Consider the following 123539-nt stretch of genomic DNA (forward strand, 5'->3'; position numbering starts at 1 on the left):
CGGCGGATCACGATTCGCATCGCGATCCGCGGGGGTCCCCGAGGGGACCTGGGGAGGGGTTTGAGGCTTTTCTTCTAGGTCCATCGCTGAACCTTCCTCTTTCACATCGTCAGAGCTCCTCCCGGCACTCTCACGATCAGTGGATCCTGGCGCTTTCAGCGCCGTCGGCGGCGATCCTTCTTCCGTCGACGACTCGTTCCCTGGTTCCATCTTGATTTTGACGTCTTCTTCTGTGGACTCACGGTGAAATCCCTGTGAATCACCAGAAGATCCGGGCACGCGCACCATTGTGGCGAAGCGGGGTCACGAAAATTGCTGTCGTGATCTCCGGCTTACCAGCGGTACGCCCGGACTGCCGACTATCGGAGGGGGTACTCCGTTGATCTGGCGCGATCGGAACCTTGTATTCACCTTGTGTACCCGACGGCGGGGCGGGTTACGCTCTTCCGGTGTTCACTGAAGGCGTCGGTGGTTACCAGGATGGGGTGGGGAGCTGGACGGCTCCTTCCGGGGAACTGGGGGGTGACGGCCACGCGGGTATTCTTCACGCGGTCGTCGGTCGTCTGCCGATCGGGGCCTGGTGGGGCTTGATCGGCGTGGGGGGTGTCCTTGGGTGTGTTCCTTTACGTGCTTGCCGCCTCCTATGGCGGGGTCTTCTGGGGGGGGTTAAGTGGTTGCGCACCTGGCCAAGCGATCCAGGGGCTCCCGTGTGATTACCTTGCGCGACGAGGTGAGTCCGAAGTCGTCAGGAGGGCCAATATACTTCCCAGCCTGGAATAAACGAACGCCACTTGTGTTGCAAGGGAAAGCTTCTTCTTAACAAATTAAACAATGACCTCAGCTTCCTATCCCCCCCTTTACTGGATTCTTTCACCCATCTCCCGAGGTACCTTCCACAGATCTTTTACTTCCGGAATGATTGCGAGTGTACCACCAAAGTGGTACGTCACGATCGCCATTTGCGATCGGGATCGCGATCGCAGTGGTGGCCATGATCGCATATCGAAATGATCGCACCATACCGCATACCGGTATACACCGATGACTGATGGCGCCACTGTACCCATTGGGTCTCCATACCCCTACCCCTCAGGTCCAATTTAATCCCTCCAAAGTCTGCCTTCATCAACCTCCGATCGTACGTCCGGTCCCGTCCGATCCTAGCCCATCGTTGGTCCATCACGAAATTTCCGACATCCACTTCACCACACTACGATCACCGGGGTGCGATCTGGATCGAAATGTTTCAGTACCGGGGTGGACACGATCTTGGCCTTCAGCATCGTGAATGCGATTTTCGCTCGGGCCCAACGGTCAGCATCTTCTGCTCGCGTGACAACGCCCCCAGCTACTTGTTCGCCGGGGATGGACCTATTCTGCTGAACCATCTCGTGGAAATCCGCTTCGCGCAGCTCGTACAGGACAGCGGCGTAGACCGCGAAGTCTTCGATGAACCGACTGTAGTAGTTCAAACTTCCAAGGAAGGACTGCATCGATCGCAGAGTCTGCGGGAAGGGAAGGTTACCTAACACTTCAAGATCTTTCGGATGGGCTTCCAAACCGTCGACGGACACTCGGTGTCCCAAGTAGTCCACTTTTCGTCGGCCCCAGAAACTTTTGACCACACTGATGGACAAATTCCATCGTTCGCAAGCATCGAGCAGTGCTTCAACCTTCTCACACAGCATGTCCCAAGTGATCGCAGTCACCAGAATATCATCGATGTACGATCGCCTTCCCAACACTGACGGTCCCGGCTCTGGTTCTGGCTCGCCTGAATCGAACACGTCGATCGGTTTCGACGGATCGTGACCGGCGCGGATTCGGAAGTGTCCATACAGCGCGTTATCAATCAATCGCTGGTAGATCTGTGGCGCATTCTTTAACCCGAAAGGCATACGCGTCCACTCGAACAACCCGAACGGTGTGATGAACGCAGAGATCTTTCGTGCGCGTTCTGTCATGGAGACTACCCAGAAGCCACTTGCCATATCGAGTGAGCAATACCAGAGCACTTTGTCCAAGTCTTCCAAGAGATCGCTAATCAGCGGCATGGGGTACACCATCAGTCTCGTCAAACTATTCACCAGCCTGTAGTCGATACAGAGCCGGATGTCAACGCCGTTCTTCTTGATGATGATTACGATCGGAGAGGCCCACGGTGAAGTTGACGGCGTGATCATCTTCGCCGATAACAGGCTCTTGATCAGATCCGACAGCTTCTCACGGAACTGTGGAGCGACTTTTCGGACACGTTGTGCAACAGGAGCTGCTCCTCCCACATCGATGTCGCAGACTGCGCCAACGGCAGCTGGTGGTAACGCGTTCCCCTTCCCGATCAGGAGATGTTTCCGCCTCCAAATTATCTGTCGCAGGCGATCGATTTCTTCCGGGGTGTTTGACTCAGCATCGCCCACCTGGATATCCTAGATCGTGACTTCATCGGTGGTGGTCACTACTTCCGGCAAGATTGCCATCTGTCTCTCCACATCTTCCGCGAACAGGTCGCCACCTTCGTGGTAACATACTTCTTCGTCATCCAGCGGTTCCGGATTAACGATCAGAGGCGTTTCGGCCCGGGGCACAGACTCCCTCTGGTCCGCAGTCATCTCGTTTCGTGTGGCCTGCTCTATTGGCGGAGATTCTCTCGCGTCCTGATCGCCGGTGCCACCTTCCTGATCCCTTGGAGACCCCTCAGCTTCTGGTTTCATCTCGGCGGGTCGAGGCACGGTTAGTTGTGCGACGACCGATCTCGAGGTTCCGCGGTCACGACGCAGGATTTTCATCGGTGTGTCGTACTGAGGTCGATCTACCATGGGTCCGGTAGGAGCGAGTTCATGCTCTTCTACCTCCACATGGTCTGTAGTAGACTGGAAAGCTAGATTCTGCCACTCGGCATACCTGCGCGATCCAAGTAACACGAAACCGGGAGTGCGAGGTACGCGTCCTCCTTCAAGCCACATGCCGACATGGGTGTCGTCTTGCAATACTAACTTCTGATCGCTGATATTCGTGATCTTCAGATAGCGAGTTTTCCCCAACCCTGTCACCAGACTCGGTACCCATTTATCTCCTCGAGTAACCCACAGTTTCCGGTGGCTCGACAAGATGAAACCCTTCCGAATCTCGATCGACTCTCCGACTTCCAACTGGCAATGTTCTCCGAGCTTGACCTGCGTGACCTTCTCTCCGTAGAGTTGACGTCGGCCGGCTAGCTGAATACGCACTTCGTCTGGAAGATTTATTGATCCATCAGCCAGATCGAGGCGAATGCCAGCTGGCACCATGAAGTCCATCCCCAGGATCAGGTCTTGGCCGCCTGTGGGCGGACCAACCCACGCGTCGAAGTAGTACACCAGTGATCCAGCGAGCGTGATCTTGATTCTGGTACGTCCATCCGCCATATAGGGATTCTTACCAACCCCTTCACATTCCAACTCTTGACTGTTGTCTATGTAGCACCCAACCTTACGAGCAAAGGCGGCATCCAGAATGGACACCTCGGCGCCGCTGTCAAACAGCAATGTGGCTCTTTCGTTGTTGATCTTCCCCATGGCTTTCGCCTGCCGGAATTTCTTGTCTGGCACATGGTACTTCCAATATCCTCGCGACTCTCCGTGCAGGAGATCCAGAGCCATCGTCACTTCTGATCGCGAATACTCGTCGACTTGGTGGAGGCTGGAGATCGCCATGGTACGTTTGTCATGAAGGTCACATGTATTGTCCGTCGGCCGAATCAGCTTACTCACCTCTGACTTCGACTGTTTTTCGACATATGCATAGATGCAGAACTGAGAACGCTCGTCTCGTACCGGATTCAAACCCGGCGAGCGTTCTAGTTTAACATCTTTTCAGCCGCTTGCGGGAGCATTCCACCGTGCTTGGTGGGGTTGTACCATTGACGGATCAAGTTGTAGAACTCTTCCATCGGGCACTCTCCGGCTCCGTGAATCTCGCCGCAGGCCTTGCAGACGAAGAGACAGCGATCGGTCGGGTGGCCCTTCTTGCCACATTTCTCGCACGTCAGACGCTTCCAGCAACCAAGATCGGTGTGCTTCGACGATCCACAGTGGGAACATGGCTTCCGCGGGGCTTCTCCCTCGAGAGATCCGGCTGGACGATCGAGGCGACGGTCGTTGGAATCTCGACTAGGACGGCGTTGCTCCTGATCCGAATGCGATCTGGTCGGCTGATCGGGCGTTGCCGCGAAGTACACCTTGCGTAGGTCTCCTTCTCCCTCCGATCCGCTGGTTTCCAATTCGGAGTCGCTCGAGTTGACCGTTGCGCGGATTGCGCGGACTGCGCGAGCATTCGCGGATGGGGTGATCCCCGTGGGTGATTTCTGCTTGGGTTTGATGGACCCATACACCGTCTTTCCTTGTCTCGCCTTCGCACGTTGTCGGGATCGCAGTGTCTCTTCGAGAGTGTCTGCGTCCGGAATTCTTAGCAGTGCCAGTTGGCTGGCTAGATCGCGATCGTCGAGTGTTTCGATGAAGTGATCGACGTGTTCACGGCGGACCTCAATCGATCCATCCTTGATCGAGAGCTGAGCTCGCAGACCGGCGACATTCAGACGGTGCAGATATTCCAGCGGCGATTCATCCGATCGCTTTCGCGCATGGTAGTATTGTCTCGCGACAGACACGCCACGTCCGCAGTATTGAGTCTGGAAGTTCTTAGACAAGCTCTTCCAGTTGCCGCGCGTCGTTCGACTCAGCTGTCGGTACCAGTTACGTGCGGGTCCAGTGAGCAGATCTCCAAACACCAGACACTTCTCGCCGTCAGGAGCTTGATCGCGGACAAAGGCAGACTTCAGTTTGCCGAACCAGCTTCTGGCACGATCTTCGTCGTTGTCCTTCCCCGAAAATTCCTTCAGTTCTGAGATCGCGGAGACTCGGATCCTTGTGGCTGAGAGTGTTCCGCCGCCTGTAGTCCCAGCAGATGCGACTGCGGCACGAGGGGTAGCGTCGACACCCAGGTCATCTGGATCGTATTCGCTCGGGTGCGAATGGTCCCGGCGATTCGACTCCACGGACTCCATGTCAACGTCTTGAGCTCCAGGTGGCTTGGTTTGGTCGACGACTGGCGTGGTCGAGACCGCTTGCTGTTCCTTCAGGAAACGCTCCATTGCTGCATTGAAGAACGATTGCATGCGTTCAGGGGAAGCTTGGGCTGGATCGCTCGTCGCGATAACTGTCGGCTTGGTTTCCGATCTCTCCTTTCGCGACTGTAGCATGGCTGCTCCGGTCGGCCCAAGTGTCATCCGCTGCAGCTCGATCGAGCTGTCCGATCCCGCTTCGGATGTGGCTGAGGCATATTGCGACGATCCGGTTTGGCTGCGAGTCGGTGCTGGTCTTTCACGTTGAACCGGGACGACACTACCGACAAGGGGCGTCAGCTTCGCGAACAGGCTCAGCGTTGATTCCCTGATGATTGGCAATTCCAAGTCAAATAGCTCGTTCGCGTCGAAGGAGCCGAGCACGATTCCCGCTTCTTTCAGCATGCGCATCAGCAGTTTCACCGCCTCGAGTTGGCTGGTTACTTCCTTCGGTGCCTTCACTGGACCTTGCAGTTCCCCAATTGGCTTCGGGCGCACGATCTTCATTACAGGGTCTTCGTGCAGGAACTTGTAAAGGTCCTTGTAGAAGAAGGCAGACTCCAGTTGCTCGTCCGTCCACGTGTTGCGATCCTCCTGGTCTTCGGCTTCAGACTCCGGTGCCTTCAGCTTCTTGCGTGAGGGCTTCGACTTCTTCTTCTTCGAGGTTGCGTGCGGAACTGGAGGAGTGGTTTTGGATGAAGGTCCTTCGGTTTTCACCGTCGGACCTTCGTCCGGCGGATCACGATTCGCATCGCGATCCGCGGGGGTCCCCGAGGGGACCTGGGGAGGGGTTTGAGGCTTTTCTTCTAGGTCCATCGCTGAACCTTCCTCTTTCACATCGTCAGAGCTCCTCCCGGCACTCTCACGATCAGTGGATCCTGGCGCTTTCAGCGCCGTCGGCGGCGATCCTTCTTCCGTCGACGACTCGTTCCCTGGTTCCATCTTGATTTTGACGTCTTCTTCTGTGGACTCACGGTGAAATCCCTGTGAATCACCAGAAGATCCGGGCACGCGCACCATTGTGGCGAAGCGGGGTCACGAAAATTGCTGTCGTGATCTCCGGCTTACCAGCGGTACGCCCGGACTGCCGACTATCGGAGGGGGTACTCCGTTGATCTGGCGCGATCGGAACCTTGTATTCACCTTGTGTACCCGACGGCGGGGCGGGTTACGCTCTTCCGGTGTTCACTGAAGGCGTCGGTGGTTACCAGGATGGGGTGGGGAGCTGGACGGCTCCTTCCGGGGAACTGGGGGGTGACGGCCACGCGGGTATTCTTCACGCGGTCGTCGGTCGTCTGCCGATCGGGGCCTGGTGGGGCTTGATCGGCGTGGGGGGTGTCCTTGGGTGTGTTCCTTTACGTGCTTGCCGCCTCCTATGGCGGGGTCTTCTGGGGGGGGTTAAGTGGTTGCGCACCTGGCCAAGCGATCCAGGGGCTCCCGTGTGATTACCTTGCGCGACGAGGTGAGTCCGAAGTCGTCAGGAGGGCCAATATACTTCCCAGCCTGGAATAAACGAACGCCACTTGTGTTGCAAGGGAAAGCTTCTTCTTAACAAATTAAACAATGACCTCAGCTTCCTATCCCCCCCTTTACTGGATTCTTTCACCCATCTCCCGAGGTACCTTCCACAGATCTTTTACTTCCGGAATGATTGCGAGTGTACCACCAAAGTGGTACGTCACGATCGCCATTTGCGATCGGGATCGCGATCGCAGTGGTGGCCATGATCGCATATCGAAATGATCGCACCATACCGCATACCGGTATACACCGATGACTGATGGCGCCACTGTACCCATTGGGTCTCCATACCCCTACCCCTCAGGTCCAATTTAATCCCTCCAAAGTCTGCCTTCATCAACCTCCGATCGTACGTCCGGTCCCGTCCGATCCTAGCCCATCGTTGGTCCATCACGAAATTTCCGACATCCACTTCACCACAAAAACAACCCCCCGTGATCGATCCCACACCTGATACCGACTGACTGCTTGAAGCATATCCGCGCAGTAGTCACACACACACACACACACATCCCCTGAAGAGCCCATCAAGCTCAAACCCCGATCTCGATCACCACTGATACTCCTCGCGTGAGTACCGGAAGAGTGCAACCCGCCCAAGCCGTCGGGTACACAAGGTGAGCTACAAGGTCAAGATCCACCGGATCAACGGAGTACCCCTCCGACAGTCGGCAGTCCGGGCAACCGTTGGCGAGTGCCCGTCACACCAGCAATTTTGTGATCCCGCTCCGCTACAATGGTGCGCGTGCCCGGAACTTCTGGTGATTCACAGGGATTTCACCGTGAGTCTAACCAAGAGGATGTCAAGATCAAGATCAAACTAGGGAATGAGTCGTCGGCGGAAGATGGATCGCCGTCGACGATGCTGATCGCGCAAGGATCATCGAGTCAACAGAGTACTGGGAGGGACTCTTGATACCAAGAAGGAGGCGGGCTCAGCAATGGACCTAAAAGAGAAGCCTTACCCCCTCCCCAGGTCCCTTCGGGGACCCCCGCGGATTGCGATGCGAATCGCGATCCACCGGATGAAGATCCGATGGCGAAAGCCAAAGGATCTTCACCCAAAACCTGATGGAAGGTATGGATCTTGGACACCGTGAAGCTTGACGGAGCGGAGGGAGGGCAGCACTCGGGGCGAGACCGGAGCGGAGACTGGAACCACTTGAGGGGTAGAACGAAGATTCGAAAGTGATTGATTGAGGTCTTTAGCTCGCTAGCCTTCTCGCTACTCTAGACCTACTGGATACACACTACTTGATTCTTTACTGGATACTGAGTTACTTCAGCCAATGAGAGAGCGCCACGTCGAAGCCCATCTTGTACCTACAATCTTGTACCCACACGTGGCGTAATCGACAGTGGCGTAATCGGCGTGGGTTCGGATTGGACCGGTTCGGGTTAACCGGTTCACGGTCAACAACCGATACTAAACCGGTAACCCTCCATACCCTCAATAAAACCACTCCTCCGATTTCGCGATCAGCGTCGAAGAAGCGATCGCCGACCGGATGCACCAAGATGAAAGCGCCGGAGTCGGATGCCGAAGACCCGGGAGATCGCATGATGTGGACGGAGGAACAATTGGAGTCTGCATTTTACCGGAAGGACTTATACAAGTTCTTGACCGAAAATCGGGTGATGAAGATCATGCACCCGAAACTGATTGGGGACCTACAAGGTCCAGCGAAGACGCCCAGAGAAGTGTCTAACGTGCTGGACGCCACGAACCTCCTGATGCGTATGCTGAGAGAAGCGGGAATTGTTCTTGGCGCGTTTGACGCGAACGATCTGTTCGATCTGGAACCGGAGGCGATCAGAGAAGCCACTCTGACCTTGTTCGCCAAGCTGAACCGATCGTCGGTAGCATCGTCCCAATACAGCGATCAGTATCGCCTACGACTCGCAGCCAGACGGGCTCGTCGCACTATGCCTCCGCCACGTCGGAGGCAGGCTCTGACAGCTCAGTCGAGCCGCAGCGCATGTCGCTCGGACCATCCGGAGCAGCCATGTTGCGATCGCGTATGGACGCACCGGTAATCGAGCCGTCGATCGAGAACAGACCGGCTCAAAGTCGAAGCACGCCCGACCGCATGCAAACCTTCTTCAACTCAGCGATGGAAGGTTTCCTGAAAGAACAACAGCAAGCGTCGACAGCGCCGCAAGTATCGAGTCATACGGTCCTTGATCACCCAGTGGCCGATCGGACCCAAACGCCTATCGTCCAAGATGTCGAGATGGAATCAGTTGGATCAAACCACCCAGAGCATTCGCACCCAAGCGAATACGATCCGGATAATCTGAGCGTTGGAGTACCCACTCGCGCAGCAGTTGCGTCCGCCGAAACTTCGGGGAGTGGATAGTTCTCGGCCACGCGGATCAGAGTCTCCGCGATCTCAGAACTCAATGAGTTCTCCGGCAAAGACCGCGATGAGAATCGCGCCAGAAGCTGGTTCAGCAAGATGAAGTCAGCCTTCATCCGCGATCAGGCTCCCGACAGCGAGAAGTGTTTGGTGTTCGGAGACCTGCTCACCTGACCGGTGCGTAACTGGTACTGCCAACTGAGCAGAACCACGAGAAACAACTGGAAGAGTCTGTCCCAGACCTTCCAAACGCAGTATTATGGTCGAGGAGTATCCGTCGCGAGACAGTACTACCACGCTCGGAAGCGCTCAGAAGAATCGCCGTTGGAATACTTGCATCGCCTAAATGTCGCTGGCGTCAGGGCCCACTTGCTGATCAAGGATGGGTCGATCGAAGTCCGCCGTGAACATGTCGATCACTTCATCGAAACCCTGAACGATCGCGAGCTAGCGAACCCGTTAGCGCTGCTAAGGATTCCCGATGCAGATACGCTAGAGGAAACCCTGCGATCGCGACAGCGTGCTAAGGCCCGACAAGGGAAAACGGTGTATGGGTCGATCAAAGCGAAACCAAAGGCGCCGACAGGTGACGCCCCATCCGCAAACGTCCGAGCTGTTCGTGCGATCAGGAAGACGGCAGCTTCCGGTGATTCGGAGCCTGGAACCAGTGGATCGGAGGGAGAGGGCGATCCGCGCAGGATTTACGTGGCTGCAACGGCCGATCAACCTGAACGATCGCCGCCGGATCGGAACCCAAGACGCCAGACTCGAGACCCGAATCATCGCCGTTTCGACAAGTCGACTGGACCGCCGGATGAAGACCCGCCGAGGAAGCCATGCTCTCACTGTGGATCGACCAAGCATTCGGAATTGGGCTGCTGGCAGAGATTGTCGTGCAAGAAGTGCGGTAGGAAGGGTCACCCGACTGATCGCTGCCTCTACCCCGTGCAAAGCCTGCGGTGAGATCCATGGCGCGGGTGAGTGCCCGATGGAGGAGTTTTATAACTTGATCCGCCAATTGTACAACCCCAACAAGCACGGCGGCATGCTCCCGCAAGTCGTCGAGAAGATGTTAAACTAGATCGCTCGCCGGAATGGAACCCGGTACGAGACGAGCGTTCTAAGTTTTGCATTTATGCATATGTCGAAAAACAGTCGCTGTTGGAAGTGAGTGAGTTGATCCAGCCGACGGACAATACACGTGACCTGCATGATTATCGTGTCCCGGCAATCTCCCATCTTCATCAAGCCGATGAATACTCGCGATCAGAGGTGACGACGGCCTTGGAGCTTCTACATTGAGAATCACGAGGATATTGGAAGTACCATGTGCAGGATAAGAAGTTCCGGCAAGCGAAAGCCGTGGGGAAGATCAACAATGAAAAAGCCACACTGCTGTTTGACAGCGGCGCCGAGTTGTCCATTTTGGATGCTGCCTTTGCTCGTAAGGTTGGGTGCTACATTGACAGCAGTCAAGAGTCAGAGTGGTAAGAACCCCTACATGGCCGAAGGACGAACCCGAATTAAGATCACGCTTGCGGGGTCGCTGGTGTATTACTTCGATGCTTGGATCGGACCCCCCACGGGCGGTCAAGACTTGACACTTTATGGTACCAGCGGGAATTCGACTGGACCTGGCAGACGGCTCGATCAATCTCCCCGATGAGGTGCGGATCCAGCTAGCCGGCCGACGTCAACTTTTCGGAGACAAGTTCCAGCAGATCAAACTCGGGGAACACAGTGTGATCCACGTGGGGCGATCGGTTGAACTCCGCAAGGGGTTCATCACCCCAGAGCATCGGAAACTCTGGATTACTCGAGGCGATCGATGGGTACCGAGCGTGGTAGCAGGATTGGGAAAGACGCGCTACTTGAAGGTCACGAACATCAGCGATCAAACGTTGGTGCTGCAGGATGATACACGTGTCGCCATGTTGTTGTCCAGTGGCCAAGTACCTCGCATACCAGGTTTCGTCCTGATCGGGTCGCGCAGGTACACAGAGTGGCAGAACTTAGCATTTCAAGCCACCACTGATCAGATCGAGAAAGAAGAGATCGACGCCGAACCGGAAGGGCCAATGGTCGACCGCCCACGATATGATCCGCCACGTAAGATTCTGCGACGCGATCGTAGCACCCCGAAGCCGGTAGTCGCCACAATAACCACCGAGGTGCCTGCCGAAGCGGTCGCCGCTGCCGACCCGAAGGAGGAGACACCGATCAATGATCTTGATCGGGCGGAGGACGAAGAAGTATGCCTACACGAAGGTGGCGATCTGTTTGCTGAAGACGTAGAGGGTCACATGGCAATCCTTCCCGAGGTGTCCAGCTCAACCGACGAGGTCTCGATCGAAGACATCCAAGTGGGTGATTCGGAAGCGAATACCCCAGAAGAGATTGATCGCCTGCGGCAAATCATCTGGCGTCGCCGTCACTTGCTGATCGGCAAAGGAAATGCCCTGCCGCCAGCCGCGAACGGAGCGGTATGTGATATCGATGTTGGAGGAGCAACGCCTGTGGCCCAACGCGTCGGACGTGTAGCTCCGCAGTTCCGAGAGAAGTTGTCCGAGCTGATCAAAAGTCTGTTGTCGGCAAAGATGATCGAACCTTCGACATCGCCGTGGGCATCACCAATCGTGATCATCATCAAGAAGAACGGTGTCGACATTCGGCTGTGCATTGACTACCGTTTGGTCAACAGTCTCACCCGCCTGATGGTGTACCCCATGCCTTTGGTTAACAATCTTTTGGAGGATCTGGACAAAGCGATCTGGTACTGTTCATTGGATATGGCAAGTGGCTTCTGGGTAGTTTCAATGACAGAACGCGCTCGGAAGATCTCAGCCTTTGTCACGCCGTTCGGCCTCTTCGAATGGACGCGTATGCCGTTCGGCCTGAAGAATGCCCCACAGATCTACCAACGACTGATAGACAACGCGCTGTATGGACATTTCCGAATCAGTCCAAACACTGATCCTTCCAAGCTGATCGACGTGTTCAAGTATGGTGAACCCGAGGATGAACCGAGACCTTCAGTGTTGGGGCGTCGATCATACATCGATGATATCCTGATCACTGCCGGCTCTTTGAGAGAAAGTAGAAAAACTGCTTGACGCCTGTGATCGGTGGAACTTGTCGATCAGCGTGGTTTTTTTTTTGGGGATACCGCAAGGTCGATTACCTTGGTCATCGAGTGTCTTCGGAAGGGTTGGAGGCCAAGCCGAAAGATCTCGAGTCACTGGAGAGACTGCCATTCCCGAAAACGTTGCGATCGATGCAGTCATTCCTCGGGAGCCTGAACTATTATAGTCGGTTCATCGAGGTCTTCGCGGTGTATGCGGCGGTCTTGTACGAACTTCGTGAAGTGGACTTCCACGAGATAAATCGCATCGGAAATGCCGATCAAACAGACAAAGCGAATGACCGCTGGGTCCGTGCGAAGACAGCATTCGATCTGCTGAAGTCCAAGCTGGTAACTACCCCGATCTTACGGCACTTCGATTCTGATCGCCAACCGGTGATCGTCATTTATGCGAACAAGTGGGCGATCTCTGCTGCGCTGGTGCAGGAGCACGAAGGAACGTACTGGCCAGTGATTTTCACGAACCGTACGTTGAAGTCGAACGAGTTGAATTACGGTATGGTCGACAAGGAAGTGCTCGCACTTCTTCGAATCCTGGACGTATGTTACACCACCGTGACCAACCGATCGATCAAAGTACTGTCAAGATACTCGACACTCGCTTGGCTTTTGAGATCAACGGGTTTCCAAGGACGTCTAGGACGTTGAGCCGCTCTACTGTCGGAATGGACGATGGAGATCAGGAAGTGCACCAAAGGAGAAGACGAAATACTGGGGGCGATCGCCGCCAGTATCACTCCGCGGTCAAAGGTGGACGATGCCTTGATCGCCGTAGCCCCCGTTAAGAAACCGAAGCAGACAATCGCGAAGCTTCCACCCACATTGGGTCTAGACGAGAGACTGCTTGTCGTAAGCTTCGACGGCTCGACACGTGTCAAGAGGAGCGCGGGAGCATACAGCGCGATCATGTGGCAGTTACGCGAATGGTCCATAGTAGCCGCTGCGTCGGAATTCGCCGTTGTTCTGATGGTGAATGAAGCCGAATACCGCGGTCTGCTACTGGGTTTCAAACTCCTGTCTGACCGAGACAAGGGGTGGGTGATCATCTGTGGAGACTCCAACCTCATCATCCGACAAATGAGAGGGGAGATAGACTGTAAAGCGCCGGGACTCCAGGTGCTGCGCGAGAAGGCGATGGGACAACTGAAGAGCTGGCCGACGCACGACCTACTCCACGTGAAACGCGACTGGAACCAAAGCGCTGATCGGCTTGCAAGCACTGCCTTACAGCGAGAAGCAGGGGCGATCGTGTCGGCCGAAGGGGAGATCGACGATCTGATCGCGATCAACCGATTAGGTGAAGTGCTGAAAACGGCAAACGATGACTCTATTAACCAGGTGACCGCCGTGAAGCGATCAGCGAGGAGGACACGCCAAGTATCAACTTCGCTGCAAGAGGCGATCGTACAACGCATGAGAAGTGAGCGGATCGCCAGAGCACAGAACGAGGAAAAGTGGATCGGGGACCTGAAGGCTTACCCGAAAGGAGACGTTGCCGATATTAGCTCCAAAGATGCGAGGCTGTGCGCGAAGATCGCCGAAGACTACGACGTAGGCGAAGGCGATCTGTTGTTCTATTGCAGGAATATGGCTCGGACCGACGAAAACCGCGACTCGATGGCGCATCTGGTGGTCCCCGCAACCCTGCATCAAGATTTCCTCCATCATTAGCATGCCAGTTTGGAGGGCGGCCACCACGGGATGGCCGTACGTACCAGCGAATCAAGGCCCACTTCCACTGGCGAGGCCTATTCAAGAGTGTCCAGAGATTCGTGGGCGAATGTTTGAATTGTGAGACTGGGAAAGGGCGCCCAGTGGTACAGGGTGAGTCGTCAGGTAACGTACAGGCTACGTACCCATTCCAGATAATTGCGATGGACCATATACCGTCTCTGCCGAAGTCTTTCAAGGGCAATACGGAGCTGTTGGTGGGTAGATCTGTTCTCGGGATATGTGATCGCCAAGGCTAGCGCTTCGCGAACCGCACAGACCATCGCAGAGAACTACGAAGAATGTGTCTTCCGTCGTTTTGGGGCCAGTGAGGCAATCCGTCATGATCGGGAACCCGGTTTTATGTCTGATTTCTTCCGCGCATTCAACCGGGTAATGGGGCAGAGACAACGCGCTATTATGGCGTACCGCCCACAAGGTTATGGCACGGCAGAGAGGATGGTGCAGACACTCACTCGCGCCTTGAAGATGTACGTCGCAGATACGAATGAGCAGGATTGGGATGAGTACGCCGAGAGGCTGACCTTCGCGATCAACACTGCTCAAGATCGGGTGCGCCGCGACACGCCGTTCTATTTCGTGCATGGGTGGGACCCACGATCAACGTTAGAAGCGTCGTTGCCGCTCGGCAATATGCGGAGGTGTGACCACGAGCCGCGAAGGTGGCGGTATCACATTCAACAGCAACACCAGCGAGCGCGTAAGGAGGTGAATGAACGTTTTAAGGCGGCGATACAAGCTAGAGCCGATCAACACAACGAAGGCGTGAGACCCCACGAGATTGAAGATGGGACGCGAGTGTGGCTTTACCTCGACCGAGTTAAGGAGGACTATGCCCGGAAGCTTGCGCATATGTGGCATGGACCATTCAGGGTGATTGAGATGGTCGGTCGCTATGCTGTTCGGCTCGAAGTAGCTCACACGGAGTATCGCCTGTTTCCGATCGTGCACGTCACCAAGCTGAAGAAGGTGAGGAGTTTTTCTGATCGACCAAACACGACGCTAACCACCCATGAAGAAAATCGTTTTGATTTCGATGAAGCACTTCTACCAGAAGATAGCTGGGAGAATGATTTGGGTGATAACGGATTCGAAGTCGAGAAGATCGTGGATGTCCGATCCGGGCGCAAAACCAGATCCGGGCGGGTCCATCGAGAATACCAAATCTACTGGAAGGGCTATGCTGACCCATCGTGGGTGGACGAAGCTGACCTCAACTGCGGGGCGCTGCTGTATGAGTTTGAGCAGAATCGCACTATCCGCAGTGGTACAATCACACGAGGTGGCGGAGGACAATCAGTAGCAAAAGCTGCCGATTAGAGGTAGATACGGGTGCAAGACGGTTGCACGCGGTGGTGGAAGGGGTTTATGTGGATTAAGTGAGTATTAAGCAAGGCAATCATCTGTGGCCGGCCCCACGAAGACGAGATAGGATGAAGGAAGACAGTGATCCTACGTAGTTTTGAAGTTCGACCTACACGATCACGGAGAGGCCAAGGGGGTGAACTTACCGTCCAGACGCCCGATTCCATATGCTGGATGTGCCTGGATGGCCGATCGGTGTTGTATACGCCATGGTTCAGCAATGTCGGTCTCGTGGGTGATGGCGATCAAGTCGGTAAACCTGGGAGAAATGCCGTGGCCAGGATACCATACCTTCTCCTCACCGGTTCTGGGCCGGTATACGAAGAACGGATCCAACAAGATGTCAAGGTCACACCGTCCCTCTATCAGCCCACGTAATATGACGCGGAGAAAGACCTTCAGCCGAGCACCGAAACGTGACTGACGCTGCTTGCGCTCCCCAGCCAAGGTATCGAGGTAAGTCTCTCGCGCACGACGATCAGCGCTGACAGTGAAGCGATGGAGAGCCTCCCACACAGCCTGGGAATGCTCATGGATGAGGTCCTGATACTGCTGAGCCATAGGCGCGAACCATCCCCAGAGGCTGACAGAAATTGGGGCAATCATGGTGTCGAAGATCTCCCAGGGGCGGGTTGCGTACAACGCCTGCACTTGGGTGGTGGTAATCAAATCCGACCGCCAAGTGCGAGAGTGAGTAGTGCAAACAGGAATCAACCAGTTCCTGGGGCGACAGAAATTGTGGTAAAGGAGATCCAAGTCCATCTCCAGGACGCAGACACGGCGAACGTATCGCACGTCCCACGGGGCGACATCAGCTGCTGGGCGATACGCATGAGAGTAATACCCTGGGATCCACTCATTCAGGGGTATCGAAGTAGCGGCGAGCCGATCGTAGGCAGCACGTCCCAGAAGAACGTTGCGGTGCACACGTGCACGACGAGGAACACTGCCGTCGCTGCCGGAAGTGTCTGGCGAAGAGACGCCACCGGGAGCACCTCCTGGGTCATCTGGGGAACCGCCCGGCGATCGGCCAGGTGATTCCCCGGCGGGATCGTCAGATAGGAGATCAGCAGTGTCGCCGGACGAGGAGTATCCGACACTGATCGGTCCACGCGGGGAACCTTGACCCGAGGGGTCCAGTGATTGACGGCGTCGTCGATCCGAAGCGCGAGACCGTGACACGGCCGCGAGTGTAGCTTCGTCATCATCACTTGAACTGCTGAGTCCAGGAGAGGTACGGCGAACGCGCATCCGGCTTCCTCCACGGAGCCGTCGCCCGATATGTGCCGACTGCGAAGACACAGGAGATCGTGATCGCGATCGCGATCGTGGCGAACGTCGAGAGGTCGATCGCGAGCGAGAGTGTCGCGAACGAGACCGCCGTGGACGCGGTCGCGAAGACGTCGACCCGTGACGCGATGTGCTTTTGGCGTCGCTATCCTCGTCGTCGTCCTCCGGCCCATCGTCATCCGGGCCACCATGGTCTTGGGGATTGCCGCTCGGTCGAGAGAACGAAGCCAGCGCGGCCACACGCTGACGGATCGCATTGCACTCGTGCATCGCTCGATTGCGAGTGTCGATGGCTGCGGCTTGATCGGTCCTAGCCGCATTCAAACTCTCGGTCAGAGACATATTTTCGCGTGCCAGGGCGGTGTTCTGGCGTTCTAGTGCTTGGATACGGTTCCGGTCCCCTTGGGACTGCAAAATCTGGCCTTCCAACATCGCGATGGTGGTCTGCGAGGTCGCCACTTGAGCACCTGAGCATAGAACAGCATTATTAGAGGGTGGAGCAACTACAACTGAAACGGGAGGGACGTACGAGCATGTTGAAGCGAAATGGCGGTGCGATCGCGCTCGGCTGTTAGCTGCCGGAGTTGTGTCTGGGCTGCCAAGAATTGATTAGAAGCGTCCGAGGCATGGAGTCGGAATTCTTCTCGCTCGGCATCACTGCGGGCTACCCGCTGACGCATCTCAGTGAGTTGGCGATCGGTGTCGCGCTGTAGATCCATTAGATCATTTTCCTGCCGGCGAACGGCTGCTTCCAGGCCTGTCACATCAGCTTCTAATTGTTGCCGACGGCCGTCGGCCACACTATGCTTATCGCGCGCGAGACGCAGATCCGCAATAACCCGGTCGCGGCAGGCACCGACCTCCACGATCTCTCGCTGTTGCGAGAGAACCACATGAGCAAGGCGGGATGATCGCCCGGGACGAAGTTGATCTAGTCGGGCAAAACGGCTAAGGGCTGGACCAGCTGACGACGCTCGCACCCGTGTTTCCAAATCGGCAGCCTGTCTTTCGAGAACAGCAATCTGGTCGTGAAGGTACGACATAGTGTCGGCGTGGGCACGTCGCTCCGTATCCAACAGAGTACGAGCAGTATCAAATTCCCAGCGGTTGTCTAGGCGTTGAGCAAGCTCGCCCTGACAATCAGCTAGCGCTAGCTGAAGCGTACCACGATCATGACGGAGACGAGAGATCTCTTCGTCCACGGCGCAGACGAACGGGGCCGCCGAGGAATATACACGATCCAGCTCTAGCGTGAGCTGACGCACCCGCGCCTGCAGCACGGCATGATCCTCAGCAAGGTCGGCATATGTGCCGGCAGCGATGTACTGGTCGTTAAGTCGCCCCATCACGCGGTCCAGCGTGTCAGCGGCGGCGCGCAATGTATCACGTTCAAGCTGCGACAGAATTGCAGAGGTGGACGGCGCGGACGAAGACCCATGTGGTGGCGGCGTGGAAGTGGCAGCGGCGGAGGAAGCGTATATACTGGCCCCGCGGAGATTCCCGTGGCGCAAGAAGTATTCGGGACCTGACGTCACATGTTGGGGGCCGACCGCAGCGTGATTGTCGGTAGGCGGGGCAGTGGCAGGAGGAGGAGCCGACGATGTGGGAGTTGGAGACGTCCCCGAAGCAGTTGCCGACGCAGTGGGCACATCACTTGACGCCGAATTGGCGGAAGGTGTCGTGGGAGGCTGACTCTGGGACGACATTGGGGCTTGAGCATGGCCGGCGGGTGACAGCGACCAGGTGAATAAGCTACTAGCGGCGCGTGGCAAGTTGGGGACTGCTGCGAGGACCGAGCGCTGTACGATCCCTCCTCGCGCAGGGGGCGGTTGTGGCGAAGCGAGCAGTCAATTTGGCGGTCACGACCGATCAATCATGAAAGGATGGGATTGGGACCTGCGATGGGTGGATCTGGCCGTGGGACAATAAGTCCGAAAATGCGGATGACCATCACTTTCACATGGGACCATCACTCTGCATCGGATGATCGACATGGGTACACGCGATCACACAGGACATGGCTACAGAATAGATGATCGACATGGGTACACGCGATCACTCGGACGATCGCCGAGGAGATGGGTACAGATCGGCTGATCATTTGGCAAGGTACCACTGAAAGGGTACACGGGAGGTATAGGATGGGTTGTGGATCGTAGGATAGGAATCAGGATGGGGAGTGGGTACATAGTTCTTAAGGGATAAACAGACCAGAATTTTCCTTGCAAGACACAAGTGGCCAGCGGAATTCCGGGGAAGGAAGTATATTGACCTACCCGACGACCCGACAACCCACATAGTGAAATCAAGTGTAAACGTGGAAGCCCCTAGATCGCTTGGCTAGGCGCGCTCTCCCTTCTGTCTCAACTCATCAAGACCCCGCCATAGGAGGCGGCAAGCAACGTAAAGGACCCCGCAAAGGAAAACAACCCCCCGTGATCGATCCCACACCTGATACCGACTGACTGCTTGAAGCATATCCGCGCAGTAGTCACACACACACACACACACATCCCCTGAAGAGCCCATCAAGCTCAAACCCCGATCTCGATCACCACTGATACTCCTCGCGTGAGTACCGGAAGAGTGCAACCCGCCCAAGCCGTCGGGTACACAAGGTGAGCTACAAGGTCAAGATCCACCGGATCAACGGAGTACCCCCTCCGACAGTCGGCAGTCCGGGCAACCGTTGGCGAGTGCCGGTCACATCAGCAATTTTGTGATCCCGCTCCGCCACACTAGCTAGAGAAGTGCGCGACGTACCACATTCACTGCGCAGGGTGAAATACCTTCCTGCTGCGGCTTCCGCTGAGCATTATACTTTTTCCCTCCCTTTTTGGATGTGTAGAGCCACTCAAATATTGTAGCGGGGCTACACATTCGGTTCACCTCCTACCTTAGTGCAACATGCACTAAGGAATACATTCAGGTGACCACTCCACAGGGTGGTCCACATTCATAGCAAAAGGCATATGACTGGTAGAAAGTAACACCTTTCTACGAATGAGAGTCATTCAATAGATGGGGTTCGGCCAGCCATCCAATGGCAGAACCTCTCATTAGAAATATCAGTTTTAGGAGGAAACCCCATTCACAATCAATACAGTTCTCATTTGGCACCAAAGCTATCGTTCGGTTCCTTTATCTAGGTTTAAGTATACTTGCGGATACAAGTATACTGAACTTAAGTAAATTACTCCTACGCTTCCTCATACACGTGCGCTCACGTGTAAGCTTAAGTAGTGGGTCTAAGCAGACCCATTACAAATATCCCCCCCCCCCCGGATTTTCAATTTAGAGATTTATAACTTACGGCTGACAATATATTTCCGTTCTTCTTATGACCACGCACGCCAGTTCACAGTGCAACTGTCGTGATACTGGTACCGGAGCATACGCCAGATTGATACCGGGCCTACACTTTTCAGTACAGATTTCCGGTGGACCTATCCGTACCCCGTACCGTATGCAAACCGTACCGACTTTTCAGAATTTAGATAAAACGTGATGGTAAACTACGGTTCTGTCGCCCATCAACTACTAAAAAATACCACTATCCTCGTCATTTTCTTTCATACAGTTCTTCAGCGCTATCGATAAAGATATGACTGTTTACGGTAGGGTTAGGAAGGTTCGGCGTATTCGTTTTTCTCTGGTGGATTTATCACCGTCCATAATTTTGTCCCGCCACGCAATCTTACTGGTCCCCGTAAGCATTGTGCACAGTATACCGGGACTCTATGTACTGGGTCACTCTGTGGCAGGTGCCGCTTGCAGCCCACCAGCAATGCTGCAGTAGTACCCAGTGTACCTGCTCATTTTTCGGTTCGCTCCAAACTTCGCTAAGCCAGCTTCCAGCATGGTTGCCAAGTTCACCCCCTGTTCGCTTAGACGCTGCACGATACTCCCGATTATTCTTGCCTTGCTGGCATGTGTCGGCGCTGTTTCGGGAGCAACGGATGCGAACATCGCCATACCAGAAACGTTGGATCGCTCGGAATGGCGTCTGCTACGTAGCTTCCACGGTATTCGAAACTTGAGGACTTTCGAGGAGGCAATGAAAGACGACGCCGACGTTGAGGAGAGAGCCATCACTGACGCTGTGAAGAAGATGGCTGAAGCTGCAAAGAACAAGCTGACGTCGAACAATCAAGCGACCACAGACAAGTTGTTCAAGAAGCTACAGGTTGGGGGAACCGACGACAAACTCTTTCAAAGCACACAATTTAAGGAGTGGGTAACCACGGTGACCAAAAACTTCAAGAAAAACACTAAACTGGCTCAAACGTCGATGGCTTCCGCGTTGGTGAGTCATTTCGGCGATGAAGCTCTCGCGACGTTACTCGTTGCGGCGAAGCAGAACTACAAATCGGGAGCTGTTGCTACTAAGCTGGAAAACGCACAACTGCGGAACTGGGAGAGCGCTGGCAAAACTGGAGACGATGTTTTCGATCTTCTGAAGCTGAATGACAAAGGAGAAAAGCTGTTTGAAAGCCCGGTGGCTGCCACTTGGATATCTTACATGACCAAGTTGAATACGCAGAACTCGGACGAGGTTATATTTTCGTCCCTCAAGAAACTGTTCGACGACGAAGCTCTCGCGAAGATGATTGCAGGGGCGAAGAATAGTGCAAGCACTACTGCCACAGCAACGAAATTGGAGCAGGTGCAGCTGAACAAATGGATGAGTGAAGGCAAGACTGTCGACGACATTTTCGCCTTACTGAAACTGAACAAGGACGGTGATAAACTCCTTCACAGTCCGATGTTGAGGACTTGGATCTCTTACGTTGATTTGCAGGGTAAGAACCCGTATGACATGATATTGGTAAAACTCTCGGCGCATTATGACGAGGCAGGCCTTGCGAAGATGCTCGTTACGTCAAAAGAGGAAGGTCAAACGCATTTTATCGCCCGAAAGTTGGAGGAAGTGCAATTTAAAAATTGGCAGAGTGATGGCAAATCGGCTGACGACGTCTACAACCTTCTCAAGCTGAACCTGGAAAGAGGCGATATTTTGAAAAGCCCGATTCTAACCACGTGGATCTCCTACACGGCCAAGCTGGATGAGAACCCGTACCAGCTCTTGCTGGCTCTTTTGATGAAGCAGTATGACGAAGCAACACTGACAAAGATGTTTGTAGCAGCGAAGCGGGGTCGCGCTACAGAGTCTATCGGTACCAAATTGGAGGAGGTGCAGTTGAAAAGCTGGCTGAGTGACGGCAAAACAGCAGACGACGTTTTCAAGCTTCTTCAATTGAACAAGGATGGAGATACAATTTTTGCGAGTTCAGTTTGGAGCGTCTGGAGCTCCTATTTGACCAAACTGGACAAAGAGAATGTGGACGAATTGATGTTCGTCGTGCTGAAAAAGCACTACGGTGGTGATGAAGGTGTGGCGAAGATGGTTGGTGTAGCCAACAAAGAGGCAAGTACGAAGGACATTGGCAGGAAGTTGGAGGAAGAGCTGTGGCGAAGTCAAGGGAAAGATGGAGACGATATTTTCAAACTGTTGAAGCTGGACGAAGAAGGACAGACATTCTTTGAGAGTCCGGCGCTTAGCACATGGATTTCGTACGTGACGAAGCTCAATAAGCTCAACAAGCAAAACCCGGGTGCGATCTCGCAACTGGAGAAGCGTTTTGGCGGCGACATCGAGGTGGCCAGGATGATTGGCTTTGCAAAACAGCAAGCAAGCAATGCAGTCACGGAGAACGTTATCACTCAATTGCAGAATGTACAGTTCAAGCAGTGGCTCGGTAATGGGAGAACACTCAATACTATATCGGATAAAATGGAATCGGCTCTGTTTGATACGAGGAACACCAAAGTCATCCTTGACTACTCCGACTTTTTGAAGGCGAGCGCAGCAGGGACTGGTTAGACGTGTCCCAACTGGTAGATCTGGGATATACCCATGAACAGTAGTGCATGCATGCCATACATCGATCGTAAGACGCAGAATACCCACTGCTGCTGCTGTTTCTCTAATGTTGAGTTCTATGAAGTACTGGAGCAAAATTTGAGAGGCTGGATAATGACGATAAAAGATACTGACACCTGAGTACAAATATTAAGTTGGACGAGGAGATAGGTCCACGCGACTCGAAAACATGAGTACGTTCTACACGAAACTCGGGTATTTTGTGCACAGAATGAACTGTCTCCTCGGTCCAAGAGAACGTGGATATCGGGAGCTTCGACAACATGGTATAAACTACTAAATATACTCCAGAGTGAGGTACCCAGAATGGTGACGTGGAGCTGTCAATACGACCAGAGGTTGCCGCCCGAACACGAATCTGTGAACCAGCGGTGGCCTGACCAAGGCGATGGCAATACACACTTTGCTGATCAGTCTACTCTACAGACACATTGATGACGGCCGCTTTTACTACTATCGCTATAGGTGGCAGGAGCGTCTGAGGTTCCGACTTATAGAAACGTTCATTTGTGAGAGCATTGTGTTCTCCGTGTTAAGCAACACGATTTTCAAATGAAGTCGAGCTTGAGGACTAGAATGTAGACGACATGACTCCTGGTATAGAGAAGCTTCCTAAGTCAGAAGCACGAACATTCTCTATCAAGAGCGTCGCGAAACTTGCTGAAAGCGCAACGCTCTGGTTGCCACCAGACAGTAAAACCGTAGATCAACTCTTTATGGAGCTCAATGTTAGCAGACCCTGACCGTTGTTTTATAGCTAGTACATGTACTTCCGTCAATTCTGTGGCCAAGATCTACAGTCAGAACTTGCTAAGTCAGTCGCGGATGAACCGCTACGGCGATGGCCTACGGGCAAGCATCTCAGCTATTATAATACGCTGCTCTCCTGTGAAGATAGGTTCCAAGAACTACGGGGTGATTTGTAAGACGGCGTTTTCGATATCCTAAGCGTGCACAAGGTGGGATACAACTTCTTGAATGCTGAAGACTGAAAGGTTTGGGGGGACGAGCGGCGTTTTCGAGCGGCTGAAACTACTATGGTGTTCTGAAAGGCGCCACGTCGACAAACTTGAGAGATGCTAACAAAAGCTTGATCAACATCCTGAATGGCTGGTCAAACTTCAAAATGGTGATGCAGCAGTTCACGAATGGGGCCAACGTGTCCCGTCTTCGTATTAAATTGAACAAGGATGTCGACAAAGTGGGCCGATGTGGAACACTTGGATCTCCTACCGAAAAGAACAGCTGGGTCACAAAGATGAGAATGTATTTGGCTTTGAAAAACGAATACGGCCTTTGAAAAGCGTGTAAGACGAAGAAAATTGACTCGGCAAAGGTATTGGAAGAGAAGACGGGGGCGGCATGCGATTGGCACACCAAGATCCTTGAAGTAACGCGAATCACTTTCAACAGGTTTTTCGACCTCATCATTCTCATTCTCCAAAAAGCATACTACATGTAGGCAGCAGCAGAAGCAAGAAGACGCTCGGGCTCTGGTTCGGAAGTCTACGGGCCACGCAGATCCACCTCGTGGTCAACTTAGATCTGTCGGTCACGGCCTTCGTGGAGGCCATGGACGCGATAGACTTTCTGTGCGAGACGCTGGCGCTCAGGAACATGTCCACGTCTGTGGCTAAGTACCAGCACTCGACCTTCAGCAAGGCCATTCGAGACGTCAAAGTCAACATGATCCATCGTCCAGGGGTCAAGCGCAGCTACCGTGTGAACGGCTTGTCACGTGAAAGCGCAGATAATACGTTCTTCGGGGACGACGAAGGGCAGCGCATGTCCATCGCTCAGTACTTCCAGCAAACGTACAAAATCCGTCTGCGCTACCAGAAGCTATCGTGTTTGCAGAGGAATTACTTGCCTATGGAGGTCTGTCACGTCATGGCGGGTCAGACGTGTCTTCACAATGTCACGGACACGCAGGTGGCCAACATGATCCGCCTCACGTGCACGCCTCCCGGCGATCGCTCGAGCACAAGCTCCGCGAGGCTGACTTCAACACGGACCCGATCCCCCAAGGCGTCGACTGGATGTGGTAAAGCCGAGAATGGTGGAAACGACGGGCCGCCAGCTGCCACCTCCTGCGATCGAGTACAGTGGAGGGGCTTGTAAAAGCTCTCGCGATGGCGCGTGGAACGTGCACAGCAAGCGGTTGAACACGCCGGCACAGTTCAAGTAGTGGGCCGTCATCAGCATGTGTGCTCCGAATCGCTGCGGCCTCGGAGAGATCCAGAAGTTCTTCAAGGCGCAAATGGATCAGCTCGGCATGGGTTGCCCTCGAACACCATGTTGAAGCAGATCCGGCAGGATTCAATTCTACACCTCTTCGGCGAAGCGGTGAAGGCGGCCACCAGCACGATCAAATCGCTGGCTCAAATCGTGTGGATGATCAATCCGATTGCTGATGCGCGCTCGTACGGTACGGTGAACTGAAGGTCATGTCCGACACGGGAGCTGGCACCGGCACCGTCTCGCAGTGTATACTGGCGAAGAACATCCCGAAGTGCAACCCACAGTATATCGTCAACATATTAATGAAGATGAATACGAAGCTGGGAGGCAAGAACGGGGTTATTAGTGGACCTCTGCCGCGCGTGTCGGCTCCGCGTACGATCATCTGTGACGCCGATGTGACGCACCCGAGCCCGATGGACAAGACCAAGACTCGTCCGTCGACTGCCGCAGTTACAGCGTCTGTGGATCCGAACTTCATTCGTCACGCGTCTGCGATTCACGCGCAAGGATATCGAGAGAGGCAGATAATGAACTTCGGCTCATCGGTCGATTTGTCAAAGAACTTGGAAGGTCAATGCCATATGGTCCTGAATCACGAGCGAGGCTGGTCGGTTCTGGAAGTGGACTACTTTTCTCCGATCACGTTCTTCATTGTTCAAAAGCGCCACAACACGCGTTTGTTCCCTGACTATCCGAAGGATGCCGATCGTAGTGGCAATGTGAAGGTGGGAACCGTTGTGGACTCGAGTATCTGCCTCTCGATTGAGAACGACTTCTACCTTAATAGTTACGCCGGCCTGCAAGGCACGAATCGCACCATGTGTTTTACAGCTGATGAACTGCAGGCGTTCACGTACAAGTTGTGCTACACGTTTGCGCGGTGCACGCGCTCCGTCTCGATGGTGCCGTCGACCTACTACTCGCACTTGATGCCATTCCAGCCATTCCATGCGTTTTCTGGTGGATGGCAGCGACACTGAGTCGAGCATCGCGGGCTTTAGCGCTACCGCCCCAGAGACCGATACCCGCATGTACGACGTGCACCAAGTGATGAAGGGCGCTATGTATTTCGTGCAGTTGTTGGCGGTGATCGCTTTGCAGAGCGTTAGATCTCTACCCGAAGATGGAAGGTCCGAGTTCTAGCGCATTTGATTTATGAGTCGCTATCTCCGTTTTCTTTGCGTTTGCCCAGCGGTGGCTACGGTGAGTGCCACTCGCTTTCGAAGTGTATGTGTCCAGTGTAGATTCCAAGAACGAGCGGTGACTACGAGCGCTGCACTTCCAACGGTATTGACGATATCATATTCTTTTTAGTGAGGTACATTAATGATACTAAGTCTTTCCGAACCATAATATACGTCTGTTCTAGCTATCGTCTTTCGACTAGCGATGCCTAGCTTTCTCTCCACGGCCAAGCGGAATGCACAAACATGTACACGTTTCGTGGACTAATAATTTTGTCCCGCCATCGTAATCCTAACCGTCCCGTAAGCATTGCACAGTATACCGAGACTCTGTGAACTGGGTCACTCTGTGGCAGGCGCCGCTTGCAGCTCACCAGCAATGTTGCAGTAGTACCCAGTGTACCTGCTCATTTTTCGGTTCGCTCCAAACTTCGCTAAGCCAGCTTCCAGCATGGTTGCCAAGTTCAGCCCCTGTTCGCTTAGACGCTGCACGATACTCCCGATTATTCTTGCTTTGCTGGCATGTGTCGGCGCTGTTTCGGGAGCAACGGATGCGAACATCGCCAAACCAGAAACGTTGGACCGCTCGGAAGAGCGTCTGCTACGTAGCTTCCACGATATTCGAAACTTGAGGATTGTCGAGGAGGCAATGAAAGACGACGCCGACGTTGAGGAGAGGGCCATCACTGACGCTGTGAAGAAGATGGCTCAAGCTGCAAAGAACAAGCTGACGTCGAACAATCAAGCGACCACAGACAAGTTGTTCAAGAAGCTACAGGTTGGGGAAATCGACGACAAACTCTTTCAAAGCACGCAATTTAAGGAGTGGGTAACCACGGTGACCAAAAACTTCAAGAAAAACACTAAACTGGCTCAAGCGTCGATGGTTTCCGCGTTGGTGAGTCATTTCGGCGACGAAGCTCTCGCGAAGATGATTGCAGGGGCGAAGACTAGTGCAAGCACTGCTGCCACGGCAAAGAAATTGGAGCAGGTGCAGCTGAACAAATGGATAAGTGAAGGTAAGACTGCCGATGACATTTTCGCGTTACTCAAACTGAACAACGAAGAGGGAAAACTCCTTCAGAGCCCGATGTTGAGGACTTGGATCTCTTACGTTGATTTGCAGGGTAAGAACCCGTATGACATGATATTGGTAAAACTCTCGACGCACTATGACGAGGCAGGCTTGGCTAAGATGCTCGTTACGGCAAAGCAAGATGGTACGGCGTCTAGTATCGTCCGGAAGTTGGAGGAGGTGCAGTTCAAGAATTGGCTGAGTGATGGCAAATCGGCTGACGACGTCTACAACCTTCTCAAGCTGGACCTGGAAAGAGGCGATATTTTGAAAAGCCCGATTCTAACCACGTGGATCTCCTACACGGCCAAGCTGGATGAGAACCCGTACCAGCTCTTGCTGGTCAAATTGATGAAGCGGTATGACGATGCAACTCTGACAAAGATGTTTGTAGCAGCGAAACGGGGTCGCGCTACAAAGTTTATCAGTACCAAGTTGGAGGAGGTGCAGTTGAAAAGCTGGCTGAGTGACGGCAAAACAGCAGACGATGTTTTCAAGCTCCTTCAATTGAACAAGGATGGAGATACAATTTTTGCGAGTTCAGTTTGGAGCGTTTGGAGCTCCTATTTGACCAAACTGGACAAAGAGAACGCGGACGAATTGATGTTCGTCGTGCTGAAAAAGCACTACGGTGGTGATGAAGGTGTGGCGAAGATGGTTGGTGTAGCCAACAAAGAGGCAAGTACGAAGGACATTGGCAGGAAGTTGGAGGAAGAGCTGTGGCGAAGTCAAGGGAAAGATGGAGACGATATTTTCAAACTGTTGAAGCTGGACGAAGAAGGACAGACATTCTTTGAGAGTCCGGCGCTTAGCACATGGGTTTCGTACGTGACGAAGCTCAATAAGCTCAACAAGCAAAACCCGGGTGCGATCTCGCAACTGGAGAAGCGTTTTGGCGGCGACATCGAGGTGGCCAGGATGATTGGCTTTGCAAAACTGAAAGCAACCAATGCAGCCACGAAGAAGGTTATCACTCAATTGCAGAATCTACAGTTCAAGCACTGGCTCGCTGCTGGAATGACCCCCGAAAGAGTATCGACTAAAATGTTATTGACTCCGTTTGATACGAGGAACACCAAAGTTGTTCTCGACTACTACGACTTTTATAAGACCATCCGACTGAGTCGAGTGATCTAAGCAAGGAGGTGGTTGGCTTGTTGATGCGGGTACGCAGCGAGGGCTGGTTACCAAGTGGGGTCGCTTAGGTAGTGCATATCATGCAATACACAAAATACCACTTTCTAATGTGCCTAGTACTACAGTGAAACTGGGAGGTTCAAAAATGGCTGGAAGAGAGACTGATATCAGGATACCTGGGACTGAAGCAATTGTCAGTGACTGGCCCACACGCACATTGACTCGTGCCGTCGATAGCAGGGCTGTCGGTCTGCATGTAGTAGTATGTGCCGGTGCTGCTCCGTCGGTAACGACCCTGAAGGAAATCATGACAAACGCTGGACCTTCTCAGCGTGCTCTCCGCTACCGCCAAACATCAATGGCTAAAACATAGACGACCTATGTCAAGGTCATAGATCTCGTTAGCCAAAAGAAGTTAAGTGACAACAATGCACCTCAATGCGAACGAAGCGAGCAGTTCCATACGCCACTTTCCCCTGTTTGGTGTAGCTTTTCACAAAATCGCCGGGTCAACGGCATCCTTGATTGGGAGCTGCGAAATTGTCTCTCAGCACACAAGCTTCAAGTCAGTGCCAGATGCTGGCATACTCTTTTGGTAAAACAAGTAGTCATAGAGCCTGCAGGAGCGAACCAGAGCATCGGAGCAATTGTGGTGGATGCTGCATCAACTGTTTGGAAAACAACACACAAGACACTACAAAACGCAGTTGCAGCATTACTCAAGTCGCACCAATTGGCAAAATATACGAAAGAGGTGCTTCGCCACGGCAGCGTACCTGCAACACTCCAGATCTACATACAAGACGAGCTGTTGAAAACTAGCAGCGACAATGCACCACAGAGCGGATTATCAACAAGGCAAAGCCTCCAGCGATACCAGGACTCTACAGTTTCTTAGCTAAACACAAATAGAGGACCTCATAACCACCTTGGGGGCAGAGGATCATCTATTTCGTTAGCCATTGCTAGCTATAGACTCCTGTATCGCTAGGGGCGTCGAAGCCCGAGATCCCTGGGGACCTTTTAAGCCCGGAAATTCTTTGTCTAGGCCGGGTGATTCGGCATGGCACGCATGGAAGCAAGAGGGTCGCCAAGTCCTCTCGCCGCGGTGGAGAACAGTGATCTGCGGCGATACGACCAAGCATATCCGCAGACACATCGCCACCGATGTGCAGCAGCAGCTTGAAGTGCAGTACGGTACGGTGTACCCAGTAGTTGGCACCCGGGGTACCCAGATGGAGGCCCATAGCGGGTGGTCAGAGATAGCTAGCTAGGAGCAGCGAGATCTTAATGAACAGTTTGGATTTAACCTGCGGCCTAGCAGCAGGCCGAGTCTGTGTAGACAGATCAACAGGTACACATGAGGGCCAACTTGTTGTACTGTAGTGATATTCAGGGAAACTTATATAGATACCATGTTGTACTACTCTAGTATTCAAGAGTCTTTGAATGGTTTAAAGGCAGCGGTTCAGACTCAAAAGGGTCACTTCGCAATTCGCGCCGATTGGCTAAAGTGGTCTCCGGAATACCTCCAGCGCCTCTTCGGAGGATCCCCCTTTTCGGATGCGAAGTCCCCCCGCGTGGGGCCGAGAAGAAGGGATGGGGTGTTCCTGTACGCCGGGCGCGGAAGCAGCGCCGTGCTTGGCGAATACCACCAAGATTATCAACTACGCTGCAGCATGTGGGGCCTGGTGACCCCTGCGTGTACACAAGATCACACACCAAGTCGCGACGGACCTGGCGGACCCATCGTGTTCAAGATATCGCTGCCAAAGCACGGAGGATCCGGTAACCCCTCCAGTGTTCCAGTTATCTACCAAGGCGCCAGGACATGGTACACCCTCGCGCTCGGACGGCTCAAGCATCATAGTGATCCAAGCACTCGTCTCCCCTCAGCTCTAACGAGGTGACTGCTTTGATGACGCGGTTTAACGGGAGTGAACTGTGCGGAGGCCGCACTGCTCTACTGAGATTCAGCTCCGGATTGTATTTGTTCCCAGCTTCGCTCTTGGCTGAAGTGCGACTAATTCTGCGCACGCGAAGTCTTCTCCTGAGTCGGCAAGAGAGCTCTGTTTGTCAACTTCGGCGGTCGGAAGATGGCAGGACCAGGCAAGACACGTTCTCGCCCCCGGGCAACGACCGAATTGGTAACTCGGTTCCGGACGCCGTGTCCTGTGCCCCCTGTCCCCGCGCGGCGTGTGTTTAGCTGCAAAGCCAGCAACCGCCCTAGACACTCTTCAAGGTACGCGTACTAACCCCCGGAAGCTGTGCCAGCGGATCTGCGACCCTCCCACGTGCCCCAGCCAGTTCAGCCTGCTTCGAACAAGTGTGTTGACTTCGAAGGGCAATTAGAAGAGGAAAGCAAGGATTACTACCAAGCTGCTTAAGTACCAAGGCACGGAGGGCATGGTGATCCCTCCCGTGATCAAGATTTCCCACCACATCGCGACGGACCTGGTGCCCCGTAGCGATTCTGATCCAGCACCAAACCACTGAGGACGTGGTGACCCTCAAGTGTTCAAGTCTGCCCACCAAAACGCGGAGGACTTGGTGGAGCCTTCGTGTTGCACGATTATCGTGATCCACCGTGGCGGGAGATCTTGGTGACCCTCCTGCTTCCGTAAAGTTCATTTGCCGTTCACCTCGGCCTCGATACATCAACATTGGGTTAAAGTCCCAAAGAGATATTGGGCTTCGACGCCCCCAGCGACTTTCAGGGCTCTATAGTTTCTAGTTAAACACAAATAGAGGACCTCATTAACCCCCCCCCCCCCCCCTTCAGACTCAAAAGCCTCCCCCCCCCCCTCTTTCAGATCATGGGTCTGGGTTTTGGAGGAATAAACCTTCGAACATGAATAAAATGACCTCTTTTAAGCGCTTTACCTGTCAATATTAATAACTTTTACTAACAAACCACACTCTTTAGATCTGTCCCGCGTCAAGCTCAATACTCCAGACTGCCCACCACGGACGCGGAGGTGGACACCGAGGCCGGGCGACAGCAACGGAGCGAGCAGGAGCTGGTAATTCTCAACTTGGAGGCGCGTAGACGAACCTATTCAAGCCTTTGAGCTGTTGTCACCATGCGCAAGCATCATGACAAAGCGCGGGAGGGTCGCAGGTGTCGAGAATTAGATGTGGTCGCCCTCCTGGAGTTCATTGGTGACGTTCTGCCGACGGGTGCGAATGAATGGGAGTCAGTGCGGCACAGCTACGAAGACTATGCGGTCGAAACCGCGCAGAGCGCGAACTGGTGTCTCTCAAGAAGAAATTTCAAGCGTTACTAAACGCCAAGAAGCCAACGGGGGGTCCAAGGTGCCCTGAAAATGTCCGTGTGGCCCGTCAGATCCAGCGCCGGATCGAAGAAAAAGTGTCTCTGGAGAACGACGTTGGCGACGAAAGAGCTTTGAGCAATGAAGAGGACAGCCACTCGACAGCATCTCACACTCCTCCGGCGTTAGGTGAAAATGAAGGTGCCAACTCATGCCGTTGACTGTTTGCATTCTACCTGAGTTCATAGTGCGAAAGCAAGTAGTGGAAGCAGCTAACATCAAATCCGGTCGTGGTGATAAACGCTCTGTCATTTCCAGCGCCGTACATCGCCTCCCATGCCGTTCCATATCGTGGCTCGGGGTGGAGGTCGGCTCTCGTGAGGTAGTGTTGGCCGCGCTGACGATCACGCCTCTCTCTCTCTCTGGCCTTCGGCGGTGAGTGCAAGCATCAGAATGAGCACAATGCTCTCGTCGTTGCCCTCGTAACTCATATTGCTATAGATGCAGAACAGAGTGCTGCGGGTGGGCACGTACTTTCTAAATCTGTGCGCATCAGCTAAACCTATGTTTTGGCATCCCAGAATACCTGCGGGAATCGCTCTACTACATTATAATCATTATAATGGTGCTATCCCCCCCCCCCCCCCCCTCTCTTTATTTAGCCTGGCATCCCCGTTCTAGTCCGCTATTGGACAAAAATATTGTGTCAAAGCGAGGTAAATATATTCGATGAAGCTCTAACTTAGCACACGTGTAGCAAGCATCATACTCCCTCCGTTTCACAATAGTTGACCAACTTTAGTAACAGTAGCACGCTAGGTCTGATGAACACAATAGACGCATTTCCAACAGTCATGGGAGTAATCTGGCCGGCTCAGGCTAAAAATAGATGGCATCCCATACAAAAAACAAGTGCATAACCCGATGAACGAATTAGGCTACTATTTAGGGGTTCGGGGTAGTATAAACTAAGAATTTTATGCGCTAAAAACGAAGGAAATAGCGGGAATCGAACTTTCGCACAAATGGCGGTGCTCTATCCAATGGGGCTACGTACCCATAGCCCGCTTTGTATTGTGCGCAATGTTATTCTACTCTGATGTCATCAGAATTTTGGCAGCTTTTAACTTCAATCTCAGAAATGCCCCTTTATCCTCTTTCTCGTGCATAACAAGCACAAAGTAAGCAGTCCCAAAACAGTACACGAAAGACTCGCATACGTAGTTTCTACGCAGAAATTCAGCCCTGCGTAGCTTTGCCTTGCCAATATGAGGACGCTTGCAGCTGTTGTTGCCTTCGTCTGGAATGATGCTTTCCATCACTTTGTGTAGAGATACATGTACTGTAGCGGGGCTACACAGTCGGTTCACCTCCTACCTTAGTGCAACACGCACTAAGGGATACATTCAGGTTGACCATGGTCCACATTCATAGCAAAGACATATGACTGATAGAAAGCAACATCTGTGACGGGGCACACAGCACCTTGCACAGAGGAAGTGCTAGAGAGCGTAAGCTCTCGATGAACAACAGGTTCACGGTTCCCGGTCTAAGGGAACCGACTACGACTTAGACGGTAGGTTTAAAGACTGAATATATTTTATAGGTGAGTCAAGCTTGATCCTTACAAACTCTAAGTCAACTATAGTAAAAGCTAAACAAGTGCCTAATGGTTGGCTCACCGCCAACCGGTACCACGTATCATGGGCACAAAAGAGAGACATCCCGTCACTCTTTATGTAACATGGGTACACATCGGTGTACCCCGTTACATCCTCCCCCACTTATCTGAGAATCACACCTTCTTCTCCAATCAGAAGGGAGAGAATTGGGACTCCCAAATTGGGAATTCCTGGGCGCAGCCACAGCACGGCTGGCGCGCCCTCTCGACAGTCACGCAGTGACTTGTGTCCGTGGCGGACACTGCGAGGTGCTTCCTTGCACAAAGGACGATGTCGGCCGCGAAGCCGACGTCCTTAGCAACTTGTGTTGCAGCGCTAGCAAGCGCACAGTGCTTCGGCACGGGATGCTACTGCATCCAAACTTGCGGTGGTTCTCCTTAGCCACCTGCAGTTCACTTGGGAGGAGCCGTGGGCCCTCCCTGACACTTCGTGTGTCTTGTGTCTTCCGTGTGGGTCGACACCATCCCGGGCATCACATAGCCCAAGAGTGGAGGGAGCTCGCAGCTCACCTCCTGCCATGATAGCGGACCCGCATGGGCCACGCTAGTCATGGCTGAGCGCGTGAAGCATCGGCGCCGTACACGCGCTCAGGTCATTCGTTGACCAAAGCACTAAGCATCGTGCTTCGTCGTAGTGATACGACGGCTGCCATTAGCAGCCTGCTCATCACTAAGAGCATTTCGGGTAGAGCAGCAAGCTCCACCCCGCGTCTAGGTCGTCGTACCATAGACGCTTCGGTGTCGTACATCGACACCGAGGTACCCATCGGTACTTGAAGCATGGTGGAGAGTTACATGCACTCTCTACCACCTTCACTCTGGTGCCGGCGATTGCTTCGTGCATCGCCAAGACCAGGGCACGGTCGGAGTGTGTGCAAGCCTGCACGACACTCGGTCTTGTTCAAGACCACGATGGCGTACGGGCCTGTGAACCCATACGTCAGTGGTTCGCCGTGTACTACGGCTACCACTAGAACATCGAGATGTTCCGAGTGCGTGCAAGCATGCACGGCACTCATCACCACATGTGACCGCGTCGGCGTACGGGGCTGTGCTCCCGTACGCCAGAGGTACGCCGCGTGCTCAATGTACCACGGCTGCCTCAAGTGCCGCAAGCGTGCAGCACTAGTTGTTGACTCATCCCAACAACAGCTTCCGTGAGGAAGCTAGTTTCTCTAGCGACCTGGGAGGAGAGGTATTTCCGAACCCCTCCCCCTCTTACGATCGATCCCCCTCCGGGGTGACCGAGTCGACCGCGGCTGGAATTCGTCCAGCCCAGGAACAGTTTGAGTCTGTGCGACTTAACGTGGGAACGTGGGAACGATGTTACCCACGTCGGGTGAAGCCATTATGGGCTCACCTCTTCCGTGACTGGTGTGTGGAACTATGTTACCCACACAGGAAGCGGAACCCGCGTCTTCCTCTTCAGTTAAGGTCCGGGCGACCGAGCGCGATATACATTGCGCCAGGCACGACGTCAACCATGTGACTCGTGCCGTGAATTGAAACACTGGGTTCTTCGGAACCCAAGCGCAGATTGCGCTTCAGCATACAAGGGTCAGTAATGCTGACACCTCGGCCTGTGGTAGCAGCTGATAACCGGCTGCACCATCGAGCCGACCGTATCTGAGGAGCACAACCTCGAGTCGTTCATTGCGACTCCGGTCTGGTACGTGCTCAGACCCGACTTTCGGCGGCGACGGTGTCGTCATAGGTCATTAGGACGTGGAACTAAGTTACCCACGTCTTGGTGGCGGTGCCAGGAGTCTTGTCGACTCCGTGTGGAACTTGGTTACCCACACAGGAGGTGCTTATAGCAGCCTCCAGCTGTCCACGATCTTGGCCGTGGACTTAAACCACCGGTCCGGTAGTGCCACTCGGCACTACTGAAGTCGAAGCCCGTACGGCGCAACGACTTCTCGGTGATGGCCGCTGTGGTATAGCGCAGCCACACATGCCGGGCAAGGCGCCCTGTCCATCGGCTAAGCCTTTGGCGGTCCGCGAGGGTTACCCGCGATGGACATGGTCTTGCGACCTGTTGACGTAGTTATGTGTAACTACGTCAACAGAACTCTTCCAGGACGTTCCTGTCCAGAACAGAAGAAGGATTCAACTCTTCAGGAGAGGTCTCCGGTTACAGGAGTGCTATCTCCCCAGGCTTCATGCTGGCCTGGAAGTCGTGCAGCGACATTCCCTCGAGGTTCAGAAACTCTGATACCTCCGGCAGGGCGGTCAAACTTATGACCGCCGCCTTGACCTGACAGGTCTCGCCGTCGAAGATGTGATAGCATCTTCGGCCGGCCGTGCCTGAGGAGCGTTGATTACTCCGAGTCGCTCGTGGCGACTCCAGTCTGTTTCAACAGACTCGGCTTACGGCGGCGACGACATCGTCAATGCCTACCCCGGCGTGGTTCTTCGTTACCCACGGCCGGTGGTGACTCAAGGGCAGAGTCGGGAATCTCATCGACTCCGTGTGGAACATTGTTACCCACACAGGAGGTGCTCTCGGCAACCTCAGCCCTGGCCACGGTCTCGACCGTCTTGGCCTCACGTGGACTTGTTCTACTGGGGAGCTGACATCCCCTGGCGCTGATACAGTCGAGGCCTGTATGGCGCCACGATCAGGAGCGGTGGGTGCTGCTGGCGTTGCAGCTCCCCTCGCTGGACTATTAGTCCTGTCCACCGGCATTACCTGTGGCGGCCCATTGCCCGCAGTGGACGGTGTCTCAACACCTGTTGCAGCTGCAACTACTCCGACGACTTCCGTACGTCTGCGGACGCCATGGCGTCCTGGTAATCCTTTCGGATACCGCGTGTTCTGGCAGAGGTGGGGTCATGACTCACCAATGCTCTGCCAGAAGCTGGGTGCCGGTTAGCCTCGATGGCTTTCCGACACCAATTGCTTCAGGGTGCGTGCGTCCTTAACACGGCGTACCCAAGCGGACGCCGTACGTGTCCACGACCACGTACGGGTTGCAGCTGTTCAGGTATGTGAACCTGACAGCAAGGTCTATGCAGACCATTGCCGATGCTCTCTCACAGAGAGTTGGCAATCGCTCCGGCGGCGTACGAAATCATTCGACGCCCCTGGAACTAAACGTTCCTAGGGATATTAACATCCCCGTACACTCACGTGTACTAACGGCAACCCAGCGTTGCCATCACCGATTCGAGACATAATGTCTCTCGTAGGCTAAGCCTCCATGGTGTGCGTCACCCGCACACCCGTCACGAAGACTCAACTCTCCCCCCTCTGGGGAACCCGCCATTACTGGTGGCCGGAGTTCCCTCGGCCACCTGGCCGCGGCTTGCGCCAGCGACCGTTAGGCCCTCGGGGTTTGAGGGATGAGTTCTTCCCCACCCCAGTCGAAGGACACACACGTTGGTAGTGTCCTAGTCCGCCGCATTTATAGCAGCGGACCGAGCCAAGCTCAGCAGAGCTCAAATCCATAGGCTCTGACTCGTTGTTCGCAACGACAAGTTGCACAACAACCGGAGTACCAGCCTGCTTATGGCTGTACTCCTCCTGGAGGGCGATCTTAATCGCCTCCTCCATAGTGGATGCATGCACGCGGAATAACTGCGTGCGTGCGGGACCGACCTTCAGGCCACCGTCGTCTTGACGTCTTCGGGCAGGGGGTTCCCCACCAACGATGATGCTAACGTGCGCATCTCTTGTACGTACTCGTACAGCTCGCGCTTCCCTTGCTTACAGGCGAGGAAGCGTGAGCGCTGGCGGAACGTATCGTTCGCCGGGAGAAAAGCAGCGCGAAGCCGCTCGTACAACTGTTCCCAGTATGCAAAGCATCCAGGAGACGTCGTCTCCAGCGTGTACGCCCAATTCTTGGCACGACCGCTTAGGTTGGACAACGCGAACGCAACGCGAAGTCCCTGATCCGAGATGAGACCCGCCCTCATGTCGATCTCAACTTCTCGGATCCAGAAGTGAAGGTTTTCACCTTCCTTCCCTTCGAACGCAGGCACAGCCAGCCGCAAAGGCTTCGGCTGGACCGGCTTCGGCTCGGCCACAGAGGCCTGCAGGTTCCCTGCACGTGAGCAATGAGCTCACGCTCATACGTGTCGAACGCGTGAACGCGTTCGACTTGCTCGGCTGGCGTCACCGACGCCAAGCCTCGGAGGACATCCCTCCCAAAGATGCCTCCTATCTTTCGAACGGACTCGAACTGCGAGTCGTTCAAGTGAGGAAACTCACTTCGTTCCATAGTGGCTCAGGCTTTGAGACCACAGAGGATTCAGGTAGTCCAATCCTACCCGCGTAGGCGTGGATTGACTACAAGTGCTACCAAGTGTGACGGGGCACACAGCACCTTGCACAGAGGAAGTGCTAGAGAGCGTAAGCTCTCGATGAACAACAGGTTCACGGTTCCCGGTCTAAGGGAACCGACTACGACTTAGACGGTAGGTTTAAAGACTGAATATATTTTATAGGTGAGTCAAGCTTGATCCTTACAAACTCTAAGTCAACTATAGTAAAAGCTAAACAAGTGCCTAATGGTTGGCTCACCGCCAACTGGTACCACGTACCATGGGCACAAAAGAGAGACATCCCGTCACTCTTTATGTAACATGGGTACACGTCGGTGTACCCCGTTACAGCAGCCATTTCTATTGGCTAATATCAGCGTCGTAAACTATGGCGATCTTCCGCAGTCGCAAAAAAATACTCAGATCGCCCCAGTCCAAGCTCGCGCAGCATCAAGAATGGCGTGCAGTACCGCGAGTCCGAGTCCAAGGCGGAAACCAATATCAAGTGTAGGCGCTGCCACCAAGCTCCCAGTCCAGAGCCGAGGCTCAGACGCAACGTCCACGATGTCGTCCGCACCAGCAGTAGTCAGACAAGCAATCGAGAACTGGACTGAGATCGGCCCCTTCAGACGGAGACCTGCGCTACCTGGTGAGACGTCCTTCATTTTTGACTGGGGTGTGCGTGTCGAGTACGACGAGGGCAACAAGACGAAGGTCGGGTTCATCTGCATGGCAGATGAATTCTGTCGAAACGCGGACAACGCCACAAACCTGTTCCTACTGTCAAAGGGAAGGAACTCCGCCGCTGTTAAGCATCTACGTCTAGTCCACCACCTCGAATCGCCGAAACCCAAGAAGGAAGACAAGACAAAACGAAAACGTGAAGTAGAGATCGAGCACCTGCGATCGTCGACGATGTATGCGCGGAATCCAACACGTTTGAACGTTCTCCTGGAAACGCTTCGCATCATCAACCACAACTTGCCGCTGTGTATATGTGAGTACGAGGAGTCCAAGTTGCTAGAGGCCCTCTTTAGGAAGGAGGAGATGAAGGTCATCATAACTGCGGAGCGAATAGGTGAAACTATCATCGAGTTGTACTCCTCCACGTGGAAGGAGATCGCCGAGTTTTTTTTAGAGCAACAATGAGGTGTACCCGAACTTCACGATGATGGCAGACTTTTGGACTTGCAAAACGACGTCGAAGAAGTACCTTGGCCTACGTGTCTACCTAATTGACAGGAATTGGCAGTTCAGGTCCTTGCTGCTGGGCACGCGCAAGTTTAGTCCCTCATACGGTGATCGTGACAAAGGTATCAGAAGGCCGTTTTTGATATGGATGAAGCGCGCTTTGGAGGACTTCCGGTTGACTACTTCGAATTTCTACGGTGCCACGAGCGACAAGGGCTCCGATGTGAGGTGTCTACTGACGGATGAACTACAGCTACGATGGGAGTGGTGCATGGCACATATGGCTCATGCCGCAACTCCCTCTGCGTGTGGTATGAACAACAAGAAATAACAGGAGAATCCAGAGATGACTGAATTAATTACGCAGCTAACTACAACCATCTACCAAGTACGCACGGTCGAAGTAACGGGTGGTCTCTTCGAAGCACTATGCAACTCGAGGACCGAGACCTCCACGACGCGCTTGCTGAACTATTCCTCCGCCCGATTTCTGAGTATCACCAACGCTATCCGGCGAGTTCTGGAAAAGTGGCCGGCGCTTGAAGAATTGTTTGCAGAGCGCGCGCGGAAGGCAGTGCGAGATAAGACTCGCCCACCTGTGTTTCCGCTTGCCGGTCGAGAAAAGGACTTAAGCCATGTGCTGTCTGTCCTGGGTCCTGTAGCAGAGCTTAAACGGGCATGCCAAGCTGAGGCACCTAATCAAGTGGACGTGCTGATGATGATATACAAGTTTTGTAATGGGTCTGCTTAGACCCACTACTTAAGCTTACACGTGTGCGCACGTGTAGGAGGAAGCGTAGGAGTAATTTACTTAAGTTCAGTATACTTGTATCCACAAGTATACTTAAACCAAGATAAATGAACCAAACGAAAGCTTTGGTGGTAAATGAGAACTGTATTGATTGTAAATGGGGTTTCCTCCTAAAACTGATATTTCTAATGAGAGGTTCTGCCATTGGATGGCTGGCAGAACCCCTATCTTTTGAATGACTCTCATTGGTAGAAAGGTGTTACTTTCTACCAGTCATATGCCTTTTGCTATGAATGTGGACCACCCTGTGGTGGTCACCTGAATGTATGCCTTAGTGCATGTTGTACTAAGGTAGGAGGTGAACCGAATGTGTAGCCCCGCTACACCATCCCCCCGTTAGGATTTGACGTGCCGGTCTCGACACGTCAATCCGTATTTTCTTCGGGAGAACACGTGCTCATTCCCAATGAGCACGCCAACGACGTCTTCGTCCAAGACGTCGGCCGCTTCGGCAACAGCAAGTGCTGTCGTCGCCTCCAAGGCGACGACGGCCGCTGCCTCAGCCACGACCGCTACTGGCATCGCCTCGAGGGCGATGCCGACAAGCGCGGCAACAGAGAGTCGCCTCTCTGTTGCTGGATACCACTCGAGATGGCATGAGAAACATGCCATCCGAAACAAGACAGGCAAGATCATTGCTGTCGACACCGGAGTGGGTATCTACTCTCCGGGTGGAGAGGGAGTTCCCCTCGACTACGGAAGTGAAGTCGAGGAGGGGGAACTCGAAGGAGACAAGGACATCTTGTCTCCGGGCCACACTGACCCCAATGTGGGTCTACGTCGTCCACGCGAGGACGACTCGAACGCTTCGGGCTAGAAGCGTTCGCGCAGCGGCAGTGGAACACCGCTCGCTACCGCTGGAGCCTTGACGACTCCGCAGGATGGAGATGACTCCACTCCATCCGCTGCTGCTGTGGCCACGCGCACTGAGCCAGTGCGCGAGCCGTGGATGCCGTCTCAGTCTGAGATCAGCAGCCGATTCGGTGCGACCGCGCCACCGAATCTGTACGCGCTGTATTCGTGCAACGCCATCGTTGACGATGACGTCGCGAAGCGAGTACACTTTGATCCGTTAACGAATCAAAGGCGCGACTACTACATCGGGCTCTTCCATGAGCTCCGATGGTTTGCGAGCAAGAAGACTTCTCGCAGAAGCAAAGTGCCCGAGTGGCAGGCACTTTGTCAAAGTTGGAGTGCCTTTGTTGAAAACTTCAACAAAAACCCCGCTGGCTATCGCGACCGGATTAGCCAGGCGTGGGAGCGCTACGAGAAGTTCTCGAAGCGTGGTAAACTTGAACGACTGCACCATGGTGCAGTCGGTATCGGACTTCCTTGCGCAGTGCCTTACGACACTGCTTGTGAGTACTGCTACCCCGGAGCAGTACGCATCACTGAGCGGGACGTCAACGGGTACACGTCCATGTGTGTACCTGACGATCTCAAGACCCTGCGCGCCAGTTTTCAGGCGCAGGCGTCTTCTAGTGCTGCGGATATTCGCAGCATTTATTCGAGTGCTGTAGGCGACTACAGCGCTCGTCCAAGTTTTACGCCCTTCGGCGGAGGTGGCGGTGGCGGCCTTCGTACGCCGTCACCATTTCCGGAATGTCCTCCATCAGGACATTCCGTGATTCCCACGTATCGTGTTGGGGAGGAAATCCTCTCCAACGAATACGAAAATGAACCGGACCTCGGGTCTGGTTCCGATGACCAACAATTCGCTGGACGATCCAGCGAGTTGCCCCGCGTGCGTCTCGCAACGGGGGGGGGGGGGGGGGGGGGGGGGCGGGTAGACGCCCCGGGTTTGGTCAACCAAACTTTGAGTCTCGCTTGGAGGCTGTTGAGCGTCTCCAAGCGTCGCAGTTCGCTGCTCTGCGTCAGGAGCTGAGCTTGTTAAAGGCTCAGCTCGCGGAGGTTGCGCAGACGACCTCGAACGTAAAGGTCGAGGTCGGGACGAGGCTCTCTGTCGTCTCGAAGCGCGTCGCCGCGCTCGAGAGCGCTTTGGCGAGTCACCAGACGTAGGTGACTCGTGCTGCACGTACGGCTTCAGTCGCCCAACGTAAAACGTTGGGTGCAAGCGCATGCTGGGCGGTATGTCCAGTGTGTACGCGTTGCCATGCTTCGCCAACACGGTGAATGGTCCAATGAAGCGCGGAGCAAGCTTGCTTGCTCCGAAATCGGAAACTGCATGTTTAGCTAGGTTCTGCGTAGCTAACAGAACTAATGAACCAATTTTAAATTCATTTGTGTTTCCCCTGCCGGAGTTATCGGCATTCAGCTTCTGTCGATCGAGAGAAGCTGCTATTGCATCTTGGACAAACCGAATTACGGCTTGTCGACGCTGGACAAAGTCCATTGCATCCGAGCTGAACCCCTGGTTCAGTTCGTGCTCCTTGTTCGCAGCAGGCCCGGCCTGCGCGTGATGTTCGTTGTCGTTTAAAGTGTCTACGCCCGTCGTAGACACTGTGTTGTCGTCGCCATGACTGCGCGCAGTACGTGCGCGAGTCGTCACAGCTGATACATTGCTCGTATCAGCGTGCTTATCCGGTTGTTTCGAATTAACCGGATACCCTCCCCCACTTAAGGAAGGAGCTACCGCACCGAGTACGCTCGGTACGCGTGGGTGCCTCATGGCATTCACGTAGAACGGTGTGTGTCCTGTCGAGACATGCACCGAGTTGTTGATGGCGAACTCCGCCATCGGCAAGCAGTCGCTCCATTGATGGAACGAGTGCGCGTAGCTCTTCATGGTGTCAACCAGCACGCGGTTGACACGCTCTGTTTGTCCGTCGGTCTGCGGATGATCCGCAGTCGACATGGACAGCTGTGTCCCAAGAAGTGTAAACACTTCTTGCCAGAATCGCGCTGTAAAGCGCGGATCCCGATCCGACACGATGTCGAGTGGCATCCCATGGTGTCTAAACACCATGTCGACAAACAGACATGCCGTCTGTTTGGCTGTCACTTCGGCTGGTACTGCAGCAAGATGTACCATCTTGTTGAAGCGGTCAACAAAGACCACAATACCAGTCCTCCGCTTGTTGTCTTGCGGAAGACCAAAAACAAAGTCCATTGAAATGGACTGCCAGCACTCCGACGGAGTCGGTAGTGATTGAAGCGGAGCCTGCGAGTTGGGCGCAGGCTTCACACGCTGGCATACCTCGCAAGCACGAACGTACTTGCGTACCCACTTGTACTGGTGACTCCAATAGAAGTCACGCGTGAGAAGCAAATATGTCTTCTCACGGCCAGGATGTCCCGATGTCGGGGCATCGTGGTACTCGTACGTGATCTTGAGCTTCAGCTCATGATCATCCGGCACGACAATGCGATCTGCGTTGTCGTCAACTGCGCTGTAAAGCAGCAGACCATTGTGTACACGATAACGGTGTACACGGGCACGAAGGTGTTTGGCCAGCTTCTGACGAGACTTGTCAGAAGGTGTGGAGAAGTACTCCAACAATTGCTTCGCATCCGCATCATGTGCGTATGCGGCCTTCACGTCATCCAACAAGGACGACGAGGGTGTAGTCGTCCTGACGACGCCAACTGCGTTGGCGTCGGCCTCTTGCACCGCGTAATCTGGTCGACGCGAAAGCGCGTCGGCCACGACATTCAACCTTCCAGGTTTGTACTCAACCTGGAAGTTGTATTCAGCAAAGAATGACAGCCACCGTGCCATTCTTTGTGATATGTGCGGCGACTTGATCGCCGTACGCAACGATGCGTGGTCGGTGTAGACCACGAATGGTCTACTCCCAAGTAGATACACTCGAAACTTTGCGAGTGCATACTTCATGGCAAGGAGTTCCTTGTCATGTACCGGGTAATTGCGCTCAGCTGGCTTCAGCTGACGCGATTGGTAGTAAACCACACGATCACGACCTTCGTGATCGAGTTGCATCAGTGCGCATCCGATCGCGAAATCGGATGCATCGCACACAACGTGGAATGGGCGATCTTGGTCGGCCACCGCCAAGATCGGCGCCTCAGTCAAGCCCTGCTTGACTGCTTCGAAGGCCTGCTGACAATCAGCAGTCCATTCCCATGCAGCCTCTTTCTTTAAGAGCTGCGACAGCGGGCGAATCTTGCCCGCGTAGTTGCTCACGTACTTGCACAAGTACGTGGCGAGTCCAAGGAACTGCCGCAGTTCCTTTACGTTTGAAGGCGTAGGCCATTCATTGATCACTCTGACCTTTCCTGGGTCAGGGCGTACGCCGTTCTTCCCCACGAGACACCCAAGTACGGGTATCTCGGTCGCCCCGAAGATACACTTCTTCAGGTTCGCGTAGAGCTTGTGCTTTCGCATGAGCTCAAGCAACTTGCGGAGATGCTCTGTATGCATCTCCACATCCGATTTCCCATTCACAGCCCGGCTGTGAATGAACACGTCGTCGAAATAGCTCGGTGCGAAGTCGCGCACCGAGCGCAACAAGTGCGTGACGCACCTGTTGAACGTCGCTGGGGCGTTCTTCAGCCCCTGCGGTATCACGAGCCACTCCCAGAGCATGCCGCTCGGAGTGCTTACCGCCGTGAGAGGGATATCACTCTCACGCATGAGGATCTGATAGAACCCGTCTCTCAGATCCAGAGTACTGAAGATAGTACTCGAGGTCATCGAATCGATGATCACATCTTTTCGAGGTATCGGCGTCTGTGCCGGTACCGTCGCATCGTTCAGCTTGTTGTACGCATGAACGATGCGCCACCCGCCCTGTGGTTTCTTCACACAGAACGTAGGCGCGCTGTGCGGGGACTTCGATTCCCGCACTTGTCCTGCATTGCGACGACTTTCAAAGAAGTCGTCGATTGCCTTGACTTGCTCACGCGGCAGTGGCCACTGTCGCGTGACGCAGTACTTCGTTCCCGGCACGAGATCAATCTCGTGCTGAACACCCTTGTCCTGCGGTAGCTCCGCAGGAATGTCGTCCGGGAGTACATCCTTGTACTCACGCCAGACCTTGTAAAAGGGGCTCGCCTTAAGCGAGTCCCAGCCTTGCTCGTCGAAGCGTTCCTTCTTCGACTTCGCGCTGAGGGCGTCCGCGCCCTCAGAGATGAGCTGATTCAGCTCTTCTGCTTCACACGTCATCCTCTCGACGTCCGAGAGGATGCAGATCTGCTCGATGCGTCCATCGTGCAGTTCGCGAGCGAAACGCTTCCAGCTTGTGACTGGGAGCGACATCAACTCCGACGCTAACGTCGGAGGATTATTCAGCCTCATCTTCTTGTATTGGAGACCAATACTCGTACGCGTCAAGACATTCAATGTCTCGACGGTCGTCTCCAACTCCTGTGTCTGCCCGGCAGACACTGCTTGTAGCGTCTCGGTCCTTGACCGAGACTTGCGCAGCTTTTCCCGCTTGCGCCGTTCACTTCTCGTGCGGAGCCCGGCTCCGCGAGTTTCTTCTTGTTCTGGCCCGGCCGTGGACAGTGGTTCCTTGTATTCGCCGGCGGGTTTTACCCGCGGGCGCACGCGTTCAAGCCCGGCTTGATCGCGCACCGCTTCGTCGTGCAGCCCGGCTGCACGCGAGCTCGCAAGCATCTCCGGTGCGGGACGTTTGCAACCGTCCGCACTGCTTGCAGCGTCGGCTCTGGGAGCCGACGCGTCTTTTTTCTTTACCTCTACGCCTAACGGCGGAGTGTCTTTCGACCAATTGTGTGTCGACATTAGCTGTCGACACTACCGCGTCGCCCCGGACGCTTCGAGACCCTCTCGAATCCGATTGAATCAGGCCCTGCTGATTCGTTTCACATCTTCTTCCAACGACTCTGGCAGTCGTTGGCGTTCGCTTGGGGTGATCGGAGACAGCCGCATTCCGCGCTGTCTCTGATGGAGGGCCGCATGCACCACGTGGTGCATGTGCTGCGCCGACAGGGCCATCGCTCTCTGTCGCGCTGCTGCTGCTCCCGAAGCGCACGATCGTGCGCTTCATCCAGTCGATCACCGGATCATGCCGTGCAAGCCACGGCATGCCCAACACCATATCGAACTTATCGTCCAGTTCCAGGACGATAAGCTCGTCGACGAACTCCTTCTCTTGGTAAGAGAAGCGTACGCGTACGATACGCTTCTCGGTTCTAACAACGACACCCGTTGCTAGTCTCACTTCCAATAGACTTCGAGGTGTTTCCACCTCCTCGAAGTCAAGCCTTGGAAGGCTCTGCAGTCGAACAAAGTTGTTCGACGCACCACAGTCCACCAGAGCACGAAGAGACTTCTCTCTCTTCGAGCTTACCTTCAGGATGACAAGGTTCGGCTTGTCATCTTGCTTCTTGCAGTGAGGTTGACTCTCACTGGGGGCAGCGATCTTCATTGCAGCGTGTCCGATGTCGACACGCTCGATCGCATCACCAGCAGGGCGCCCCGCGCCTGCTGGTCCCTTTAGTTTTTTGATTGCCCGTGGCGATACCCAGTATCGCCACGACAGCTCCTCGCCGCGTGCACAGGTGCTGTGCACTCGCGAGCGTAGTGATCGATGTTTCCGCAGCGGAAACAACGCACATTCGTTGATCCACGACGCTGCTGGGAACCAGCAGCTGTCGCACTCGAGAGGTCCATTGGTTCGGGACCTCCCGACGGCCTTACCACCGGTCGTGGCATCAGCCGTGGGGCGTTCACATGCAGTTTAGCCTGCCGCAGGCTAAACTCTTCTTGCATTGCGAGCGCAATTGCAGCCTCGAGAGTATTTGGATACTCTCGGAAGAGATAGGTCTTCACAGGCCCATCTCTAAGGCCCTTCATGAACGTGACGACCTTTGTCGCCTCGTCGATCGGATTGGTCACGATGTTCGAGACCAAGTACCGTGCTCTTTGGGCGTAAGCATGCACGTCATGCTTGCCCTGTTGCAGATCGAGCAACTCCGCCCTCGATCGGAATTCGTTCTGCGGGGGCTCAAACGCTTGTTTGAGCTCCTCCTTGAAATCCTCGTACGTGCTAAAGCACGTAGGGTCTGTGAGTCGGCGTCCGTACGCCCAACTCCTCGCTCGTCCGCCAAGACATGACATGGCGAACGCAACCTTCGACAACGGGTCGACGATACGTCGAGCCGTAATGGCAGTGTCGACCTCGACAAGCCAACGGAGGAGAGGTTCGCCCTCTCTTCCAACGTAACTGCTTACGTGGAGTTTTAATGACTCCACGCGCGGTGTGGCCGATGGCGACACCGAAGTTCGAGCAGCGGTTTCACGCTGTTCCTTCACGATGAAACCCAGAGCAACACCGTGTTGCTCCGTCGGTGATAGCGTTCGCAACATCGTTGCTACCGCCGCTTCCCCAATGACTGTTGACAGTCGTTGGAGGGCCTCCCACTCTGGTTCCGACAGGTGGGGGCAGTCTGCACGCGCAACATGCGTTGCAGACGTGTTTGGGCTACCCACGGACATGTTACTGTCCGAGGGCAGGTTCTCAGCCCCGCGTTCGTATTCCATACGAACGTGTTAGTCGGTCGTTCGACGGACTACAAAGTGCTACCAGGTGTAATGGGTCTGCTTAGACCCACTACTTAAGCTTACACGTGTGCGCACGTGTAGGAGGAAGCGTAGGAGTAATTTACTTAAGTTCAGTATACTTGTATCCACAAGTATACTTAAACCAAGATAAATGAACCAAACGAAAGCTTTGGTGGTAAATGAGAACTGTATTGATTGTAAATGGGGTTTCCTCCTAAAACTGATATTTCTAATGAGAGGTTCTGCCATTGGATGGCTGGCAGAACCCCTATCTTTTGAATGACTCTCATTGGTAGAAAGGTGTTACTTTCTACCAGTCATATGCCTTTTGCTATGAATGTGGACCACCCTGTGGTGGTCACCTGAATGTATCCCTTAGTGCATGTTGCACTGAGGTAGGAGGTGAACCGAATGTGTAGCCCCGCTACAAGTTTCGATTGACTGACCTAAACAACGAAAACCCTATTCGACACTACCTCAGCACCGACAAGAACCCTCGTTGGATTAAACCGAACGAGCTCACACCACTTGCGAAGTCTACCCGACTACTACTCCGTGATGCGTTTGATGAACGCTTCTTCAGCCGCTACTACGACGACACCAAGATGGCAAAAACTTCGTATGTATTTGAGATGCAGCAGAGACTGCATCCCATTTTCAAAAGCCCGAGATTGAACCTAAATGCCGTCATCCTGCTGGTCTGCAAACAGCAAGGGTTTGGAATACGTGAGGCCTGCGATAAGTGGAACAAAGTGCATCAGCATATTCGCGATTGGCTACCCACCTTGCTGAACGCTGTAGCGGATCCAAGTGATGCAGTCAAGCCACCTCCTCCAAGCCCCACCCCGTTTTATAGTGAGCTCGAGGCGATGTTTGCCCCTCCCCCGCGCAGATCAGCGGCCGTCACTGTGAATCAAATGCAGCGACGCGTGGACGAAGAGCTGGGTCGCTGGAAATACGACCCAATTGAGGTGGAACGGTCGGAGTCAGGTGCACCTGAATCGGTTCTGTCATTCTGGCGGCGAGTTGAGCACCGCAAATACATCTTCCTACCGCGTGCAGTGAAAGTGCTCTTTGCCATCCCAGCATCATCATGCCAGATTGAGCGGGACTTCAGCGTTAGCGGAAGTATGGTTACGTCACAGCGTACCAATTTGTCGCAACACAACATCGACATGGCCACGTTCCTGAACCGCAACGACGAATTTGTGGATCTACTGCAGTGTGAGGCGATCAAAAGGGGGAAACACGCCCTCCTGCTTCATTTACCCTCTGGATCTGGATTGGGACATGGAGGATGATTTCTCTGATGATATCTTGGCTGGCTTCATGTCGAGCACGAGTTTCAGCTTGAATGAGGAGTAGAATGAGAACTCGTAGTTTCACGAACTCGCAGTTTCACGTTCACTGTGTTTAATATATGTGTTTTGTTTGATCATATGATTTACGTTTATTTCGTCTTATCCTCGTATTCGTCTCGCATGACACAACCACCTCGGCAACTATGGTATATTTCTCACGGTGAGTTTATCACCGATAACAGCCTTCCTACTTGAGTTCAGGGACGTTTTCTTAGACGACGGTCAGACGACGACCTCCATCCCAGCTCGCCACCTCCGCAGACTCGGTATCATTTCCACGGTGAGGTTCTCCAGCGGTCTTCAGGACATCAGCAGTCTCTCCCACTGTGACCACCACCTCTGCGACCGCCACAAACACGGTGAGATGGCGTAGCACGACCTTACACTGCTGGTGGAAATCCATGGTGATTGTATTTGTTCCTAAAACGCTCGTCATCTTGTAGCAGTGGTCCTTCCACATGCACAACGAGTGAAGGTATCGGTGGTGTGCTTGCGACTTGAGCTCTAATGAGGGCGGAGTGAAGGCATCGGTGGTGTGCTTGCAGTTTGAGCCCTAATGAGGGCGTCCCGCATTCGCTGCTGTGCGTTGTGATCTTCTTCCGACAATTCATCGTAATTTTCATCTCCATCATCTTCACTAACGCTGCCACGATTTTCAATCTCTGTCTTGATCTCCTCCTTTGTCTGCGCGTAGGGATCGACAGCAACACTGATGAGTTCAATTATCGTCTTCACGCTTCTCTCCAGTGATTGCTTGATCTCTGCCAAGATATCGGCTGCAGGATCCCGAAGACGCTCTCCAACCACCTCTGTCACACCATGATTTACTTCAGCCTCTTTCGCTTGCAATTCGGCTTCACGTGCGTGCTCCACGGCCTGCAATTGACGCAATTCCGTTCCATTGGGTTGCAGTTCAGCTTGTCGCTCGCGTTCCACGGCCTGGAGTTCCACAGCCTGGAATTGGCGCTGCAAAGTAGTCATGAGCTCGTCCACCTCCTTTCGCACAAGTTCCTTTGCGTCGTCACTGCAAAGTCCCTCACTTACTGACCCTTGCTTTAATTGAGCACGATCGCAGTGTTGCTGGAACGGATCCCGCAGAATGGAAGTTGCGTCCGCTTGGCGTTGAACTTGAAGTTGTATATCAGTCTGGAAGGACGTCAGTCCTCTCTGCACTTGTGCCTCGATACGTCGCTCTGATTTTATCGCCTCAGCCGCCACTAAATGCTTAACCGCGTCGAGTGCTGGCTCTCCAGTCGGGGCCACCGCGCTTGCACACACTTTTTGCCTTAGTTCTTCGCGCGCGACTTGTAAACCCCTTTCTAGCGATTGTTCCACGTGGGCGTTTATGCCTGTCATGGACTTTCCAAAAGCTCAAAAACAAGCTCGACAGATTTCTCGGAAGCGGTGCTCGCGTGCTGCCGTTCCGCCGTCTGATCCTCGACGAGCTGCTGGATCCGAGATGTAAGTATCTGGAAGATGTCGTCCATTTTGGCGGCCAGCTGAGTCTCCAGTAGATTGACTCTATTCGCTAGGGAGAATATTAGCGCATGGGACTCACACTGCATTTCACGCAGCGCATTGAAGAGCTTCTACGTCACAGACGTTTTGATCTGCTCTCCAGCTTGCGCTTGCATCGCCATAAGCTGTTCACAGATGGTCGATTGAGTCGCCATCAGCTCTTCCTGGAACTGACCAGCTATTGCAAGCTGCTGATCCGTTAGCTGCTTGATGCAGGTTTCGGTCGAGCCCTGAACGGCCATTAGAGCGGCGCTCTGAGCATTACTCTGCGCTTCTTGCTGGGACTGCAGGATCGCGTGCCCCTCAACAAGATATCGCGTTTGGGCGAGAAAGAACCCCGCCAGTTTCTCGAGGTGTTCTTCAACACCAGGGAAAATGTTCGCCCCTGATTTCTCTGCCACCACTAACGCCGACGCGGTGTCGCGACTTGGCCCTTCGGTCATGTCTTCAGTCTCGTACGCGTCAGCCTCATCAGGGTACTCGGCGTCGGCGCTTGGGCGGTCGTATATGTCTTCAACGTGATCGTCTTCGTCGCCTCGCGCAGCTTGAGCTTCCGCTTCTGCTTTCGCCTGGGCCCGGGTCAGTACCATGACGTTGGGAGCGGGGACTTGCTGGGGCGGACGGACTTGCTGGAAAGCGGGATTATATTTTACTTACGCCTGCAGAAGATCGTCGCTGAATAACGGCCAATTGAAAAATGGTCTTTTACACCCAATTGAAGCGCCGGAGAACGAGCAAATGCACCTGATATTCTCGTGCTCCCCCCCAAAAAGTGATCAGTGAGGTCGAATTGAAAAACCTCGCGAGCACTGCTCGTAAGGTTTTATTGCTCGCGGAAAAACCTCACGAGTCGTGCTCGTCATTTGCTCGTTGGATGCTTGATCGTAATCTTAACCGTCTCGTAAGCATTGTGCACAGTATACCGAGACTCTATGTACTGTGTCACTCTGTGGCAGGTGCCGCTTGTAGCTCACCAGCAATGCTGCAGTAGTACCCAGTGTATCTGCTCATTCCTCAATTTGCTTCGAACTTTCCTAAGCCAGCTTCCAGCATGATTGCCAAGTTCAGTCCCTGTTCGCTTAGACGCTGCGCGCAACTCCTGACCATTTTCGCTTTGCTGGCATGTGTTGGCGCTGTCTCGGGGACAACGGATGCGAACATCGCCAAGCCAGAAACGTTGGGTCGTTCCGAAGAGCGTCTGCTACGTAGCCCCCACGGCAATCGAAACTTGCGGACTTTCGAGGAGGCAATGAAAGACGACGACTCTGAGGAGAGGGCCATCACTGACGCTGTGAAGAAGATGGCTCAAGCTGCAAAGAACAAGTTGACGTCGAACAATCAAGCGACCACAGACAAGTTGTTCAAGAAGCTACAGGTTGGGGGAACCGACGACAAACTCTTTCAAAGCACGCAATTTAAGGAGTGGGTAACCACGGTGACCAAAAACTTCAAGACAAACACTGAACTGGCTCAAGCGTCGATGGCTTCCGCGTTGGTGAGTCATTTCGGCGATGAAGCTCTCGCGACGTTACTCGTTGCGGCGAAGCAGAACTACAAATCGGGAGCTGTTGCTGCTAAGCTGGAAAACGCACAACTGCGGAACTGGGAGAGCGCTGGCAAAACTGGAGACGATGTTTTCGATCTTCTGAAGCTGAATGACAAAGGAGAAAAGCTGTTTGAAAGCCCGGTGGCTGCCACATGGATATCTTACGTGACCAAGTTGAATACGCAGAACTCGGACGAGGTTATATTTTCGTCCCTCAAGAAACTGTTCGACGACGAAGCTCTCGCGAAGATGATTGCAGGGGCGAAGAATAGTGCAAGCACTACTGCCACAGCAACGAAATTGGAGCAGGTGCAGCTGAACAAATGGATGACTGAAGGCAAGACTGTCGACGACATTTTCGCCTTACTGAAACTGAACAAGGACGGTGATAAACTCCTTCAGAGCCCGATGTTGAGGACTTGGATCTCTTACGTTGATTTGCAGGGTAAGAACCCGTATGACATGATATTGGTAAAACTCTCGACGCACTATGACGAGGCAGGCTTGGCGACGATGCTCGTTACGGCAAAACAAGATGGTACGGCGTCTAGTATCGTCCGGAAGTTGGAGGAGGTGCAGTTCAAGAATTGGCAGAGTGATGGCAAATCGGCTGACGACGTCTACAACCTTCTCAAGCTGAACCTGGAAAGAGGCGATATTTTGAAAAGCCCGATGCTCACCACGTGGATCTCCTACACGGCCAAGCTAGATGAGAGCCCGTACCAGCTATTACTGGTCAAATTGATGAAGCGGTATGACGATGCAACACTGACAAAGATGTTTGTAGCAGCGAAGCGGGGTCATACTACGTGGTCTATCGGTACCAAGTTGGAGGAGGTGCAGTTGAAAAGCTGGCTGAGTGACGGCAAAACAGCAGACGATGTTTTCAAGCTTCTTCAATTGAACAAGGATGGGGATACAATTTTTGCGAGTTCAGTTTGGAGCGTTTGGAGCTCCTATTTGACCAAACTGGACAAAGAGAATGTGGACGAATTGATGTTCGTCGTGCTGAAAAAGCACTACGGTGGCGATGAAGGTGTGGCGAAGATAGTTACTATAGCCAACAAAGAGGCAAGTACGAAGGACATTGGCAGGAGGTTGGAGGAAGAGCTGTGGCGAAGTCAAGGAAAAGATGGAAACGATATTTTCAAACTGTTGAAGCTGGACGAAGAAGGACAGACATTCTTTGAGAGTCCGGCGCTTAGCACATGGGTTTCGTACGTGACGAAGTTCAACAAGCAAAACCGAGGTGCGATCTCGCAACTGGAGAAGCGTTTTGGCGGCGACATCGAGTTGGCCAGGATGATTGGCTTTGCAAAACTGAAAGCAACCAATGCAGGCACGGAGAACGTTATCACTCAATTGCAGAATCTGCAGTTCAAGCAGTGGCTCGCTGCTGGAATGACCCCCGACAGAGTATCGACTAAAATGTTATTGACTCCGTTTGATACGAGGAACACCAAAGTGGTTCTCGACTACTACGACTTTTATAAGATCATATGACTGAGCCGAGTGGTCTAAGCAAGGAGGTGGTTGGCTTGTTGATGCGGGTACGCAGCGAGGGCTGGTTACCAAGTGGGGTCGCTTAGGTAGTGCATATCATGCAATACACAAAATACCACTTTCTAACGTGCCTAGTACTACAGTGAAACTGGGAGGTTCAAAAATGGCTGGAAGAGAGACTGATACATATCAGGATACCTGGGACTGAAGCAATTGTCAGTGACTGGCCCACACGCACATTGACTCGTGCCGTCGATAGCAGGGCTGTCGGTCTGCATGTAGTAGTATGTGCCGGTGCTGCTCCGTCGGTAACGACCCTGAAGGAAATCATGACAAACGCTGGACCTTCTCAGCGTGCTCTCCGCTACCGCCAAACATCAATGGCTAAAACATAGACGACCTATGTCAAGGTCATAGATCTCGTTAGCCAAAAGAAGTTAAGTGACAACAATGCACCTCAATGCGAACGAAGCGAGCAGTTCCATACGCCACTTTCCCCTGTTTGGTGTAGCTTTTCACAAAATCGCCGGGTCAACGGCATCCTTGATTGGGAGCTGCGAAATTGTCTCTCAGCACACAAGCTTCAAGTCAGTGCCAGATGCTGGCATACTCTTTTGGTAAAACAAGTAGTCATAGAGCCTGCAGGAGCGAACCAGAGCATCGGAGCAATTGTGGTGGATGCTGCATCAACTGTTTGGAAAACAACACACAAGACACTACAAAACGCAGTTGCAGCATTACTCAAGTCGCACCAATTGGCAAAATATACGAAAGAGGTGCTTCGCCACGGCAGCGTACCTGCAACACTCCAGATCTACATACAAGACGAGCTGTTGAAAACTAGCAGCGACAATGCACCACAGAGCGGATTATCAACAAGGCAAAGCCTCCAGCGATACCAGGACTCTACAGTTTCTTAGCTAAACACAAATAGAGGACCTCATAACCACCTTGGGGGCAGAGGATCATCTACTTCGTTAGTCATTGCTAGCTATAGACTCCTGTGTCGCTTGGGGCGTCGAAGCCTGAGATCCCTGGGGGCTTTTAAAGCCCGGAAATTCTTTGTCTAGGCCGGGTGATTCAGCATGGCACGCATGGAAGCAAGAGGGTCACCAAGGCCTCTCGCCGCGGTGGAGAACACGTATACAGGAGGACCACCAAGTCCTCTGTGCTTTGGTGCTTGAACGGAAACGTGAAGAGCTCACCAGGCCCCAAGCGCTGTCGGTGTGAGATCTTGGACACGAGGGGACACCAGGACCTGCGTGCGTTGGTGTTGAGCTGAGCGCGAGGGGTCACGTTGTCCTTGCGCCTTGGTAGTGAGTCTTGTGCACTAGAGAATTTACCGGGTCCTCTGTGCCTTGGCAGCTATATCTTGATCGCGAAAGGTCCGCCAGGTCCGTCGCGCCTTGGTGTTGATCTTGAAAGCACGCAGGGGTCACCAGGCCAGGCTGATTCTTGTGTGGCAAACGCCAGAAATGGTGATACATGTATATCCGTGCGTGCTGGAAACTGTCTCGAGATCCAAGTCGAGATCGGCTGAATCAAGTAAATAGATATGGTCGTGTAGAAATTGGATCGATGCCCTAATTCAACACCTCCCATGTCGATCTGTCTCCTTGAGCTATATTACCCTATCGACTTTGTCCTAAGCGAATGGCAACATGAGATGATTAGGGTAGTTATGCTATTGCAGCAGGTAAGATTTAATACTAAAATACTAAACGTTATATAAATAATATGGACACGACAGGAATCGATCCAAACACTGTGCTCTTGCCACTTGAGCTACGTGTCCAAGCTCGCTTGGTTACCTTACATTTTCTACAAGAAAAACTAAGTCTATTAGAGTGAAATTATGTGCGACATTTCTTCCTCATCTGAACTGCCTGCTTTCGAAATCATCATCCGAATCACCGAGAGCACCCAGACATTGAAGCTTTAGTGCTCCGGTATAGCGTTTTAGTGCGGACAGGATGCAATGTCATATGCATTTTTCATGCAACGCTATTGGCAGATACTCATGTTCACTTATGACAAAAGCTCGCTTAGGACATGAGCGATGCGGTAATAGTATTACTACGGGCAACATTAACAACAAAGAGCATTTTCCACCGTGTGAAAATAAATCATCTGAACGTGAGCGTCTGGTATCGGGCCATCCGTGACGGTCTTGTCGGATCAGGTCAAAATGATAAAAAGCCTCAAAAACTAAGAATGGCCGATTATACTTCCTCCGGGCGGAAATGATTGCTCGATGGATGGCCTTTCCACAGCCAGCAGGCCGCCTTGCCTCTCAGCGGGCTCATTTATTACTACTTACACGTACTATTATTGTTAATTTGTAGTCGGCTGCGGTGGTGGACTTAGGTAGATAGATCTTTTTACCTCCGGCATGGACGTTCTTCATAACTTTTTGGCCAAAGCTTTCAAACACTTGTTGGCGCTCAAAAGACTGTCAGTAAGCTTACTGCACAGGGAAAAGCGAAAAAGTAGAGTTTGCCATCTGCTTTTACTGGCAATCATCCGCGACTGGAGGAAGTACCAATCATTCCCGGCCGGAGGAAGTACATGTACACTGTACCTAAGGAATATCTGGTTCACCGATGCCCCATCATCTTGTTTAACCGTCTCATCCGTGTTTGGCGCGTGAAGGTTGCCGCCAGCACATCAAGCTAAACAGTACAGTAGTTCTTCCTACCGTTGTCTGGTGAAACACTCCGCAATTTGCTATCGTCTCCCCACATCTCCAGCCAACCTATTTTCTCCTATGAGTGCCACGCCCAACCGTATCACGCGTCGCATTAGCGTGATACTGCTAGCTGTTATCAGTGCCAGCTTACTTGCTATGCCAGTCCCTGCAGAGTCGACTATGATTGTCGACAAAGCTACAACCTCGCACCATGTTCCAGGTGCTAGTGCCATCCAAGGCCAGCGAAGATTGAGAACTGGAATTGTGCTGCCGACTGACAAGGAGGATGACGGCAGTGAAGACAGAGGTATCACTGATATTGCCAAGCTTGCCGAGTCGGGAACGAAGAAACTTACTGACAGGGCGAAGAAGCTTACTGAGAGCGCCAAGCTTCATTTGACATCAAACAATCAGCGAACTACCGACAGTCGCTTCGCGAAGCTAATGGCTGGCAAGACAGAGTCGGAAGTGCTCGAGAGTCCACAGTTCCTGAAATGGGTTCGCTCCGTGACCAAATCCTATTCGAAGAATTCCGAAGCTGGTGATCTGGCGATGGTGTCAACGCTAAAGACTCACTACGGTGATGAAGCTCTTGTCAATCTGATCACTGCGGCGAAAGAAAAAGCGAGCTTAAGGGTTATTGCTGGAAGGCTAGAAGAGGCGCAGCTCAAGACCTGGGTGAATGACGGGAAAACAATTGACAACGTTTTCAACCTTCTGAAACTGGACAAAGAGGCCGATAAGCTCTTTGAGGCACCTCTCTGGGGAACATGGGCATCCTACGTAACAAAAGTGCACGACAAGGACGCGGATGCGGTCATGTTTTCAACGTTGAAGACGCATTATGGCGACGAAGCTCTGGCGAGCATGCTCGCCCAATCGAAGAAAGGCTATCGTACGAAGGTTATTGCTGACAAGTTGGAGGAGGTCCAGTTCAAGAATTGGGCGAGTGAGGGAAAAAGCGCTGATGACATTTTCAACTTTTTGAAATTGAAGGGCGACACACTTTCGAACAGCCCAGCACTGAGCTCGTGGATCACGTATGTGGAGAAGATGGATGATAACCCGTACGAGTTATTGTTGGATAAATTGATGAAGCGCTACGATGACGCTAGTTTGGCAAGGATGCTTGCAACTGCAAAGGAAGATTACAAGACAAGATCTGTTGCTGTAAAGCTGGGGGCAGCGCAGCTGAAACAATGGGTGAGATATGACAAGTCGCCCGACGATGTTTACAACCTTCTCAAGCTGAACCTAGAAGGAAATGATATTTTGAAAAGCCCGATTCTAACCACGTGGATCTCCTACACGATGAAAATGAAAGAGGACCCGTACCAGCTCTTACTGGTTCATTTGACGAAGCGGTTCGACGATGCAACTCTGACAAAGATGTTTGTAGCAGCAAAGCGGGGTCATACTACGTGGTCTATCGGTACCAAGTTGGAGGAGGTGCAGTTGAAAAGCTGGCTGAGTGACGGCAAAACAGCAGACGATGTTTTCAAGCTTCTTCAATTGAACAAGGATGGGGATACAATTTTTGCGAGTTCAGTTTGGAGCGTTTGGAGCTCCTATTTGACCAAACTGGACAAAGAGAATGTGGACGAATTGATGTTCGTCGTGCTGAAAAAGCACTACGGTGGCGATGAAGGTGTGGCGAAGATAGTTACTATAGCCAACAAAGAGGCAAGTACGAAGGACATTGGCAGGAGGTTGGAGGAAGAGCTGTGGCGAAGTCAAGGAAAAGATGGAAACGATATTTTCAAACTGTTGAAGCTGGACGAAGAAGGACAGACATTCTTTGAGAGTCCGGCGCTTAGCACATGGGTTTCGTACGTGACGAAGTTCAACAAGCAAAACCGAGGTGCGATCTCGCAACTGGAGAAGCGTTTTGGCGGCGACATCGAGTTGGCCAGGATGATTGGCTTTGCAAAACTGAAAGCAACCAATGCAGGCACGGAGAACGTTATCACTCAATTGCAGAATCTGCAGTTCAAGCAGTGGCTCGCTGCTGGAATGACCCCCGACAGAGTATCGACTAAAATGTTATTGACTCCGTTTGATACGAGGAACACCAAAGTGGTTCTCGACTACTCCGACTTTTTGAAGGCGAGCGCGGCAGGGACTGGTTAGACGTGTCCCAACTGGTAGATTTGGGATATACCCATGAACAGTAGTGCATGCATGCCATACATCGACCATAAGACGCAGAATACCCAGACCCCCGACAGAGTATCGACTAAAATGTTATGGACTCCGTTTGATACGAGGAACACCAAAGTGGTTCTCGACTACTACGACTTTTATAAGACCATCCGACTGAGTCGAGTGATCTAAGCAAGGAGGTGATTGGCTTGTTGATGCGGGTACGCAGTGAGGGCTGGTTACCAAGTGGGGTCGCTTAGGTAGTGCATATCATGCAATACACAAAATACCACTTTCTAACGTGCCTAGTACTACAGTGAAACTGGGAGGTTCAAAAATGGCTGGAAGAGAGACTGATACATATCAGGATACCTGGGACTGAAGCAATTGTCAGTGACTGGCCCACACGCACATTGACTCGTGCCGTCGATAGCAGGGCTGTCGGTCTGCATGTAGTAGTATGTGCCGGTGCTGCTCCGTCGGTAACGACCCTGAAGGAAATCATGACAAACGCTGGACCTTCTCAGCGTGCTCTCCGCTACCGCCAAACATCAATGGCTAAAACATAGACGACCAATGTCAAGGTCATAGATCTCGTTAGCCAAAAGAAGTTAAGTGACAACAATGCACCTCAATGCGAACGAAGCAAGCAGTTCCATACGCCACTTTCCCCTGTTTGGTGTAGCTTTTTCATAAAATCGCCGGGTCAACGGCATCCTTGATTGGGAGCTGCGAAATTGTCTCTCAGCACACAAGCTTCAAGTCAGTGCCAGATGCTGGCATACTCTTTTGGTAAAACAAGTAGTCATAGAGCCTGCAGGAGCGAACCAGAGCATCGGAGCAATTGTGGTGGATGCTGCATCAACTGTTTGGAAAACAACACACAAGACACTACAAAACGCAGTTGCAGCATTACTCAAGTCGCACCAATTGGCAAAATATACGAAAGAGGTGCTTCGCCACGGCAGCGTACCTGCAACACTCCAGATCCGCATACAAGACGAGCTGTTGAAAACTAGCAGCGACAATGCGCCACAGAGCGGATTATCAACAAGGCAAAGCCTCCAGCGATACCAGGACTCTACAGTTTCTAAGCTAAACACAAATAGAGGACCTCATAATCCCCCCCCCCCTCTCTTTTGGTAAGGCGAGCTGAAAGTAGTAGCCACTGAATCGCATCCTGTACATTGCCACCGGCGTTCTTTTCCGTGAGATCTTTCGTCTTCTCCACGATTTGGTTCGTGATAGACACGGCTGAAAGACGAGTCCGGGATCCGAAGGTAGTTATTAGCCGCTTTTTTAATCCAGGAGAAGTTAACGCTGGAAAACATCCATGTTCATGTCCTTTTGTAGCGAGTTGAGTGCTGTTAAGAGAAGTCAGTACTAATAATTCAAAATACAAGGTGGGGGTCAACTTGGGAAAGGCTACTGTTAGATCAGGAGCTACCAGGTTCGGTGCAGCTGCGAAAGCTTCTAAATGAGCTTGCGTGCGGCTTGCGTGCGCGAGCACTCATCTCCTTTCGTGTGGCGCTTCTTCTGCCGCCGGGAGCGCGCAAAGCGACCGGAAGCTCATTCTCCAATTCTCCGTTTCGGGCGCAGACCTTCCTCTTCAGTCCACAAGCTTGCAAACAGTCTTACCTGTGCAAGTGTTGTGGCAGTAAGAGCTAGGTCATAAGTTACGCACGAACAAGTGGGAAGTAGGAGATTATAATCGACAAAAGCGAATTCACGTTGCGTCCGAACCGATGAGCTGCGCTGTTGCTTCTGTTGTCGTTGTCGCAGCCCCCAACAATCTCCCTATCCTGACGGCCGCGAGGGTGGTGTGCCGCGAGTCCTTTAACATTGGGGGCGATGTGCTGGTGCACGTGGGGAAGTTAATCGATGGTTTCCTGGACACTTTCTCGACCCAAGAGAATGCTCTTCTGAACGCCTGCTCGGGTGGGGCTTCCGTTCAAGCCCTCGAATACCTCTACTATCGCAGCTCGGAGAGGGGTCGTAAAATGGCTATCCACGTTGCCGCGATGGCAGGCCACGTGCACGTCCTGCAGTGGCTAGTAGAGCACCATCAGGCGGATTTCTCCGTCCTGAGAAAAGGTTGCCTCAGCCCAATGGACCGCGCCGCCCAGCACGGACACCTCGACGCAGTCATGTGGCTACATGCCAACTACGCCGAGGGGTTCAGCTCTGCAACCCTCGCGCTGGCCGCCCAGTGCGGCAACGTTAAAGTCCTTCGGTGGCTGCACCGACACGGTACGGCAGAGTACGCGTCTGACGCCATGGTCGGAGCTGCCGCCCATAACGAGTTGAAAGCAGTAAAGTGGCTCCACCGGCACGGGTGTCACGACGATGCCCACGCTGCTATCATTAAGGCTGCCGAGTACGGCCACGTGCCTGTTGTGGCTTGGCTGTATCTCAACGGCAGCCAGGAACATGCCTTGCAGGCGATGCTGGTGGCAGCCGGTAGCGGGCAGCTACAAATTGTGAAATGGCTGTATGAAAACGCGCGACAACTCGAGATAGGCGAGCACATACACGACTTGTACACTGCAGTCCAGCTTGCAGCCACAGGGGGCCACACTCGCGTAGCTGTGTGGCTTCTAAACAAACCTGACCAAATCCGCAGACACAAACGAAGACGCCATGGTAGCAGCAAAGTGTGCACTAAACGCGCGCGACTAGGCGTAAGCTGAAGGCAGGTGGGGTTATCCAAGTATAACTCATCCACAACAGAGGCGGCAAGGCAAGCGTTATCAAAACTATAATGAAAAACACGAAATACGGTGAGTATGGATACACTCGATGTACATGCGAATCCTCGCGACTGCTCGTCTTTTGTCGTACTCTATTTCAGTTCTTCCAACGATGTCAGAGTGCGAAGCTGTCGCTGCTGCCGCGGTTGAGGCTGCTGGTAAGCCCCCAGTGGTCAAGAATCTCCCGGAGGTGCGAGTACTGGCTCTGCGTGCTGTCATCGCCAACTACCGAGCGCAGCGAACGCTCTGGGACCAAGTCCTCGCGTTCTCCAGAGCCCATGGTCTCGCTATCGCCGGACCATGCCTAACGATTTACTATGATCAAGGCTACAAGGAAAAGGACGTCGACGCTGAGGTGTGTCTCCCAATCGCCAAGGACGCCCAGGTCAATGAAGAAGCGGCTTTGCTGGCACCTATTACAGTTCGCACACTGCCAGCAGTGGCGCGAGCTGCTTCGCTGGTTCACCTGGGGTCGTACGATGAGCTGAATCCGTCCTACGTCGAGCTGTACGAATGGATTGGCAAGGAAGGGCTTCGCCCCAACGCACCCGTGCGGGAGGTGTACCTCCGCATGGATAGCGAAGATTCGAGCGAGAAGTCTTTCGTCACCGAGATCCAACAGCCTGTAGCGTAATGTTCATGCGGTGAATTGCGTTCTATCAAGTGCAGTAGGAAAACAAAAGAGCACGACTCTCAAGCAGCTCAACCGAACAGCAGCACATGAAAAATGAAGTTCCATGAGTGTCTTAGCCTCCTCTCCGTCCCCGCATGCTGCACATACTGCAGCTCCTCACGACGAAGCCTGTTCTCCAATCGGCAGCTGGATCTCCGTCACGCTGTCAGCGTCCTCCTCGCTGTTCCCACTCGGTCTCTTCACGTAAACCTCGCGCGAAGGCCCGGCAGACGTGAGCTTCTCCGACGCAATCCACCCGAAAAACTCCTGGTAGGCTGAGAAGTACCCCTCGCACGGGCCGACGTACACCATAACAGCAGCACGGGGTACAGCAGGCACGTCGCGAGTACTGAAAGGTGCCTCGACCGAGACTTCTGCATCGTCCCCAATGGGGAGACACACTTCCACCTCCACGTCCGATTGCCGGCCGTCCAGAGTGAAGTTGACGGCGAACGTCGGTCCGGCGATTGCGACGTTGTGGGTCGTGGCGCACTCGAAGAGCTGCTTCCAGAGCTCTCCTTGCGCTCGGTAGTTGGGGATGACGGACCGCAGCGACAGCACGCGGACACGCGGCAAACTCTTGACCGTCGGCGTCTGCATCGCCACTGAGCTCGTTCGGCTTTGCACTTTTGTCGTCGAGGCGTCTCCCTGCGCGCGGATATTTTCGACTGTCGGCGCCAAAACCTCAGCGGTCGCGTTGAGTCTGCCGTGTTGGCGGGAGACAACGTGGACGAACCTTCGAGCGGTAAGCTGTCGAGTGTCAGTTCCGAATTCGAGTCAACCCACACAACGAGTCTCGCGTCGACCGGGATGGAGCCGATTTCGATCCAAGGTGGCGGTACTGCACCTCTGAAGCCGCTTCGTCCAGGGCAGGCTGCTCCACCACTACCGAACGAGCGACGGTGGGCAGGACGCTGCGGGTGCGATGGGTCGTGTGCATTCCAGTACTTGGACGGTGACATGCATCTGGTCGACACGAGAGCCAAGGAAACGCCAGGAGAGGATCAACTCGACGAAGGCTCGCCACCTCTTCTTCTCCACCTGCTGCTCATGTGGTGAACTATTCGACATGAAACCAGAGCTAGCACAAGAAAATCTAAACTCCATGATGATAATCCCATCGCAGTGAGAAGCGGGTGTCTGAGCCGCTTTGGTTGGTCTGCTGCTTGCCTCCAACATTAGGCAGATCGGAGGGCGCAGACGACAATAGTTTGTACAGCATTTACCTCCTTGGCGAATTGGGTGGGTGCGTCCAAATTTACCAGGCGGGCGGTTGCATGCTCGTGACTTGAAGGTCACTTGTCCCCTAGACTTGTCATTTCGCTCTCGCCCCGACAGCGAACGCGCTGGTTGTCGTGACTGGAGGCTGCGATGCCGTCGTCTCCGGCGAAGCTTCGAGGTCCTACCGTGACGTCGTCGCTAGAACAGGAAAGCGTCGGGCAGTTCAGGGCCATTTCAGTGAGCGACGTGAACGACGACGGCGATGACGCCAACGACATTGAAGTGATCAACGCGGCCTCGGAGGCCGAGGAAGACGAGCCGCGCCATCCATGTCGAGAAGAGGAACAGCCCATGACCAAGGAGAAGCGGCTAGCGTTCAAGCAGCTGGAACGCTGGCGCGTCGCAATGAAGAAGAGGTCGAAGAGACTTCGACGCAGCGGCAAATGGAACGCCAAGACCCAAGCGTACGACGATGAAGTCGAATTCGACAACCTCTTCGGCACCAACAGCACCTTCGGGCGCGAGGTAGGCTCCAGGGCAACGCAGACTGCTGAAACCAAGTTGGCAGACTGAGCTAACCCCTCGTTTCGTTCGTTTGCAGCTCCAAGTCGTGAATTATCCATGGCCGATCTGGGTTTTCGGGCTGCTGATCATCCTGGGCGCCTCCGTCTTCGTTCACAGTGTGCACAGCCAGAGAGACGACGACAACTTCCACCGCCACACGGACTGGTGGAAGTATCTCGTGGCCGTCGCCATCTACGTCCTGGGTGTCATTCTCATCGCTAACGGACGAGTCGAGACCTTCTACATGAACAAGGAGCTGTCCAGGCTCTCAGTGCGCTCCAACAAACCGCTGTGCTTGAGCGCTCGCTACAAGCGCGAAGTTGAACGCGACATGCGCCACATCACCAACATTCGAGTCGAGGCCGCAGGCGAGTACAGTGGCGATGTGGACACGCGCACGTACAAGGTGCAATTCGACTTCGACGACGGCTCCCACGTGACAGCTCTCGAAAGCCGATCCAAGCAGAAAACGATGCGCCGCTGCCGCCTTATCAAAGCCTTCGCGGCGACCTGCCCTCCAGCCATCGCCCCACTTCGTTCTACCTCCGAGCACTTTCAGCCTGCGGTCAAGATGACAGGATCTCCACTGCGCCACGCCATCTCTTCGCCTGGCAAGCTGAGCCTCGAGTAGGTGCGCAGTGCTCCGTTCCGCTCGCTCTCTCCTGCATACTCACCTAGCATAGCCAGCCGGACCTGAACAAACACACACATCATGCTGTTCAGTTTTATTGCTGTTTGTGTTGCATCATCCATCCGTTGGTTCGCCCCCTTCAAAACCTACTTCCTATACTATTCATCTATGTCCCTCCTCGCGAACCTGTCACCGTCGCCAGCCGCAATTCGCGCTTCAATGCGGCAGCAGACCCAAAGTCTTGGGCCAGAGCTGTAGTGCGCTGGCAGCTTCCGTGTTGTACCAGCAACTTGATTACTTGAGGTCCTTGGGCTCTTTGAACATCACCACGACGCACGTCACGTTATCGGTCGAGCGCTGGTGGAAAATCGCATACTCCACGATAGCCTGCGTAGCAAAGACGCCAGCATAAATCCCTACGTTAGAACATCAAAGCATACCCCAGTCCAAGCCACAACGCACCTCCACTGCTCGCTGCACGTCTCCAAGCTCCGCGATCTTCTGACGCATAAAATCAACGGCTTCCTGGTCCTTTAGCACATCGTACAGCCCGTCGCTTGCCAGCATCACGAACTCGCAGTCCTCTGCGAGCTCTGTGATTGTGATTTCGGGCGTAGGAATCACCAGCGGGCCCTTGAGAATATCGTTCGGGTTCACGGGCAGCTCCTGTGAGTCGTAGTCGCTGCGTGGCTTGGAGTCGACGTCCTCACTGGGCGGCTCCGGCAGGTCGAAGGTCTTGAAAGGTGCATCTCCAAAGGCTCGCGACACTGCAAGCTCTCCCATGATGCGGCCGTGGATCACAAAGCCGCCCGTGTCGCGGATACGCTGGGCCTCGTCTTGCCGACTAGGCTTGTGATCGTTTGACAGGCGCACCGCCTTGCCAGCGCGACTCAAAACCGTACGCGAGTCGCCCACGTTCGATACGAACATGTACTTGCCCGCGACAAACACGGTCGTGGCAGTACTGCCTGCCTGTGGCCGCTCTGAATCGTTCAAAAACTCCTCGTCGGTCTGCTCGAAAGTGTCGATGAGCCTCTTCGTGATCATCGACTGCAGCTCCTCCGGCGACTTGTTGGTCAGCGACTTCAGCTCCGCCTTCTTCATGAAGAAGGCCTCGATAATGTTGTGATGCAGCACGTCGCCCAGGAACGCCGACGCCTCCTCGCCTCCGTGGCCATCATACACGGCGAAATACGACTGGGGATGCAAGCCCAGCCGGCTCAGAGACTCGATGCACAAGTCCTGGATGATCGTGTGCGCGTCCTCCATGTGCTTCCGCGCGCCCATGTCAGCATGAGCCCCAAAGTCAAACCGGTTGACGGTCAAGCAGGTCTGCGCGACCAGCAGATCGTCGCCAATCTCCAGTCGGTACGGCTCCTGGTAGCTGCCCACGAGCTTCATGAACGTGCCGTTGGTCGAGTTCAAGTCCACCAGATAAAACTGGTTGGTCAGTTCATCGAACCAGATGGCCGCGTGCTTGCGCGAGAGCTCGCCGTCCCCCGTATGGATCTGGTTGTCCGCCGAGCGACCGATGCCCGCGCCTTCCCGCGCGATGGTAAACTGCGTGCCTGCCAATTTGCCGCTCAACGCCGACACCTCGAGCGTCTGCGACGCCTCGTGGAAGGCCGTGACCAAGAAGTCCGACTTGCCCACCCGGAACGACACGTGCGGCTCCAACGGCCACTGCATGCGGTCCTCGGCGTCGTCCTCGTCTCCACCTGTGCACGGACTCAGCCGCACGAACGTGTCGCTCGCGTTGTCTCCATTGGCCAAGTAGAAGCGGCCGCCACTGAACAGCACGCGCGCGTGGTCCTTCCCCGCCAACAACTTGTCCGCCGGGATGCTCGCCGCGTTGTCGGCGCTTCGGCCGATGCCGCCCCCGTTGGTGTCGAAGCGGAAGCTCGTGACCGCGTCCTCCTCGGAGAAGGCCGTCATTTTGAGCACCACGTGCGTCCACTTGTGCTCCAAATACGGCGCCAAGTCGTCCTCGATCCCTTCGCTGAGTGGGGGTGACGACGTGGACGAAGACGCCGACTTGGACTTGATGGGGGACGGCGGGGGCTCCACCGCGTGCTCGTCCACGGGCTCGGCCAGCGCCGTCTCGAAGTTTTCACTTGGGGCTTGGCTCGTGGGAGCGCTTCTGCTTTCCCCCCGGCTCCTGTTCCTGCTGCTGCGGCTGTGGCCGTTGGAGAGACCCCCGACGCTGCTCGTGCTGGACCGCAGCAGGCGGTTCACGCCCGACGTACGCGCCCGCACGAAGGAAGTGGATTTCCGATGATCCGACTCTGAAAAGGCAGATAAATGTCAGTGAGGATTGAGGAGCACGAGCGTCACGTTTCGCGTACGCGGAGGTTCGAGTCTCAGAGTGGACGAGCGTCGGCGCTCCATGTCGTTGTCGTGGTTCCTGGCCACTGGGAGGCAACAGTGTTAGACCTGCGAGAAGAAGTAGAGCGGTACTGCCTGGCACCTTTCATCTTGAGTGTCTGCACGTCCTGCCCTTGGCCGTCCGACATGTTTAATGCGAAAAGATCTCGGGGGGGCTCTGTCTCTGGATGCGGTTCGCGCTTGGTTCGATTGTCTCCTGAGTCCCCTTTGCGGCGCTTCTCGTTCTCGTTGGCGGATTCTCTCGCTGCGGAGCTCGCTGGTGACGACGTCGGCGGCAAGTGGAGATGGAGACTGCCGGGGGCGCACGCACGAGCTCTCTACCGCGGCTTTCTGTGCCAACACGTCAACTCTGTGTACACATCCGCCTGTTAAACACGATAAAGTGCGGCTTTGACGGGGTATAAAGTACTGCAGTGTGAATGCCGACCACCTGGTTGACCTTTTGCCTCCAACGTGCGAGCCAAGCGGCAGCGTGTCTCCCGCGTGTCTTTAGGACAGGTGTCCGCATCGTCACGCGATAGCTAGAGGAGAAGCTGTGGCCACGTGCAGTGGTGCATGGGGATCATCAAACATTTGAGTCGTCGAACGCAGAACTGCACCAACTTGTAGCAGCCTCACCTTCTTGTGCCAATCTTCCCTTCTACTTGCTCTGGTAGGCTTGAATGTCCAGGACACAGCATAGTGATACGTCACGCAGGACGAAGCAGAGAAATGGGTATACTCTGCGTTCGTAACCTGCAAAGACGCCCTTAGGGCGTGACTCAATCAGCCAGCAGGTGTTCTTGTTGGCATGGGTACATCCGCGATACGTTTGTACAGGATGTAGCCACCCTGGACTCGAACTGGCAAATCTCTGCAAAGTCTCACCGAGCACCGCACCAAGATGGCTACACAAAAGGCAACTTCCTCCATTGCCTTTTGCCGAGCTGCTGCAGCGAACTCATAAATTAGTTTCCATTTATTCCGACGCTACTACTACTCCGAGAAGAGACGAGAGCCGAGCTGTTTCGCCCGAAAAGTGCTCCCTCCCTCCGCGTGAACTCGCTGGCTCCTGATCCTTCTCTCTTCCGTTCTCGCGGGGCGTTGTCGATTCTCTACTCGGTTGACGGACTCACTGTACGACGCTCAATAGTACGACGCATCGGTGAAGCGCGACTGCTTGGTGCGGTAGAACGAGGACGAGTCACTGTTGCCGCTGTTGCCGCGGTCGCGTCCAGGCCCGTGGCTCTCGTACTCGCTGAAGCCACTGCTCTGGAAGCTCTTGTCGTAGCCGCCCTCTCCACTCACGAAGCTGTTGTCGTAGCCGCTCTTACCATTCGCGTAGCTGTTTTCGTACTCGTTCGACATGCGGTACTCCGTGTACTCGGACTGCATGAAGGTGTTCTTGCCCTTGAAGCCCGTGCTCCGCCCGCTCGCAGCCGTAGAGCGGGAGTCGCCCGGCTCGAAGCGCGACTCCACCATGGACCGATCCATTGCGGAGCTGGCGCCCGTGCTGGCGCGGTTGCGGCCAGCGTTGTTCCACTGGTTGGTCACTTGCGACATATCCTGCACCGAGTCGCCCTCGAAGTCGCTCTCTTCTTCTTCGGAGCCAGCCACGTCGTTCTCCCCCTTGCCCTTGCGCATGCCCGGGTACTTGCTGACGGTCTGGCTGACCGACGACGGGTCGGCCGAGTACGCGCTGTTGGTGTAGAAGGACGACTGCGCCGTGAAGTTGGAGAAGTGGCTGCTAGCATTGGTCTGCGCCATGGGCGGCAGCGACATCTGCGAGTGCGCGAGATCGATCTGGCTTTGCGGCGTCAGCACGTCCAGGTTCGGGTCGTTGTAGTTGACCGAGTTGCCATGGTGGCTGTACGGCTCCTGGTCGTACTGGCCGTTCTGGTGGGGGTTGGGATAGTAGTCGTCGTCGCTGTACTGCATCGGCGACATGTTGTTGTTGTCGTGGTAGTTAGCCGCCACCGTCGACGACTGAGCGGCTCCCTTGTTGCCGTCGTGGCGTGCTGTCCGAAGGACGGGGTCCATGTCGTCCTCCTCGTCGTCCCTGTCAGCCGTCCTGATGTAAATGAGCACCGCGATGACAATCACAAGCGTCACGACACCCCCCATGATCAGCACGAGCGTCAGCGTGCTCGACAAGCCCACTTTCTCGGACGAAGCCGAGTCCGCCATTACTGCTGCCGCAGAGGACGAAGCTGCAGACTTCGACGATGAAGTCGTCGAGTCCGCAGGCGACGGGGTAGTGCTTTGAGCCGTATCACTCGTCCCCGACGACGTTTTGGACGACGAGCTCTGCTTGGTTGAATTACCAGTAGACGATTTCTTAGAGCTGGGTGTCGACGCAGATGAATCCGATCCTGATGCCGAGTCCGTCGCTTTCTTCTTGGTCTTTGGCTTGGTGGTCTTGGGCTTGGTGGTCTTGGACGACGATCCTGACTCGTCCGACTTCGACGCGGACGCGGAGTCTGCGGGCGAAGCTGAAGCCGACTCGTCCGAGTTCGCGTCGTTAGCAGTGGGGATGCCGTTGGGCACGGGCGTCGTCTGCTCGAGGTACGGAGACTTGGTGAAGATGGTCTTCGTCTTCTTCTTGGTTGTCTTCTTGGTGGACCCCGAGCCACCGGTCGACGCTGCTCCTTCCTCCGATCCAGAGTCTGCCGATGCTGCCGTGGAGTCCTCCATTTGACCTGAATCCGAAGCACCCTCCGAGTCCTGAGCTCCTTCGTACGTGGACGCCGACTCACTCGTCGGGGCTCGCGTCGTCGCTCGCGGCGTCTTGGTACTCGGACTGGGTGTCCTGGTACGCGGTGTCTTCGTGGTGACTCTCGGCGTCGCCGTCGTCTTTCTAGGCGTGTCCGTCTCTGAGGAGTCCGAAGGCGTCGACGAGTCTGAAGGTGCGTCCGTAATGGGGATCCACGTTCGCGGTGCGGCCCGCGCCGTCGGCGTCGAAGTGCGCTCAATGACGAGCTCGGAGCCCGAGCCCGTCGACTCCGAGCCGTCCAGGTTGCTCCGCATATTGTACACCTGCACGCCCGCGACTGCGTGCACGGCCACCGCCGCGACCAACGCCAGTTTGAGCCACCGGTGGTGGACCTGCATCGTTGGAAGTCGACCGCAGAGGCGAGCTCAGTCCGAGAAAACCTGTTTCGCTCCTGCTCTAGCTACTCGACAAGTGCTCGTCAATCCAGTCAAGTCTCGCGTAGCAGACGGATCGACCGTCCAGTACGCGTCAAGGTGTGGGTTGGTCACCTCCGCCGCACTCCTGAGTCGGCGGAAATGCTGTTGTGCGCGCATACCGGGGCACGGCACAGGGCCGGAGAGTCAGCTGTAGGGGACCAGCGGGTGGTCGGTCGATGCCATGTTCGCTTCGCACTACGCGACGACTCGCTTCTGTACGCTGGTGATCGCCCAAAGCGATCGGCGGGGCCATCTGGGACGGCGAGAAACCGCGTCTGCCTGGACGGCAAGGCCGAATTTTGGCGCCTGCAGGGGTTGGGCGGAACACGCATCGCGAGATGGGAGTTCGGTCGGTGCATTTTGCTCGGCTTGCAGCCCCGACGATAGGCCCTCCGTCAACATGACGAACCAAGCCCGATAGGTTCGCCACGGAACCCAGTTCATCCTCGCCAACAATGGCAGGTAATGGCGGCAAGCGATTCAATGTTCGAAGGCTTCTGCAGGTATGCTACATGTATCTACTGTGTCATCCTCAACTGAGACCGCGCAATAGTCGCCGTACCACGTGCCGGTGGTGCCATCTGGCCTGATAGCAGCGTATGGTGTTCGAGCAGCGTTGGCAACGGCGACCGCATCCTGCAGCAGTGTCCGCTGCAACCTCAAGGCATTACTGTATGTAGTCGGTAGGACGGTGGCGGCGAGGCAATGCACAGTGGGCATCCACGCGAGCTGTGCTGTCCTCTCGAGGTCGCGCGCCAGCCACAAAGAGGCCGATGGATGCTGGGATTTGCCTGACGCGTTGTCGCCCGTGACACATCCATGTGGTTTTGTCTTGACAAGGCAGCCCGGCTCCGGATTACGGTACGTCTCGTCGACACGCTCGAGACGAGGTGCTGTTCCGTCCGAGGCGGAAGCGTCGAGCGACTTTGGCCTGGCAATGGCGTCGTTATCTCGCTTAACGGGGTCCGGCTTTCGGGGGGGCCATGTATCATACCGCCGCTTGATTAATTGGTCGACTGCCTTGACACCTTCAGTGCCGATGCATCCCAGTAAGTTGCAGCTAACTGGTGGCGGACCCACCGAACAAGAGTTCGCGCATGTGCACGCCCACCCCTCCACGCTGTCTTCGCGCCTCCAGGTCGGCAAAGCGGGTGAGTCGCTGCACGACCACCGGAAGCTTGAGTCGCTGCTGAGGGTCGAAGCAGCTCATTTGTCGCACGAGGTCCCAGTGCGCGTCGTCTTCGAAGCCCCTGGGTCGAGGAGGCGGTGCGCCTCGTCGAACGTGAAAGCGCACGGCTACGTCGGGCATACGCGCGCCCCACGGGAACTCGCCGCTCACCGCCTGAAGCACGCACATTCCGAACGAGTACACGTCGGACTCGAAGCTCGGAGGCGCGCCGGCTAAGCATTCAGGCGCCTTCCACCGCAGCGCACCAACCACAGACGACGCAGTGCCCTGGTCCTGTTTGTTGTCGACGTATCTGCGGATTGTGCTGAGGCCAAAATCCGTGAGCTTGGCCGTCCCGTCAGCAGCCACGAGGATGTTGTCGCACTTGAGGTCCCCGTGCACAATGCTATGCTGGTGGAGATACTGCAGCCCGAGTGCGCTCTGGCGCAGCTTTTGCCAGGCTTCACAGCGCCGGGAGATGGCAGCGCTCTCAACAGAGAACCCCGTGCTTGATGTGTTGGACGTACTCCTGCTGAAGCCGCTACCCGTAGTATGTCGGCTCGTCGTGGACGTGGATCTGCTCATGCTGTTGAAGCTGGTCCCAGCGCTGGCTCCACCGGCTCCTTTAGATTCGCACCGATGCAGATACGCGTCCAGTCGTCCATTGCTCGCGGGCTCGCACACGAAGAAAGGTTGGCCGCCAACGTGGCACCCACCGTAGAGTTTGACCACGTACGGATGGTTCAGGCGGTACCAGATACTCAACTCCCGGTAGAACACAACGCTTGGTTGGGAATCGGCCGCATTTCTCGGAGGCATGAGCTTCTTGATAACAACGCGAGTGCCAAGCCACATCCCAATGTGGACTGAAGCGAAGGCGCCGTGGCCTAACGACTCGCGTGGGTCAAAATCCACCTCGTACGGAGGTATGAACCATTTTGGTGGTCGCCACAGGTGAAAATGGGAGCCACTTGGGCGTTCTGCAGCTAGCGACGGCGCCGTAGCATCGGACAACCGACGAGAAATATCGATACACGCTGTGCCAATGGCTTCAACTTGAGCGGCCGTGTAGCTCGAACGATGGCGCGTCACTTCGAAGCGCAAGAACGCCAGCATCTCTTCTCGGTCTTCGGCACCTTTGAGCTCGTCCAGCAACAACCTGGCTGCTTCTGGCTGCATTAATGTCCATTCAAAGCTCTCGGTCTGATGGGCGCGTTTAGCGTACCACTGGTGCTTCCAGTCGTGTACCTCAGCCTTCTCTACCACCAGTGAACCGGAGAGCGGTTGAAGCTCTTGAAGCCCATCAAGCAGTTCGTCTAAGTCCTTGTGAAAGGAAAACTTGTCGCTTGCCCGTTGACGGATGGCTGCAATCTGTGCGCCACGATTTCCAGTGCGACTGAAATTTACGTGAGCGCTGAGCTGTGATACAATCTCCGCCAAGTTGGCCACAATGTCCAGATAGCGGCGATCATCGCGTCCGTCGCCGATCATTTCTTCGAGTTCGCGTAGGCGCCCGTATATGTCTTCCAGTCGCACCATGATCTGTGCGTTTAATTCATTGTCCACATTGTCACCATTCGTCGACTTGAATATTTGCGAACTCAGCAGCTCCAGCGCCATTGGAATCGTTGATTCTGGCTCGCCGGGCACCATGAAGCCTGCAACCGTTACTGGTTTGCATTCAACATCAACGCACGCCATCAGATGTTTCGGAGCCACCTCATCGATCTCATCATGCGCGTCAAATCGACGCATGTCGTGTTCTCTACTCGCTAGCTCTCCGAGCTGCTGTACCACATAGGAAATTGCGGGCCGGAACCCTGGCTCAACCGCGCACATTTTCTTTACCATTTCACACACACCATTGTCGAGTTGAGCGGGTAAACGCTCGACAAATGAAGCGTCTCCGTCGACAACGAGCCCCGCTGTGGTGTTCTGGGCTAAAGCTTCAACAATAATTACACCGAAGCTGTAAATGTCGGACGCCAACGATGGTGGTCCACGTGCTACGCCTGCTCCTCTTCGCTCTGGGGCCAACCACTGCGTGGCACGTTCAGCAGCGTCTGCTCTGGAGATGTCCAGATTGCTTTGAATCAAACGTGGTCCATGCAGTCGTACAAGTTGATGCCCGTTGAGTTTGGCAACTTCCCTTATCGTTTCGCCATCTTGTAGACGCCATTTGGCCTTCCTACCACGCCCTTTACTTTTGGTCGTAGATGCACGCTTTTCAACAGCAACCACAACATTGTCACAGCAAAGCTCCTCGTGAACTATGTCGCGTTCATGAAGGTACTGTAGTCCCAGCGCAACCTCATGAAGCAGTCGCCACAAATGCGGTGGCGCTTTAGCGTCTGAGCCACTAGACTTGATGGCGGCCCGGTATCTTGATAGATACTCTTTCAGCGAGCCTCCGCGCGCACGCTCGAATACAAAAAATGGCGTGGGGCCAACATGGCACGCACCAAAGAGCTCGACGACGTGTGGATGAACGAGTTCGGACCAAATACCCGCCTGCCGCAAGACAACTTCACATTGCTTGCCCCCAATCAGCTTGGGGACGAGATGGCGAACCTTTTGAACAGTGACGCGGACACCTTCCCACCAGCTTTCATCCCGCACTTCGTACGCCGGGATAAACCATTCCGTCGCTGATATCACCATCGTTCCTACCTGTTGAATGCACAAATCAAAGGCCCGCAGCACCAGCTCCAGCTGCGCACCAGAAAAATCGTAGCGAAAGTTGTCCAGTTCGTGCTTCATGAGGGTCATTGCCTCCATAGCTACTTCGATATCCAGTGTACCGCCCGAAGCGGGTTGTTCCCAGCCGTCAAGAAACCTATGAAACGATACCATCACGTCTGCGCAGTCATATCCCCACTGCAGCTCCCAGTCTCCCGTACATTTGGTTGAAGTCTCGTCAATTTCAGGCATCAGACTCTCCGTGTCGAATTCAGCAAGCAGCGCATCTAGCTGGTGGTGGATTTCTTGGATTTCGTTGGTAAAGCGGCGAACCTGAGCAATCTTGAGCAGCTCGCGCTGGTCGGTAGATGGTAAATAGTGTCGCGTAAGGTACCGCATGCTGCGCAGCAAGTGCTCCGTGCGCGTTTGCCAATTGTATTCCACATTTCCTCCTTCAGCAAAACTAAGGCCTTCATCCCATAGCCGCGACAGCACTCGCTCGAGCCGGGCAAGCACGCGGGCGCACAACACAACTCCGTTTTCATGACGCAAGCTAGCACTGCGAAGCGCAGTCCACACGTCTGGCGCGTGCAGCAACAGCTCAGGAAACTGCATGTCGCTCCACGAGTGCTCTCGGTCGGACAGGTTCAATAGTGTCCGCACCACCGAATCCATACTCGGTCGCTCACTCGAATCGGAGGACGTCATTTCCTTAATGAACGCCCAGGCTGCGCTGCTCAGGTCACTTGGCTTCTCTTGATCCTCCTCAATCCTGGATAAATTACTTGCAGGCTCTTCTAGCACAAGGGACAGATGCGGATTGATAACTTCCAGAACAATCAAGCCGAACGCGTACACATCGTCCGCCATCGAAGGCTCCTCCATCCGAACCTCGCGTGGGTTCGCGCTGGGCTTGAGCTTCGCTTTTCCATCACCTCCCACCAACACACAGGCAGAGCAAATGTCGCCGTGCACGATTCCTGAGGCGTGCAGGTAGTGGAGTCCTCTCGCCACCTCTACAAGCCGTTTCCACAGCTTCCGGGTATCTGGGACGCTCCTCGCGTAGTCAACCAGAGCAACGCAGCCCCGCAAAGACTCGTAAATGAAGAACGGGGCGTCTCCAACATGACACGCTCCTTGCATCTTGACAATATTCGGGTTCGTCACGCAGTGCCACTTGTCCGCAAACTGGATACGCCGTGCTTCCCCGACCTGTCTATCGTCCTCAATCTTTGCGTCTTCCAGCGTGACCTGCAGTCCGTTCCACTCGCCTTCCACCGCGCCGCTCTCGCTCTGCAGCTGCACCTCATATCTCGGCACGAACCAGTCGGGCACCGTCCGCACCGACGCGTCCACAGCGCTCGAAACCTGCGCAATCGCATGGTCCAGCAGCTCCTGCTCCTCGAACAGCACGAGTTCGTCCTTGTCCCTCAGCTTGTGCCGCTCATATTGCAACGCCGTCAGCATCTCGATCCTCTGCGTCTCCTGCAGCTGCCTCAGCCCTCGCTGCAACCCCTGCGAGTCGTCCAAAACCTTCTCGAACGCCTGAATCTGCTGCTTGTAGTCCTCCTGCCAGCGTTTCTGCCAGTCCGGAGCCTCTAGAGTTCCTTCCAGCAACGCGTCGACCTGCAGATGCATCCAATGGACTTCCCGGCTCTTGCTCGGCGCCTCCAGCAGCATCTGCAGCACGTTTTCAAGCGATTGTCCACTCTCCTCGTCTTCCCGAGGACCTGAGAGCCCCGAAAGTTGCTGCAACTGCTGCACTAGCGTCTCGAACGTCGTTTCCTGGTGTCTGCGGCGGCTCACGGCCGCCAGGAGCTCGGAAAACTCGCTCTCTTCGTCCGCCAAGCCTCCGGTTGGAACTTTGAGCAGCGCATCAAGAGCTTCTAGACGCGGCAGGAGACTGCGGAATACCACGAGGAGCCCCGAGACGCAGCGGGGACGCAGCAGTGACAGCACGCAGGGCTCTGGGGCTGCATGGGGCGACGGAGACACGAGGAGAGGCGGCTCAGGCGCCGCAGGAGCAACGATTGCCAGCCCCAACATAAAAAAAGTATCTTTGATCTTCAATTCGTAATAGTTTCATAGTTGATATATATTATGTTTGGGAGGTGTCTAGATTAATCGGGATGTTTGTATTAATCTTGATATTACATGACCTGTTTGAATAGATGTTACTAGCAGAATGTATATAAATCATGGTCATGGCTACACTTCTTGGTAACATAGTTCACCACATGAGCAGCAGGTGGAGAAGAAGAGGTGGCGAGCCTTCGTCGAGTTGATCCTCTCCTGGCGTTTCCTTGGCTCTCGTGTCGACCAGATGCATGTCGCCGTCCAAGTACTGGAATGCACACGACCCATCGCACCCGCAGCATCCTGCCCACCGTCGCTCGTCCGGTAGTGGTGGAGCAGCCTGCCCTGGACGAAGCGGCTTCAGAGGTGCAGTACCGCCACCTTGGATCGAAATCGCCTCCATCCCGGTCGACGCGAGACTCGTTGTGTGGGTTGACTCGAATTCGGAACTGACACTCGACAGCTTACCGCTCGAAGGTTCGTCCACGTTGTCTCCCGCCAACACGGCAGACTCAACGCGACCGCTGAGGTTTTGGCGCCGACAGTCGAAAATATCCGCGCGCAGGGAGACGCCTCGACGACAAAAGTGCAAAGCCGAACGAGCTCAGTGGCGATGCAGACGCCGACGGTCAAGAGTTTGCCGCGTGTCCGCGTGCTGTCGCTGCGGTCCGTCATCCCCAACTACCGAGCGCAAGGAGAGCTCTGGAAGCAGCTCTTCGAGTGCGCCAAGACCCACAACGTCGCAATCGCCGGACCGACGTTCGCCGTCAACTTCACTCTGGACGGCCGGCAATCGGACGTGGAGGTGGAAGTGTGTCTCCCCATTGGGGACGATGCAGAAGTCTCGGTCGAGGCACCTTTCAGTACTCGCGACGTGCCTGCTGTACCCCGTGCTGCTGTTATGGTGTACGTCGGCCCGTGCGAGGGGTACTTCTCAGCCTACCAGAAGTTTTTCGGGTGGATTGCGTCGGAGAAGCTCACGTCTGCCGGGCCTTCGCGCGAGGTTTACGTGAAGAGACCGAGTGGGAACAGCGAGGAGGACGCTGACAGCGTGACGGAGATCCAGCTACCGATTGGAGAACAGGCTTCGTCGTGAGGAACTGCAGTAAGTGCAGCATGCGGGGACGGAGAGGAGGCTAAGACACTCATGGAACTTCATTTTTCATGTGCTGCTGTTCGGTTGAGCTGCATGAGAGTCGTGCTCTTTTGTTTTCCTACTGCACTTGATAGAACGCAATTCACCGCATGAACATTACGCTACAGGCTGTTGGATCTCGGTGACGAAAGACTTCTCGCTCGTATCTTCGCTATCCATGCGGAGGTACACCTCCCGCACGGGTGCGTTGGGGCGAAGCCCTTCCTTGCCAATCCATTCGTACAGGTTGAGGCAAAATGGATTCCCAAAGGAAACCCTTGGCTCGTGGAGGGAAGAAGAGAACTCCGACATGAGCATTATCGATCACTGAACGGCCCTCTTGTCAATTCAACGGCATGTCCATTCGGAGCTGCGTGTCCATCACATGAGTTCGGAACGACTTCGAGATTAACATTTAGAATTGCTTCACCCGCAGCGTTTTCCATTTGGATGCAGCCATGCATAGCTGACATCGATCAAACTACATCGAAGTGCCCGCTTACAGCAGCTTATGCACGATCATGCCAAGCCGTTGACGGTTGCATCGTCAAATTTGTCGTACAGCTATTGCAACACTTACAAATGCCCGTAAGGAGCGACGGCATCAATTCTTGCAGTATTTGTGCAGTCTGCTATATACTCGTAAAGGTACCCCGCGGAGGTAGCTAAATATATCGATGCCCCAAGTTGCAGCATATCCTGTGCATACTCAAATGCTGACCTTTTGTGAACTGCAGAATTCGTTGGCCACCGAACTAAATCCAAGCGAGACATCGACAGTATCTGTTCCGGCTTCGAGAGCATACTGGTGTGGTATCTGGTGAATCGAGGGGAGCATGTGGTATACACTCGTATCACCTTCTGGTTCTAGATGGAAGGTGGGGCCACGCATTCAAGCAAACAATATCGACAATTCCACACATGAATCGAAACAATTTCTATGCCATAGCACTTTACAGATAAAAACTCCTTAACCTACTTTTTGTTCTCTTTGTAGAACGTCCTGTACGCCTTGTATACCTCCACGTTTGCGTCGAAAGTCTCCTTGTTTGTCGTGAGCATTCTGTACGCCGCTGCTGGGTCCTTCCCATCAATCATCCACTGCTTGAATTGCGCAGTCTCGAACTTTTTTGCCAAGGCTTGCGGACTCATCACCTTCACAGGCAAATTTTGGGGGCCTTTCACCTTTTTCGCCGCCTCGATCGCCCTCGCCACTGCGTCATCTCCGTAGACTGTCGTCAATGTCTTGATCAAATCCGTTTTGGCATTGGTGTTGTGCACGTTCCCTCGGAAAAAGTAGTAATTCCAAACGACGGCATTCGGGTTCGAGAAAAAAGTATCCAGATTTTTGTCAAGCTTTAGCAGCTGAAAGACAATGTCTTGGGACAGACCATTCATACGCCACCCTACTAACTGTTCATCTTGCAATAAGCTGGCCCTTTTGAGTGTCTTCGGGTTCCTTCGCCCCAATTCGAGCATCCTTGCCACAGCTTCATTTCCATAGAACTTCGTGAACACTCCGAGCATGGTCTTCATCTCTGTCGGGTTCTTCTTGTTGTATATCGTCAGGTACTTCAGCCAAGTATCCAACTTGGGGTTGGCCAGCAGCGTATCCACTTCTTCTTTATTGTTGAGTTTCAGCGCCGTGAAGGTATCGTCTGGCGTCTTTTCCTCCTTCTGCCACTGCTTGACAAGTTTCCGGCCGGCCCATTTAGCCTTGATCCATGCCCACTTCGACTGCAGCCAAGTTTTAGTCTTGGTCAAACCACTTTTCACCCCAGCGACTGAAATCGCTCTTTCTTCTTCAGCTGCGTTCTCCGCCTTGTCTGTTCTCAACAGTCTCTGAGCGACGGCATCGTTTGGGGAATGAAAGACCGAGCGCGCAAAGTTGGATGCAGTCGCTTTCGAATTCGCAGCAGTCGAAGCAACACTCGAAATTGCAACGAGAGCGACGAGAACCAGCAATGTCACGCAGTAGAACCGCATCGCCCTTAGAACTAGAGCACCGATGGCTCGGGAGCAACTTGGCAAGTGGGAGGAATACTGTACCCCTTTCCTAAGAGAAATGTTAACTCCCACATGTTTCAAGTTAAAGCTCCCTCATAGAGTGCTAATATAGGCTTTTTTTGCTCTGATTTAGCCCAACTTTGATTCATTGCCAGTAACACTGTTGTTCAAGCAGTTCCATATAAATATTGGCCTAGTGTAATATGTAGACATTAGGTGCCAATATTGAGGTGCTGCCCTAAGTACTGGCTCATTTAGGACGATACGATAACATGGCACGAGCTGTATGTATTCCCGAAACGAGAGAAAAGGGGCAAATGCAGATCCTCAGGCTTTCCCCAAGTTGATTTTTGGATGAGAATGGCAATTTCGATAGGGAGCTGCCATTTTTCAGTTTTACAGGTCTGAGTCATACCTGAAAAATCGGCAGACTCTTACGGGATGACTCTGCCGAGACTTCACGAAAATCAAACTGGTTTGGGACGTCACAGGCTACTACGCACATGGTTAACGTTAAGGGTGCGGCTGTCCGGAGGCTACAGCCTAATTTGTCCGCGAAAATAGCCTTCGAGGCTCCTAAGCCAATTTTGACTTCGGAAATTTTGCCAAAGCTGTGGACACTGGAACTGTAGTTACAGTTGGTAATTTGCTGTGTGGCTCTTCTTTGAAGTTGTCCACGGAACAGAATACTGTAGCCACATTGGTGAAGATGCTCTATAGTGCATAGCTTATGGCACTTCTTCGGATCGGATTTGAAATATAACACATGGGGAAGGTTCACGTGACAACCGCACAACGATTAAAGTCAAAATATGATAGAAGTGTGAGGGAGGCCCGCAAGGCTTGCCAGTATTGGACTTAACTGCGGTTTTATTTCGGCATTATCGCCAATCAACCATTCAGCCTGAGGTTTTGATTGCACGGGTGCACCCGAATATCACGTACAGTGCATCGACTCCGTCCGGATTTATAAAGTCGTGATAAAGGCGACATTGACAAGTCTTGAGAGGCTTTGCTCGGTTTATTTCCTCACACTTTTACAATTTCACGTAAACCTTTCCCTTGTGTTTTATTAATATTGAAGTCCAAAAAAGATGATAAAAGTGAGAGAAAATAGGGAAATGGCGCTTAAGGTGTTGGTACATGTAAAGGTGTGACGGTAGGTGGATGCGGTACCATGTCTGCATGGTGTATGAATTTCGTAAACGTGCGGGATCCACCGCAATTGCAGTTCATACAGGCCACCGGCGCCACAACAATACACGTAGTGTTGAATGGTTGGAAAAGGAGATGACTGTGAGAAGTATTTTAGACGCCTGGAGGATTAAACGAGCCCCGCCGCAACATCTTTATTGCAGTGTCGTTGAAAACAAGCGACACGATGAACAATTCTTTCAAAAATGTTTGGGGGGGGGGGAGAGAGAGGATCATCTATCTCATGAGTCATTGCTAACTATAGACTCCTATATAGCTTGTAGAGCTGTCGTGGTTAGGTAACTAAGCTTAACTAACCTCACCTCAAATCGACCACCTCTACTTATCCTTAATCGCTGTGGCCCACACAATATTAGCATACAAAAAACAAAGTATAAAATTGTATCAACGCACACAAAGACCCCCGACCGCGACGACACTGGCGAGCGTGGCGGATATCAAGCTGCAGGAGGCTAAGATCAAAGAGGATGTCAAGCAAACCAACGAGCTGCCATAGGTGATGAAGGCGCTGTAGCACAGCGACAAAGTGGTGGCGCAGACGATGGCCTTCAGCGGCTGCAGCGAGACCAACTACCGTACCGTACAACCCCAGAGGACGTTCCTCTGTGAATTGAACACCTTCATGCAGTCCCCTCCAAGGTGCAGGGAACTGTCGTACCGACGAGAGCGATGAGTTCGAAAATGCGCAGTGACGAGGGCTTCAACTTCGTTCTCGCGTTGCGGGTGGCACTGTGGCAACACGTGTTGACTTGACCAAGTATTCCTCCACTAGCCAAGGCATCGTCTTCGTGCAATTCTGTGGTGTAGTGGCCTCAGAGATTGAGGGAATGTGGCAAAGCTACGTTGAGAACGGATACATTCGAGGAACATTCGGAACACAGGCGAATCGAAGCCATGTGGAGTCGCACTTACCCGGAGGATAACGGTTCGGCTTGGAGTGCTGTTCGATGCTCGACGCTCGACGTTCGATGCTCGACGCTCGACGTTCGATGCTCGACGTTCGATGTTCGATGTTCAATGTTTCCATAAAAAGAACTTCAAGGAACGCATCTCCGACGCGTAAACAAGATTGCGGCGCTGGACGATGGGCTGAGAAGACGGCATGCCACCTCTGAATGAGTGTACAAGGGTAAGTCGGAAGTAGTTCGACGGCGGCGCAAAGCATAGGAGGATTGTATGGTCAGTCATGAATCAGCAGGCAAGAACACAGGCGAAGCAATACACCTTCTTGGACACTAAGTCTCTCCCTCCTCTGCTTCTGGGAAGTACATTGCATGCTTCAGTAGATCGAGGAAGACTTGTCGTGGTCTCAACCCCCCACAACCCGTGTCTGACAGGAAGGCACGTAAAACTCAAGCCCCGCGAGGGCAGGTATAACAACAAAATCCCGCAAGGGCAGGAATAGCAACTCGTCGATCCCGACAACAACCAAGGAATAGCACACCCTCTACGGAGAAGAAGTCACGTCTATTGAGAGACGCTACGACTTACAAGACCCCGACGTCGCGTGAAGGTTTCCACGCAGACGCCATCCCCGCTGAAGACCCTAGTTGTACAAGCCTGAACCCCCCATCCCAAGAAATCACGTTAGTCAAGAACCCGGGAATTCTGCGCACTGCACGCGACGTACAGTGTATGAAGTGCGCTTTGTGTGTCGACCGAGCCTTCCAGAAAGCGATTTCTGAGAGCCCTCTCCACCACAATTCCTAAGGTGGATCAACACACTCACACCGTCGTGATCGAGTACGGAACCCCATGCATGTCTTGCATATCGGGTGATACGGATGATCTCAACTCACAGTGATGCATAAGGAAGGCAACCGAAACAGGCAAGCTCACAACCGCAGAGTATGGATGCAAACGCGGTAATTGTTCGAATCGGATCCTATAGCTCGACATTGGCACGACTTGCTATCAAGGCGGTGTAGATGGCAATAAGGACCGAAGACGTGTAGAGCACAAGTAGTGGGAAAATGATTCAAGTGGTCCGTCACTTTATAGTTACGAATCACGAAAGCAATCGTCATCTTACACCGCTTGCAATACGCGTAAGCGGCGTTGCTGGTGTCTAACTCTTTCTCGGAGAGATACCAGAAGGCCGGATGAGGAAAAAGTTGAACAAATAACCACAAGTGATGCTTGCGCTGGCGTCGTGCAGCAAATATTCACGGGGGATCACTTTCAAGCAGTGTCCCGGGCTTAGGAATGCTCCGAAAGTGTACAGCTAGATCTAATTTCGGATCGTGTTTGGGTTCGACTGCAACCACTGAAAGATTGGCTGTGGGACTGTTGCGGCGACGACGATACTTCTAGCACTTGTGTGTTGTTTCTTTTGCTGACAAGGTGAAGAACCGGACTGAGGATACCACTGTCGTTTGCTCTGAGAGGTTGGAGTATTGGGGGCTGTACTGTGATCGATGGCTTGGGGTGTGTTGGAACGGCTGCGTAGCGGGTAGCGACAAGAGGTCGGAGTCGGGCTTGAAACTCTAGACGAGCCTCCCAGGCGTGGCTCCGAACTAGGACCAAGCGTTGAACCGTCTTCTTTAGAGATACTGCGGCTGATGCTGCCGTGCATGGGGCGAAGACGCCCCGGTGTGCAGAGAGGTGAGCGCGACGTCCGGTCTGGAGACCGGAGCTCTTCCATTGTCTTCGATCACGATTCTATTACTTGTAGCCTTGGATTCAAAGGATCCAATATATTTTTTCTTGGTTTTTGTATGAAGGTTAGCTTGAGGTTAACTAAGGTTAGGAGGTCCGCGCAGGTTGTTCGAAAAGTTGTTGTTAAGCAGGTTAAGCTTAACTATGGCGGCAGCTCTAATAGCTTGGGGCGTCGAAGACCGACATGCCTGGGGGCTTTTAAAGTCCGGAACTTCTTTGTCTAGACCGGGTGATTCGGCACGGCACGCATGGAAGCAAGAGGGTCACTTTATCAATTCGGTTTTGGTTCGATGCTCCACAAAATTCCGAACAAGATTAATGTGTCCTCGCAGCAATGATTTCTGCAGCATAATCGATACATCTCCGCAAGAGCGACTTTTGTTTTGCCATACTTCCATGAGCTCAAGCACTTCTCGCGTTAATTCAACGGAGCGCGTGGCTGAGATGACCTCAATCTTCGCTTGGTCGATCTAGTCTAAGACCTTCCTTCGTAAAGTGGTCGTTTGGCTACCAATCGGGCAATACCATCGTGTTGCTGGTTAGATACAGCTATCCAGATTCATCTCTATTCGCATGGAGCCATTGAACGACTTCGAGGTGGTCATTCTCGGCAGCTCTATCCATTGCATTGCATGTGCATCCTTCCGAGCAATTTTGATGCAACCACTTCACTACATTTAGATGTCCTTGGCTAGCAGCAGTATCCGTTGCTGGTGGTGTGAAATAATCAGTGAAATGATCATGGAGCCACTTGACCATGTCTAACCTTCCGTTATAAGCTGCGTACCAACAAGCATCCTCAGAGACCTCTCGAGTGCAATTGTCAAAGATCTATTGCGCAACATCCACATGGCCACCCTTGATAGCATCACGCAACGCGTGGCTACACCAAGCGTGAGGATTATTATCCGAATTCATCAATTCGTCAGCGGTATCGCTTTCTATCATATTACTTCGATCTGGACTTAGTACCGAAAGGCGTTCGTGTAATTGCTGTACGATATGTAAATGCCCTCCGCAAGTAGCCCTTGCAATGAGACCAGGCTCGTACGCAATATTATCGCGACAAACCCACAAAATCACATCCATATGCCGTTGACCGCAACTTCATTGATGAAAGTCGATGAGCACACGAGACCATGGCGACTGTGCAGCCACGTAACTATGTGGAGGTGGCCATGGGAAGTCGCCTTATAAAATGCATAGTCCAGGTCCCCATTCCACGGGCTCCGACCTGCACCGAGGTCTAGTCATCCAGCAAAACACATGCGAACGTTCACCTTTGGCCGCAGACTCGACTGTTTTCCTCCAATTTGGGGCTGTATGCGCTAGGAAAAAGTCGAGATACTCGACAGACGCACCACGTCTACAAGCTTCGTTGAGTGCCGTCTGGTCTAATTGATACGTTACCACAGGCGCTTGGAAGCCGTTTAGTGAAAGTCCACTGAACCAGAGTTGGGGATAGTAAGAGATCAGAGGCCTTCATTCGTTGGCGTCAGATTTTGTTGTGGCCTCACTGTTCAATGGGGGGTCGCATTTGAGAGAGATTGATAGAATCATCATCCATGGGGATACAAGCACAAGAGCCATCAATATTTGAGCACCTAATCCCGTTTGTTTCACGCATCATTGCCATCAGGATTGACTAGCAATGGTTAGTGATCTTGCATGTAGCTGGATTTGCCGTCAAGGGATCCAGGCTACAGAGTGCAAGTAACCTTACGAGTGCGAGATGCCCAGCTTCAGCCATCGCATCCGCGGTCCATTCCGCCGCACTATTTTCATGCAGCCATCTCTCAATATCCAATAGACCGTGACTCGCAGCTCCATCCATGGCAGCATCCGTACATCCCACCCCATTCTTGATCAACCCTATCCAGATGGTCACACTGCAATTTCTGGAGGAATGTCTTTTTCCAGTTGCCCCCATAGCCATTGCACAACAGATAAATATCCGTTTCTGGCTGACATCTCCATAAACAGCAGCGTACACGCTTCACCTTGATACTCGCGTAGCCATTTGGCCACCTCCAAATGCCCGTGGCCAGCAGCGCCAAGCATCGCATGTGTAGTGCATCCTTCATTTCGACTTTGATGCAGCCACTTCACCTCGTCCGAAAGTCCGTTAGCAGCAGCTAAAATCAGAGCTTCAGTCGTGCAACTTGCTCCACGATGGCATGCAACCACTGCACAGTTTCAAGATGCCCGTTCTCCGCTGCTCCATTTCTCGTTTGCTCCGTGCACTTTGAATCCAAATACTGCTCATGCAGCCACCTCAAAACATCAAAATGTCCGTTTCTAGAGGCAGAAGCTACGGTTCCTTCCCAGTCTTCTCTCCAGGGCCCACGACCAACTTCCTGAAGCCGCTGCACCCACTGCAAGATTCGTAATTGACCATTGTTTGCTGTATTTCCCACCGCCTGAGCTCAAGCAAGGGCAGGTTCGCGATCCAACAAATATCCCTAAGGTTCGATCGAGAATCATACGAAAGCTCCAGATCCACAAATATTATCCAAGAGTGAATTTAACAGTTGAAGGACAAAGGAATGGAAATAGGGAGACAATCTGCACAGACGGAGTCGACGACTGTCAGAAATGGAGAACTGGCGAGGATAAATGACGAGAACGCTGGTATGAACAGTATCCGACTGAGAATTTCGAGAATGAAGTTGTTTCTCATTATAGTGACAGATTTTAACTGTCTATGAGAAAGGGTCTCCAGCTTCTTTTGTTCTCTAGGGAGCACCACATTCAACTACCGCTAGTATGGAGACCGTTGACGAGCTGCCACTTCATGCTTCCGTTCGTCTTGTTTGTCGCGAGTGCCTCCCAAGGAATGGATGTCTTCCGCACGTTTTAATCCGAATTGAGGAGTTCTTGGATAATTTTTCTGGGCAGCAGGCGCTCAACGCCGCATGCAAGTGTGGTGCTTCTCTGCAATCTGTTGAGTACCTTCTCGGACGATCGGTGCCGGATTGGAAGGAAACAATTCGTCTTGCTGCACAAGGCGGACACTTGCACAAAAAAACCTTCAGTGGATGGCGGCAAAGCGCCAAGACCGCCGTGGGCCGTGGAAGAGAGATTTTAGGAAGGTCCTACAGTCGGCCGCCGCGCAAGGTCATCTTAAGACTGTAACTTAGCTCCACAGCAACTTCACCACAGATAAACCTTCGGATGCGTGTGTTTGGCAGCGAGCAACGGACATTTAATTGTGATTCAGTGCCTACTTGGGCATGGTATTAAAGATCGATTGGTCAATGCGATGGATTTTGTTGCTACAAACGGCCAGTTGGAGATTGTGAAAGGCTTCTGTGTCGAGGTCACATAACAGCAAAGGTGATGGCCAGAGCAGCTGAAGGAGGCCACTTCAACGTGATTCAGTGGCGGCGCCCGCATGTGCGTTTAGACAGCTCGGGTGCAAAGGATGCAACTGCTGCGAATGGACATCTCCAAGTTTTGATGTGGTTGCACGCGAATGTGACAGCGTTGTGGGATGGCAACTTTTGCTCAGCCAAAGGATTTATGTCGGCAGTCCAGAACGGTCATTTGGAGGTTCAGGAGTGGATTCGAAGTAACTACGATATACTTAGTCTTTCCAGGCTGGAAAAATTGTAGAGTGGCTGCTTGGATTGGGATATCAAGCACGACCAAAAGATCGGAAATGGTCCCCAAAAGATTGGCCATGGAATGCAGATTTGGAAATAACAAAGATAGTTTACTGCGGAGTTGAAATAAGTATTCCAGATGTTCGCGAAAAGATTTTACAGCGGGGGGATATTCGGATGGTTCGATGGCTGTCATGCCACGGGTGCAACGTGAACTTGAAGATGTATGTCGATGCTTCTTTTTTATGTTGCGTATCGACTGTCACTCAGGCGTTCACTCAGCTATCGTACCATATCAAGACACATTTGTGTGATATCCTGTGAATACTCGTAAATGTGGAGTCCTCTCGAACCTGGCTATTCGAAATGCTCTCGAGCATGCGGGTAGTGGTACTCAATCATGGTTTAAGGCAAAGCTCCGCAACGTTGAGGCTCGCTCATGGTGTTTCCCTGGTAACCACGGAGATGGGAGCGGTAGACTCTCCAAGCGAGGACGACTCAGTTGGTGGGTACTTGGACTTATGCATTGTTGGCAAAGCTGTTCGATTGCACTACGTGGAAAAGGTCTAACTTTCTGAGTTTTTCTGATTGTCCACGGAAACCTCAATTTGCTCTGTAGCAAACAGTTATTCCTAGGTGCACCACAAGGACCAGTTTCCGTTTGCAGGGCAAGTTGTTAGTACCTTTTGGAGCCAAGACAGAGTAACCTGCCACACCAACTCCTAAGAATTAATCAAACCTCTCGTCTTTTTGTGTGTTTGATACTAAAACAATTGTCCGTACAGGTCAAAGCGCAATAAGTATCCTCAATCGTCTTACTAGACGGAGTAGTGCACAGGGAAGTCTCCTACAAGAGGAAGAGCTGTGTTGAAAAGGCTAGTAGCTGACGACATTCGGATGTGATCAATGTGATGTCATGGATACAATTTGCAGACCCTGAGCATCCAATAAAATCATTTCCAAACCAGGGAATCTGCTATTGGTGAGGGGAAAAGTGTAAAAAGCCATCGAGCAGCGTTGGGCCCTCATAACGCCGTGGTGTGCCGTGCTGGAGAAGGGCATCGGCTACCGCTGCCTCGAGCGCGACGAGGAGGTGTGGGACGTCGGCACACGGCGTCTGGAAGTGGATCCGCTGTCGCGTCGCGATTTTCCGAGGAACGAGACCAAATTCCTCGGGGAGCGCTGTCATTACTGTCAATTTTGGCAGACATGGACCAATCAGCATGGAAGTATCTTTTATCGGAACATTGTGGTGTGAAATTGAGCAAACGGGGATTTCGACAAAGTCCTTCCTCCCAGATATTTACTGGATCTGGATCTCGAGGGGAAGAAGGTCACTGACGAAGGAGAAAATGACGCTATGGAATATGATTTAGTCCTTGTGTGGAGTTGGCCAACGTGAATATTCCAGCGGGGATATAAGCAAATGTTGGCGAGGAACGAGGCACAAATTACAATTTCAAAAGCCTAGAAAAGGCATCAAAGTACCAGCGAGAGTGTATTTTCGGGTCGGCCTTCTACAAGTTCAGCTTCAAGCAGGATGAAGATCCTGGGCGGGGTCAGAGCGGCTGAAAAGCTAGTAAATCAGCAGTGGGAGGAGTTCGAGTGGAGTTCTGAGGACGAAGAGCTGAAGTCTGAGAGCCACGTATATGCTGGAACCGATGATCGCACACTTCCACGACTTTATGATCAACTCCCTGGTGACACAGATGATGGAGTCGATGGTGCTGGGCAACGTCTGGTTCTCGCAGGTTTCGCTGTGGATGTCCATTGACCGTGACCTGAAAGCAGATGGGGTCGCGGTGAAGAAGCCGTTCGGACAGCTGATGGCTCGCACTTTTGCCAGCAGTCATCACAAGTGGGAGCTAGCTCGAACGAACTATTATTCACAAGAGAAACGAACCAATGCATCGAGCCTATTCTACTTTGTTCTCATCGTGGAGTTAGTGAAGAATGCAATGTACTGCTGAAAAGAGGAGCCTCGTTTTGTTAGGAATTTAACAGTCAAGACCAGCCTACCAAAGGTGCCCAAGTTACATCGTTACGCGGTCCCGTACGCTCCGTCCGTGCGTCTCACGAGTCAACTCGTTGGCTGGGATGCCATTTCTGGGGCTCACTATGCAAACCATATCGAAGATGAGTTGAAGGCATTGCTGAAAATGTTGGAAGTGAACCAAAGCGTCGAATTTCTTGCTGTGCTTTCACCACCCCACTATCGCAACTACTGGAAAGAGTTTGCCAAACACCATTTGAAACCAATCAAACGCCTACTGGAGTTTTTTTCTCAAACACAAGGCTGCCTTCTTAAGTGTGCAGGCGCACCAACGGATTCCTAGCCAACCTGAAGGCGAGCAGCAGGAGAACATCGGCTTGGCTGCGCTCTCTGACTTGGATCAGAACGTTATCTCGAACATTTTTGTGTTTGCAGCTCCCCCTAAGTTGCGCCAGGTTTACTTCCATGAAGCAAGCAAAGATGAATTGGACATTAAAGATGACTCGCCTATCTTAGTAGCGGTCGTGTTGTGGTATACCCCGAGCCTCACATTGTGGTCAGGTACCAAACGTTGGTGACGAGAAACGGTGGATACACGTGAAGGTTGCTGTAATTTTGGTTGTACCAGATATTACGACCAAGTTACCAGTTGCATCCAACAGACCGCAGTCTAACTTGAATCGGAAGTGAACGAGAGCTTGAAGCAGGGAATTGCATCAAACTGCAATGGATTTACGCTGACGTAACCTTTTTCGGCAACGTATCCCAGAAGTCCTTGAACCGAAGATACGTCTGGACGTCCGCATCACGCGTCAACTGCGACTTCGTCATTTCCCGCAACTTCTTCTCAATCCCGTGCGACACGAACATGGAGTCTGGAGTGACCCCATCGCGAACGAGCGTCTTGAACCCTGCCGTGCTAGTCGAGATCAGCTGCTCTAGTACCTTCTCAACGTCGATTCCTTTCGGCGCTCGAGCAAGACCAGCCAAGTGCGCATCGCTCTTCGTTAGCAAGGAAGCGAGCCACTTTTCGGCTTTCGGGTCGAGATTCGTTCTCTCTTCGTCGCGCGCGGTGGCCACTTCTGTTTCACCGTTTACCAATCTGTGAGCTCGCAGGCGTCGCCCATCATCGGCGTTGCTTGGAGCAGCAGCGACAGAGTCCACGAGATCACGGATTGCAATCTTGGGGGACGTGGGCTGACCGACGTGCACAGTGGCAGGTTCTGCGCCAGTGCTCGCGAGAAGCGTGACAAGCAAGACGTAACCCACGCGCATCATCCCAACGTTGCAGGTCTTGATGGCGGCCAGTACTTTGCAAAGTGAGCCTAGGTGCTGTAAGTCCTTGCTCTGTCGACATGCCGTGAGGCCTCGTGTGCCGCACAGCCTCGCACACTGTGCGACTCGCACAGCGAGGCTGCCGCGAGATTGTACCTCGGATGGGAAACGGCTCGTGGCATGGGTTTCGAGCACAGCGGCGCTGCTATAGGCACGACCCGCTTATAAGTTTCAAACTCGGGGATATGGACCTACTGTACCAACTTGTTGCCGTCGAGGAGCGCCATCCTGCTGCTGTTTCCTGTGCAGGCTGTGCCTTGTGTTGCATGGAGCGCATATACTACATGTACGGACAGTATTACGGCTGCCTTGCTATGCCGTGAAGCAAAGGATGAGCGTGGAATAAAAAGTAAGATGATGTGAAGTGTGTAGAGTACGCATTATGACGCACAATGTGAGTCGGTTCGCTGTCGATCGCTCGTCGAGGTCAGGTGCAAAGAAATCGTAGAAAGGAATGGCTAGAGAGAGAATCGGTTGCGAAGATGCTTCCGAAATTCAAGCAGTGTTTGCTAGTTGATTTCTACAGTTGGTCGAAGAACAGAGGAATGGCGCTGAGCGAAAAGCAGTGAGTCCGGCGCTGGCACTGATGCTCGCGGATTTGAACACCACTGACACGACGCAAGCGGTGGTGTTGGAAATGATTTGTTTTCTGGTGTCCATTACAGCTGCACTGGGTCCTGTGTGCAGGCATTCGCACTCTGTCAAATGATGGCGACAGTTTTTGACACTACGCGTGGTTCTCATGAAGTTGTGACCACCCTGACCTTGGCACCTTTGGCCAGGAAGCAAGTCGCGGTAGTGCAGGGCAGCGAGCTGGTGAGTTTGACGCGATCTACAGCGAAATATGCCTGGAGACTCTTGCGCTGTTTGGGGCCCATGGACTCCAAAAACGTGCACGCTGGGTTGCTATTATCACTGCCGCCACTATAGAACCTACTTGAAGGGGTTTGGCTCGCATTGGAATGGTTGCGAAAACGTTCTAACCGTCGGGGGATATTTACAAATGTCAGTTCGAATCCCCGCCAAATCGAGGCACCTACGAAGAAGTTTCTGGGCATGTCCTAGTATATCATCTGAGTGGCAATGGCACTTCCATCGCGTCGATGGATGTTTCAGACTGACAGGCAAGAGATTGATGGAAGACAATTTCCAGCTAGGAAGTTCCACAGCACCTCACAGTAAACGATTACCGATGAAGCCCTCAATTGTTCCGAGCGTGGGCCAGCTGATTTGCGCCAAATGCCTGCCTGAGAGCGGCGATGCTCTTCCTCATGTTGCTCTTTTAATCGACGACTTCAGACTACATTTTGTCGCCGTGGATCAATTTTGTGAAGCCTGCGAGCGTGGCGTGTCTACGATGTACTTGGAGCTGCTGCTATCGAGAGCGGCACCAGATTGGAAACAAATCCTCCAAGCTGCTGCCAAAGGCGGACATTTGCACGTGTTCCAGTGGTTGATAGCCAAGCGTTCTGATGGTCGAGGGCCGTGGAAGTGCGATTTGACGTCTGTCTTTCATAAAATAGCGGAGCACGGACATCTCGAACTCCTGAAGTGGCTGTGTTCTCAGCTCGACGTGGACATGGCTAATATTGTAATGGATGAAGCTGCAGGTAATGGCCACCTTGATATGGTGAAATGGCTTTACGGCAAAGGTGTTGGCAACCACTCCACATTTGCAATTGAAAGAGCTGCACAAAATGGTCAATTAGAGGTGGTGCAGTGGCTGCATAAACATTTACCAAAAACTTGTTTGAGCATAACCGGAAGTATCGAGGCGAGGGAAATAAACGAGAAAGGCAAGCTGCCAGCTAGTATGCACGGGCTCCAGTGTTTCGGAGCATTGAATGGAGCAGCTTCTGGAGACCATCTTGAAGTTGTTAAGTGGCTGCATCGAAACTGCAAGGTTGGTTCTACCACGGCGGCAATGTGGGCTGCAGGCAATGGACATTTAGACATGGTGCAATGGCTTGACGAGAATCTTAGTGACCAATTTGACGAAGGTGCAATGGATAAAGCTGCGGAAGAGGGACACATGGATGTGCTACAATGGTTACACGTCCATCGGTCCGAGGGATGTACTGCTAGAGCAATGGAAGGAGCTGCGTTGCATGGCCATCTCGAAATCCTAAAATGGCTGCACGTAAACCGACAGGAGGTCTGGACGACAAGAATCATGGAGTATGCTGCTGCTAAAGGCCAGTTGCCTGTTGTGCAGTGGCTATATGAGAACAGACCGGAGACGCGCACAGTTGAAGCCATAGATTGGGCTGCCCGTAATGGACATATTGACACGGTTAAGTGGCTAAACAAGCACGGAGACGATGTTTACTCTGACCGTGCTAGTGAATGTGCGGCCTTGAGGGGCCACCTAGAGATGGTGTGCTGGCTCGAAGAAAATACTACTCAACGGTCGTCTGGATGGGGCCTGGGCGAGGCCGCAAAACGTGGTTACTTAGACGTAGTGCTGGTTGTCTTCGAAAATCGATATGGTATTGGAAGGAGCTTGGGGCATTCGGAACTGTATGTGATGGGGGAGTGCTTCACTAGGACCCTTGATCGATTGAGGAAATCGGGATATTCATTCACACTCGCATCCGGGTACGACGATACAACGTGCGGATTGCTAAAGACCCTCGATCGATACCACCACGACGGTTATCGAATGTGCGTGTGCACGATGTTGCAGCTAGCGTTGGAAACGGGGTACATCGTTTTGGTACGGCGCTTTTTTGAGACACGAACTGACCGCGAACTAAACAAATATGTCGAGGTCGCCGGAAACTTCTGGGAGGTGGTGTTGCTGCGGTGGCTAGTTGAGAATGGAGCGCGTTTGACTATTGATACGGCAAGGACTTTCATGGACAGGAGACCCGCGGAAATGGCGTGGTGGTTGTGTGAAACGGATCGAGTGGATTTGGTATGTACAACATTACCACGAAGCCCAAGCGAGTGGTTGTTGTGGCTACTTGTGAACACAGAATTTTTGCAGAAGAGCTCACGAGATGCTATCAGAAAAGCGGTACAAACCGCGCCAAATAATATTCGTGAGTGGCTGGTATCAACCATAACGGATTCCAAGGTTCGTGGCTGGTGTTTTAGTTAGAAGCACAAAGTACAAGTGGGAGGAGAGAAAAAAAAGCTGGACGGAGGCGAACGAACGACCGGACTAACTGCGATGCTGCAGTGTCTCATGGAGTTTCTCGCCGCTGCGGCAAACATTGCGATGGAGCCGGCAATGCAAACGGGCACTGATTTACATGAACAATATGCACATGTCGCTAGAAACACTAAGCAAAAATGCATTTTTAATGAACGACGCTGGCGGCTGCGACGGGTAAACAGAATTAGTGCCGGTTGTATCGGGCAAATAGTACTTATTAGTATTATTCGTGCCTGCTGCAACGAAACGTCTTGATGCTGTTGACGATCATCTGTGAAACATACTGATACCCCGCTCCATGTTTCGCTCAGTTTACTCTTTAGTGAACATTGCATTCGAGCTGAAATGCGAAGACGCTATGGTTTATTTGCCGTTTAATATCTACAAGAAGTCGGTGTCGACCCACCACTCGGTCTCGAAATCCTCGCCGAGGATGTCCGTGATGGGGACTGCTTTCTGCAGTTCGAGGCTAAACTCAACTCTCTCGTCGGTAGCCGCGCCGAGGCCGGTGTTGTTGAACTCCCTGAAGTGGACGTCGTCCGTGCTGGACGTGCTATCCCACGCAGACCAGCCTTGAGGGTTGATGACGTCGCTGAGCTCGCTATTCTGCCACGCGACGCGAGCAAAAGGTCTCCACGGTCGACCGAGGCAAGACGAGCCAACAGCGTTGGAGCCGAACACGCGCGCATTGTTGAACACGAAGTAGGACGGATTGAGCTCGTCACTTCGGCCGTTGGCGGTGATGCAGCCTTTACCAACAGTCTCGATATCGCAAGACTCGAACCACGCTGTCGCCTTGGAGCCGAAGACGAAATCAACGGCGCCACTGATGTACGACTGAGCAAAGAGCTCGCGGCCCTTGTTGGCGTACAAAGTGTCCTGGTAGCCGGTGAAGTTGCAGGCGTAGAAGCCGTAGTCCGTCCCGTCGATCGTAGCAGCCACCGCCTGGCCGACGTTACCGGCCGTGTTGGCGATGTTGAGGTTGTACACCTTGACATTGCTGGACTTGAAACGCAGTGTGCTCGTCATGTCATTGCGTCCTTTAGTCAGCTCCTTGGGGAGGTCCTTTTGCGCCGTGGCTTGGACGATGGTCACCTCGTTGTCAGCGTACGTCATCGTGTCACACGTGGAGCCCTGCAGCACCAAAGGCCCTGCGAGTTTCGGGATCAACACTTGCTCCTTGTAGACGCCCGGGAGCACAAAGATGGTCTGCTCCTTCGTCGTGATCGCCAAGTTCTCGACGCCTTCCGACACAGTCAGGAAACTGCCGTCATAGTCACCCGAAGCATCGACGACGATGGCACCGAGCGGAGGCTCGATTCGAGCATTTGGTCCGCTGCACGTTTCGACTCCAGCTGCAGAACTGATCGCGAGACCAGCAAGAGCTGCGAGTGGCAACACAAAGGCTTGCATTGAACGCTGAGAAGTCTTGAGCAACACGGGGAAAAACGAGAAGTGAACGCTGGATGAAGCCCCTGTCTGTTCATCTCGTACTACATGTAAGACCATCGTTACTTCTCGACATAGAATCGTTGTTCGGATGCTATGTGTGCACGGATGAACTGTACATTCATCTTGGGATCGAGCACTAGAGAGATTACAGCTATTTTTTGTATCAAAGTGCACCAAAGATTAGTTCCTTATTCCTCTATGCAAGACTAAATTTTGACCCTTGCATAGACCCGAGCAATTCCGTTCCAAGGAACCAGTCGGACATCAAGTGGCTTCATCGAGATGCTGACGCGTGTGCAAATGAAAAGGTTTTCGCAGTACCCAGGACCAACCTTAGCTTTCCTGCCGACACCTGCGACGACTCGTTAACCGCATAACGAGGTGTCATGCTGTATGGCAGGGTTCATAGGGCTCGGTAGCAGCGTTGGGGATTCCTCTCTCGATGGTGCAGAGTTCTCCATGGACGCGCCACGAATCAAACGCCAGATACTGGTGAGGGGGTCTGGGGCGACTCGTCTCCTCGCCTCGAAGTGCGATTTCCTTACGGGCTTTTCATCATCAGCAGCGACGTGACAGGAAATCCCAGTGTGCTTCGTGCTTATGAATCTCACATCCCAACTTGGAAATAATAAAGAGGACGGGACTAAGCTGGATATATGGCGCTGATGACCAATTTGAACATTTTGACTGTGAAGGCTTTAGCGAGAATTTCAGAGATATTAAACAACTGATAAGGCTGGAGTGAAAATCAATGCCCTTATTCCAGTGGCAAGTATGTTCCTGAATGAAGATATGTTCAACGGAGTCTGAAGGGTTGAGCAATGTAATGGAGAAACGTTGAGCGGGGCTCCAAGAACCGTGTGCCGTCTGGATCACTGAGGTGCACTTTTGTGCTGGAGCCGATGGTGACCGATTTGAGCTACCACGGACCTGTTACTACCAAATTAGCAAACACTATGGAAAGTGCAATGCGAAGCAATATTGTCTTCTCCCAGCTGAGTATCAGAGCAGCGGTGGATGAGGGTCGTGACCCGGCGGCGAGAATGGCCTTTGGTCAATTCATGAACGCAGTGTTTGATAGTAAGCGCCGCTCTTCTGAAATTGAGAGCACAAACGGCGATCCGATGTTGAGATATCACTGCGAAATCCAAATGCATTTCCTGCAGCGGTCGTTCACCTGGAGTGCGATGGAGATTTAGATTTGGAGGCCACATGCTCAGCAATTGTGACAGCCCAAGCGACTATAACGCTATCGATAAGCTTCAACGGATATCGAGGGGTTCATCAATTCAACAGCGAAAAGTGGTGGATCTGCCTGGCGTGCGCACTATTTTCAAGGCGTGCGAGGAAATACTCGTCTAGGGCTCGACGCGGCATTGTTAGGTCGGAACGAAAAACTCATTGCGGCGCGGGCAACGTGCTACAAGCTAAAGAGATGGAAGCGGTGCGGTGGCTACTATTTTTTAGAGTTTCAATTTTAAGATGAGTGGGTGTAGTTGTCGTTTACAGGAGACGCAAAGATGCTTGTGGCTAAGGGTGCGTTCATTGCCGCTGACAATTTACTCGAGCGGAAATGTGGCCGTGGGGATGCACCCAGGCCTGCACTCAATACAGGGGGGAAACCATTATCGGTCCCAGGCAGACAGTTGGCGCAGACGAGCTGGCCCGCGCTTGGGATAATCGAGGGTTTCATCGGTAACGGTTTATTGTGAGGTGCTGTGGAAAATCCTAGCTCGAATTGGCCACTTTGGACAGTATCTGAGCCATCCATCGATGCGAAGACGATATACTGAGACATACCTAGAAACTTCTTTGTATGCCTGGATTTTGGCGTGGATGGCCAACATTTGCGGTTTACTTTACTGTTGAGTCTAACGATCGGTTCACCTTCAGCGCCTCCAGACAATCTTTGGGAGGCAACCCCTCGTCATCTTCTACATTTACGCCGTGTCCTGATAGCTTTTCTTGACGTAATTGCCTCGCCCGTGCATGAATATTGCATCGAATTGTTCCGGGAACATCACGACGCACCTACTCATCGGGCACTGAAGCTTCCGATTGAATTGATAAGCGTGGTGTCATCTCGCATATCAACTAAAACAAGTTAAGTACCAGAAGAGGGGGGGGGATACAGAAGAAGAAGCAAAGTTTCAGCCTCGGCTCGCCGATTTGGATAACCATGTACTGCCCAATATATTTTCGTTTGCAACACTTCCTGTTTGTCGCCAAGTGTTTTCCCGCTTGGATACGGAACTTGATTGCGGTTACGACACCAAGCCTACAATTTAGGACGAAGCTTGTACGTGTATGCTTCCCGACGCCAAAATGTTCTATGTGGAGTGGTGGCTCGACTTATCCATACAACCTCTCCAGCAAGGAGAAGCGTGATGCTGGATTTGATCTCAATGACTCATATCTATTATACTTACGTATTAATACATGTCTGAGTACAACGAAAGAGGCAAGCTCCACAAGACTGTTCAATAATACATTGAGCATTGCGTTCCATGTTAGCGAGCTGGCTGTAGTAGTTGTAGTTGGGCATGTAGAAAATCACAACCAAGTACTACAGTGCTAAATCAAGCAGCTATGGCATCAGTGTATTAGACCATCAGCACCACCTGCACCGCCTTCGTAACCACAAGCTCGCAAGTCGTCGTGAACGAGGGTACGCACAGCATCCAGAAGTTGACGAACATAGGTCGATCGTGGTGTGTTCGTCGCTGGCCGAACAACACAAGTAGTAGAGCAGCACCCTTGACTACTGGCCGCATACGCAGTGCGCTCGCAACCGGGGTTCACGTGTACGAACGCAAAGTAGAAGAGTGGATAACTGACGATGAGAAATGGTCGGGCATCAACGATCACCCACAGCAACCTCAACGCATATGCGGGTAAGTCATCCATGTAGTGATCAGCGTGTGAGTCCCATAGAAGGAAAACACATCGTGAATGGTGGTTAAGTGGCCTCCTATTTGATGTTTATGTGTGTTTCTGGAAAACACATCGTGAATGGGGGGGAGCCGATTACCAGCAGTTCGACCCCTGTATACAGTACACGGCCCAGACAAGCATCGCACTGACGACGAGCTGCGTGTTGGACAGTGATAATAGCAGCATTCGTTCGCTCATCATGAACATCTGGAGCAGGCACCACGGAGAGGAAGAATCGGGCGAAGAAAGTCTTGGTATTGGCCATGCCGTGGGAGGGTGGGGCATGAGGCATGGCAGCATGTGAACAGGATCGTGGCGACGGTGCGCCACAAGGACGTGGTCTATTCGTGCAGTGCGAGTACGCTGGTGGACGAACAGCGGTACTTGCCTTTGAGCTTGATCTGGACGATGTTCCAGACGTAGATGAACGGCGACAACAGTCACCTGATGCGCGCCGCGTGCGTTGGGCTCATCGCCTGGCCATCAAAGCAAAGTACTGCACCGCCCTGTAAAGTAGAGCCCCGTCGCATCCCTGACAGCATTACAGCAAGCAGAAAACACAGAAGCACATAGGCACTAAACGAGCATTACTAGTTCATGACAAGTCTTCACTGCTCTTGCTTCTCCGAAAAACTGGGTTCATAGGGGGTAGCGCAACACCAACCGGCAGCCGACCTTACAGAATGAAGGGGACGATGGCCTTGCGACGCAGCTTCTTGTACTTGTCGCCGTACGTCTTGATATATCCACGGTGTTTCTTGACGGCCCAGTCGGCCATCTGCAGGAAGCCCACGAGCGTGAACACGTAGCTAGCAGCCACCTGCGTAAAGAGCGAGAAGCCGACCCAGCCGAGCACCTCGAACGTGTAGTTGGGGCAGGACACGAGCGCAAAGAGCGGGCCCATGGGAACGGGTCGCTCCTTGGAGCCCTCGGCCGGGCGCAGGTTTCGCAGCTGCACGTGCACGCTCAGGTTGAGCAGCTCGGCCAGGCCCATGAGGGCCAAACCGGCCTGCACCTGCAGCGTCGACGTGGGGCCCGCGTACTCCGGATGACACAGCGGGTAGCCCACCACGGCGCCAAAGGACCAGTAGTAGAGGCAGTTCTTGAAGAGGTTACGCAGCGGCATGGTGGGCCGGCTGAAGCGGTGCACAAAGAAGGTCTCGAGCTCTCGCTTTAGGAAGTGCAGCGTCCAACAGGCCACGCCCAGTAGAGCCGTGGAGCTCAGCGGCTGGGCGTTGGCCCCCGGGCCGTAGATGAAGGCCGGACGGGCCGCGTAGCCCAGCACGAAGAGCAGCGGGCCCAGGTACTCGGCCACGAACACGGTGCGGTAGCCGATCTGCGGCCCGAGGTCCCGGAACACGAGCGTGCTGCCGTCCTTGACGCCGTAGTGGACGAGCAGTTGGGCGTCGTCAGTGAGCGCCACGAGCTCGTCGCCTTGCTGCAGCTTGAGGCTCTGGCGAAAGCGTGACACGCGCGCGTGCTTCTCGAAGGCGGCCTTGAGGTGCGCCACGGTCGGGGCCGAGCCGGCCACGTCCACGACGCCGAAGTCCTTGGCGCGCTTGCCCGCCTTGATCACCTTGACCTGCATTGGAGAGATTGCGGAATGACGAGGTGGGATCCTTTGAGTGACGTAGCGAGTCTGTGGCCCTCGTGACACGATTTTTTTGAGTTTCAACTAGGGGGTTATCCGGACACGTATAGATCAATGTATAAAACGTACGGATACACTTGGAAGGTTGTTGCAACACCCAGCTATCGCACGGCAACAACAAAAACGGATCTGGAAACATAGCTTGGCACTGCTTGTGTAAGCATGCCCTACACTCCGCGCTAGAAGTTATCGACGGGTGGGTCGGTGGTCATATCTCGGTCGATTTTTCCACTTAAGGACTGCTATTCAGATATGTGTCTTCTGACACCGTTACCGACCACTAACGACGTCGATTTCGGCGTCCCTGATAGGGCCAGAATACAAACGTCGATTTTTGTGCTGCGTCAAAAGTGTCGCCACTAGCCGGTTTTGGACTACCACGTACAAACTTATATATAAATAGAATGCATGGGGAGGGGGGGCGATGAACGCTGCACAGCTAGTCAAGAATCTGCTGTGCTCATGGTACTCAAACCACTAGTAATGCCAGAGGAGCGCGGTCGTATCAAAGGCCTCCACGAAGCGGAGTTCTCAAAAAGCAACATCGCTGCCAGAGTAGGGATCTCCAGGGATACCGTCCAGCGGGTTGTGAACAACGTTCAAGCTGGCCAGCGCATAGGCAGCACTCCCCTCACCACGGACCGAGAGCTGGCAGGATTGTACGCAAATCGACCGCAAGTAACTCCAGCGCCAAGCAGCCGAAGGAAGAGCCGAGTGCCAAAGCGCTGTGCGGACAATCCAGCGTATGCTCGCGAGTGTGAACTGCCTTCACTACTGCAAAATGGTCAACATCTTGGACCTGACGCCAGCTCACAAGCTAGTCCGCCGCACTTGGGCGGCACAGTACCTGCAGCCGCCCCGCATCTGGGCCTCCACGATCTTTTTTTATGAAATGAAGTGGAACCTGGACGGCCCAAACGGGTGCCAGCACTACTAGCGAGGCATTCGGCGTCCTGACCGCCTCTGTAGCGGGGCTAAACAGTCGGTTCACCTCCTACCTTAGTGCAACACGCACTAATGGATACATTCGGGTTGACCACTCCACAGAGTGGTCCACATTCATAGCAAATAGATTTGACTGGTAGAAAGCAAAATATTTCTACCAATGAGAGTCATTCATTAGACAGGGATTCTGCCAGCCATCCGATGGCAGAATCCCTCATTAGAAAGATCATTTTTAGGAGGAAACCCAGTTAACATTCAATACAGTTCTCATTTAGCACCAAAGCTATCGTTCGGTCCCTTTATCTAAGTTTAAGTATACTTGTGGATACTTAACCCTTCTAGCCCGAGCTCTTATTCTGTATCCTACAGAATAAGCAATCATCTTCATTAAAGTATACTTCAAAACCTGCGAAAAGTATGCTGTTGTAAGCACTTTCGCTCTCAATGATCAAAACTCGGCCACATTTGGCACAAAGATGCAACATAAATGGTCATAGCATTTACAATGTATCCAACATCTGCGACGATAGCGATTTTCTATAGGCCCCCTGGAGGATAGAGCATGGTCATAACCCGCCTTCCAGCATTACCTGGCATTTTCGTTATGACCGGCGGTCTTGCTCAGCCAACCACCCATCCTTGGCGCCAACAAGTCACCCGCCCACCCCGGGGCGCGCGCAGAGGAAGAATTTGTGTGGCGTTGGGTTTTGGTGCCGAACTGTCACGGTCTGGCTGACGTTGCACCTTTCAGTGAACGGCGACAGAGTGTCTTGATTGGCGGGTCTCATTTCCCGCACTATAGTGACCTAGGAACAATAGTGACCGAGGTCTCGGCTGGGTCTAATAAAACCCCGGCCGAGGTTAAAAGCCTCGTTTGTACCCATTTCGTGTCGTACCCTCGGCTGTGTAGAGCCGGCTATACGATTTCCCACAGAGATCTGTTTACACTTGATATTTGTATAGAGATATAGGACTAGCCAAATGATGACCTACAGAGGCTCCCAGAGCTGTAGGATAAAGAGAAATAAATCAGCAGTTTTCCCCACAAGCCACCAAGGGTCAAGTCCGTCTTCGGTAAGTCTAGCTAGCTTGTCTTAGGGTCTGGATACGCTCGGCTGCGTGGGATGCCTGTCAGCGAGCTTGAGGTACATTGAACCGAGAGTTTGTTGCTGGGCAGTTCAAGAGATAGGAGTGGCCGAGAGTTAGGGGCGACGGAGAGTGTCGGTCCCTATATATTGGTGGAACCCGAGTGTTCCCAAGTGTATTTCACTACCCGCCGAGGTTACCCTCGGCAAACCCGTATTAGGAGTGACTGCCGGTACCCTTACTTCTGAGGGACTGCGGGGGTTCGCGCGAAAGCGCAATATTGCATGCTAGCCCTCGCTCGTGGCTAGTAGTGCAGGTTTTAAGGTTGACCGAACTCAACCTTGGTATACAGAGGTGCTTACAACCAACCCGGTGTAAGGGATCGTTCCTGGTCTTCAGGTGTTGATCCAACGTTCGCTGACCTTTCGCGAGGGAAGCGTGTGTTGTTGGTGGGACTCACACCGTTCGGTAGTGAGATTTTCTGCGTGTTCCTACACGACAATTTGCCTAGTTTCTAACTAACGAATTAGTGAGGAGGAACAGGGCAATTTCTCCTCTGCGCGCGATCAAGAACGACAAGGTAAGTGTAACCGCGTAGACGCGGCCCTTCACTAAGCTTACTCCTCCTCTTCGGTCTCTCTCTTTCGCTTACGGAACCTTATCTTCTTTTTCAAGCTAGGTGGAATGTTCTTGCCGTCGCCCCACGTGTCATGCCCTATCTGCGAGCACGTGAGCGTGTTACCGCTCTCGGCGCGCCGCACGTGGTGGCAGAGAGGCACGCGCCCTCCAAATGCATCAGTGCACTGCGGACAGTAGAAGCTCGTTTCGAATAACTTGGCCTTGCTATCGGTATACGCGGAGCAAACCTTACACAGGTACTGCCTGCGTTTATGGTGTTTGCTGCAGGAGTAGAAGTTGTCCGTGTTGACTAATGTGTGCTGCTGGCGAGGTATCGGCACCGACACCAAGTCTTCAGCGTTGGGATGTGTCTCGAAGTGGATTGTCCGCAGCGCCAGCAACTGGGTGTGCAAGCGGCGCAAGTACTCAGCATGGGTAGGTGTCTTTTCTCCTTTCTTCTTGACAGTGATGCAATGAACGATGTATCCGTTGACAACAGCCATGTCTACGATGCACAGGAATAACTGCTTGTAGTACTTCCGCAGCAAAATACACCTTTGGATGCTGTAGCGCTGGAGGCGGAGCTGGTCGTGAACGTCAGCACCGCCCATACCGAGGCCGTAGTCCACGACCAGCTGTGGGCATGGTACCGTGCTGCGTGTTCCATCCTTCTCCGTGCGCAGAACGCTGGTGAGATGTGTGCTACAACCAGTTGCAAGTATGTTCACAGGCTTCGAATCCATCCAGCTTAGTGCAACAAGCTGAGGATGATCGCGCGCTTGTGCGATACTATACGTTCCTCGTGGCATTTGTTTCGGTCGTTTTTTCTGCGTGAAGTGGATCGGACATCAGCCCAAGCGATCAACCCGTGTGGTACAGATCCATTTCTAGGAGCTTCAAGCTCAGCGACACCGTGGAGTAAAAGCTATCGGTTACAATCAGACGCTTCATCAGCTGGTTGAATAACGCCTTCGAGATGTTCCACACGACGGTCTTCGGTCCTAGCCCCAATGTATCACTAGGTGCTTTCTTCGTCTTCTTTTCCTGTTTATCCGCCCCACAGTAGATTTCAACTCGAAGTCGTGCATATATATAATATCATTAGTACCGATTAGGTTATTCTGTATGTTCCAGAGTAACAAAGTTTACCTGGAGCAATAAGCGGTCTCAGCACAACACGTCAGGTAGAACTTGGTGCCATACTTGCTAGGCTTGTCCGGCCTGAAAACGCGCACCGGGTTGAACTTGCTGCGGTTCGGCATCATGCCTTCATCAAAAGAAATGCCTTTCCAAGTCAATATCCATGGCGAAATGTTTTTCAACTGCTTGCAAAAGCGGCCGAACCTTCCACGCGTTGTCAGTCTGCGCTCCACCGTCTTCATTGTTGTTGAAATGAAGAAATGTCATGATCACCTCGAAGCGATCGCGCTTCATGAAGCGTGAGAATGTTCCACGTGGTATAGCACCATCCTCTTCGGTACACCAATGATTGGAGATGCCGTCTCGAATCGGAGCTATTGCTCTAGCAAAGAGCAAAGTGTGGTGGAGCGGGATCACGAAATTGCTGACGCGATCGCAACTCACCAACGGTTGCCCGGACTGCCGACTGTTCTCCGTTGATCCGGCGGATCTTGACCTTACAGCTCACCTTGTGTACCCGACGGCTTGGGCGTGTTACGCTCTTCCGGTACTCACGCGAGGGAAGTCAGTAGTGAACAGGGCAGAACTGGGGCTTGAGGGTCTTTCAGGGATGGGGGGGGGGTGGCTGCCACGCGGTTATGCTTCACGCAGCCGTCGGTTCGTGTGTCGATCGTGTGTGATCGATCACGGGGTGTGTCCTTTGCGGGGTCCTTTTCGATGCTTGCCGCCTCCTATGGCGGGGTCTTGATGAGTTGGAGGGAGAAGGGGAGCGCACCTGGCCAAGTTATCCAGGGGCTTCCGCGTTCTCGCTTGGGTCACTTCAGGTGGTTGTCCGGTCGTCGGGTAGGCCAATATACTTCCTTCCCCGGAATTCGGAAGACCACTTGCGTACTACAAGGAAAATCTCTCTCTGTTTATCCATTAAGAACTACGTGCCTATCCCCCATCTCTCTTGCGTATCTCATGATTGCTGACGTTCTTGGACCTCCGATGTGCCGGTATTTGTGGTACGTGCTGATCTGATCGGCTGATTTGTACCCATGTCAATATGATCGGTCGATCGGAACCCATGTTGATCTGATCGGTTGATCTGAACTCATGTACCCAACATGTGGTACCGCGGTCAAATCTGCCAAGATCGGAATGATGGTCCTCACATTCACCATCCGGTCGTCCGACCGTTGGTGCCGCCCATCCCAGGTCCAAAGCCATCCATCCGTACCCATCGACCAATCACCTGGTCGGACACGATCAATCCATCTGCAAAACCTTCTGGTCACTTCTCCACAACTGCCCTCTGTGCGAGAGGCGATTGCACAGCACTCAACTCTTACCACAGTCTCCAACTTGCCGCATCGCGTGTACTCCTCCGACCTGGTCTGCTCGTGCGCCATCCGCCATCTGCCGCCATCATGTCATCCAGCGACCGATCGTCGGCAACCCCTTCGCCCCATTCATCCGCTTCAAGCACCGGTTCTCCCGACGTAATTGACGCCGAACCTGCGTTGCCTCCCGTCGTACCAGACATTACACGCGCTACCCCCCAGGCATTGCGTCATGGTACGCTGCGTGGGCTCAGCGCGTATGCTGCATCGCCTCCGGCTGGTATTACACCAGCTGCGCAAGCTCCGGCCACCGCCCCCGTTCCGATGTCGACCACCACGTTGTCTCAAGCAGTTCACGATACACTACAGGCGTCGCTCGCCACGTTAGACCGGATATGGGCGATCAAGATGCGGTCCAAGGGATATACGCCGATTTGGCGCAAGATCACGTCGCCCTACAGGCCCGAGCTCACGAACTGGAGCAAGAGCTGGATCGCGTGTATTCGTCGTCGACGACCTTCGTGCAGTCTGCTCAAGAGCAGTGTTCGGCGCTACTCCGCGATCATCAGGGTACGCGTCTCGCGTTGGCTGACGCTCATAGTGCCCTGGCAGATCGGCTCGACAACAGCCGCGCTCTCGACACGGCTCGCACGTTACTCGCTGCAGAACGTCGATCGCACGACGAGGATGTGGTATTCCTCCACGACCGGATCGGCGCTCTCGAACGACAGGTCTCCGATCTGCAGGCGCGAGTTAACGCCCCATCGCCCCGAGCGCGATCAAATCGATCTTCTCGTCTCAATCGTCATATAGTGGTCCAGCAGTGAGACTTGGTGGAGTTGGGTGCGTGTCGCGATCGGGTGCTTGCTGACCTACAGCGTTCCCGTGGCGATCTGCAAACGTCCGAGTCGACTCGCCGCCAACTGGAGACCAGCGTGCGAGACTATGAGACCCAAGTCAAGAGCCTCGAAGACCGCCTTGGTGACCTCCAACGTGACATGGACCGCCAACTTTCGGCTAAGCATCACCATGTGGCGCGTAGTAACACTGAACGCGACCAGTTTCGCCGTCAGGCTCACGACGCCTCCATCCAGCTTCGAGCGGTCAGGGATCAGCTCCAACAGGCGACCATCGAACGCGACCAGGCCGCGACTCTGCTGTTGTCCTCCCGTACATATGCGTCACCAGCCCATGTCAACTTCCGTGCTAACTGTATGTCGTTTTGTTGTCTTCCAGATTCCACTGTGGCTTCTCTGAGGGCTGCCATCGCTCGCTTGGAAGGTGAAGTTACTCGCCTCCAGGGCGATCGCAATCGCGTACAGGTATTACAGCGGGAAAATGTCACCTTGGCTGGAGATTTGGCTGCTTCTCGTGCCGATCGTGCGGCATTAATTGATTCGCGTGATCGAGCTGTCCGTGAGTGTGATGCCATCCGCCAACGCGTGGCAGGGCTGATCTCCTTTGTCCAACCCAGTGGTAATCCCCAAGATGAGAGTGAAGACGGACGCGAGGCCGACAACGACGATAATGCAGCTGACGAAGACAACGATTATGGCGGAGATGCTGACGACGACGAAGCCAGCGACGAAGATGGAAACGGTTCGCGGGGTTTGAATCTGCAACCTTCTCGTCGGCGGCGTACACGATCGTTTTCACAATCGCCTTCGCCGCCATCACGACGTTCTCGCCACGTGTCTTCTGGTCGTAGCTGATGATCTCTATCGCCAACTTCCTCACATCATTCTGGACGACGACTTCGGGGAGGCAGTCGTAGCAGAGCCACTTCCCCACAGGATACTCCTGATCTGAGCGATAACGAGGACGACACATTGGCCGCGCTTTCCCGATCTCGTGCGTCTGATCGTCTACGTCAACAATCCCGCGACTCTTCGCCCCGAGGGTCGCCCCATCGGCCGATGAACGTTGGCTCTTCTGGCTCCGACACCGAGGGCCTGGCAGACGACGCTGGTGGACCTCCTGGTGGCTCACCTGGCTCTCCGGGTAGCCCTGCCGATTCTCCACCTGGTGGTGGCTCACCTGACTCTTCAGGCAGCGTGCCCCGTCGCGATCGTACGCATCGAAATGCCATACTGGGGCGCCAGGAGTATGATCGATTGGAAGGCACAGCTGTGCCTCGTGATCAATGGATTCCTGGGTGTGCGACGCCCCGCTGCGGATGTCGCCCCGTGGGATGTTCGGTACATACGTCGTATCAGCGTCCTCGAATTGGATTTGGACTTGCTGTTCCACCACTTCTGTCGGCCACGTAATTGGTTGATCCCTGAGCGTGCGGCTCGTGCCCCACGTGATCATGCCTGGCGGTCAGATCTGATCACCGCGACTCACGTCCGGGCATTGTACGCGACGCTCCCCTGGGAGACTTTTCACACTGCCGTCACTCCAATTTCGTTCGTGCTCGTGGGTTGGTTTGCAACTATGGCTCGTCAATATGCGGACCTGATACACGAGCATGCGCAGGCCGTGTGCGAGTCGTTGCATTACTTCTCCATCAGCACCAACAGCCGTCGCGGGGATGTTTACCTGAACACTCTTGCCGCTACCCGAAAACAGCGGCAATCACGATTCGGTGCTCGCTGGAAATTTTTCCTTCGGACGATCTTGCGTGGACTGGTCGAGGGTCGGTGTGATTTGGACATTCTGCTTGATCCTTTCTTCATGCACCGACCTCGGCCGGGTGAGGAGAAGATGTGGTATCCAGGGCAACATGGCAACTCGCAGGCGACGAATCCGATCACTGCAGTCCAAGAAGCGGATTTGTCTGAGCCCTGGCGGGTCCAATACCGTCACGACATCCGATCGCATCCCGCGCAACGCATTGCGCGTCTTCGTGGCAAATTCGTCATCCCAGCATCCCCTTAAACGTACACCTGAGTGTTAGTTTGCGTGTAATTCTACTTTTCGCCTCTTTTTCTCCAGTTGTTTTCCTTGATCGGGCCGATCGAACCTCGTAATCGGTTCTCACCCCCTTCACGCCACTTGTTTTTGTTGTTGTTGTACATATACCTCCTCCTTCTTCCTGAGTGCAGCCACCCTGCACCCATTTCACTATCAACTCGCAGCGATCGCTACGAGTTGTCCTCCTCTGCCTCGTGCGATTGCATCACTCCGAAGCGATTCCGTCTAGTACGCTCGCGCTCAAACTCGTGCAGCAAAGTCCCGCAGTTGAGGTCAGCCTCGTCGACCCAAGACGGTTCGGTGTACCCCTTCTAGAAGACTTGGAATTCCCGATGGACGCGTCCATATCTGGTCTTACGACCTGATCGGACATCTGCGATCCGCTCCACTTCAAACTCGTCATCACTCCGGTCGCCTTCCCAGCTGTCCTCTGGCAACAACGCCTCATCAAAATCAAATCGACCACTCTCGTTCGTCGCTAGCGTCACGTCAGGACGATCAGGGAAAACCTTTACGGCCTTGAGCTTCGAGACGTGTACAATCGGGAAAAGGCGATATTCTGTGCCGGCCACCTCTAGCCGGGCTGCGTAGGGGCCAATCATCTCACGCACCCGGAACGGTCCGTGCCACATGTGTGCCAGCTTTCGGGCATAGCCCTCCTTAACTCGATCCAAATATAGCCACACTTGCGACCCGGCCTCAATCTGGTGCGGCCTTATCCCGTCGTTGTGGCGATCGGCTCTCGCTTGGATCGCCTCCATCAGACGCGCGTTGACCTCCTCGCGAGCTCGCTGGTACTGTTGCTGGATACGATATCTCCATCTGCGCGGCTCGCGATCGCGACGTCGCGTACTGCCCAACGGCAGCGACGCTTCCAATGTCGATCGCGGGTCCCAGCCATGGATGAGGTAGAACGGCGTCTCTCCTCGCACTCGATCGTGAGCAGTGTTGATCGCGAAAGTCAGGCGCTCCGCGTATTCGTCCCAGTCCTGCTGATTCACATCGGCGACGTACATTTTCAAGGCGCGGGTAAGCGTTTGCACCATCCGCTCAGTGGTACCATTCGCTTGTGGTCGATAGACCATGGTGGCTCGTTGTCGTTGTCCCACTATACGGCTGAATGCGCGGAAGAAATCAGACATAAAACCAGGCTCCCGATCATGTCGGATCGCTTCACTGGCTCCGAAACGGCGGAAAACGCAGTCCTCGTAGTTCTCCGCGATGGTCTGCGCTGTCCGAGACGCGCCGGCCTTAGCGATCACGTAACCAGAGAACAGATCGACCCACACGAGGAGCTCCGTGTTGCCCTTGAATTGTTTTGGCAGAGATGGGATATGGTCCATCGCGATGGTTTGGAAGGGGTAGGTGGACCGTACATTCCCAGGTGATTCTCCTTGAACCACGGGGCGCCCCTTCTCTGTCTCGCAATCCACGCATTCACCCATAAACTGCTGGACACTCTTGAACAGCCCCCGCCAGTGGAAGTGTGCTTTGATCCGTTGGTACGTCCTCCCGATTCCCTGGTGCCCTCCTTCAAGGCTGGCGTGATAATGGTGAAGGAAATCTTGGTGTAGCGTTGCAGGCACCACCAGACGCGCGATCGAATCTCGGTCTTTGTCTAATCGCGCGGTGTCCACACAATAGAACAGTAGGCCGTCTTCACCCACTTCGTAGTCACTAGCGATCTTGGCACACACTTTTGCATCCCGGGCAGTCAAGGCTGCTACGTCGCCTCGCAGGTATAACTTCAGGTCCACGATCCACTTCTCGTCATCCTGAGCTTGTACTAACCTCTCACTCCTCATGCGTTGGACGGTCTCTTCTTTCGTAGTTGCCGGCACTTGCCGGTGCCGTCGGGCTGATCGGGTCACGGCCGATATTTGGACGACGTGATCATCATTACTCGGCTGGAGCAACTCGCCCAGGCGGTTGATCGTGATGAGATCACCAATTTCGCCCTCATCAGTTACGATCACGCCTGCTTCTCGTTGCAGCGCTGCACTTGCCAACCAATCGGCGCTCTGATTCCAATCGCACTTCACATGGAGGAATTCGTGCTTCGGCCAGGCTTTCACTTGATCCATTGCTTTCTGGTGTAGTATCTGGAGACCCGGTGCCTTGCAATCGATTTCACCACGCATCTGTCGGATGATCAGGTTGGAATCTCCACAGATCACGACTCGCCCCCTGTTCTGATCGGACAGTAGCTTGAATCCCAGCAGAAGTCCGCGATATTCGGCTTCATTGACGGGCAGATCGTCGGCGAATTCAGATACGGCAGATGTGATCGACCACTCCAGGAGCTTCCAGACAATTGCGCTATAAACTCCAGCGCTCCGCTTGACGTGTGCCGACCCATCAAAACTGACGACGAGTAACTCTTCATCCAGCTCTACCGTCGACGGAGCCATCACGATCGTTCGTTTGAGTTCTTTAACCAGTTCGATTGCGATCAAGGCCTCGTCCACTTCCGCTCGGGGTATAATACTGGCGGCGATCGCGTCCAGGATTTCGTCCTCTCCTTTCAAACACTTCCGGATTTCCAAGGTCCACTCGGACAGCAGAGCTGCCCATCGTCCCAATCGTCCCTGGAAGCCAGACGAATTCAGCAACCAGGCGAGCGTCGAGTACCTCGACAGCACCTTGATCGATCGGTTGGTCAGGCGTGTGTACCACACGTCCAAGATCCGGAGGAGCGCCAAGACTTCCTTGTCCACTATGCCGTAATTCAATTCGTTCGCCTTCAGCGTGCGACTGGTGAAGATCACAGGCCAATACATGCCATCATGTTCCTGAACCAACGCAGCTGAAATAGCCCACTTGTTGGCATAAACCACGATCACCGGCTGGCGGTCAGGATCGAAGTGTCGTAAAATCGGGGTGGCCGCAAGCTTGTCTTTCAGCAGATCGAACGCCGTCCTCGCTCTAGTCTACCGATCATCGGACTCCGTTGCTCGGTCCTGATGCTTCCTGTGGTGCATTTCGTAGAAGTCCACTTCTCGCAGTTCGTATAAGATCGCGGCGTATACGGCGAAGTCTTCAATGAAGCGACTATAGTAATTCAGGCTTCCTAAGAAGGACTGCATCAATCGCAACGTCTTCGGAAACGGCAACTTCTCCAACGATTCCAGATCCTTCGGATTGGCTTTCAGGCCTTCGGCCGATACCCGATGACCCAAGTACTCTACCTTTCGGTGTCCCCAGAAACTCTTGACCACGCTGATCGACAGATTCCATCGCTCGCAAGCGTCAAGTAGTGCCTCGACGTTCTGGCAGATCGAGTCCCAGGTGTCAGCGGTGATCAGAATGTCGTCGATGTACGATCGCCTGCCCAGCACCGAAGGTCCCGGGATCGCCTCGGGTTCTCCTTTCTCGAACACGTCGGTTGGTTCCGCGTGGTCTCGATCAGGACTTATCTGGAGGTACCCGTACAGAGCATTATCGATCAGCCTCTGGTAGATTTGTGGGGCGTTCTTCAGTCTGAAGGGCATACGCGTCCACTCGAAGAGTCCGAAAGGCGTAAAGAAAGCGGAGATCTCCCGCGCACGTTCCGTCATTGAGACCACCCAAAAACCACTAGCCATATCCAAAGAGCAGTACCAGAGTACTTTATCCAAGTCCTCCAAGATATCGTTGATCAGCGGCATGGGATATACCATCAACCTGGTCAGGCTATTCACCAAGCAATAATCGATGCACAACCTGATGTCGACTCCGTTCTTCTTAATGATGTTCACGATCGGAGATGCTCATGGTGAGGTTGATGGCTCAATCATCTTCGCGGACAACAAGCTCTTGATCAGATCAGACAGTTTCTCTCGGAATTGAGGGGCCACCCTCCGCACGCGTTGGGCAAAGGGAGCGGCTCCTCCAACGTCGATGTCGCACACCGCACCAATCGCAGCGAGCGGGAGGGTGTTCCCTTTACCGATCAGCAAGTGTCGTCGTCACCAGATGATCTGGCGAAGTTGATCGATCTCCTCAGGTGTATTCGTTTCCGGATCACCCACTTGAATGTCTTCGACCGTGACTTCGTCGGTGGTGGTTGGTACTTCGGGTGGGATAGTCATCTGGCTCTCAACGTCTTCCGCAAACAAGGCACCACCTTCATGGAAACACACCTCTTCGTCTTCTTGAGTCCTAGACTCACCAATCTGCGCTGTCTCAGCTGAGTCCGTACCAGCGATCGCCCCCGTTGAGGAGGACGGGATCACCGAATCCACCACGGGTCTTGATCCTTCTTGATTACGTCGTAGGATTTTGGTCGGCAGGTCATACCGAGGTCGATCCACCATTGGTCCTTCTGGCAAAGGTTCAGGTTCTTCGTCGCTGACCTGATCGGTTGTCACTTGGAACGCCAAATTCTGCCATTCATTGTATCGACGTGAGCCGATCAGGACGAACCCTGGAATGCGAGGTACTTGACCACCAGAGAGTCACATGCCGACACGCGTATCGTCTTGCAGTATCAGCTTCTGATCACTGACGTTCGTGACCTTCAGATAACGCGTCTTCCCCAGTCCAGCCACCAGGCTCGGCACCCACCGATCACCACGGGTGACCCAGAGTTTCCGATGGTCCGAGAGAATGAGTCCCTTCCGGAGCTCGACCGACCCTCCAACTTCAATCACACTGTGTTCGCCCAGATCGATCGGTTGCACCTTCTCTCCGAAGAGTTGCCGCCGTCCAGCTAACTGGATTCGCACCTCATCCGGGAGATTGATCGATCCGTCAGCTAGGTCAAGACGAATGCCCGCTGGCACCATGAAGTCCATACCAAGTATCAAATCCTGACCACCAGTGGGTGGTCCAACCCAAACATCGAAGTAATACACCAGCGATCCCGCGAGCGTGATCTTGATTCTGGTACGTCCTTCCGCCATATAGGGATTCTTGCCAACACCCTCACACTCCAACTCCTGATTGTTATCTATGTAGCACCCAACCTTACGAGCAAAGGCGGCATCCAAAATGGACACCTCGGCGCCACTGTCAAACAGCAGAGTGGCTTTTTCGTTGTTGATCTTCCCCACGGCTTTCGCCTGGCGAAACTTCTTGTCTGGCACGTGATACTTCCAATATCCTCGGGACTCTCCATGCAAGAGATCCAAGGCCATCGTCACTTCAGATCGCGAGTATTCGTCGACTTGATGGAGGCTGGAGATCGCCACGGTATGCTTATCATGAAGATCACATGTATTGTCAGTCGGCCGAATCAGCTTACTCACCTCTGACTTCGACTGTTTTTCTCGACATATGCATAGATGCAGAACTGAGAACGCTCGTCTCGTACCGGATTCAAACTCGGCGAGCGATCTAGTTTAACATCGTCTCGGCTGCTTGAGGGAGCATTATTGAGGGTATGGAGACTTACCGGTTTGGTATCGGTTGTTGACCGTGAACCGCTTTGCCAACGATACACAAGTCGGAGTACCCACCAACTGAGTCGTCCTCGCTTGGAGGGTCTACCGCTCCCATCTCCGTGGTTACCAGGGAAACACCATGAGCGAGCCTCAACGTTGCGGAGCTTTGACTTAAACCATGATTGAGTATCACTACCCGCATGCTCGAGAGCATTTCGAATAGCCAAGTTCGAGAGGACTCCACATTTACGAGTATTCACAGGATATCACACAAATGTGTCTTGATATGGTACGATAGCTGAGTGAACGCCTGAGTGACAGTCGATACGCAGCATAAAACAGAAGCATCGACATACATCTTCAAGTTCACGTTGCACCCGTGGCATGACAGCCATCGAACCATCCGAATATCCCCCCGCTGTAAAATCTTTTCGCGAACATCTGGAATACTTATTTCAACTCCGCAGTAAACTATCTTTGTTATTTCCAAATCTGCATTCCATGGCCAATCTTTTGGGGACCATTTCCGATCTTTTGGTCGTGCTTGATATCCCAATCCAAGCAGCCACTCTACAATTTTTCCAGCCTGGAAAGACTAAGTATATCGTAGTTACTTCCTAAACCTCCAAATGTCCGTTCTGGACTGCCGACATAAATCCTTTGGCTGAGCAAAAGTTGCCATCCCACAACGCTGTCACAGTCGCGTGCAACCACTTCAAAACTTGGAGATGTCCATTCGCAGCAGTTGCATCCTTTGCACCCGAGCTGTCTAAACGCACATGCGGGCGCAGCCACTGAATCACGTTGAAGTGGCCTCCTTCAGCTGCTCTGGCCATCACCTTTGCTGTTATGTGACCTCGACACAGAAGCCATTTCACAATCTCCAAGTGGCCGTTTGTAGCAGCAAAATCCATCGCATTGACCAATCGATCTTTAATACCATGCCCAAGTAGGCACTGGATCACAATTAAATGTCCGTTGGTCGCTGCCAAACACAACGCATCCGAAGATTTATCTGTGGTGAAGTTGCTGTGGAGCTAAATTACAGTCTTAAGATGACCTTGCGCGGCGGCCGACTGTAGGACCTTCCTAAAATCTCTCTTCCACGGCCCACGGCGGTCTTGGCTCAGTAATACTCCAGGTCGGCTATGCAATCCACCCCGTACCGTGCCAGGTCTTATCTCTAGCTTCAAGACAGGTGCCCGGTGGCAATATTCACCGACTGATCAATGTACACGGCTAACCCCTACACGTACACACACACAAGATCGTCGGTGTCCACTCTCCTCGTGGCCGCTCAGGTGGTGTCGTACAGTCCGGAGATCTTCACTCTCACTATCCTACGGTTGCTCAGGTCACTCCGTCGGCGGGGCTAGTCTACCCGTGGGGCTTCAGGTACCCTTCTTGACTGCCGAATGACCTGCTGTCGGGCTGCCGATACCGCGCACAACCAACGGGGCTTTGATACCCGTGAACGGGGCTTTGATACCCGTGATCTTCTTCACACACTCCGGACCTCGCCTCTGCTGTGCCTACCCTTTGCAATCGGTGCTTCACGTCCTCCTTTCAGAACGATGGCTCGCTTCTATAGTACTGTTCACTCACGACACCTCGCAGTACGTTGAAGTTATCTCTGGTAGTTCTCCTCACTTCGCAGCGGATTGAGAACTGAGCAGTTCTCTCTACTCCTACTTCTGGCTGATTCTCTGTGGGTTAACTTCCGCGCAGCCGTACATTCGTCGTCCATATCGCCTCGCCTCTGGTCCTGCTGTCCTTGCTGTCTGTGGTCTTGGTCACTCCTCCTCCGCGCGGCTTTTCGGTCGCGCGATCTTCTGCGGCTAGCTGAATGCGATCTCCTAGCGGGTCGACCCGCTAGTCACCGGCCCGCTAGAGACCCGTGTTGTCCAGCTGTCGTTGTTCCCTCTTGTTGCTGTTCTCTGCTGTCATTCTGACTGCTGCCGTTCTGCTCTGTTTACCGATAGCCTGTCACTGACGCCATCCGCGTTTGTTGGCCTGCCCAACAGTATTACCTACTGTTACTCTCTTCCCCTGCTATCGAATCGTCCCCGATTCGAACGATGACATCAGGAGCAGTATCGTGCACTGCAATTTCGTCTGACACCGTCGCATCATCGTTGCCTTGCGACTGACTTGGTCGACGAGGTTGTCCCCTTATTATACGTCGAATATGCTCGTTTTCTCCGCTGTTCTTGCTCTAGTCGAGGCTAAGTCTACCCTCTCTCCACAACTGCTCATAGTCTTTCAAGTTGATCCACATCTTGTCGGAGTTTTCATCCACGTCCTCCCCAGTACGTTGCACTTCGAATTCTAACACGTATCGCCCTGTTCGAGTACGGTATCGGCGTCGACGTACTTCTACTACCGGTTGGTGCGCTCGGAGTCGCGTCAGACGCGGCTGTGGGGATACTAAAGAATCGACACCTCGCCGTCCACGCCCAGCAAATACGTAAACACGTGGTTCTTCATCTCCTTCGTCTGCGACGGATCCTCGCTCCACGGACTGCGTGTTTTGGCTGCTGCTGGCGATGCTCTCATGCAGTCTGACTTGGTCGTTCGCTGGTACTGGTGCCTTTGTCGTTCCTGCTCCTCTTGTCGTTGCTACCGGCGGATGATCGGCTTCGTCGCTGTCTGCTCCGGCAGCTGCGATTATACTGGCCGATTCGGGGACCAGCGCTCCTTCTCGCGCATATGCTCTGATTGGACTATCACCTCCGCAGTTTTGGCAGGCCCTCGCCTCTTCCGTTAAGGTATATGGCTCTTGCCTAATTCGTGCACGTGTACGACTCGCGATACCTTCCTGTTGTGTGACCTCCATCGATCTTTTTGCCCTCTTTCTTCGCGCCGTTAACTTTTGGGGTCCGTCGACGACTTCGTTTTCCTCGGCGGGAGCCGCTGCTGCTACTTCTTCGGGCAGAGTCCGGCGTCTTTTATCTGTCGCTGGGATCGTGCCTTCCGCCGGATTTGTACGCTGCTCCTGTTGTGGCGGCGGACTGCCCATTTCGTGCGCTGCCCCAGGTTCGTGCTGGGCTCTGCCTGCTTCCTTCCTTACTGGTGCTGCGATCGTGTTGCCTGTTTCTGTCCTGGCGTTTACTATCGTTGTTGGTTGCTCGTCCTCGCTGTCAATGTCCGCTGCGGCTACGGCTTCCTCCCTCAGGTCTAGAGCAATATCCTGCGCCATCTGCTCCAGTAGGTTGGTGGGGTAGTAATAAGGGAGAAGGAACGAGCAGTGGGTTACTAACTCGTGTCCTGACTCCAGCATCCGAACCAAATAGTTATCATAGCCTGCTGCTTCGACAATTTGCGCGGGTCCACGCCACCGATGGCCAAACTTGGTGATGCCTGGTCCGCGAGCCGGTCGGTAGATCCACACTAGCTGATTTGCCCGAAACTCTCCTCGGCATCTGACATTCCGTCGATTGTAGTACATTGCTTGCCTGGCTTGCTCTTTCTGTAGTGCCATCGCTGCCAGTTCTCTAGCCGACCTCAGGTCACGTAGCAGGACTTCATGGTATTCATTCAGCGTGTTATGTGGGTGCATCAATCGGCTTCGGCGCAACAATTCTGCTGGCGATCTCAACTTTCGCCCCATCATCAGCTCGTTGGGTTGGTAGCCGTGCGTGGCGTGCGGCGACGAGTTGTATGCGTACAGCGCACAAGGTACGAAGTCGTCCCAGTCATCTTGGTCTTCTCCCACGTACAAACTTATCATGTCTTTCCATGTGCGATGAAATCTCTCGACGAGCCCCAATAGATTCGGTCGATAGGGAACGGGCGTCGACTGCTTGACCTGCAAGAGCTCCAGCAGCTCCGCCGTTGCTTGACTACCGAACTCCATAGCTCCATCCATCATGACCTCCCTCATAGGTCCGTAGACCAAAACCACCTTGTTCATCAGAAATTGGGCGATTGCCTTCGCTGTGTGCTCGGTTACTGCAGCGGCAACGGCATACCGAGTAGTGTATTCGACAGCGGCAATGACGTAGCGGTTTCCGTGCATCGTTACCGGCAGCGGACCGGCCACATCAATTGCCCATCGGTCGCACACTGCCCCCGTCCTTACGCTGCGGAGTGGTGGCACGACAGCCTTCGGTCTGACCTTCCTTGAGCCGCAATCTTGGCACGCAGCCACCCAGCTCTGTACTGCTTCGCGCATATGCGGCCACCAGTACAGCTGCTGCAATCGTTCATAAGTCTGGGGCCCTCGAAGGTGGCCAGCCCAAATGCTATCGTGGGCCTCCTTGAAAGCCAGCGCCCAGTACACTGCAGGCAAAATCATTCGCTTCTCTCCACCGTCTACTTCCACGTACACTACTCCGTCATCGCCGGTGTATACGCGTCGTCCACGATAAGCACCCCGCCGCTGCAATGTCTGCACCATCACCGACTTCGTTTGCTCTCTTTTCACGTCGTCATCAGTAAATTGGAGAATTCCCAGCTCCGCAGCTTCCACTCGCTGCACAACGACTGCTCGTACAACATCTTCTGCGGCTTGGTCAATTTCATCCTCAAGTTGGATGCAATGCGTAGCGCATCGAGACTGTCGCGACTGACCAATTTCGCCGGATCCGGGTATACCCGCTGTACGTTCTTCTACGGCTGCTTCTGCGGCTACTCGAGATTGTGGGGGGTCGACTTGTTTCGCTGCGGCTTGCGTCAGCATCACCTTTGTCCATCGCGAGCTAGTCGAATTCTCCTCTCCTTTTTGACCATTCACTACCAGCGCCCGGCGTCTCGTTTGTTGCAACCCGGTCAACTCCAGCGAGGCCTCGGGGTTGGTGCTGGGCTGGTCGACATCTACAGCTTCCTTCGACTCCTGATAGTGTCTGCTAATGGCGGGATCTTCCTCTTCCTCCTCTGCTTCGGCTGCGACTCCGTCTATTACGGGTACTGGACCTCTGGAGAGGGCGTCGGCCACCTGGTTCTCCCTTCCTGGCCGGTACACCACCTCGAAGTCAAATTCTTGGAGCGTGAGTGCCCAGCGGTGCAAGCGTCCAGCTGGTTCTTTGGTCGTCATTAACCACTTCAAGGCTACGTGATCCGTCACGATTGTAAACTTACGACCATAGAGATGAGGCCGAAACAACCGTACAGCCCATACGACTGCCAGGCATTCGAGCTCGGAGATGCTGTACTTAGCCACAGTGGGGTTGTTCACCTTCGACGCATACGCGATCGGTTGATCTCCCTTACCCTGATCCTGCGACAGCACTGCTCCTAATCCTGTCTTCGACGCATCCGTTGTTAACTTGAACGGCAAGCCATAGTCTGGATACGCCAGCACCGGCTTCCGGCTCAACCATGCCTTGGCCCATCTAAATGCTTCTTCCTGCTCATTACCCCACGTCCACTTGGTGACTTTCCGCAACAACCTCGTCAACGGCGACATGCGGGCACCAAAAGATGGTAGGAAACGTCGGTAGTAGCCGGCGAGAGCTACGAACCTCCGTACATCTGCTGCGTTGGTTGGTCTCGGGAAATCAGCAACGGCTTTCACTAACCGATCTGTCGGTTGTATACCCTTTGTCGTCAAATCATGCCCCAGATATTCCATGCGTGTCGTAGCAAACGAACACTTCGACGGCTTCAAACTGAGCCCGGCAATGGATAATCTCTCAAGTACTACTGCCAATTCCACTACGTGTTGCGCGACAGATCCTTTCGTAAAGATAATTACGTCGTCTAGATACACCAAACAGCAAATCCAAGTCAATCCACGCAGCACACAATCCATGAGACGCTGGAAAGTACTTGGTGCATTGCACAAGCCAAACGGCATGCGGCAGAACTGGAACATCCCACGCCGCGTTGTAAATGCTGTCTTTGGTCGGTCTTGCTGCGCCACTGCTAGCTGCCAATACCCTGCGTGGAGATCCAAGCTTGTGAACCGCTGCGACTTGCACAATGCCTCTAATGTTTCGTCCACCCGCGGCAACGGGTACACATCTTTGACTGTCACAGCGTTCAGCGCCCGGTAATCGATACAGAACCTCACGCTGCCGTCTTTCTTCCGCACGAGCACGACAGGGAAACCCCATGCGCCGGACCCTTCCTCTATCACCCCGTCCTTTAGCATTTCATCCACCTCCTTATCTACAACCGGGTTCTCGGCGACAGCCTGCCTCCTTCTCCGCAGCATGATCGGGGCGGCGTCTCCTGTATTGATGTGATGCTCCACTTCCGTTAATGACAGTGGTGGACATCCATTCTTCTTTTCTACTATCTGCGCATACTGCCGTAGAAGAGCAATTATCAGGTCCCGATCGGCTGGCTCCATCTCGCCAATATCTAGACTGTCTTCATCACTCAGCGGTTTGGCTCCGTCCTTTTCCAGGTCAGCGACCCATTCAGCTACTCGCTTCCTGTCCAGCTCACGTTCATCGCCAGCAGTTGCATAGTCTCGTCAGTAGAAACCCAAGTTCCCAATACTTCGCGAGCGGGCAGCTTCTCGCGCCTACCCTCCACGTTCAGAACTGCGACTCGTACCGCACCATTTTTCACGGTGTCGACTGTTGGAGCCATGAGCAAGTGTCGCTTCGCTGTCGGCTTTGGCAGAAACACGCCCGTAGTGCCGTCGGCCGCGTCGACTGCCATGCTTACTATGCTCCTCGTGTTCGTCCCTAGCTTCACTGTTCTAGCCAGTCGTACGGTAGCACGCCATTGTCCTGGTGCTTGCAGCAGCGGTGTGACTCCGTGACACGTGAAGGGCACAATGATCTTCTGCCCCTGTGCGTCGTGATACTTCAATTCCCGCTTGCTAAAGTCCATTTTGACTTGGTGCTCGGCCATCCAGTCTTCGCCGATCAGCAACTCGCTTCCTTGCCCGTCAACTAACAGGGCATTGACAGTCACTCGCTGCTGATATTTTGTTGTGCCGACGAACTGCCATACTCCCAGCACTCCAATCTGTCCGCCTCCAAACCCCTCAACGACGTCCACTGGCGCGTCACGCATCACACACCGCCCGTATTTTTTTAGCTCGATGCCGGCCACGCTAAACTGGGCGCACGTATCCAGCCGAACTTCCAAAGTGCGCGTCTTCGACACAGTCAGTAAGGCAGTGGGCAAGCTGGACACGTCGCCGCTTCCTGCCGCCCGCAGCTGTGCTACCTTCCGCGTTCTGCCTTCGCCGTCGTCGATCAGCTCGATGTCACCGTACCCGCCGTGTTTCTTGTATTGGTATGCTTTTCGCGCCTTGACCCTTATGTCCGCTGCTTTACATCTTCTCCCTGAGGTAGCTTCGGCTTCTAGTTGATCATGCTTAATCTGTTTCTGCTGCAATCGTCTAAGTCGCTTCTCCACCCGAAATTGTTTAGCTTCTTTCAGAGCACGGCGCCGCACAGTGCGCATCATAGTTATTGACCCATTCTCTTCTAGCCATTGGGGTACGTTGGCTTCGTACGACATTACGCGCTGCAACCACTCGGTGTCTGTCATTTGTTCCCCATTCTTCGCCATTACCGATACAACCGGCTTTCTGGCCGACTTCACCAACGCCATATTCCGTTCGGCTTTACGCACCGTCGACACCGTCCTCTGCATCAATTGCCGACGTTGTTGTATGGATTCGGCGTCGTCATGTAGTTCCTCGATTATGCGCCGCACCAGCACACGCAGTACGTTCGCCCGCTCCTGATGCCGCTCGCGGAACTCAGTCGTGAGAATACCATGTACTGCTGCAAGTTTGGTCTCCGCACGCCGCTGCCGTCGTCGCGCTGCCTTCGCTTTGCCACCACTGACTGACAATCGCTTCTGCCACCCGCCCTTGGGTGGAGCGTTCACCGGCCGTTGCTCGTGCTGTTTTCGGTTCTGCTCGCTGCCACCAGGTGTTGTCGATACTGAAAGTACCGTGCTGCCGGTAGGGGTTGTCGCTGTCTGGGTGGCTGTTGTGGTCGAGGCTGCCTCTGCGACTACCGGCGCCTTCGTGACTGTCATCACGCTGATGCTCTTTCTCGCAGTGTCAGTCACAGAGTGTCTCTTATTTTCTACTGCACCTCGCCAACGCTTGCCCAGCACTCGGTCTTCACTAAGTTCAGCACTTCGACGCTGTCCGTTAGTTTCGTCATTGGAGACTGCCTTGCCGCCGCTCTTCCCCTTGGTGCGGCCACCCCTTCCTGCTCGAGGTCGAGCGTCGTCAAGTATTCGCTGCCCTGGTCGCTGCATCATCTTTTTCTGTGCTTGTTTCTTGGAATGCTGTGGCGCACGCAAGCGCGCGTGCACCTCTGTACGGGAGAATTCGCCTTCTTTCGGCAGTAGAGCCTCCGCCTCTACTGCCTCTGCGCATTTCCCGCGTTTGATATTGCCGTCGGTCTAGCGACGGTGGTGGCAGGTGGAGCGAGAACAGGTTGCACGGCTGGCTGGATTATTGGGACTGGCGGGGTTTCGAACCGCAGTGGGCATTCTCGCCACCAGTGCCCAGCTTTGCCGCAATATCTGCACGATGTTTCTGCCTTCCGTTGCGCAATGGGCCGTCTGTCGGGAGGCCCGTAGTTGCGCAAGTCCCCGTACGTTCCACGCCCATCGCTGTTTCCTCCAGCACCGCGTCCGCCATAGCCGCCTCGTCCGCCACTGCCATAGCCACCGCCGTACCCGCCTTGTCCTCTGCTGCTGTAGCCTCCATTGTAGCCGCCACCTCGTCCGGTGCCACCGTAGCCATCATCGTTCTGCTGCTTGCCGGTGGAGGCTTGGGGAACTGTAGTTGCTGCCGCGGCATCGACTTGGGTGTTGACTTCTGCTTTCACCTCTAGCGCTTTTGCCACTTTCGATTTACTGACATCTGGCTTGGCGATTGACTGTCGCGTTGCTGCCGCCTGACCTACTCCGGCCGCCACTGCGATTGCTTGTAATGCTGTCAATGATAGCGCTCCTTCGTTTGTTGACGATGCCCCAGCCATTCGGCTGACAGCTTTTCCAGCGTCATCATACTTGGGTGGGGTGTCGCTGCCGCCGAATCCCAAGCCAAGCTGCTTCCAGTTGATCTCTTCTACTGGATCGGTTTTTACTGACATTCCTGTCGCTGCTGGCTTGTTGGATCCATTCTCGCCCTCGCCGCCAAGGCGGTAGCGCTGCTTGGCGCTGCGCCAGCTAGTGATTTTCCGCCCCTCGCCGTATTCTCCGTACCCATCGATAGCGTACTCCAATGCTTCCCCAAGGTTCTGCGGCGCCAAGGTGCGTATGTGCGCGGCTGCGTCTTGATTGTTCAGTCCGTCATAAAATGCTTCCAAATACGATTCCGCTGACACTCTCTTTCCGAAACCTATGCTGGTTAGGCTGCCTGCGAAGGCGTCCAAGCGTTCACCCGACTGCTGCTCTCGCTTTCCCAGCCGCTTTTGGATCTGCCACGAGTTTTCGCGGCGCCCGTACTTCTTGCGGAGCTTCCTTGTCAGGTACGTGAATGTACAATCATCATCGTCCATGCTGTCACTCATCGTCATGAACCACTTGTTCGCGTCTCCTTTCAGGTGCGCGGTAACGCCGTAGAACAGCTCCACGGCATTCCAGCTGTCTCCCCCGAGCATCTCTTGTCGCTGAACAGCTTGTTGCACCGTCGAGAGCCATGCTTCGATGGACTCGGATGGCATCCCCTTGAAGTCCTCGATGTCCAACTTCTTCATCTTGCGGCGTCGTAGTGGAGCTACTGATGACGCTACTGCTGATGCTGGTGGTGCGCCGACTGCTGTCGGGGGCTGTATAACGAATCTCCGCATCATTGAACGCTGCTGCCCTGGCGTGAGGGCGTCCCACCAGTCCATCGATTCGAGCGTGTCGTCCTGGTTGCTGCTGGTATTATCATTGCCGCGCCGGCTGTTGCCGTGCTGGGGCGGGAGGCTTGGGCGTGCGGTCTGTCTGCCCTGATGTTGATTGTTTGTGCTGCTGCGGCTAGCTGTGGGCTGGTTGTCGTGTTGCGGGTTACTGATATTATCATCGTTGTCGTCGCTGTCATCGCTACCATCACTAGTGTCACCGCTGCCAGCAACTGCCACAGCGACCGAGCTGCTAACTTCCACTTCTTCATTGTCATTGCCGTCGTTACCGGCAAGCCGTAGTCGTGTTCGCGACACTCGCTGCCTCTTTGGTGTGGCTTGCCTACCGCTTCGCGGCGTTGAACTTCGCGTTGTCATGGTCATCTTCGGCTGCTGTAAACTTCAATTAACACGCACTTCTTAGCTGCTGCTGCTGTTACCCTTTCTCTTTTCTCTCTGTTGCTCGATCCGGACTCGTGCCGCTGAGCTAAGCCTCGTGCTGTCTCTTCGATCGTTCTCAGAAGGACAACCGTGTTGGAAAGCCCCTGTATGACCACCAAGTAATACTCCAGGTCGGCTATGCAATCCACCCCGTACCGTGCCAGGTCTTATCTCTAGCTTCAAGACAGGTGCCCGGTGGCAATATTCACCGACTGATCAATGTACACGGCTAACCCCTACACGTACACACACACAAGATCGTCGGTGTCCACTCTCCTCGTGGCCGCTCAGGTGGTGTCGTACAGTCCGGAGATCTTCACTCTCACTATCCTACGGTTGCTCAGGTCACTCCGTCGGCGGGGCTAGTCTACCCGTGGGGCTTCAGGTACCCTTCTTGACTGCCGAATGACCTGCTGTCGGGCTGCCGATACCGCGCACAACCAACGGGGCTTTGATACCCGTGAACGGGGCTTTGATACCCGTGATCTTCTTCACACACTCCGGACCTCGCCTCTGCTGTGCCTACCCTTTGCAATCGGTGCTTCACGTCCTCCTTTCAGAACGATGGCTCGCTTCTATAGTACTGTTCACTCACGACACCTCGCAGTACGTTGAAGTTATCTCTGGTAGTTCTCCTCACTTCGCAGCGGATTGAGAACTGAGCAGTTCTCTCTACTCCTACTTCTGGCTGATTCTCTGTGGGTTAACTTCCGCGCAGCCGTACATTCGTCGTCCATATCGCCTCGCCTCTGGTCCTGCTGTCCTTGCTGTCTGTGGTCTTGGTCACTCCTCCTCCGCGCGGCTTTTCGGTCGCGCGATCTTCTGCGGCTAGCTGAATGCGATCTCCTAGCGGGTCGACCCGCTAGTCACCGGCCCGCTAGAGACCCGTGTTGTCCAGCTGTCGTTGTTCCCTCTTGTTGCTGTTCTCTGCTGTCATTCTGACTGCTGCCGTTCTGCTCTGTTTACCGATAGCCTGTCACTGACGCCATCCGCGTTTGTTGGCCTGCCCAACAGTATTACCTACTGTTACTGCTCTTTGCCGCCATCCACTGAAGTTTTTGCAAGTGTCCGCCTTGTGCAGCAAGACGAATTGCTTCCTTCCAATCCGGCACCGATCGTCCGAGAAGGTACTCAGATTGCAGAGAAGCACCACACTTGCATGCGGCGTTGAGCGCCTGCTGCCCAGAAAAATTATCCAAGAACTCCTCAATTCGGATTAAAACGTGCGGAAGACATCCATTCCTTGGGAGGCACTCGCGACAAACAAGACGAACGGGAGCATGAAGTGGCAGCTCGTCAACGGTCTCCATACTAGCGGTAGTTGAATGTGGTGCTCCCTAGAGAACAAAAGAAGCTGGAGACCCTTTCTCATAGACAGTTAAAATCTGTCACTATAATGAGAAACACAGCTTCATTCTCGAAATTCTCAGTCGGATACCGTCATACCAGCGTTCTCGTCATTTATCCTCGCCAATTCTCCATTTCTGACAGTCGTCGACTCCGTTTGTGCAGATTGTCTCCCTAGTTCCATTCCTTTGTCCTTCAACTGTTGAATTCACTCTTGGATAATATTTGTGGATCTGGAGCTTTTGTATGATTCTCGATCGAACCTTAGGGATATTTGTTGGATCGCGAATATGCCCTTGCTTGGGCTCAGGCGGTGGGAAATACAGCAAACAATGGTCAATTGCGAATCTTGCAGTGGGTGCAGCAGTTTCAGGAAGTTGGTCGTGGGCCCTGGAGAGAAGACTGGGAAGGAGCCGTAGCTTCTGCCTCTAGAAACGGACATTTTGATGTTTTGAGGTGGCTGCATGAGCAGTATTTGGATTCAAAATGTACGAAGTAAGCGAGAAATGGAGCAGTGGAGAACGGGCATCTTGAAACTGTGCAATGGTTGCATGCCATCGCGGAGCAAGTTGCACGACTGAAGCTCTGATTTTAGCTGCTGCTAACGGACTTTCGGACG

At 53.7% G+C, this 123539-nt stretch overlaps 20 protein-coding genes across 20 annotated transcripts; 10 read left to right on the forward strand and 10 right to left on the reverse strand.

Annotated features, from left to right (window-relative positions):
• Nucleotides 1-20366: 20366 nt before the first annotated feature.
• Nucleotides 20367-22391, forward strand: KRP23_1680 (RxLR effector protein PSR2; the record flags this gene model as incomplete). Its single annotated transcript, XM_067896029.1, has 1 exon — nt 20367-22391. One exon carries the CDS (start codon nt 20367-20369, stop codon nt 22389-22391), a length of 2025 nt encoding a protein of 674 aa, XP_067749013.1.
• A 1632-nt stretch (nt 22392-24023) lies between these two features.
• On the forward strand, nt 24024-24572 carry KRP23_1681 (Protein argonaute-4; the record flags this gene model as incomplete). Its single annotated transcript, XM_067886343.1, has 1 exon — nt 24024-24572. The coding sequence occupies one exon, from the start codon at nt 24024-24026 to the stop codon at nt 24570-24572; it is 549 nt and encodes a 182-aa protein (XP_067749014.1).
• Nucleotides 24573-24994: 422 nt separating this feature from the next.
• KRP23_1682 (Protein argonaute 1A) lies at nt 24995-25675 on the forward strand (the record flags this gene model as incomplete). Its single annotated transcript, XM_067886345.1, has 1 exon — nt 24995-25675. The coding sequence occupies one exon, from the start codon at nt 24995-24997 to the stop codon at nt 25673-25675; it is 681 nt and encodes a 226-aa protein (XP_067749015.1).
• Nucleotides 25676-26330: 655 nt separating this feature from the next.
• Nucleotides 26331-28091, forward strand: KRP23_1683 (RxLR effector protein PSR2; the record flags this gene model as incomplete). Its single annotated transcript, XM_067896030.1, has 1 exon — nt 26331-28091. The coding sequence occupies one exon, from the start codon at nt 26331-26333 to the stop codon at nt 28089-28091; it is 1761 nt and encodes a 586-aa protein (XP_067749016.1).
• Nucleotides 28092-48624: 20533 nt separating this feature from the next.
• KRP23_1684 (uncharacterized protein) lies at nt 48625-49476 on the reverse strand (the record flags this gene model as incomplete). The annotated part of the gene is made up of 1 exon (XM_067886346.1): nt 48625-49476. One exon carries the CDS (start codon nt 49474-49476, stop codon nt 48625-48627), a length of 852 nt encoding a protein of 283 aa, XP_067749017.1.
• Nucleotides 49477-49709: 233 nt separating this feature from the next.
• On the reverse strand, nt 49710-50228 carry KRP23_1685 (uncharacterized protein; the record flags this gene model as incomplete). The annotated part of the gene is made up of 1 exon (XM_067886347.1): nt 49710-50228. The coding sequence occupies one exon, from the start codon at nt 50226-50228 to the stop codon at nt 49710-49712; it is 519 nt and encodes a 172-aa protein (XP_067749018.1).
• Nucleotides 50229-50689: 461 nt separating this feature from the next.
• Nucleotides 50690-52687, forward strand: KRP23_1686 (RxLR effector protein PSR2; the record flags this gene model as incomplete). Its single annotated transcript, XM_067896031.1, has 1 exon — nt 50690-52687. One exon carries the CDS (start codon nt 50690-50692, stop codon nt 52685-52687), a length of 1998 nt encoding a protein of 665 aa, XP_067749019.1.
• A 2767-nt stretch (nt 52688-55454) lies between these two features.
• KRP23_1687 (RxLR effector protein PSR2) lies at nt 55455-57506 on the forward strand (the record flags this gene model as incomplete). The annotated part of the gene is made up of 1 exon (XM_067896032.1): nt 55455-57506. One exon carries the CDS (start codon nt 55455-55457, stop codon nt 57504-57506), a length of 2052 nt encoding a protein of 683 aa, XP_067749020.1.
• A 2874-nt stretch (nt 57507-60380) lies between these two features.
• Nucleotides 60381-60902, forward strand: KRP23_1688 (uncharacterized protein; the record flags this gene model as incomplete). Its single annotated transcript, XM_067886348.1, has 1 exon — nt 60381-60902. One exon carries the CDS (start codon nt 60381-60383, stop codon nt 60900-60902), a length of 522 nt encoding a protein of 173 aa, XP_067749021.1.
• Nucleotides 60903-61058: 156 nt separating this feature from the next.
• Nucleotides 61059-61541, reverse strand: KRP23_1689 (uncharacterized protein; the record flags this gene model as incomplete). Its single annotated transcript, XM_067886349.1, has 1 exon — nt 61059-61541. One exon carries the CDS (start codon nt 61539-61541, stop codon nt 61059-61061), a length of 483 nt encoding a protein of 160 aa, XP_067749022.1.
• A 771-nt stretch (nt 61542-62312) lies between these two features.
• On the forward strand, nt 62313-63357 carry KRP23_1690 (uncharacterized protein; the record flags this gene model as incomplete). Its single annotated transcript, XM_067886350.1, has 2 exons — nt 62313-62687; nt 62764-63357. The coding sequence occupies 2 exons, from the start codon at nt 62313-62315 to the stop codon at nt 63355-63357; spliced, it is 969 nt and encodes a 322-aa protein (XP_067749023.1).
• Nucleotides 63358-63651: 294 nt separating this feature from the next.
• On the reverse strand, nt 63652-65870 carry KRP23_1691 (putative protein phosphatase 2C 11; the record flags this gene model as incomplete). Its single annotated transcript, XM_067886351.1, has 4 exons — nt 63652-63744; nt 63820-65642; nt 65703-65768; nt 65825-65870. 4 exons carry the CDS (start codon nt 65868-65870, stop codon nt 63652-63654), a joined length of 2028 nt encoding a protein of 675 aa, XP_067749024.1.
• A 997-nt stretch (nt 65871-66867) lies between these two features.
• Nucleotides 66868-68832, reverse strand: KRP23_1692 (E3 ubiquitin-protein ligase rnf213-alpha; the record flags this gene model as incomplete). The annotated part of the gene is made up of 1 exon (XM_067886352.1): nt 66868-68832. The coding sequence occupies one exon, from the start codon at nt 68830-68832 to the stop codon at nt 66868-66870; it is 1965 nt and encodes a 654-aa protein (XP_067749025.1).
• Nucleotides 68833-69970: 1138 nt separating this feature from the next.
• KRP23_1693 (putative cysteine-rich receptor-like protein kinase 39) lies at nt 69971-74803 on the reverse strand (the record flags this gene model as incomplete). Its single annotated transcript, XM_067886353.1, has 1 exon — nt 69971-74803. One exon carries the CDS (start codon nt 74801-74803, stop codon nt 69971-69973), a length of 4833 nt encoding a protein of 1610 aa, XP_067749026.1.
• Nucleotides 74804-75446: 643 nt separating this feature from the next.
• Nucleotides 75447-75929, forward strand: KRP23_1694 (uncharacterized protein; the record flags this gene model as incomplete). Its single annotated transcript, XM_067886354.1, has 1 exon — nt 75447-75929. The coding sequence occupies one exon, from the start codon at nt 75447-75449 to the stop codon at nt 75927-75929; it is 483 nt and encodes a 160-aa protein (XP_067749027.1).
• Nucleotides 75930-76943: 1014 nt separating this feature from the next.
• KRP23_1695 (RxLR effector protein PSR2) lies at nt 76944-77954 on the reverse strand (the record flags this gene model as incomplete). The annotated part of the gene is made up of 1 exon (XM_067896033.1): nt 76944-77954. The coding sequence occupies one exon, from the start codon at nt 77952-77954 to the stop codon at nt 76944-76946; it is 1011 nt and encodes a 336-aa protein (XP_067749028.1).
• Nucleotides 77955-87102: 9148 nt separating this feature from the next.
• Nucleotides 87103-87423, forward strand: KRP23_1696 (uncharacterized protein; the record flags this gene model as incomplete). Its single annotated transcript, XM_067886356.1, has 1 exon — nt 87103-87423. One exon carries the CDS (start codon nt 87103-87105, stop codon nt 87421-87423), a length of 321 nt encoding a protein of 106 aa, XP_067749029.1.
• A 755-nt stretch (nt 87424-88178) lies between these two features.
• KRP23_1697 (RxLR effector protein) lies at nt 88179-88724 on the reverse strand (the record flags this gene model as incomplete). The annotated part of the gene is made up of 1 exon (XM_067886357.1): nt 88179-88724. The coding sequence occupies one exon, from the start codon at nt 88722-88724 to the stop codon at nt 88179-88181; it is 546 nt and encodes a 181-aa protein (XP_067749030.1).
• A 3598-nt stretch (nt 88725-92322) lies between these two features.
• On the reverse strand, nt 92323-93354 carry KRP23_1698 (Pectinesterase; the record flags this gene model as incomplete). Its single annotated transcript, XM_067886358.1, has 1 exon — nt 92323-93354. One exon carries the CDS (start codon nt 93352-93354, stop codon nt 92323-92325), a length of 1032 nt encoding a protein of 343 aa, XP_067749031.1.
• Nucleotides 93355-97003: 3649 nt separating this feature from the next.
• On the reverse strand, nt 97004-97915 carry KRP23_1699 (Very-long-chain enoyl-CoA reductase; the record flags this gene model as incomplete). The annotated part of the gene is made up of 1 exon (XM_067886359.1): nt 97004-97915. One exon carries the CDS (start codon nt 97913-97915, stop codon nt 97004-97006), a length of 912 nt encoding a protein of 303 aa, XP_067749032.1.
• Nucleotides 97916-123539: the final 25624 nt, after the last annotated feature.

This window comes from Phytophthora ramorum (assembly GCF_020800215.1).
Source record: "Phytophthora ramorum isolate Pr-102 chromosome Unknown Phyram_PR-102_s0002, whole genome shotgun sequence".
Classification (NCBI taxonomy): domain Eukaryota; phylum Oomycota; class Peronosporomycetes; order Peronosporales; family Peronosporaceae; genus Phytophthora; species Phytophthora ramorum.